This window comes from Anopheles ziemanni, chromosome 2 (genome assembly GCF_943734765.1).
Source record: "Anopheles ziemanni chromosome 2, idAnoZiCoDA_A2_x.2, whole genome shotgun sequence".
NCBI lineage: Eukaryota > Metazoa > Arthropoda > Insecta > Diptera > Culicidae > Anopheles > Anopheles ziemanni.
Genome location: NC_080705.1, coordinates 43,160,806 through 43,304,984, shown reverse-complemented (window position 1 = coordinate 43,304,984; position 144,179 = coordinate 43,160,806). Strand labels below are relative to the sequence as shown.

The 144,179-nt window shown below is 41.3% G+C and overlaps 2 protein-coding genes across 2 annotated transcripts; both read left to right on the top strand.

Annotated features, from left to right (window-relative positions):
* Positions 1–11,885: 11,885 nt before the first annotated feature.
* LOC131286842 (ubiquitin-conjugating enzyme E2-17 kDa-like) lies at positions 11,886–12,329 on the top strand. The gene has a single exon (XM_058315849.1). The coding sequence runs from the start codon at positions 11,886–11,888 to the stop codon at positions 12,327–12,329; it is 444 nt and encodes a 147-aa protein (XP_058171832.1).
* Positions 12,330–47,813: 35,484 nt separating this feature from the next.
* LOC131289564 (tyrosine-protein kinase Dnt-like) lies at positions 47,814–133,299 on the top strand. Its single transcript, XM_058318852.1, has 6 exons — positions 47,814–47,922; positions 131,469–131,835; positions 131,910–132,665; positions 132,747–132,966; positions 133,033–133,109; positions 133,188–133,299. The coding sequence occupies exons 1-6, from the start codon at positions 47,814–47,816 to the stop codon at positions 133,297–133,299; spliced, it is 1,641 nt and encodes a 546-aa protein (XP_058174835.1).
* The last annotated feature ends 10,880 nt before the right edge of the window (positions 133,300–144,179 follow it).

Genomic DNA, 144,179 nt, shown 5'->3' with positions numbered 1-144,179 from the left:
TAATCGGGATAATAAAATTACTGGAAAATATGGGTACGGATACAAAATACACAACTCAGTACTCCTGGTTTCCACCACATCTGGCTTCATTCGATTTCCGTCCCTCCCGAGTCAACGATGCCACTGGACAAACGACGAGATGGAAAATCGAAAATGCCCTCCGTTTGGAAATGTTTCCGGTATGGTAGTGTATTGATAGCGTTGATAATGATTCGAAACATAAAAACCCCTCCTCAGTCTCCTGCTCCCCAAGATGAAGAGTGGAAATCGATTTTCCTTGTCCGAGCCGGTGGACGATAATGACAAAATGGATGCAGAAACACGAGGCAAACCAAAACGGGCCGCCCCTCGTCGTTGTATGGTGTGAGGCTTCCGATTTTTATGAGTTTTCCCTGCAGTTCACTTCCGGAGAAGTATAATGAGGAAAATGTTTCCCAAACATGTGGTTTCGCTTCTGGAGCTTTCCAGTTTTTTATAAATCATTTTTGTTGCGCTAGTCTTTTCCATGTGTGGCCTTGTTCATGAAGAGTTTTTTCGGTGAAAATGGAAAACATCCTTTTTTTCTTGATTATTTTCAGCGTGTTTCTGTTAAACTCTGTACCGTAATATGTTCCACTTTCGTGGGATTTATATGGATACAAAAAAATGCATGTTTCGTTTTAACCTCCAGTCGCGGACTCGCTTTCGGACCTTAAGGTCATTAGTAAATCGTTTATATACCCAATATGTTGATATTGATATACTCTATCCATTTTAAGCCGTTTAAGAGCAGCTGGTAATATTGAAATGTGCCGCAGTGTTATTTTATTGTTGGACACTAGTATGAGCATCGTAATTCGTACGGTGTTTATTTTTTCTGTCTGATCTAAAACGTGTTTAGAAATAACAACTTGTTATAAACTTTATAGATTTAAGGAGTATTAAATTCCGTAAAATAGCTTTCTTTTAAATAATATTATTAATTTCATTAGCAACATCTATTTATTCATCAACACATTAAAAAGGCAAATATCAACCGCAAACTTGGCTATCGGCGGAAGCCGCTACATAATTGACTCTAATGGAATTTTCCAGTGCCGAGCCTCATAAATGCTTCATTTTCTATTCTAAACAGCATCCGCCCGCAGCACCTGTCGGGAAGTTTTCCGACCCCGAATTAAAAGGCCCCACAGCGTTCCAACATGCAAGCATCCTGCAAATGAACTGCAGTTCCGCGCAGAATGAAAGCCAAGACCGAAAACGCTCATTTCACCCAGCGGAGATTGAGTTAACAGTTGTGTATAATTTTAGTACAGCACACATCAATTTGTCTCCCGAAAATTCGCATCCCTGTGTGGGGATAGAAAGCGGTTGTTGGAAAGCGACTGTAGCAGAGGACTGCAGTGGTTTCAAAGTCTAAAATGGAACGACACTCGTTAGAGTGTGGAGTTTCGAGTCGTTTGAAAGCACACCGGACATCCGGCTTTTCGTATTCGAATGTTCTCGGGGTAACACATGAGTTTCTGCATGCTTTCCCATGGCAAACTTTGGCATATAAAAAACTTCAACTCCAACAAATACATGTCACTACGGATGAATGGACAATGCCAGAATCCAATATTATACTCGCGAAGCTAGTGCCCTGGAAAACTCAACGGATGCCTGATTGGTTCAATAGTATGTTTTTTTTCAGCCGGATTGTTTGGAATGGAGTAATTCATTGCGAATGTTTTACGCTTGGATTTTCTGGAACTCTGGTTGTTTTATCGCTTTTTTGAAAAGCAAAAGCAATATGTGTAGTCTAAATTGAGAGGGCTGTTATATGAGCATTCAAAATTTTTATATGTTTGTTTAATCGTCTGTGCTACGATCTTCGGTTATTGTGCCGGTGATTCGTTGTTTGAGCAAAATCGCTCGGCCGATGCTCCGATTGCCTCATCTTATTTGCTACCGTTCTTTTCATGCGATATGTATGAAAATGTTTATACGTAAAAAGTTTTACGACAATCATTTCCTGTTGTAATGTTGCCACCCATTCGCATTGGTTCATTTACTTTAACACTAAATCCTTATACTTAAAATAGTTTTGAGCGTTACTTAGCGTTTTTTTTCGTTTGACGCGTTTTTTCGACCATGCGTTTTTCGACCGTCGCGCCCGCCACAGCTAAAATCAAACATGCGATGGAAACACTCTCTCTCTCTGAATCGTTTTCAGCAGAACATCAAGAGCAAAATCACAACAGCATAACACAAAACCTCTGTGTCTTGAACGATAAAGTTTTCATTTTCACTTAAGCACAAGTTTTAATGTATTTTAGAAAAAACTTTTGTAAACAAAACCTCCCGTCGTACGAATGAACAACTTGGAACTGCATTGACAGCTTGCTTTGATTTCCTTTGTAAAGGTAGGGTAATGTAGACCAGTTTCATGCAAATGATATTTTTTCAAGACACTGACAGGGCCAAGGTATGTCCATCGTTTCAAGGTAACCTAATTTTTAAATCAACATGTTTTGTTATCAAAATAGGTAAAAAAAATGCTTTTATTGCACCTTTAGTGCTTAAAAAAACTGTTTGCTTTATTTTTGTTCATCGATCATATGGTGATTCTTTTATCATCGAAAAATAATAGATACGTCAGCTGTCCCAACCTTGGTTATTTGATGCAAATATCAATTTCAGGCAAGGCCCAAGGTATATATTATGTTTCAAGGTAACTTTATCAATAAAATCAATAATTTTTGTGATCAATGTGTTCTAAAAATGTCAGGATTTTTAGTTTAGCAAACTATAAACTGAAGAAGCGTGGTTTTCATATTTTCATTTGATGAACATGCAATGATGCTTTTAGTTTCGAAAAATAAAGATATTTCGACTATCCTAACGCTGTTTATTTTTTGAAAACAACTTTATCCACGCAAGGTACATGAGCATTCAAAAATTTAAGGAAACTTTATGATAAAATCAGTAATTTGGTTATCCATTGGTGGGCCCAAGGTGTGTATAGAGTTGTAAGGTATCTTTGTAAAAGCACATTTTTTGTTTTCAAAAAGATGTGATGCGTTCCGTAAAAATAATGTTTATGCGAACAACAATCTGCAGAAACACGATAGTAATCGGTTTTACTTTCTATTTCAAGTAAATATAATGAGCAAGTGAAACTGATCTTGTGCAAACCCAAGGTGTACACAGCATATCAAATAGAGATAGTGGAATATCATCATGAGTTTTCAATAAAAAATGGAATTGCAAGGTGATTTAATTTTTTTGTCATAATTTTGACATCTTGATGCAACAGTTTTGACACCTTTGAGGAGGGCTGGAGGGTGTATATATTAGAAAGTGAAGTCGTCCAGAGTAAAATGACATTTCATGACTTGACGTAACACTGCTGTTGGTATTGTTGTAAGTTTTGAGTGAGTATTGGACAAGGTTTGAGCTTATGACATATCAATACTCAAATATGGCACACCTGCCACAGCGACGTAATGTCACCTTCTATATATATATACCTTGGGCTTGAAAGCCAAAAAAAAGTGAAATAGAGACATGACAGAGAAGAAGGAGCAAGAGGGAGAGGAAGTCAGATAGACTGGGGAAGCAGGAATGAAAGAAAAATAGAGAAAAAGAGAGATATATATATATATATATATATTGTAACGTCCGGATCGAACGCCGGCCGTCGAATTGTAGAAACCTTATGATTATGAACCTTGTAAACCTATATGAACCTTGTAAATCGCGTATCCGGTCAATTGACATGTGTCAATTGACCGCATGGTAATGAAGTATCACTCTAAGGCAGCGCTCTGTGAACAGTCCAACAAACACGACAAACACGACACTGTTCGAAGGGTGCTCTGCGAATTGTCGTGAAGAACTGTCACTCATCCCAGCAGCAAGGTAGCAGAATAAACAAGGTATATACAGTTTCACCGTGGGATACAGCCCTGCACGACAAAATCAAACTGTTTTGTTCTGTGTCGTGTTTGTCTGACATGTTCGATGCAGGTTGACAGAGCACCTCCATACGATTGCTTGGGTTTGATCGTTTTTTTTTTGTCGTGTTTGTCGTGTTTGTCTTGTTCGATAGCTCACAGAGCGCTGCCTAAAGCAACCCGTAGACGTTGCGAACTTGTACGCGCGAACAATTTGACAACCAGGCATTGCCTATGTAAAGGAAAGGAAAGGAAGATATAAGAGGATAAGGATATAAAGCACTCTTCATCATTGACCGCCGACGAGGTCGGACGTGCCCTAGTTCCTTGTACATATTTTCCAATACATTTTTTCAATCATTGTACAATTTTTTAAATTTTAGTATTCTTCCATTTGTTGATTAAATTTTATGTGAAATGAGAAGCAAGTATTCGTAAAATCTCATCCAACAATGAAGATATTCCGTAAGATAAATTCCCCGGATTTGGAATAATTTTTTTTAAATAAGTGCCCTACACTGTTAACTTCTGTTTATTTTGCACCACATATGCAATAAAATTCATGTTAAATGTATAATTTATTGTAAGATCAATTGTTTCTTTTAGCTACATTGTACATGGAATTGTTTAGCTTTCAACAATCAATAATGTGATAACTTTTTCTTTTCACTCTTTCGCAAACATACCCATAATTCGTCTGGGAAACCTTAAAACTCTTGCACACCTGAGCAATGCCTGCCAAGGTAATACCAAAGCAATACTTGACAACCTCTGTTTTTCTGTCAGAATAGCTTACCTTGGCATTGCTCATGTGTAAAGTATCAGCGCAAGTTGTCGACAAGTTGGCGACGACAACATTGTTTTAAATTTCATTCTATACTCGTTTTTACATTAAAAATAAACAACACCAGTTGTGTTTGAATGCGAATGGTTGTTTATGCTTGGTATACTGGTTTGTTTACCATTTCTGTACTAGGTAATATTGAATTGTCAAACATTGGCGAGGTTGCAACCAAAATTTTTTGGTTGAGCAAGATTTGGTTGCAAACTTTTCCGACAGATGGCGATACTATAGAATCTGCATATTGGCAGTGAAAGTTGGCGCCAACATTGGCAATGTGTGCAAGAACTTTTACATTTTGAGGCACCAAACTTATCTAGATGAAATTTGAGGCTTCAAACTAATCTAGTTGAACTTTGAGGCACAAAACTTATCAGAATCGTCAAAGATGAACGAAAATAACGTTAGGTTAAAAACGGAAAACTTTCCAGGAGGGTTGCGAAATGCTGCGTAATATTTCATATCAATAATCTTCAATTCATTCAAACTGTCAATAGTTTTAAAGCATGATAATATACCTTTACAAAATTATGCTGGAAGTGAAATTCCGGTCATGATAAAAGAAGTTACAAGCACTCAAAAGGTTATGCAATTTTTTATATTTTTATAAATCTTTACTTATACGGACTATTCCTCAGAACCTCTTAGAACAAAGGCTATAATATTTGGGTCATTTCTTAGTTTCAGCTTGAAGTTTGAAAAAAATATTTCACTTTGTTCAAATCCAAACTTGATCTTTTGAGTTTTACACCGGCTTCATTGTGCATATGATTAAGATGAATAAAATACACCCCCTAAACGCATCCTTTTCCAGCATATTCCGCCACAGACAGACTATTTGAACTCATTCGTTGAACGTTGGCAGGGCGACAACAGGAAACATCGTGAGAAAGTGAAGTGACACAATAATGCATGAGGCTTATGTCGCCTCCTCGAACCCCTCGCTGGTGCCGAAAATGTCCTGACAGATTGTGCGAAATTGACTACGTGTTGCTTGTCGTTGCCTACAAGAAAGGGCGCCAGGTTAAGAAAATGAAATAGAAGATCCGAGAGGATTCACAACAGATAACCGCAAACGTTTTTATGTAGGTTTCAAAACTCTACGTCGCTAAACGGTCCTTTTTTTTCCTCTCCTCTAGTTCCAACTAAGCGCATTTCATACGCAAGGATGCAACCGAGGACTCGAAACCCTGTCGGGATAACTGATAAAACCGGACAATTACTTCATGAATATTTGATAAGATTCTGCATCTCCATTGAGCGTTAGATGCGGCTCAAAAAGATATGCGACGAAAAGTAAGGGGACCTCTAGCACCCTACTATTTCGTCAATTCCGTACGTCGTTGTTCCCTTTTTGTTGTTTAATCTTTGACTGCGCACAACAACGACACCTGCAGCTTGATTGTATAAATTTCTGTAAATAGTTTTTCCGCTCTTTATATAGAGTCAAGCCGAGGGTGAAAAATATATCCATCTGTTAAGGGAGGAAAGTATGAAGTACCACCCGTTGGGAACAACTCCACCGAGTATTAAGGACATACATTTTATATTAAAAGCCATTGCACTGGAAATTGTTTTATGGTGAAGGAGGCGCCAAATTTTGCACGATGACTTGTTGTTTTTCACTGCATTTGGTTTACCATTGTCGTCAGTTATGGAATACAAAGAATGGATCGCTCAGCACAATCGACAGTTAATATTGAATGACTGCGAAGAGAGAAATCTCTTTTATATTTTCTCCATAGTCAAAAAGCGCCAGATAATGTTGAAGTAAAAATCAGGTTTTCTGATGACTCTGATACAAATTTTGCATTATAGTTTTTCCTGTTACTTTCTTTGGCCTAGAGTTTTCCTGTTGGATTGCGTCTGCTTAAAAATGTGCTGATAAGGTTATAGCATTTTCATATTTTCTTAACCCTTTCTCTAACGATTTACACCAATGGTTGGCAGTTGGAATGGACAGCAACAACCCTGCAATAATTCGTGGAAAACGTTTTTCACTATCTTCATCCATTCAACTGCCCTGTCATCATTCTTACAAGATTGCGAATCGAAATGTGCCAGTCAGCGAGCGCCAGTGAGTTGTCGATGGATTGCCCGAGTCGGAAGTAGTTTTTCTGAACAAACTTCCCCAGTGGCTCAGCAGTGCCAGGTATCCGCTCGGGTTCTCGGGTTCGAGTTGGAAAAATTGGGGATCGACATTAGCGAAATAGAACGCCTCAATGAACCAACATACTGCTGATGTCGGAGGAAAATGGCTTTATACCGCCTCGCCAATGCACAGAGATGCTGTTCGGTGGAAAAGTGCAAACCTTCTAGTCTGATATAGCACTCCGGTCGACGATAAATTGCTTTCTCATGGAAAGCTAAGAAAATCAAGAGGAAAATTCCGAATGCGTTTAGAGACACGGCAAACCGTGAGGAAAATTACCTCTGTATCGATCAATGCGCTCGTCAGCGTTTTGCTGCTTCTTTCACACTTACTCTCTTCCTCTTTCTCTTTGTGATAAAGAATCGGCAGCTAACGAATGGCGGTATGCCTGGACTGCAACGATGAAATGTTGTTTTAAATGGAACTATCCAGCTCGGTTTGTGATCGGAATTGTTATCGCACTAGGTTATCGCATCTGTGGAAAACTATTTGTCCCAGCGCTTTAAAATCAATTTCTTGATTTTTGTGTTCGCTCTTGATCAAGCATTTGTTTAATATCTTTATTATTCTAAAAGCTCCACGTTTTCTGCTGACGATCGGCTGAGGGGAAGCTACAAACATGTTTACTCGGACTGTTGGCTTCCTTGACAAGAAGAAAGGAGCAGAAAACCAGCGTCCAGCCCTTTTCCTGCAATTTCCGAAGAAATCTGATAATCATTGAAGAAGAGACGGCGACCATAATGATGATGACGATGGCGATGAAGAGAACAAAGTTGGGGGTTTTACAGACCAATAAATTATTTTAATGTCACTCGGCCACACAACTTCCGCTCGTGATATGGTGATGATTTGCGAAACGGCACGCACAAACAGGTGATCTTTTTGGATAAAAATTCAACTGTGTTGGGGCAGAAATATTCTTGTGGTTTTGGGGCGATTGTGGGTTGGAATAGAGGTAACTGAAACTATGTGTTCTGCTGCATTGTTCCACATGAACGATTGAAATTATAAATTATCAAATCACTTTCACTTTTCGTAATTTAACTTGTTCCCAAATACAACGCGTTGTTAGATAATATTTTAAAATATTTCTTACAGCGAGCACGTTGTAACGCAAAAATCGAACGTCACTATTTGATGGTTAAATATTTTCATTATCAAAACGATTGGAACCATTTTAACGAACGCGCTATTCGCTTTTTTCCCTGAAACACTCTTTTCCAAACCTATCCCATTCGAACGCTGTCGTTGGACAAACAAGCGAGTTCCTTTAACTGCATAAAAGCAACTCCAAGAAAAGGTTCTTCAGCCCTGCAGCACAACACACGGTCGGCACAACAATGCAAACATATTTGCATAAGCCATCGGCTACTGAAGAGATGATAAAAAAATTATATTTATGGGGGGATGAAAAGAATAAGAAAATAAAGCAAACAATTCCTCCTACAAACTTTAAGAAGATGAATGGGCAAGAAAAGATCAACATATGAGCCTGCACCGGGACCCCTTGTGTTCGCTCAGGCTCCCCAAGATCCCCAATACCGGTTTGGGAGCATTTTTTCTCTTATTCTGTACCCTAGGCTTGAGGATACATTCATTTTCCCCCAAACCGGGTCGTTCCTACACCCCACACCGGGGGTGTACCCATGCCCCCCACCCATGCCAATCTCGTTCTGATTGATGGTGAAAGGATGAACAAACATGTGGATGGAACTTCTCCTGCCTCTCCGTTTGTTTGGGTTTGCATAATTTCATGAATATCAATCAATGCAGCTCGAGGTCAGTTGCGTATATTGCGGAAGGTATATAGAAGGGAAACAATGCGGCTGATGCTGGGTTCTCCGGGCAGATGGGAAAACATGAGCAAGAAATCAATTAAGACACAATCTTTAGACTGTCTCGTCTCAAAGTCATATTTGAAGTGATAAATACATATTGTAGTACGTTTAGTATATGAGTAGTAAAAGTATAAGAATTATGAATAGGCTTAACATTATGTTTAATAATATGTAAATTGTACCTACATGATAAACAATAGATTTTTAATTTAAAAATGCAAAGCAAATTCAATATTGAAAACAAATAAGGTTTTATTCCTCTCAAAGCTAAATTCACTTGCTACTGAAAATTGCATATAATGCTAAAAAAATACATATAATAAGAATCTAATCCAAACGACAAACACAGTATGAAAAATAGACCGTCAAATAAAAACCATCAGTAAAACGGCATAATTTTGCGTGGAATAAATTAATGTAATCTTTACAACAAACTGTTACACCGTCAAAACGAAATATCACTTTGTATATCATCGAAGGTTATGGTTTATTAACGTAGCTAGCAGAAAACAGGCTTTGAATGAACAATTATTCCGCAAATGGAATATAACATAATACATATTCACCAAATTCTCCTTTTGCCCTCGCCCATCAGAAGTATCCAAAAAAAGGTACAAAGTTTGAGTTATGTGTGCGCCTAGAAAAGGAAAAACTAGAAAAAGATTGCACGAAATAGAACAGGAATGGAGTTGAAAAACTCAACTGTCAATCACGAACCTCCCAAACAGCGTTGATCAATCCGTGACCATGGAACTGAAAGAGTGACGTGAAAAATGTGACCTCAAGTGGAGATGGGGAGTTAATCGGGGTGGCAAAACATTTCCGCCAGAGGCTGATTTTCCTTTTCCAGTATGCAAAGTGAGTCGCGATCGTAAGTTCCGGCATAATACAGATCGAAGGCGAAGGGAAGAAACGTGTCGTGTGTGTTGGGGAAGGGTTTGGCGGGGATAAACGGGAGCGAAGATCCAATCAATGGAGCTTCACAATTTTTTTATATGTCCTTCTGTGATGGACCCGCATCCGCCTTCCATCGTACTTCCTCCATACGTCGACATCCGGGACTATATTTATTTTTGCTTTGGGGCCTTCTGTTGCTTCGTTTTGTGGGCTTCCGGGAGCGTATATATTTAAATTCTGCCCAGCTTATTTCCATCGCCATGTACGGAGCATTTCTTAGTCGGGAGGCCATTTTCCCGACTGCCACACCAAAGATGGCCCTGCCAAAGACAAAAGCGCTTATAGCGAAAAGAAAAGTCAAACAAACGTGACCCGGTTCGTGACACAAATTTTGGACCAGAGGCAAGTAAATCGGTGCCGTCAAACAGTCATTAGCATAAAAAACAATAAAATGTAAAAGTAAAAAGCAGTGAAAAAAATAAACAGCACGCTTCTATAACCGATGCAACGGAAGTAGCGAGTGACGCAGGGCCGGCTCCATCCGGTGGATGGATGGATGCTGGGAAAGAATAAATAATGATTGTCAATCGTGAGCTGATCAAGGCGGTTTTCTGAACCTCCAACTCGACACCTTCTGCAGAAACGGGGTCCTGATATTTGAAGAATATTTTTTTAGCAACGTCGGAAGAATACGTTCCATCGGGTGTAACCTCCTAAGCTTTCTCGCTCTGCAGAATTTATAAAGATATCAAAAATATAAAATGAATAAAATACGATTCTTAAGTTATTTATTTCAATCATCTAAATTTTAAGTAATGATGATTGTTATTATGTTTAAAAACTTATGATCATTGTTTAGGATAACGAAAACAAATTTCTTCTTGGCGTAACGACCTCTTGGTCATGCCTGACCGTTTAAGGGCTTACGAGACTTGTTTCCCTGTTGTACGTGGATAGTCAGTCCTCTCGTACAGGGTCCGGTCTCGGTTGGGATTCGAACAAACGCCGTCGAGGTGGTGAGCCCCGGCGCTCATGGGCCGATTTTCTAACCGGCACTACCGCTCGGCTGTCGCGGACCCCCGAGCATAGAACGAAAACAAATGTGTTTCTCAAATATTAACTCAATTTATGCTCTTCCGAAACGACTCCAAAAACACTAGAATGGAGAAAACATTCAACGAGCAGGAGTTCTGACGACAAGTATAACAATAATAATAATAATTACCATTTAATGGTAGTAATCTGGCAGTTCCATTCGTGGTAACTTTAGTCAAAAAGATGGAAGGGAATCGTACTCAAACTTCCATTCATTCCGCCGCACCTCTTGGTTGTCTTGTGGGCGCCACGAAAGCAGCCAGCTTCTTTGCATCCCGTACTGACTCGGTAAAAGACAGAACCGGGCTTTTTGACCGCCCGCGGTGGTAAATCGACGCAAATTGATAATTGATAAAGAAAGACCAAACCGTGAAAACTCAAGTTTATGTATTTTGTACATTGTACAATGTTTCAGAGCTTAACCAATTCAATCATAATCAATATACCGAAAGTAGTTTTTAAACGTACTCTGCGTGCTCTTTATAAACGCCAAACAACCACAAATAGGGTGACAGAAGTATTCTGATTGGGATTCAACTATAAGATAAATATTTTAGTTTTTTTAAGAGTCTTAGCATTTGCATTATGAACGAGTTTTATCAAAAATAATTGTACTAAAAACTGTACTAAAGCAGCGTTTGAATTTGAAATTGACTTGAAAAAACTTTCATAATATTTCCTAAGCTGAACAAATGTGACAGCTTCGACCCGACAGTGAGACATACTGTTGTCTCACTCTTGCTATTCGATCTAGTACGTTTGTGGAAAACTTTTTGGTCGTATGTAAATCTAGCATTTGATTGCTACTTTTGTCGTTGCTGTGGCCGCTTTTAGTTGATCTGGTGATGAATTTCAAAGTGCATCCGTGTATTGCGATGAACTTTTGTTGAACAGAGTGTAACATATGGTGACTGCGAGAATATACAAGTCTTCAGTCCACATCGTAAAGCTTGCTGTGTGGAGCATAGCGCAATAGAGCAAAGCGCGGAGCAAACGCAACTGCAAGAAGGCAGCAGCAGGTGGACAGCAGGGTCAGATCTCCCGAGATTGGAAAGAGTTCCTAAAAGTGGTCATTCGGTAGTAGAGCGCAGAGTGTTATCGAACCACAGTCACGCCCGGCGGAAGTGCATAAGGAAAAGTAGAAGATGGCGTCGAAAAGGCTTACCAAGGAACTAGAAGAGTTGCAAACAGACCCGCCGGCACATTGCTCAGCAGGTCCAATTCGCAACAATCTGTACCAGTGGCAAGCTACAATCATGGGTCCGCCAGACAGTCCGTATCAGGGAGGCCTTTTTTCCCTAACGATAGACTTCCCATCATGCTATCCGTTTAAGCCACCTAAAGTGGCATTTACAACACGTATATATCACCCCAACATTAACAGTAACGGGTCGATTTGTCTGGACATTCTACGCAGTAAATGGTCACCGGCGCTTACCGTGTCAAAAGTGTTATTATCCATCTGCTCTATGCTATGCGATCCAAATCCGGACGATCCACTGGTGCCCGAAATTGCCAAAGTATATACAACGAATCGAGAACAATATAATAAACGTGCCCGGATGTGGACACAAAGATATGCAATGTGATACGTTCAAGGCGATACATTAGCTCACGGTGAGAGTGGCGGCGGTGGCGTCTGCAGCACGTAAAACATCAGCAGAATCGACGACTATAGCCAAGGTAGATTTTGAGAAGCACAACTCAACATTAACACAAGCCTAAGCTAAAAGAAACTATTGAACCAGAATGTATCCTCACTTTCTTTGACCCCAACAACACCGCAGAGTATTTAGTTGCATTCCATCCATATACGGCAACAGTAACACCAACCACTCCTTGGCAACACGAACTTCAATAGAACGGTAGGCAGCATGGTCGAAGATCGATGCGGCCGAGTTTCGTTCGATTTTTTTTTGGTAAGTATCATCTCTTACGGGTGGACAAAGTGAATTCCTCTCAATATCCATTGACACTTGTATTTCTTTCTTACCTTCAGTAAAACCCCCTGCGCCCTAGATATATTTTGCCAAGACCAACCCAAGATCAGTCCAATGTTCAGTCTCGTCCTGCCAGTTAGCCAGAGATAAGAACCGTTAATAAACTGGTATCAACAAATTGAGTTGCAACAAGAAGAGTTGTGGGTAGAGAGAAAAAAAACTAATCTTTGTATTCATGAAATGTTTTCTGCTTTCCTACTAGAGCTTGATCGAATTTATTTGTCCTTACTTAACTGAACTCTTTAATAATTCAATAAATTTGATAAACAGTACCTCTTAAAATCTGTGCGAAATTGTGTATCTTTTTTATGGACCTTTGCCTTTTCTTTCCAAAGTGAAATAGTATTCAGATTAACAGTTTTGTTAACTAGTGAAAACAACCTGATCAACAACGAAGGATCTGTTTGTTTTTTTTTCTCCTCAAATATTCATGTCCTCTGGGGCTTTTGTAGGTTCTCAAGTGCATAGCTTTCGATTTAAAACAATTCAACCATTTGGACAATATTAAGATGGATACACATTTTCGAATATCGGGCAATAGAAGACCATTCGACATCCAATGAAGGTAAATCGTCGGCTTGGGCTAATTTGCATTTGACCTGTTTGTCGGATGAGTATAGTCTGCAATTGATAATATGATATCTTTCACGAGATCATTTCCATCTGATACCGTGTGCAAAGGACCAACCATCTGACCCTGTCGTAAAGAAGAGGATCCACAGCCGCTGGATGAAGCTTTCGCCGTTAGGAGAGCCATGTACATAATTGTATCATACATACATACCTACTTGTGGTATAACCGTAACTTCGCTGTACAGCGTGTGACACGGCGTGCGTTCCGATCAGGATTGCCTTCTTTGTCAGGATTTGCGTGAAACATGCACTTAAACGATATTGGTATCTTTGGTCGATCCTCAGTAAGTTTACCTGTATGCTGTCTAAAACTCATTTGAATTTTACGATGGTTATTTCAATGCTGATCTTCGTCAGTTTTCCGGTTATCGCTGTAGTGCACTCTTTTTGCGCCCGGATTACAGATCTTTTAATTGATATCTTACCAAAGTGACGATGCCCTACTCCTCAATTTTACATTTTTTTCAGTATACGGTAGATCACGGACCCAATTTGCAGATGTTATAGGACGTTCCTGCTTTCGAATATGTTGTTCAAGTTAGGTGATCTTAGCGGTTATGGTACTTGAAGAGTTTCGTTTTGTTTGAACGAATTTGTAGAGCTTCAATTTGTTTCGCAGCGTTCTTTCTTATCAAAACTCACGCCGTTTCATAGAGCGATACATTATTGAACTAACCGTTCCTACCAAAGTTCAATTGCTCGGGTTTTCAAGAGCGTCTATATATTCATCATGGTGAACTAGGTCGACATCTGACTCTGAACGGGTGGAAGCTGCAATTTCTCTTTTATTGCCCTTTTTCTGATCATTCGAAACTCAATTGACGGCTCTTGTTAGGATCGTAATGCTTTGACGACATGTTCTACAACATGATGTGCAAAACAGTAAAGGCTTTATTTCAAGTCTAGCCATCGGTATGCTCCGTCATTAATTGCCTATAAGCATCAGCTTATTGCTTACTTGCTGACATTTGCATTGCTTCGTTTTTGACGACGATAGATTAGCGAAGATCTTCCCTGGACTCACCAAATTAATACTGTGCATCTTATCTCAACCATTCCAGGTCCAGCAAGCCTGATCAGCACCACTTTCCCAAAACCCATTCCCCAACTAGGCTTGCGTTGCTCAACGGCTTCCCCGATAAAAAAGGACTTGCAGCATGACTTTCATGTGTTCCATCCTCGGCCATCACCTACTTAAGTTGCAATTTGTGGTTCTTTATCCGCATCCGCTTGACGTCTGCCTACCCCCTTTCCTCTTTTGGCACCCTTTCTCACACCCGTTGAAGCATAGGAAAGTGAAAGTGAACCCGTACTTTCCGAGCTTCGGGGCTCGAACTAGCTCATAACGCTTAACGGCAGTTGCACGTGCCGGAAATTACAATCATAGTAATCTTCTTATGACATTGATGATTGGGTGGTTTTTTGTCATATGCCGGAAAACCCCTGCCCTCTGTAAAGTGACTCGAATATTAAACCAAAGCGAAATGGTACCGGTGCGCCGGGCTTAAAGGTAATCCCTAAGACGGTTGGGAACCGTCGCATCGTCACTTGGCGAAAGGCTTATGACATTGTCATGTTGATAACGTCATGGTTAATCCCGTATACACGCCATTTCGTTATGTTTGTGTATCCTTTTCGGGTGCTTGTTGTTCATCTTAGTTTTCCTGGTACAAATTACCGTTGCATTCAGTGCGGCTGAAGTAATCGCCATATATAAAAGAGGTATTCTTTTACCATGTACAATAATTTGTTGGAAAAAAACTTACTAAGATCTGAATTATTTCTCTATATTTTTATTCTCTTCTCTCATTTGTTGCTGAGAACTTTGTTCTCGGTAAGAAATTGATTATTTTGGTAAAATCCCAAATGAAGCCCCCCCCCCCCCCCCCCATTCTTCATTCTTTTCCATCTTTTTACATTGTTCTCGACAATCTCGAGAGCACATTGCAATGGTTAGATGCATGCCATAAATTGTCCAAAAAGACAGCGACGCAAAGCGCATTACAGTACCAGCTTCATGGCGTACCGATTCTAAGGGTACCGTGTTAGGGTTAGAAAGATGATAAAGGATGTATCTCTAGGAACAACATGTGTGACTGTGTTTGTGCGTATGAAGCGATTATCTTGTACGTCCTGATGTTTTCTCCGGCTGCGTGCGACCATATTTAAATTCACAATCAGTAAAAATTTACTCATTCTTTTTGTTGATGCTGAGTTCCGCTCGGCCGCTTGGTCGGAGGATAATTTTCCATCCAACTTAAACTATCAGTTTTTTTTAGTATTTTTTTTATTAGTTTTTCGTTTGGCTTCCGTACATCCTTAACTTTCATCTGGCTGCTGATGGAGGGAAAGTGAACCGGTGTTGGGCAATGGAGGGATGTCATTGTTACTCCGGGATGTTGTCACATTTTGAAACGCAATTAAATTACCTCTCCAGGCCAAAAACTCGAAACCCTCTACTGCAAAGCGCCCAGCGGGTGGTGGCATCCCAAAAATTAGGAAATATACGAGGGGGAAATTGAGGATGACTGATGCTGGTTGACTCAAGTTTACTCCCTCTCCAGTTCTTCTTCTAGGTCCTTCTGCTCGGTGACGGCAAATAGGATCATCAAGCGTTTGCGTCCACCGGAAGCAATCATATGACAATTGTGTGACGACGACGACTTTGAGGAACTGTAAAGGTTAGAAATGGAAGAAGGATGAGTTAGAGTCTTGTTTGGGCAAACAACAACAGGTCCTGTAGACCGACCGATGGAAGATCCAAAGTTCAGATTAAATTACTCTCTGTTTCACTAATGAACATCGAGCAACTTGTCCCCAATTCGTTTTATATGAATTTCTTCTTTTATTACCCATTTGTCCTCTTCTTCATTCTTATAGAGTTTTTTGCTTTAAGTCTGGAGTTAGTTGCTGTGTTGTTGAGTACATTTTAATTTCCCTTTCGATTTGGTACCTGCACTCGGTCGTGGTTGGTTTGTGGCAAGACATTTGTTTTTTCATACGAAGTGAAAAAACTTGTCCTTTTTCCCACTTTCGGAGGGCCAATAACAAGGAAAAACTTATTCTTCAAGCCCACCTCCGAGAAGCGCAACGAATTTGAAGGGAAAGTTTGTGTTGTTCTCTCCTTCAAGCAATAAAATTTTACCAAACCGATAACGAATCGTGTTTTTCTCTTTCTTTCTTTTCTCGAGTTTCCCATCGGGGAAAACTTTCCTGGGCCGGTCAACCAACCCCTCAACCATGCATCTTCGTCCTGGGGATCCACTTAGATGTGATTTGTCATGCACGTGTACATCAAAAGTGAGAATAGCTTCGAGTGGAGCTTGCATTTTGTCGGATTTTACTTCCTCACGCAACACCCCTATATGGAAATGGCTGGCAAAGTTTTCCTTGTCGCCTTTTACAGGTAAATTTTCCGTTTACTATCGTTCTTAGTATCGTTGTTTGCTGGCGGTTAATTTTGTTGGGAACTCTGAAGCAACACATTATCGAAGCATGCTTCAATTTGTCTGCAACAAGGGATTTAATTCGTTTGAATGTTGTTGTGTTTATTATTTTTATACTATTGAATCTCAGAAAACTCTAAGAAAAAACTTTTTTCTATTTGTTTTTACAACACAAATTGAGCCAGGTAAATTTGAAATAACTAGAGCTTTTAAAATTGGTACAAGTTAATTGTGTCTTCTAAAATTATTTTCTTCTTAATTTGTAATCAATGTTATAATTTGAATACAACAAGTCTGCATGTGGTTCTACCGTAGTTTGCTTTACCTTAGGTTTTATGTGGGATGCAAAAATATAGAAACCCTTACAAACCATTACGCCCAATTCCATCGAACCAACATTGAAAGACGTCAAGTTCTTCATGTAACCTGTGCAAAGGAAATAGTGCCCAGCTTTCGTCCGCATTCCAATTTGCACTGATGAGCGCTGGATGGATGAATGTTGAAAAGGGACCTTTTAAGAATACTTTCTTCTAAATTAGCTCTTGTTCCGGTCGGTAAGAAGGTAGTACACAGCGAGCGGGCTTTTGGTATCTTCATGAAACGTTCGACAAATAAGATTCTTTAACGGCTCTGGGACAGCATCGTTTCTGAACGATTGAGTAGTTTAATCTACAAAAAGTCGAAGGTTACAAACCGAAAAAAATGCTCAATGTTAGCCTATACATTTTTTGTTTGCGCCGGTCGAAACATAAGAAGAAAACTAGCCTGTTTCGTTGCAATTTCAAGGTCCTCAAGAAATGAACATTTCAGACAAACGGCAAGAGCTCTTCCCGCTAGACCATGGAACAAAATTCTTGATACTTACAAAGAAAATAGAACTTACATACAACAACAAAACAGTTCACCCAGACCAATTGTTTGGTGAACCGATAGAGAAAACAAACTTCAACGCGTTACATCCCTTCGCCAGGTCTTGCCAGGGTTTCCCTGATTGCTAATGAAATCGTAATTTGGAGGGCAAACCAGGCACAAACATCCAACACACTGCATAACTTTCAAGGTATTTGCAACTTGTCAAAACACTTGCAAAACGTGCTGTTCGATGACGGAAGCTGCAATGAGAAGACGGATCTGGCAGAATGGTGGTGCCATAACCTTACGCAAAATACATAAACATCACGTAACTCGCGTTCGCGTCTTGGCTCCAACAGGGAGGGAGAAACCAACTCGAAACTAATTCCAGCCAAAGCGGTCGTGCGGCTTAAGTGCCAACCGATGCTCCCTGGACTGAGAACCAGGCCGGCAAGATCGATGGATTGGAGGGCGTCAGTGTCGCGAAACCGATTCATTCCTCGTTCGTGCGGGTAGAAGATGTTGATGTTGTAAACAAGGGAGAGAGAAAACAGGGAGTCGGTCGCTTCGAACCGGTTTCCTTTCATCCCCTTCCCGTACCAGCTCTCGGACGCGCAAGACAGTTTTGTGAAACATTATTCACGTCTTGTTGGATGTCAATTGAGCGATTTATTTAACATTTCATCCAAGGTCCATGCGCGATCCTCGCGGACAAAAAAAACACACACACACACACACACACACACAACTTCGAGACGACTCGCGAGGAGGAGTCGAATGAATTTGCCGGACGGTTTCTTCTGGCAGTTTGGTGGAAGCCTTTTTCACAAGTTCTTTAACGCCGAAGTCTTCAGCGTCGTCGTCGTCGTCATTGTTGGCGACGCAAACTCTATCAACGCCATCAACACACGGTGGGTTGCTTTCGTGAGTTTAAAAATGACCCACAATAAAGTGGGGAAGTAAAACAGCAGCCAGTTGATATAAATTGCGATATTTGTTTAGTTAATGACCGTTACCACCATAACGAAGGCGTTGGCTTTGCTTGATTTGAGTCGTAAAAGTGTTGTTTTTCTTTTCGAACGGACACGCCCGTTTTCGTCCAATTGACACCGGCTCTTTTATTTAATCGCTTATGTTCTATAAAACGTGTGTGCTTATTGCGCACAAAACTGCTAAAAGAACGGCGGAATAGATTTTTGAAATAATTTTATAATCTATACAAAGCAGTAAATAAAAAAATAAGTTTAATCAAAATTATTACAAATATTATGATTTGCATTAAAAAATGTATTGTTTTGTATTAACAAAACACATAATAGGCATATAGACATCAATGTTTCCCTACATAAATGTAAGCTATTGTCATAAATGATACATAAATAGGCAAATTTAAAATTCTGCACCCGACTAGCCTATTTGTGTGTCATGTCCGAATTATTTATCGCTGGATGTTCGTAAGAGCAATGACAAAATAAACTTATCAACTTTTGATCTGAATGGTTGATCAAATGCTTCATTTTATTGTTTTAGATTTTAAGCATGTTTATGATTTAATAAATGTTATTTTTCTTCTGTGCCATTTATTTGCGACTGCCTTCTTCTTCTTTTCTGGCCCGCTCACAGTTCAGCACGTCGTGCTAACATGGCCTGGCCAATTTGCGACTCCCATATTTGATATTTTTTGGAAATATTTGTTATAGTTTTTTACCCATAGACTTTCAAATTATACCACTTTGTAGCAAGAAATTGGAATGAATCTTGAGTATAAACAAACAAGCACTTTACTCCAAGTTCATTGCATAGTGCTGCATGTTTTTATTCATCCCGCATATTACCCGCACATACTTGTTTTACATCAGGGGAATGTTCTAGTCAGCATCTTTCCAACAATCATCAAACGAAGGAAAGGGTTTTTCCCAAAAGCAAAAGCATGCGACGGCCACACTTTTTTTTCATTTTTCCCTTGCTCTTGGTTTCTTCGAAACTGAAACCCCAGACCCCCAACCGCTTCAGATGCTGCGAAGTTATGCTCATGAAATATGCTGTCGTCATATTTCTTACCGCCTGACAGCGCTCCAAGCGGAAACGCCAGGGTAAAACGCATTCCGTCAACAACGCTCCGGCAGTTTGGAGTCTCAAGGCTGTTGGTCGGTCGAGGAACAGGATTCCCCGGAGGAAATGTCTTTACGCATCCTCCCCGGTGGACCGGGAATGCCTGGTCCCCCCACCGGATGTAAAATTATCACCTGAAGGCCATGATTTATTGAGATTCCGGTGGGTACCTTGGGGTACTCGATTAAAATACTTCACATGCAGCGAAGACGCAAGATCTCCAGGCGATATAAAACGTACAGCACATTGTCGCCACAGGCCCCCAAGAGAAAATGCTTGCACATGAGCCAGTGCATGTGTCTGTATGAGGAACAAGTATTTTAATGAGGACAACCATTTGGGTGTCGTTTTAGGTTTTTACCAGCTAACCACCAAATTAACGATCACTTCATCCTTAAAGGCTGATGTTAAAACAGGTCGAGGTTAAAAAAAAGTGTGGCTTTTAAAAGTCGGTGCAACCAATCTGAGAGTGCAGAAGAAAACAAATAAAAAAACACAAGTGACAAACGATACCACACAGTGTGTTTGGTTAGCGATTAACGGCGAGAAATATAAATAACGGCCCGAAGGAGAACGCGAATGCATGGTGCATGTTGACATAAAATTGGACAGTTGATAAGTATAATTTATAAAACTCGACCAGAACGAACATGGAATTCAGTTATGGGCTCATTAGTGTAACTGCAATCCATTCGGCAAGAACATGCAACGTTAACTCGTGTTGAGAATGGCGCTGTTTTGAGGGAAATAATTATGATGAAATATTTTTGGTGCAACCGGGATCCACAGACAATTTTTTGTGAATCATGGCAATTTTATTGTTTTGATAATGTTAAGCGACACTAGAGATATAAATAATAAATACTTGAAATCATTATATGACCATTTATTTATATTATGAAATGATAGAAAAATCACATTTCATCATCGCTCTATTTGAATGCTTTGCAGAAAACAGCTAAGAAATGCTTATCATCTTATCAACCTCCATCTTAGCACGTATTCACTTCTCTTCCTTTAATTCCGACTGCATCAAGTGAGGAGTTAACGGCTTGCCGATTCAATTTCCGGCAACGACTTGAACAACATGCGACATCGCACCGTACTTCAACTCAACTTGGAAACTTCTTTCAGTGGAAAATTACCCACCTCCCTATAATTCTCCATCGCGTCGTGGTGGCCGGGGATGTTGGCGCCATTGCCAATCATTTTCTCTTACGACTAAAATATTTTTTTTAATTTTTTCAACTAGTTTTTTTTGAGGTCAGGTATCTGGCCCATCGTTAACCTATGGCTCCCCTTCCACCCCATGGAAGGTTCCATGTCGTCTACTTTACATTTTCTAGGTCTTTCTGTAGAAGGTCTATTGTGTCGGCAATTGTCAAATGGTGTTGTAAACGGGTTCAAATACCCGCAATTTGAATTGGGTATTTTCATGTTCCACTTGTGCCTGATCTTGGCGCCCAGGATGTGTCGAAACAGCACTGTTATATCATCGATAGCTCATGAAATCCCGTCTACCAAACATCTCGGTTAATTCAGTATGAGATTCTTCAAAACTTCTGATATTAACCGCTTCCGTACCCGTTTCGTTCTCCTATCTATTCTCACAACCCTTCGACGTACACGTATTCGCTCGTTGGTCCAAAGATCGAAATGCCACACACACCGTTTTTCGTAAAACAATCGTTGTCAGTAAGGTACACAACATACCAACTAGACGTTCTATCGATGTTTGAGGGAATAACGAATTGTCAACTTGAACAGCGACCGGGAAAGGAAAAGGAAGGGAGTGTTTTGTTTGCATACCGACCGGTTAGGAGGAGAACAATTTTCCGCCGTTCCGCGTTTCCAACGACAACCACAAACATAGCTGCTCGCACAATTGGCTTTCGTGATCCCTTTGGGACTTCTGCTGCTTTCCTTTCGACTGAGCACGGCGAAAAGGATAAAAAGATAAACGTACAAACAATATTCCTTGCATTTCCTTGGCATTGCTTCATCGTTGCTCCCAAAAACCACACTATGCTCTGAGTCCGGAGAAGAGACTTTCTTTCGCTCCCCCAGAGCAGGAAAATTGTGGAAGCACTGGAAGTCAAGGGCCATCTCTTCGACACGCTAATTGAATTCCATTTGGCTGGAGCCGGAAAAGTCAGCAGTACCAATCATCGATGACGATATTTGGCTTTTCACAAGCCGCCGGCTAGGCGTCTAGTGCGAGGCTGTCGGTGCTATGCTTTTGTTAAATCCCTTTGACTTGAGCATATTAACACGTTGACAGCTGTCATTAGTTCTAACAAGTTTTTGTCTCATAAACAAAAGGAAATTAACCTTAACAATTATAGTAGTATTTAATATTAATTCTTTGGGAAGCTAAGTTTTTGTTTAGCCTTAAAAAACCGTCGGTTTAATGAATGTTATAAGTAAATTTTATTAAAAAAGATTGTACTAGAAAAGTCTGCTAAACACGCTTGGCAGTCAACGTGTTAAAGTGAAAATGTAAGACTGGCTTATATGTTACACTTTAGTTTAATTTTCATAACGAATTTTTACCTTAAATAAACTATTTTAATATATAATTATGAGACAAGGGCAAAGAATTAAGTTTTTTTAAACAATTTCTTCATTGCTAGTGAGGCATGTCTTCTTCTCTTGAGTTCTAAAACTAAACTGGTTATTCCTAACTTATTCTTTGCCTAACTGTCCCTAATTGTGAGTAAACGCGAACTGCTGATTCGGCGTCTGGTGCAGCCCGTGAGAACTGGTGTAGCGCGTGTCCATCGTATATAGTTACGGCGATTGGTTAGTTTTAATCCCATTCCCTAGCTTTTGGTTTTATAAAACTAAATTCTCTATACTTTTCCGAGAAAAAATACTAGAGTTGTAACATTTTATTGCACAGTTTCCTTATATCTAACATTCTGCATCCGCTTGCCTCGTCTTATTCGCAACGTTTCAAACGGAACGAACAAGATGAAGAAAAAGCTAAGCGAGTTGGCTTAAATAGTAAATGGGCGAATCAACAGCCGAAGATCATGACACGAACGACGGTACGGAGTGGTAACGGCTGTAACATATCACCCATTGCTTTTATTTTAGTAAGTCCTTGCACAAGAGCTGTTGCCACGAGTGAAAAACCTATGGCCGGCCCTGCATGACTCTTTTAGAAATATTTCATGAATTTAATTTAAAAAGAGCACCGAAATTAAATACTGAACACTTATGCTTTTATGATTTTCCGCCATGTTGTTCAATGCTTTTTACTTATCGTTTTTCATTTTTATATCACACACTGCACGTTTTATGATAGGAAGCATAATCTATGTCACTTCCCATGCTCCACCTGAGCTCGATATATTTCTTTTCTTCGTCGGTAACCTCGCGTTTGGCTTCTCGATTTAGAAGCACATAAGCTTGGCAATAAATATTTTCCGACCAATAAGCATAGCGTTTCGATGATTGATGCATCCACGAAGGGATCCATTGTTCGTTCCTTTCCTTTCCTTATCGCTTGCGTCCTTATTTTACGCCAATGGCGATAGGGCATGATGCTACGGGAGCAAGTTTCCAAGTTTGCTACCTATTTTGGCTCCCCCTGGGCAAAAGCTAATTTAATCCGGACGAAGGAAAGGTGACTCAGGGAGTTTAATGTTGATTATGAAGTGAAATTACCATAATGTCTAAATTTGTCCGCTCGGTCACGTAACTCTTCCGTTCGGTAGCCAGGCTTTCGAAAGGGGGAAGTACGTAAAACAATTGAGAAGTGCAACCTTACCTATAATTATTTCCCGAATCGAAAGGAAAGGTGAGAATCATAAAATCAACTCCATGCGGACGATGTTGCTTTCATGCTGCAGCTGAATGATGGATGGAAAAAGGAAAGGGCACAAGTGGTTCAAGAACCATCCAAAGCATAATTTCTGTTTACGATACGTCGTTAAATAAATAATCAATGGCAACGTTGGCGTCCCAAAGCATAGGTTTCATTATTTGCTTCGCAACACAAGACGAAGAAACGAAGGGACTGCAAGAATTAATATGTTGTTTTTATCGTTACTCACCCGTGATTTTTGTTACTACTCATTTTGAGGACAAAGAATGGGGAAACACTTGAAACTGCTTTTAGCCATTCACTCACGTGGGTGTGATTGCAGATTGGACATATGAACGGGATGTTCAAAAGAATACAAATGAATACTCACAACTCCACCGTATATACCTTAAGTTTTAGCGTTATTCGTAGTAGCATTATAAATTTGAATATTCGCCATGTTTGCTCAATTTGTTCCATCAGTAATTGCGGCAAATAACATCTCAATTACAAGCTCAATTGAAACATCATTATCTTATCGAATAAGGTTGCAAGGCATCCTCCAACCAATCATCCTGCCCCTGTACGGGTGTCATTTTCCCCTGACTAAAGACCGGATCCAACATCAAATTGCTTCCAGCCGTGACCGTGATGAGCCACGAGGTTACAGTGCCATTTTCCAGGTCACAAATACTCATTCCAATTGATCGAGCGTTCAATTCTTGAAATATTTCCTTCAACATTCATTTGGAGAGGAAGTTCGCCATCTTGGGTAAGGCTTTTTGTAAGCCATTTTAATAGTAAGTTTACCTGTGCTTGTTACTTAGGTCCCGCGGGAAACAGCTGGAGACGGAACATGCTTGTCAATGTTGTGGCATTAAAGTCGTGTGTCGCTCCGTGTGACGGAATTTGGCGTTTAGCTCATGACGTGCACTGCTGGAATGAGTGTCGGGAAGACGTACGAGCCTCGCAAGGAAATTATTTAAACATCATCTAGTAACATTGATTGATATATCGCTTGTTTGCGTTGCTTGTAGTAGTGCATCCTTGTTTGTACGCTCAAATAAGTCTCGAAATGGCACGGAAAAACTATACGACGTACGAAACGCCACATAATGCAGCTACGCAAGAGACGAACGCGGATGTCATTTAATTCGTTTCTCTCGCAACATTGTTTTTTAATGAGTGCCAATCATTCTGTGGGAAGCATAGCAGGATAGGTGCATGAAGAAGGAAGATCTTGGCAAGTTCTTACGATGAGGTTAACATCGAAAAGGTTCATCATTTCCCGGCATGCAATAAAATTAAAGAATGTGCAGTAACGATTTGAGAAGAGGTTATTTTAAGAGCTGGCTCGGCAAAAAATTCAAAATTGTTAACTTTCACCCGTTTAGCTTTACTTTATTAGTTCACTCAATCTTGATAGAATTACACAAAAGTACAGCTTGAAAGTGATACTGTCATGACATTACTTGTAATAACCTTATTTTGAATGATTTAATATTATGTTAAGTGGTACTTTTGGATTTTTTTTATCACTTGTTATGCATTTCTTGGTCAGGGCTTAAATTGCATTGTTTTTTCAGTATTATTGTAAAAATATTTAACATCATGACCCTTTATTTCTACTGGAAATTTTCTGTCATTAAGAACTGTTTTAAGTAATTCGTTGCATCATTTTGCTCTTCTTTAATTTTGCAACCAGCTTGGAGCGAATCTTCAGAGCGCCTCTTGAAACCTCGACACGTTGGTTGACACTCGACTGGGGTCAAAACGTTTTGCGTTAAAAAAGTGCAAGTGGCGAACAAGCCGCTTTTCGTAATTCCGAAGGCGCTTCAAAAATGAAACGCTCAATTGTTGGTGTCGCGTCGACTCGTGGCGTAAAGAGAATCTCTGTGTATTCCAGATTGCACGCCGTTGCAATGTGAACAAGTTGAGATATGTGTGTGAGTGAGTATTCCAGCTCAGCACCCGTGCAAACACTTGAGCATTCGCCCAGAATGGTACCGACACTTTTCCAGCCGTCACGGTTTTCCGACGGCTCTGCCTTCCGTCGTTTCACCATTTTACATAGGTGTAATGATTTCTTTCATGCAGGTGAAAAGCAGAAAGCACGACACTCTTGAGCGTAGGCACGTCAAGGGTCGCAGCGTCGAACAGTCAAGTGCACACAGAGAACCCTAAGTTTTAACATAATTTTAACATCAAGCGAAAAATCACGACCTCACAATTTGTCGTCACCTCTCTCGGTACACGTCTGTGCAAACACAAAACTCCGTCGGCTGCTCGTACGAAAAAGCAAATCCTCAAATTTACCAGAAACAGCCTCATCATCAATCCATCGCTACCTTCCACGGGGAGAAAAAAGCGACCAGGAAAGCGCAGCTAATCAGGGAGTTTGGAGCACACAAAATTGTCATCAAACAACGCCCGCGATTCCCATTTCGTGTTTCACTTTCTTTGATCTCGAATAAGCTCAAAGTCAGCGCAGGCGAAAGTTTGACATTTACTTTCGTTTCTTATCCAATACGTCACGGTTCGCAGCCAGTTTGGCAAACAACTCTGGAGCAAACTGTTTGCTGATTGGTCTTGGAAATGATTGCTCAAATGGGTGAATATAAAGCGGACGCGAAGGCGTTCATTGTTGGAACTTTGTAATTTAAAAAGAATCGCAGAAATGGATTGACTTGGAGTTTGATTAAAAAATTATTAAAAATAACGTCAGTAGTTCTAAGAAATAGACATGGTATAACTTATTTCATTCTTTGCGTCACCTTGAAATTCAGAAATTCGATAACTTTTGCATATAGCAAACAAGCACTTAGGCTTTATAGAATAATGTATAATACTTTTTCCCGCTGGTCGGAATTGAAATATTGGTCAAGGAAGTGAAAAAACACTTGCGATGGAAAAATGGAGGCTAGCTATTAGAATTCTTCACGCAAATAAACTCGACCGCAAATATAAGTTGAGTAATTGATTTGAAATTTAATTTGGAAATCATGTTTCATGTGGATACTAGAAACCTATTAACAAACGTTTGCTGTAACGTAACGTTTACGTTTTACTGTAACGTCATTTAAAAAAACGTTTTCTTCTGGCATTTTTTTTATCGGAAATTATTTTACTATGCATCTCCCGATTTTGCTATTTAACAATAAACTTGCAGAATGAAGTGAAGTGTGAAAGGATGCTGGACAGTGGAAATAAGAAACAATACGAATCATAAGAATTTTCCGTTGAAATGTCGTATGAAAAATTTGAATAATTTTTTGCGAACAATTATTAAAAAAAGTTCTATTAAAATGAAGTGAACGATTGGTGACCAGACCATTCTTTATCTTACGACGGTGCCAAAATCCGCTATCTACCAAAAAACGAAATGCTTCTCAATGCAAATCTGAAGCTCAGAGCAACCAAACCCACCCGGAGGAATCTGTTACATCCGGTCCTCGAGTAGCGGTTATGGTAAAATAATACACTGAACCACTAACTCGCGGGTGTTGTCAAAATGAGTGAGAGAAAGGGCTACTACGGAGAGGAATGTCGTGCACACAAACAGACGACGATTGCTTCATGAATATTTGATAAGATTCCTCGTAATAACGACACCCTGACCGTAACGATATGCGAATACCAAATCCACCACTTGTCGGATAGGTTTTTGAGGCTCGAATTGTTACGGAATCGCTGCATATGCTGCCTTTTCCCCGATCTTTGACAACATGTTTTCCATTTTTGCGTCGCTTTTACCCACTTCAAACGGGTCGCACATAAGAAGAGACGAGAAAGTTCAACGCTCCGATCACAGTAGAAATAAGAATACCTTCAGCATCTTTGGTGGAATGGATTTGTGCGCGCTTTAATTCTTCAGCACCCGGTCTTATGCCCCACACCGATATGTTTGAATGCGTTTTTAGTTAAGCTTTTCATCATACGTCACCTTCACTGGACAGCGGAAAGGGTTCAACTTCCTATGGACAGGCAGTAAGATTTATTCGATTACACTGCCAGCAGGGATGCCGGGTCTGTAGGTTGGAGTTTCGATTTAAAACCGACAGGCGCAACAACAATCGGGTTCGACGGCAAACCATGGCACACAATTCGAGGCGATAAATTTAAAGGCATTAGGTACAATTCACTGAACCACGCGGCTGGAGATTTCGCTCGGCACAGCTGTCATCTGCTATTTGCCAATGGGAGGAAAAGTTAATTTACTATCACATCAACTAGGCGTTATTGCATTAATCCGGTTGCAATAACTGACAGTCAAGGCTTTTTGTTTGTGTGTAGATTTTAGGGTGACCTTAAAAAAATTATTTCATATCATGTAATTTTACTAATTGAGTGATTTGAGACCTAAAATTATGGTTTACTTGACCATTACCATTTCACATTTTAAGAAATGAAAAGCAGCGTTAACTAAAGATTGTACAACAATACCATATTAAACGTGTTAGCTGGAAGTCCGGGACAGTAATTAAGTAACACCGGTTAGAAAATCGGTCGTGGGTTAGTTTGTCGGCAGCATGGGTTCAAATATTCTTTGGGACAGGAACCTTCCCTGTATAAAAAGATCAACTTTTGACGAAGACTAGAGAAAAATTCCAGTAACTTCGCTACCCAGCTATATTTTGCAACGTTATAACATAACGTTGTCGGTCCTGTAAGGCTCAACTTTCTCTCCTTTTAATGCTGAAACCATTTCAAACGATTAAAATACACCTGATTTGATGTTATCGTAAACACGGGATAATGGAAGATCCAGGCGTCTTTTTTTAGGTTATTTTGCCATCATTCGTCACATTTACTGATTTTGTTTCTATTGTACTATTTTGAAACAAAAAATAATTTGTTTGAAATGTTGAATTAATACTTCCAACCCTCAATTGTGATCGATCGATAAATTTTGCCCAACGTGAATAAGCATACTCCTTGAATCACCGAAACAAATCGTTTCTAGAACAATTGACTACACAGGCAAACTATCGAGGCTCAAAGTCTGGAACAACAGGAAACGAAGCAGCAAACCGAGATAAAAATCATAAATGCGTACTGCAGAAGAAGTGTAGGGCCGAAGATTAATGACTCGCCACTCACGAGCCGCACGCAACTAACGGTGCGATAGATTCAAATTGGAAATCAATACTGAAGAGCTAAACGATGTTTGATTTTGATTGCTATGGAAACAAAACATGTCATCGAAACGAAACGAATCGGTGAGAATCAATCAAATAAATCATTCCGAATCATGCCATCTACAACGGGCCTATAACGCATCATGTAACGCCCCAAGGCAACACACTTCCTGTCTCTGTGAGTTGGGGAATCTTTCCCATATCCCCACACACATGCCCAATATGGTTTTTCCAAACAAGTGATAGAATGATGTCGAATAGAATCATCTAAACTATTTGAACATCACCCGACATGATCAAAAACTCACCTTTCATTGATTCAATCTCTCGAAGCTTGTGTGTGTGTGAGTATGTGTTACTCCTAATAAAAACTATGCATTAACTTATCCTTTTTTAAACAGTTAGTAAAAATACTTGATTGATTAGCCTCAGATGGATGCAAAAAGTTTGTGGCCGGTTTAAGATTCGACACAAACCTCTTTTTTGGGTTTTAAGCGTTTCGAATGATCTGTGATGTTTTGTTCCCAGTTCAACACTTGTTTGGAAACTTAAAACGTACCCAAAGGAGACCGGATTTGCATGAGTTATATAATTTGTAGGTGTGAGGGTGTATTAAATTTTTTTTATTAAATTTATAGTGAGTCGTAGAATATTTTATAACTTTTTAAAAAAATAAAACATTCATCTAACATATCAGTGATATGATCACTATAACTAGTGAGAAAATCTTAACTTGAATAAAACGCTCTGTATCACTTTTTTTTACTGAATGCTGAAATAAATTGTATAAATCCTTTATGAGCTCGATCGAACTATTTTCTATGTTCAATTTGATACAGTCACTAACATCACTGAACTAAATTTGGTTTTGTCTTTTATGATCATTTAAAGTTGAATTAAAAAAATGGTACAGATTATCCCAAGACTATTGATGGTTGTAATAGGATCCAATTGAATGCAATATGAAAATGTCAAAACACCTTCCACCGTCCTCCGCTCTCTCATTGACCGCTCCCTTTACCTTATGTTAATCGATGGCAATTGAATATTGAATAGACAGGCGCTCAAACACAGATCCATCTGGCGCAGTGTCATTCATAATTTCATTACGTAAATTTCTTCTCATCGACTTCTAAAGTGCCTGACGAAAAAGATGGACAGGTTTGGTTCATCTTCCCACCCTGTGATACGGTGGAGTCGAGAGTTTTTTGAGCCAGCCACCAACACGGGAACAACGGGAGCAATTTTTCTTCTGTTGTTTTCCGTTATTTTCAAGCTAGAAAGAAATCCAAACCCAACGACCAAAAATATCGCCACTCGGTGACACTTATCAAATTATTCGTCGTTTTTCATCCGTCGACCGCGTCGCAGCGTGAACCTTGCAACCCAATCCGACCCGGTATCATGCTGGGTTGTTTTTCGAGTTTTTATCAGCAACACTTTTCGTCCTGTCCTTACATCTGTACCGTGCCGTCCACTTTTCACCAAGACTCGCCGGAGGGAATTCCACCAATAGGCAGAGTGCCAACTTCATGAGAGAGCTACCGGGTGAACAGTGGAATAAAACGGCCGTGAGCCGGAGCAGAAACCACCCCGCACTCTGGGGAATTCGAAATCCGCAAACGTTGTACACCAATGGCGCAAGTTTCAATTTACGACGGCGCCGCCGATGGTGCTGCAGCATCGGCTAGGGGGAGGAACAGATGACACACACGATGTTGGTTGGCATTGCGGTGTTGGTCTCTGCGGCCATTGCAGTGCAGGCAACTTCAAGGGGGTTATAAAACTAGATGGAAAAGTGCGGAGGTCAGTACTAGATGAAATCATGCTATACGAATATATTTTCGTTTACATGAACCACTAGGCCAAGCAACATTTCAGATACATCTCATGAATCAATCAACCTTTAAGAACAGCCAAACTTGTGATAATCTATGGTTCGAAAACAACATTCTTTTTATTGCTATCAATTTTAGATCAAATAATTCGAACTCAAATATCACCAACATCTGATATGAGAAGAAGAAAATCAGCATTCGTTATTAAATATTCCTTCACTTACACCCATGCTGCTATGTTTTAACAAATATGTGTTCGTGTTTAAAACTAACGAATCTTTGTCCTTACTAAAAAACTAAATGTTTGATATTTTGATTGGCGCTAGTTTGACTGCATCGACTGTTGCATAAACCGTGCTGCCTCGTCCCGAGCTGTTCGGGCGGTTGATGTTCAAATTCGCGAAATGATTCTACATTTGTTAGAAACCTCACAGACACCCACATCGATTGCCAAGTGCACCAGGTTTTTACGGGGTGATTTTTTTTCCTTTCCTACCGATCCGAACCCGCTGTTTCCTCGAGGCTCACCCTGGTGTGGTCGGGTGCAGTGTGCCACTGTGCGACATAGTTGAGTCGAATGCTTTCTACCCCTTTATGGTCTAAGCTATGCTGTGTCAAACCAGCCATGCCTGGTGCAGCAAAAATAACCGATGGAAAACGATATACACACGGATGATTTTGGAGGCTTCGAGCGAGAAAAACCCGTCTCCACGTCTAAAACAAGAACATGTAATGAACAAACATTTGCCCAACATGATGTTTCATGGTGGAAACGTTTAGTTAGTATTCCGTTGCCTGTTACCGTGTGTGGCTTTGCAGCTTTTTGTTGGTGATTTTTATTTCACCGAACCGAACAATATAATAAACTTAATAAGGAGATATCAAACTAAATGGAATAAAAGAAAACCGGCGAGTTTTAAAATCTAAGAACCACTTGCTTTTAAAAATCGGGCCTCACGTTTTGTTTTGATACTGAAGATCAAATGTTCTTTTTTGGTTCATCAATTAAACTGGATTGTACATCAACTTGTGTGCTAAATTTTACTAAAACACCAATCAATTTGGGAACCATATTTTACCTTTTGGACCGTGACAAAACATCCTATCTTTTGATGTATGCTCTTGCCATCGGTTGTCTCTATTTTTCCTCTCTCTAATGACCTCCCAAACTACACGAGATTCACCTTTGTTGAAACATTTATCATCAATGGCACGGATTACATGGGCATTAACAATGCTGTTACATACGCGTATCGTATAATTAGGCTCGGTTTATGCTGGGCAAATATGCAAACAATGGCGCCGCGTGTAAACTTTTACTGATATACACCGCAATGCTTACAAATGAACAGGCACACGAAGAATCGTTGGGTGGTTTTAATCAACAGTAGTAGCAATAGTTCCAGCTCCCGTTAGTTCGAAGAGGGTGTGGTTAGGTAAGCGGATCAAAACAGGATTGAAATAATTTGGCCAATACCATAATTGTGTGTTTCCAACATGATCCGATTCTCCAGTCTTACTTTAATTTGTAATTGGGTTTGTTTGCAGCGGTCATTTTACTGTTTTTTATTGGGTGTTTGGTTATTTTGAATTTTAATCCAATCTTTGACTTTTATTGATATTTGTGAGCCAATACTGACTGTTATTTTAAGCAATTAAGTTTGGTTAGTGTTTGGTCGGATTATTTTTTCCATGAATATTTCAAACATAAATCGAGTGGTAGTTTGATTGATTTTTCACAGATTGGTTTATACTGATCAACTTTGAACTTTGAAGTTTTCTTGATAAGTTCTACATCCACCACGTGCTTGATGTAAGCTACCGTTATTACCCTCTAAAGTACAATTTCTTGGAAGAAGGAACATGTTTAGCTGAAGTCTTTCGATTGCTTTCCATCCGATGCTTCGACCGAAGTGCTTCAGTTATGTTTCTTTCTCGCGAGAACAGGAATCTTGGAATGTTAGCAATCAAGCGATGCACTTAAACTTTTAACCTAATTCTTCTTCAAAAATCTGAATAGAAAAAGAACTGCAAATTCGATGCTCAACGGATCATGCGAAAGTGCATGAGAACTTAACACAAAACCCAGACACCCATTCACCCACGCGAATTGGAGCTCTTTCTTCTTCCCGAAGTGATTCGAATTCAATTTACATAAAAATTTGATTGCTCGCTTTACGCAGAAGCTGCCATCACCTGAGCCGGTTCTAGAGAAGGAAACACATTCGAACTTCGCAAATTTCGGCATCAGGAAAGTGATTTAAGAATCTTCTGGTTGATCACCAAACACACACTGTTGTTCAGTTTGGAGCGGATATCGTTAGAACGACGTTGTCAGAATGTTGATCTTGTTAATCGACGCGTTTTCAACCTTTGCTGTGGAGGTAGATATCCAAACACGAGAAGAGTAGGAAAGAGAAGTTGGTCAGAACAGCTCGAAACTCATTACTGAGGAAACCCGGCGAATCGATCACGATTCTTGACACGACGGGGGGAAACGGGAGCGAACTCTTCTGCTGGAGATGATCGAGCGCGCAGCCAAAGCATATATTATCCAATTTTGGGAACAAGCATAGAATCATTTCAAAGATAAAACAAACTATTGGACGACGCCGCGATGCCAATCGGGAAGTTGGTAAGCAGCAAGAAGACGAGACGAGTGAAACAGAAAAATACAGTTCATCTCTGACCTTAACCTGCTTGGCTTCTAGGATTTCAGCTGACTCCTCGCCAGAGAGGAACCGCGAACCGTGGAAAGTGGACAACCCGAATGAACGGGGAGAAAATAAAAACAATCAACAAACAAACGACTTCGAACTAACCTTCGAATGCTAGTAAGACGACGGCTACGGTTGAGCTCTTCCCAGACCCTAGAATAGAAAAGAAGTTACGATTTTTCTAGTTTCATAACTCTTTCACAGTAATTTACCAACGATCGAAGGGCATATGTAGGGATAACATTGCCCCGGAATCCCGGAAACATTGCCCATTTGGTCAGTGGAATACGAATACCAACAGCTTGTTACGGCGGTGTTTTGTTAAAGGCAAATTGAAAATATCCGTTCGAAAAGCTTACGAATGTTTTGACTGCTTGCCGACGCCACATAAAGCTGGGAGGTTCTTTGACAGGATCTGGTTTTGTAAGGCGCTCTCAAATATCGTGGTGAGTGAAAAATTCAAATGAGACATTCGAACAAATCCGTAAACATGACAGTTTTGTCGATAGCGGCAGCACTCCGAACAGCACATTCACCCGGACTGAGCCAGGTTTTTGTGCGCGGGGTGATTGATTAAGAGATCTTGTTTGGGATCAAGATCGTAGACAGTTGTTCCCCATTTCGGGAGCTCTTACCCAAACAAAGTTGGAACGTTTAGGACTCGGTTCGGGCTACTGGTGCTTAATCAGAAGTCATCTTACTGGTGGTTGTAGGAACAAACCGACCATTATCTTGTCTCGGTTGGTGTTACCAACACTTGCGGGGTTGCATTAACTCCAACTTTTCAGTCAGAGCCATTCTATGAAGCGATAAATCATACTCAATTTAGAGACAACAATTACTTTTCATATTTATCTGCCGTTTGTTGTATGTATCTGCACCTCCTAAGTGTGTCTGGATTGGATTGGCTGAGGCCGTTTGAAAACAAACCAAAGGGGAAAGGTAACAGAGACGCGTGGATAACATACAATCGCGGGAACGTTTTCGCTTATCATAGCGTCACTCGAGTTTACAAAACTAAGCTATGCTTTTCGGGATTTTTTGGGCACGCCGGAAACTTCTCAATTTCTTTGTTTACACCGATTATCAGCAAATTTTGGCTCGGATCTTATCGATAAATAGAAGAACAGAAACAGAATGTCCATATTTTCACTTCTTTCCTTTATTTTGCGGTTTTCTAACAGAAAACCAAGGCAAATGGCAACCCGAGTAATTCCGGAAGCGCTAATCCTACCGCTTTGCCCTCATGTTCTCATCCGGCTCCCTTCAGACATTTAATTGACTAACGTCAACGGGATTACCTCTTCAGTATGCCCGCCTCGGAACAGAGCCCGTGATGGCACAGAAACACACGTCCTCCTAACCTGCTGCTTGCTGTCAACGGCAAGATAACCACAAAATAATGAATCCGTTTAAAGAACCCCATCCGGCTGTGCAATCCCATCGATCCGAAGGCTGTGACAGTGACATGCAGTTTTTCTCAAATTATCACCCTCATCATCGTAGTTGGAAGTCATATCTTCCAGCTACGAATAAAGAATAACGAAAACGAACTCGGAGAGAAAAATCTGCAAAGAAGTCAAATATTAACATCGATGGGGTACCCACCAAGAGAAGAAAGATCGAAAGTCGGTGTAATAGTGACAATTTCGTTCGCCCTTTTCCTTCAACTCCGGAGTGTGACAGTGTGTTTCCCCATTGTGGAGCTTCCTGTAACAAACCGTCAAGTACGGATGAACTTTTCCCGTTCCGCCATCCAATATGCCAGCTCGTTAGTAGGATTTGTTTGACCACTCGCTAAAGGCTCTTGTGCAAAGTTTATTACCCTCGCTGCGAAAACTTTTCAACCCATTCTTAGATTTGTTTTGGGAGTATTATATTTATGGCGGAAAATATAGCGTGCGCATTGATAATCATCATTGGAGTACAATATTAGCAAAGGTGTAGCGAATCCATCAACTAAAACCAGGTTTTTACATGGATGAACATTTTTTGAATGCAGCTCAATGGTTTCTTAGGTTGATCCGATGAGCCTTACGGTGTTCACATGAGACGGCATGGAATCAAATGCTCCTATCCTTTCGGTCGCACAGGTACAGGAACAGAACACCGAAACGATTGTCAATCAGCCCCAATCAAGTAACAAGACCGGTCATAATCCGGGATGATTAATTCAAGGTTCGGACGAAATTGTGTGCTTTAGTAAGGACGCGAATTGAATGTATTCCTTACCGCTCGACAGGAAAGGTTGGAGGGCAGGATTTCGGCAGCGGGCCATTCTAAGGCATGTTCTAGAAGTCGCTGAACTGCTTCAGAATCGATACTTTTGATAGCCGGCGTAATATAATGTCACCAACAATAATGGTGGCAGGAAGTAGCATTCGAGTTTTCTGATTCTGCCCAAAGTCATTCTCGTTCCATACACCACCGAACGCTATTCGACAGCAGAATCAGTGAGATCTGCTTTTGGCTGGATCCAGCTTGCAAGTATCTAAGAAAGTTTGGCACGTCGTGCAATTTTTTACACACCCAACGAACGTGATTCGAAATCCGCAGTTCTCACCATTGCCTCTGTATGGTCTTCAGGAGGAGTACATTCATACGGACGAGTTCTACTTTTGCAGCATTTTAACGTGCACGGACACGTTCGACGTTGCATTTGAATTATACCAAACTACAGATACAGATCCCTGTAGGGAGGAATTTAAAAATAAGAAACTAGAGCCAATGGTAGACAAAGAAATGGCAAACAATAACAAATTGGCACACTGGAAAAACATTGCCGCCGGAAAAGAATATCCTGCACGACACAGCATGGAGATAGATTTCCGCAAGCGTGCATTAGTTTTTCAAATGAATTGAGACATTCCACACAACTCTCACACTCACTTTATTGGGATCCGGACAAAATGAAGACTGGAACTTTTAAAATTATCCTCGAGCTGTTTTTCAGCTCAAAAAGAGAAGAGATCCTTCGAGGCCATTGGTTTAGAGGTATCGAGCGGCAGAGAGGTATGGACAAAAGAAAAATCTACTTAAAACAAAAGTAATGAATTCTCGTATCTACCGAAACGCTTCCATCTACACGCAATTTATCGCCATTCGATAAAAGATACCTGTGTATAGTGGATTGAATGGATTCATATACATAAAGTCCATTCCATAATCAGTCTAATTGAGGGATGTTTCACAATGTTTCATTTTGATAAACCGCAAGAACGCTGCGTGGTGAAAACTCAATAGTTTAGGGTTCCTTTTGTTCCATTTTCTCGTTGTTTAATCCTCTCTTCTGCATATTTTAAGGTTCTGTTTGAAGGACACGGAAAAACGACAAGCACCTTTGCTCCATCGATCTAGTCGATTGTGAGCTGGTTCAGGAAACAGCATACAATGGCTCTATCTTATCGTGTCCTCTTCGTGACACGTTGCCACTGGCAAACAGAGGCCTGTTAACGGATATAGTGTCCGGCATATGAGGCTTCTAATTTTGCTTTTGTCTCTCAGCGAACTTTGCCCATGGAGATGCCTCTGAAGGAGCAAACAAAACTGTGAGATGTGGTATAAAAAATAGCAATCTGCGCAGAAGCTAATAAGTGGCAGCGCCTGGTGGAATGCCGACCATTTCTTTTTGGTGCTGCATTCCATCCCCTCCGTTTGAAACCTGCATCAGAGGCTTGAACAGAGCATACCTTGCGCTAAGAGAGCGAGAGAAACACTAAACGAAACGGCAACGATGGCATTCGCTGTAAGGATCATTTGATGGTTTGGCCAGGATGTTTCGGAATGTTGACGATGAGAAACAAACGGAAACAAATTTTGTATGGGAAGATACCAGATTATTTATACCAGAAAATATTGAAAAAGTAAATTTTACGAAGAACGTACAAATTGGTTTAAATTTAAAACACGTGCCATAAGCGATTAAAAAGTTTATCTAATAAACACGTTAGATATTGTGAGAGAAGCAGTGTTTGCATTGTTTCGCCTAGGGAAAGGAGTCTTTGTTGGCTAAAGGTATTTTTTGTTTTCAAACCCATGACACAAAGCATTCCGGATACAGGAGGATGAATTCAATGGATTTGCGGTGACTCCTCGAGGAGCACGTAATTACGGCTGACGCTGTTTTATTCCCTCTGTCGTGTTTCTGCGTTCCAGATGCAAAACTCTCAGTCAAACAACGTCCCTGGATTATCCAGCCTTGAAGTGCTCCATTATAGGACGGACCAGTTAAATAAAAAGAAATAGGAGGTGTTCTGCCACACACAAGGCGGGGAAAAGGCGAGCGAAACCGCACCCAGGTAAAGACGAAGGGCTTAGCTTTTCGAGCTTTTCGTCACGGTTCGCTGAGGGCTCGCCCGTCATGCAAAAGTCTGAAGTTTCACATGTTGGCTCGAATGTGTTTCGCTTCCACATTCCTCATATCCGGAGTCCGGAAGCGGATGGACGGGTGGCACCAGTTATCGCATCCACCAGAAGGCTAAGTAAACAACCCAACCCGGTAAGGCGTCGCGGCGATGAAGCGCTTCTAAAGAACACGAAATGCAATTAGCTTCCCGTGGCAATCGTCAGCGGCATGGCGCTCAGGGAAAGCAATGAAAAGTCACATAAACGAGCGTAAAACTTCTAACCGGTATAAGCTTATCAACCAGACCGCGACCAACCGACAGACCTGGAGTTGAAAGGATGGATGTTCGTTTTGCAAATGTGGCCGTGTCACAGCTTCCTTCCGTCAGTCCGCTTTAAATTTTGTGTTGTGGATAGGAGTGTCTCACGTCTCCGGCAGATAAAACTGTCATGGGGCAATGTAACATAACGCTTTAAATATGTCAAATGATAGTTTATTGTTTGTTGCCATCTTATGTTATTTCGCCGAAGAAAAGCGAAATCAACTAAACCAAATTATATTCCTGGGCAGCTTTAGCGATGTACAAAATAATCTCTGATTGCATAGCGCTCTGGTACAGCGAAGCTTAGAATTAATCTAAAATACCTTAAACTTCTTTTCGGATAATATTTTTTGAAGTCTTTCGCTTAACTTACAGACAAAAAAACAGATTCTCACAAGAAATGCATTAAAACGAAGATTTCCTGAACCGCCTGTTTACCACATTGACCACACCATCCATCACAGACACTTTTCTCGCTCACTTCTGATGCTGTTCTCTTTACGATAAACTCAAAACTTGTGCAAACACAACTGCAACTGCTTTTCGAGATGTTTATCGTGCAATTAACACTTCCTTTTAAACCATGGGTTTGTGTGCAGGGGAGAACCACGAACGAGAATCGTAATTCCCAGTATACCGGGCACACCCACCAGCATTGAGTTATTTATCGGATGTATGGTCACATCCTAAAATCTAGTCCCAGCAGCACAAACAGGAGAAACGCTCGATAGCAGTGAGCGAAATCGTTGCTAGAAGACGAGGATCTACCAGATATAGCGGGTAGACAGGCGAGCAAACGAATCAGAAGCCGTTCAAACTAGATGGACAGATACGAACCAGAGTTGGCAAATATTTACCCTTACATGATGCTCGCTTCGGTTGCTCGGTGGGCACCTTTCGTCCAGGGCGTTCGCTGGATGCCGATGTGTGTGCGCGCCGGAGAGGACACAAATCTGATAAACGCCGTTGGTGATGATCCATACGATTTCATTTGTCCAATCGCTCAACACCCATCGCTCATCGTCGGTGTCGGTCCATCAATTTTCTCCATTGCTTGAATTGAATGCAATGGAAACTGTTCGCACGTGCTCTCCGGTCGGGGCAGAAGCATTCGGTATCCTTACTGGTTATTTGTGGCGATGTCCGAAAAGGCCCAGTATGGATGCATTATTGACCTATGCTAACCTCATTCGAGGCATCGGCTGGTTGATTTAGCCCATCCCGAAAAGTTTTGTACGCTTGACAATTTGTTGATTACAGTTGTCATGTCGCAAGAAATGATGACCACCTCAACCATCCAAAGCGCTCCTCAAAGTGTCTTCTTGGGACTAGGTTTGGTTTAAAGCTAAACGCCCGGATAGAGGAATCTATTTAGGTCGCTTAGATTTTTTCGCTTAGCCACTTTAGAAGAAGCAGTCGGGCTCTTACTTGAATGATACGCAAACACATCAGAACGCGGGACTGCAGCCAATTTTCGTCCCAATATCTCTTTAATGAATTGAAATAGGCTCTGCGGACCATCACATTGGACCTCAACATCGACGTCTTAACACTCTGACGTCCGGATACACGCATAGATGTAATAGCTCCGTTCCAGTTTGCATCAGATCATATCATTTTGTTGTACTGTCAACGCTGTCTCCTGACACTGGATGTAAACAAATGGAAAGTAAACAAATTTCACAGGCGAATTACTGTTCGTACGTAATTTCTAATGAAGATTGAAAACGAATGATCAAACAGGGCGGCCAGATACGGAGGAACTAGTGCAAACGCGCCGGTCGTAAAGCGTTGCGACACCGTGAATTGTGCGGACGTCAAAGTGTTAATACGGCACACTTTTGGTGACCATTCTAGAGCAGAAATCTATTAAATGTTGTTGACATTCATCAGCGAGAACGGACTGTTCAGAATTAGTTCACCACCCTTCAGAGCTGCTTGACATGATGAGGGTTTGCTTAGTCCCTTGCATTCATATAATAGAAGCTTAGGCTCATTGTGATTCGTGTTCCCGAACCCGAACTACTGAAAGGAAATTGTTATAGAATTAGTATGCTGCTTTCTTGGTAATTTATGCATCGAAACACCAGCCTTTAAATGTTACTATCTTTCTTGAAAAAATCTATTTTACGTTTCATTTTTTTAGTTAACTGAACCGATCTCATTTGTTCCATTGCGACATCCAATTTCCTTTTTTGGCCTCTTTTTACGAACCTATTTGTTCAACGAAAATGCATTCTTATCTTCCTTTCATGTATCTTTTTTATGAGTCGGAGTACTTTTAGCTCATGGATTATACACGGAAAATATCATCAATATCATGCTTATCTCCGTGCAAACATATTTCATCAATGATTGATTGTTAATAGCACTCATCAGCAAAACCCGTAGAAGTTTACCGTTGATAACATCGAATGTGATGACAGATACCTAATTTCATCGGCTTATCAAAGGGCATCCTGTGCTTTACGGAAGTGAATTAAAACCTATCCCTTCATCACACACCATGGCGATAAGGCACGCGTACTTTGAAGGAGATATTTAGGGATGAAAATAAACATTAGCATTACACCAAACACATCCAACTGGTGGCAGGTGTTGGTGTCGTAAAAAAGAGTAAACTAATTTAATTCACCCCTCAATAAAATGCATTAAAAATACACGCTATCCGTCAACGGGACAGCAGTAGCCAAACATACCCACGTGTCAAAGGGACTGACCGTGTCCAATGTATTTATCCTGTTTTCCCCTCAGAATGCGGGCTGTTATAATCGAAACTTTTCCACACCACAATCAAAAGGGAGAGGATTGGTGATCGGGTGATAGTGTTTCTAGTTGCTTAACACAGAAAAATGAGGATGGTCAATGAAACTTCTTTTTTTATAAACATATTTTATAAATTAGGTCATAAAAAACGTTTTACGTTTCACGCTTCGAAACTGTTTGAATGACACAAAATAGACCTGACAACTGATATGTAAAATCTGCTATTTGAGAGTCTTATTCGAAGTATTTGTTGTAATTCATCCTTCCTTCGGATAAATCAGCAGGCAGCTGTGCATAAGGCATATGCACACACAGGCAAACACAATGCACTTTTTTCATTATAATTCACTTTATCCTCTAACTTTTTATCCGTAGGCAAACCCACACGTAACGAAAAAAGTATACCTTCACAAACTGCTCAAAGTCCCACGAACGCACTTATTCGGACAGCATATACAATTCGACTTGTTTGGTAGGGAGTCGGAAAGCCAACTGCAACGAATTGGTTTCCAGCTCTCGCACGCACTTACTGCTCCAGAGGAAACCTGATACAATGTGTGTTCAATCGCCTTCTATCACCCTTGAATACTTCAACCAACGGATGACAGATGGCATCGAGTCGCAGCGTCATGTTACGTCTCTTAATACGTTGCGGCAATAGCACGAGCCTGCAGGTCTTTCGCTCGAGGCTTGCTACTGAATAATTGTGTAATCGTCACTCTCACAATTCGTGTTTGGAAAGTGTGATAAAAAAACCTGAAATTCTCCGAAGTGCAACTTGTCGAAGAACTTGAAGGACATTATGCAGACGGATGCAAAAATAGATTATGAGCTTGCATTGGAGATCCGCGACAGTCGAGCGGTAGCGCCGGTTAGAAAATCGGCCCATGAGCGCCGGGGCTCACCACCTCGACGGCGTGGGTTCGAATCCTTACCGAGACCGGACCCTCCCCTGTACGAGAGGAGTGACTATCCACGTACAACAAGGAAGCAAGTCTCGTAAGCCCTTAGGGCAGGCATGACCAAGAGGTCGTTACGCCAAGAAGAAGAAGAAAAAGAAGAAGAGCTTGCATTGCAGGAGCGGACAGAAGGGTGAAAGCCATGAGTAGTTTGTTTCCTTAGTTAAAACAACTATTTCCTTGTGAACAATGATAACGTTAACGAAATCTAAAATATTCTCGTCATAGACATAAATACAAAAAAGTAAAGCCATCGCATCAATACACTGCGTTCATTGATTCTTTTGTGGCTATTCGCTACAAATGACAAAGGACCTTACGCTGGATCATCAATCACAACCACGGTGGATCCACTGGAGGAAATGTGTTCCAGATCCGATTAGTCTCAAGAGGCCGTGAAAATTTGTAAATAAGGTATCCCTTCGGCTCGACCCGATAACAGTCGGATTTCGATGAAGTTGTCATAACAAACCCCGGAAGACTTTGGTGAAACGTCACATTCCATTTTGGAAAACACACTTGAGGGCGTTTTATCATTGTCCTAAAGTCCGGAAAAACAACCGAAAATTCTATTGTTTTTTGGCTCGAGTTCTCCAAGTGGGGCTCGAAACCGGAGGAAGTTTAGGTTTTTCGGTTTGTCTCGCCTGAAGGCAAAGGGTGTTCTGTAAATCAATTAAAACGAATCTCAATCACTCGATGGTGGAACTGGTTTCTTGGAAGGAATTATTCAAACATACAAACTTTGACCCACACTGCCGAAAAACTTTTCCCCGTTGAAGTAATCTTCGGGAGAAGTGACTTGAGAATTATTAGCTTGAAGGATAATCGTATTTGCAAAGTCGAACACGAGATCGGTTGGGAATTTGGAGGTCAAGTGAAGTGACGAATGGAGCGGATAGTTGGTGTTTTCACTCTTCTTGAGTGAAAATCCGTCCTGAATTTACCTTAAGGGTAGAAAAGTCTTGAGTGGTAGGCTTGAGATCGATTTCATTTCATTCGTTTGTTATCGAGAGCTAGCTAAATAAACTTTTCCGCAAATAACAGAAGTTGAATGCTTCTGCCCAACTCCCGCAGGGAATTTTGAAATTAGGATCTCAAAACACGGAACATCTTTAAACCAGACACTTTTTCCCAGAACTAAATGTCTCTTCCCAGTACTAAAGTCTGCAAAGTTTGTTCCAGGATAAAAATGTCATGATGCACTACACCACACACAACAAAACGGAAACATGTGTTTTGATGGTTTTGAATGAAATTTGCCACGACATTTGCATTTTCCTTCCAATGCACATAAGGCTTTGCACTTTGCCGAACTCATCGTACGTCAAGGGATGCACTCAAAACAAGCTGGAGCTGCTGCTGTTCAAGAAAGAAAAACATAAAAGAAGGAAGAATATATACATTCTGTCTACATGCAAATCCTAGTGTGTCGCCATCAAACCGGGAAAGGATGCACCTCTGATGAAGCCACACACGGTGCCTTGATTTACATTTCATGCCACTGTTTGCTTGGCCTGTCTCCTGCAGTGCCACTTGGCCTTATTTTTCCGCCTTGTTCCGTCCACAGATCACCCTTTTTCTCCCACGTCTCCTCGTTGTTTCCGTTCCCATCCTGGTAGCTAAACGCTTAATGCACACGAGAGGACATCGTTGCTATTTGTTGAGAGCTTGGCTGGGGAGATTCATCATTTTCTTGGTGGGCACACGTTTGCTTACTCTCAATCTCTTTAATATGCGCATCTTCTGAAGTTTTGGAAGGAAAGCTACAGAAAACATGCGAACGAATATAATTGAGGTCAACTTATCGTGAAGAAATCTTCTACGCACTGTCATGCTGACGCCGTCAGGTGAGAAGCGTAATAAAATCAAGAAATGTCATGCGCTTGATAAAAATGTTCTAAATGTAAGGAGATTTTCTTTTTTTTTTTATGCAAGCTTTTTATGATTCAATGACCAAATTTGGGTCTTCAGCATAGTAATACTCGATTCCCTTTTATTTTTATTTTAGTTTTATTACGGTCGCATTGAAGAATGTTACTTATCTTCAGCATATGTTTTACTGTCCATCATCCAGAAAAGACGGGATAATAAAAACAAAAATAAACGCGTTTTGCATACGTCAATGTTCCAGGACATCACAGCTGCAGTCTACGGGGTGATCATTGACCTACGCCCTCGTCGGAATGTTTTTTGTTTGTGGTTTCTTTTCACTTTCCTCGATCTTTATTTTCTCCTCATTATGACTCTCACTTTCTCGTTCTACCCTACCGCTCCTGTTGACTTAAACATTTGATTTCATTCGTGGCACATTCAGCTCATTACTTTCTCCTCCGGTTTGGAAAGAGGATTCAAAAACAAAACTTGTGGGGGAAAACCCATACCGTAAGAAACACCGGAACTAGACCGGATGTGGCAGCTGAAAGTGTGGGGTTCGCAGCCGATGCGCCACAGCGTTTAACAAATATTTAAAATTTTAATGAACCAGTGGTTACAACACATGTTGGTTTATTACGGTTATCTTTTTTTTTTATCTTATTTCTCATTGCTTCCCCTCAATTCTGACTCTTCGGCTGTTTAACGATCGTTGCTCGTGCGCCCCACGAGGACATTTTCTTTTGGAGACAATAAACATTCAAGCGAGAAACGAGCAGAAGAAAAAACTTAGAACATTTTTATCGTTGTCAAAGCCAAACCTTAGTGATGGCGAGCGTACCCGGGGGTAGGTGCATGGAAAAACATGCCATGCAAAAAGCGAACTCCCTGCAAGCAACACAAATTCAATGACTCCCTTTTTCCTCGAGCAGGGACAGCGATTGTCTTACTTTGCATACAAAGTCAACGTTTTAGTTTGATCGTTGCATTCGATTATCGGACCAATTTTTTAGACTCCTTCTCGAGCCCATGATCTTGATTGACAACGCTATGGATCATCTCCAGGAAGTCACGAAACTGTTAATGCTCGGTAATCGTGATTTTCCTCACCAACATAAAAAGGTCCAAATCGTGAAATGCACTCAACACGCTGCCATATCCTCGTTCAAAAGTACCGCCACCATGAAACCCGCCATTGCTACGAAAAAATGTTCTTCTTTCTCAGCCTGTCCTTGGGATGGCTAGAAAAAAAAAATACAGAACAACTTCTCACTTTCATTCGCGGGAAGCACGCACTGTTCACTTCCGGCAGCCGGGCACCGGGTTTATCAATCATCAAATTCACGATTATGTTCGGCGCTAAGTTGGTGGGCCACCGGCCGGGAGAATACGCGTAACACCTGGAGTGAAAGTGAATGAAATTACGAAACAAAAAGAAAAAAACAAGCAAAAACCCCGGATGGTTCGCACGAAATCATAACTGAGACGACACGGACACGGAATGTGATAGCCATTAATTAAGATAAGAGATTAGAGATCGGTGGGGCGACGATGGAAAGAGAAGGTGTCGGAAAATTGGATGGTGTCGTGGTGGAAAAAAAAATAAAAATACAAAATGCAAACGAAGCTAGGTGCTTCTAGCAGACTGGGAGGGCGACAAATATGCTAAGATAACTTGACTCGCCACGTCATCGATGAAGAAAAGTGTAAGTGTCCTAGAGGAGCCGGAAAATATGTTGTCTGCGACCAAAGCGCCAATGGAGTAAATGGAGGAAAATCGAGCTTTGTTCGGCGGCAATGGTTGTCCATTTTTTACGCGGGCAAATTGTGCACAACGTGAGCGATGAAGGGGGGGAAAGCTTTTAGCCAAATATCGTGTCTTATGGAAGTGGGAACGTTTCGTGCGCTGTTCTATTGCTGAAAATGATGGCAGAAAGCATCACCCCACTCGTGCGGTTCGTCCAATGAATTCTCCTCAGATCTAACTGAAAAACACTTTCACTTCAGTGGGCATTTATAGAAACAAAAAGAAACCATATGTTGCATCCGATGTAGATGTTCACAATGTGGAGACTTCGAACTGTTGTCATGTTAAATGTTTCCTTCAACTTAAAATGTGCGAATCAACTTTATTTCCTGACAACTATTAACCACCCTGGCGTCCGGTGTAGTTTATCATTTCAATAAAATTAGTTAATAGCCATAACCGCTCGAATAGCTCTGGTTTCTTTCGCGCAGTGGATCTTCAGCCAGCGAATGTCGTTGATTTATGCGGAATTCGGTGTAGTTTTCTAGGAAGAGTCTATGTAATTTAAATTCTTAAAATAAATAATTAAAAATGCTTACAATAGTTTTCACGAAAAACAAAATGAATACAAATGTTCATTGTTTGGCTAGAAATCTACATACTCCTCAATAGCTTAGGTATCTCATGTGTGCACACATTAAAATTTCCACACGCTGATAAATAATGTTAATAGATGCTTATTTTATTTATGTCAGGCTTAAGAATATTCATCTCATGATAAATTTCTCTTTCATACTTTTATTTAATTCTAAATTCAAATGTGTAGCTATTTATGTAATATTTGATAGTTTTTTGATTTTTATTTGCTTAAACAACATTTTTCATCAATATAACGTTAAAAATGATAAGTTATTGTTGTTATTTGTTCAATGATACTTAAAAATAAAGCGTATGGGAATGAAATCATGATAACTACAAGACACTATTATCTATTCAACGGTGTTCGAGAATAAATCGCTCGAGAGTACAAACAAAATGATAAATGAACAAGCAGAATCAACTGGTCTACACAAGAAATCTCATACCTAATTTATCTTAGGTAATAGGTTTGCTAAACTCAACTTTCAGACTGGAGGAAGTGTATGGAGGAACCGAATTTAAAACGAAATTATCTAAAGCCAACCATTTTCACATTTCATAAATTCCGGTTCATATTTCGTTTAAGCTACGTAAGCATGCTTCAAAAATCCAAAGCATGAAACTGCATGTATGTAATTTACAAAAGCATGCTTCCATCCCCAAAGCGCCACACCAACTGACAGCATGGATAAAACATAGAAAGCAAAAAACAAACGAAGAGAGCCGGCCGGCAAGCAAAAACATCGCCCGATGTTTTCCGAAGCACGTATTTTCGAAAATGCGACACGAGACATTTTCCATCTCTCTTCTGTTCGCGGCTCACGCGATGTTGAACGCACATGCACCGATCAGTTTACTTTCGTCCGTCGCGTGAAACAGGTCGATGTGTTTCGTAGTGCGCGCAGTACAACGTGTTTTGATCTGCTTCGTCGCGAAGTGTTGTGTTATCGCAGCTGGCCGTTTATGAAGTGCATCTTGTTCTGGTCTAGCGCAACTCGCAACCGGCAATCATCTGCGGCAGATTTGCAGTTTATAGTGGGAAAAGGTTTGCATTGAGAGAAAATATTTTGCTATTCAATTGTATTTTCAACACGGGTTGATACAATCAAATTTGTGTGGAATCATAGCAGCAAATATGGAGTGGAAATGTGTGGAAAGTGCCAAAGTGAAATCATAACGATGAAGTGTTGGTTGCATTCCAAGTAAAAGATGCATTAAATCCCAAGAAATGATTTTGGAAGGGTGTTGGTGAAGTATCTAACCTTCCTGCTAGGAAGATCGAAATCAGTTTGTTGTGATTCAAGTTGACGTCAGTTTTGCGTCGAAAAAAGAAAGCAATAGGAAATTGTACGTCGTGAAGTGTTGTGTAATTCCAATCGATTCGTTGATTGGTTGAATTTTACAGTTTCCCTTCCGTTCTTGTGTCTTGTGTGCAGGGAATTCGTCATATCGCAAGTATGCACAGAGTCTCGTACATGCAAAGGGCTTCCAGGCGTATTTACATCTTCCTGTTGTGCGTGTATTTGCGCGTTGAAAAGTCCAGCGTTAGGAAATAAAAAGAGTGATGAAGTGCCGTACGAATCCGGGTGCGCAACACAACGCAGAAGTAGTTTGGAAAAAGAAGGCAGTGGAGAAACGAAGCCAGAAAACCAAGTGGAACCAAGAATAACTAAACCCAATCCGTGAACCGAAAATAAGGCATACCGCGAAAGAAAAGAGAAGTAAAGGCTAAACAAAACACCGGAGAAAAAACGCAACAAAAGCCAAAGCGGTGAGGAAAGAAGTTGAAAAGTGTGCAGCCGACGAAGACAACTGAAGCAGCAATTGGGTGGGCAGCAAGATAGGAAGAAGGAAGAGTTTAAACCCGTGCGTCAGAATGACGAATTTATGTGTTTACGTTGGTTTATTGCTGTCTCTGCTGGTGGTAACCGGTCGGGCTCATCTAAATCTGTACCTCAACGAGATCGAAGTCCAGAGATTATTAGGTAAGAGTTTTCCACCCGTCCACGGCTATTCGCATTGCATTGCATTGTAAAACCTTCTTGCTAACATACGCTTCAAGCTATTTTCCTGCATGAGAATTAAAAACAATAGGCTATGGATACTATTTCAAGTTTACCGTTAAGTTTCCCTATTAGTTATTTACCGAAGGACGGTATTTTGTTAGTAAATTGTAAAAATGAATTGGAAAACAACGCAACAAAATACTACCATCTCTGCGTAGAATAATAACGAAACAGCTCGACAAAAAATCGAAAACGATCTGTTTGTTGTGTAAACAGACAACATCTGGAAAAAGGACCTGCCTTGTCACCTCCGGGGAGGTGAAAAGACAACCAGCTTCTGATTTGGTTTCGGCTCAAAGGCAGGTTTTGGTTTTGTTGTCTAACGATGACGACGTGTTTATTTGATGCTAATCATCATCCTTTTTTCCACGCTGATTAGAAACCACTCTTCAACACGCGCTTCCGCTTGCGGTTCCTTTCACCTCTTAATCTTGGATCCGGTTCTATTCATTAGTTTGAATCCAGGATATTTTCCTAATGAATCTATTCCTCTCTTTCACCAGCCCCGCACAGTTTTCCGAATGCCTCTTCACGGTGCCGAAAAAGCATTGCTTAAAAAAAAAAAATCGGAAACCCACCCGAGGTATATCAATGCGATCGGCGTGGGTTTCTCTATCTAAAGGCTTCAATCAAACCGGGACAATTCTCCAATCACTCCTATGAGCAGGAAACCCCATGGAGTCTACAATTTCGATGTCGAACCTACAAAACCAACCTTTTTCTTCTTTCTCTGTCTGGGTTTTAGATCCCGGTGGGTGGGAAAACGGAGGATGCCATGAGGAGGAAAAAGTTTAGGAAGCGTTGTGGTAGAACAGGTAAACCCAGATCAGATCCCTTTTTGTGGGCTACGTGTTATAAATCAATTAAAGGACCTTTCATCGGTGCTGGTCCCCCGGCTTTCTTTTCCATCCCGTTGCCATCATTCGCTTCCGCTTACCTGAAGTTTGTTTTGATCAGGTTACGGGTTTCCTTTTTCCCCCTTCACAACCTCAAGTATTTGGGAAGTTTTGATAACCCTCTAGAAAATCCAATCGAACAGAAAGAAGGACCCATTGGATGACAAGTTCAATGTTGACCGTGTCTTCATCGCTTCTTCACCTTCGTGTCCTGTGTGTCCTGGTGGACGTGAGGGCGGTTCCGATGATTATCACTGCGTCACTGATAGTCCTTCCGTATGAGCTGGGTTTTTGGGGCAAATAATGTGTCCCTTTTCCTCCATTTTTACCCAACGACCGGTAACCATATCACCTTTCCCCAGTTCCTCTAGTGAACTTTATCCTTTCGGTTAACTCCGTACGTTTGTTTATTTGTTTGCATTTCTTGAGTCCCCGACCCTCTTGGGTGATGAAGAAAGGAGAAAGTTACGGATAGTTCCACATTCTTATTACAAATCCGTTGAAAATCTGTTTTATGAAAGTATGCCAAAACCGTATGCAAAACTATCAACATCAACATACCTCCTACTACTTTCACACTAACACACACAAACACGTTCTTCATATACTGTAGGAAACTATCCCTTTTTCATAACTTTTTATTTCAATTTGCCCGGAAAAGTTTTAACATTTACCTTTACCCAATTACTTCTGTCTTATTTTACTGTTGTTTTAGATTAACAGAAGGCGAAAGGAAGAGACGTTAAACAGAGAAATTTATACAGTCGACTCTAGATAATGCGAAGTTGGAGGGACCCAACTCGAATTATCGCGTGAAGAGAGCAACCTAGCTTCGAATTTTACTTCGCATTATCGAGTGTACCAAATCGTATTGTTTTTATTCGAAATAGTGAGAGTTTTCCAAGGGACTACTGATATACATGTACTTCGAATTATCGAGAGTTTCGAATTATCGAACGTTTGAATTATCGAGAGTCGACTGTATAATGTTTACGTGTTAACTTTTTCGGGCGTGATTTCGCCCGACGTAATCTAAGTAAGCCGAGATCGGAACGGGCGAGAAGAACTCTTTTCGGTGCGAATCTGAGTTGCGAGCAGACATAAAAACCCGGAGCGTGGAGAAGTGGATATTTTTTTAGTGCGGTGACGCTGCGAACACTTTAGATACAGTTAAAAATAAAGTGAACTAAAAACCGGAGTTCGCCACGAGGCTCATTGTTCAGAAATTCCGAACAACCTTTTTGTCCGACCCGCTACCACTTTAGTTTTGGAATTCGTTTCGACGCGTCAAGTGGTCAATTGGTTTGTTTAGAAATCGATGATGTTGCTTCCTTCAAACGCGATACAATATTTAGTAGATTGAAATGTAAACTGCTATTATCCATGGAAATAACCTGTTATAAGGCCTGTAGTCTTTGCAGGAGACATAAGGAATTGGGACAGGCTTTTATTTAAAATTTATATTAGTTGGTAAGGACAATGGAATCAGATTGTCTAAGATCGTTAATATGTTGTTTGACATGTGCCGCTCAAATTATCACGAATGAAGCAGTGGCTTGTGAACTCTGGCCCCAGAGATAAAGCTGGTATTTTATTTCGAGGCGTCCGCAAAGTATAAGCAACACACGCCATCAAAACAACTCTTTACTTAGGCTTTGGCCGATGGAAACAAATGGGAAGAAGGTTAAGTAATGTTAATGCTAAAACATCAAATCATGAGCCAGGAGCTAAGTGTCAGTTTCTTTCGCCTTCTGTTGTGCGTTGATTTCGAGCGGAGCAAATCTTATCTCACACGCTCGAAGCCAAAGAGCAGAACATAATTAATCTTTTTGGTTTATTTTCCGTTACGGTTGAAAGCCCAAACAACAGACCCAGTAGCAGTTCCAGCATCAGTGTGGTTACTATCTTTGAACTGTCAGAAAAGTAATGCAATTGAAACGTCCCTTTCGTTTGATGCTTCCTTGTCCATTAATTACCCATTACTTCCTCTCACGAGACTTGACGAAAGGACCATCCGAATTGCGTTCGAAAAATGTCCGCAGCACTTCGTAGTATGAATTTTAATTTGCGCGTACACCCAACAGCCATTTTTGACATTCCGATATTCCGTGGATATTGTGGAGCCAAAACGGAAAAACCGTAGGATGTAATGATTCTGCCATTTGGGATTGTTTTATTTCTAATGACCACTTCATGCTCGTAGCTACATCTTTTACACCGATGTTTGCCTAAACGAGAAAAAATGTCGTCAGAAAATGGACAAATCTGACGAATTCAATCAAGTACATGTACGAATCTAATCAAATTCTGTACATGCACGTTGCCACCTGCAAGGGCCCCGCCTCGTTACGATTTGCGTGTTTCGAAGGAATGATAATGGAACAAATCAAAGTAACCAAATGTAGGCGCGATGACAGAATAGCTGTCAGATTTTCGAGATGTCAACCATAGCGAGAACCTGCCGAACGACGATCGTGCCGATCGATCACGGTGCGAATGGTTGGTCGTAATAATAGTTTAAGATGCGTTCACAACGGGTGTGTGTAACCATCATCTTTCCATAATTTTCCCTTTTTGGTGCGTTCATGTTGGTTTTCTCTCCTCCTTATGTTAAATGAAGCATCTTCAGATGCTGGCGAGCTTTTCAGGGTTTTTCAGAGAAGAGCGCCGGAGACATAAAATTGTCTGCAGCAATTGGTACTGATTTGCGCTAATTCTTTTTGAAACAATTTTTTTTTTGTATTTTATTCTGTTCCCAAGAGTTTCGAGTCCAACTACCCACAACCGGCAGACCTGTTCAAGAACGGCTGCCGCCATGTGCTATGTTTTGCGAAAAAACGAATAGCGGCAAAAAATACGTTACGAATTCGATTCGTTATATATCGATCGAAACACATCATCCACGGGAAAAGAAGGACGTTCTATTCCCGGAGGAGGAAGGCGTTTGGTATAAAAATAACCGTAAATTCTTACCGCACTCTTCTCCACGGTATAGATCCTAGGTATAGATCCCAGTGCTGCGGGACATTCCGTCTCGGATTATCGTAACAATTGTACCAGTTTAGTCTACCACACTACAGTCAAACACAATTGTGGCCACGTGAGCCTTCCCTCCAAACATGACGGTGGAAACGAAACGGAAAATCCGTTTCCAATACATCACGATTTCCTATTGGAAGAGGATAAGCATCACTGATGGAGAACCTTCCACGGATACCCAGTTCATCCCCTCTCCATCCCCTCAAGATTGACATGGTCGATAGACAACTTGTCGACAATAATCGAAACTCTTTTGCCACACTTACCATCGTTCTGTCTCTGGTAGCATATTTTGGAAGCCGTCTTAGGGCTATTATAACCAGAAAAAATATTGCCAACATGCCGGACAGGCGTGCCGAGCCCCCAATCCAAATGTGATGATTTGGGATACCCAGAGGAGAAAGAGTTAGCTTTTTTCGTGTTTTGTTTATTCTGCCGATATTCGGAGCCGTCCTCAACGGCGAACCGTAGAAGGGTTCGAAACCACGGGGGGACCAATTTTTGGGATGATCGACCGTATGTCATAACCGTTTATTGCCGGCTACTGCTGCAGAAGAGTGGTTTTTGTGCCGAAACCTTGCCCTTAAGCTTGAAACATTGCTCTGACGTTGGAATATTATACTGCACCCAGGCATATTTTATGGCTCCATTTTCCATTCCACGAAATTACCACCGGGAGTTCTCCATTAACTTGCGATGATGTATGACGGTGCCAGAACGTTGGGGTTTGGGGCACAATGGGTTGTGGTAATGTTGACGGAAGAATGGTTCCAAACAGTCTCCTACCCAAAAAAAAAGCTAAAATAATGCGCCTCAGAGCGCGCTGCGGGATATTTGACTAGAGAGTCGTTGCGTTTGCTGTATGCTGTATACCATTTTAATTATTGTTTTCTCAAGTGGTTTATGAAGTTCTATCATATTTTCACGCCATGGAACTCCGGCGTTTTCTGAGATAAATTTAGAACCTTCATTGCGATGATGTGATGTTCCTCTGAAAACAAATGCGTCCCTAATTCGTTCTATCGATTTAGGTCAGCTTGTCTAGAATCCGGTTAAAATAAATAGACATCACAGTTATTTGCATGATCTGAGCAGGAGCTACGCGATCCGGAATAATGTTATCTTTTTTTAACCCAGAACTCAATAGTGAACCGAACATGCGATTGGATCGTAATGCCAAATCGAACCGCGTGGCGTGTGCAAGGGAAACAATCTTCTGTGCACGGTTGGTGCATCCACATGTGGTGACAAAAAGTAAATAAAATCGGGGAATACATAGCCCTGGTATGTTTGTCCAGTTTTCTTCAGTCAGTCTCTGCATTGCGTGGATTTCCGAATCATTGGACACGCTTGTTGCTTCTTCGGTATTTGGAGGTAGTTAATGTTTTTAATGTTTTCTTTACGAGTATACGATGGTGGAGCACGTCCAGGATTGGAAGACAATCTCAAGTTTCTTGTTTCAACTCTGGAGCTATTTTTGTGCACCGGTGTTTGGATGCAGGAACCACGTGCTCGGATGGGTTATTTTAAGTCTGCCTCCCTTGTAAACGCATTTCTTTTTCTCAGGTCACCTGATGTGGTTATTGAAAAGATAGCCACGTCAATTGTCTCTTCTTCAGTGTTTAAAGAGTAACGCCAGTTGCAGTAGAAATAAATTTCCCATTTCTTACACCGATTTTAAATTCCATTATTGCAATGTTTCAATGTTTAACTACCTTGGTTTGATACCAAAAATATAGCAGCGAAAGGAAATGATTGCTGTGTAAATCTCCGGTTGACGGTCGCAATGAAACAATAGGAGTGTTAAATTGTATTTCATCACTGTGAAAGATCTGTTTGTTCCTTTCATGCATGGGAGTTCTTAAATCTAATCTGTTGACACTTTTTAATTTTTTGTGACAATTTACAGTTGGCTTAAAATTACGATAAAAGTATAAACGAATTTATTCTTTGTACTGAAAGTTCAATCCACAACCGCTTCGACGAAGTACCATCAATGCTCCCTCAATGCAAACCCTCCATACGTTGAAATCTCCGTAAATCTACTCAAGGGAAAGAAATGTAGAGGGTTTTGCTATTATTCAATAGTCGTGGGTGCGTTTGACCCACTTCTGGGTGATTTTCTTGACCAATGTCCTTACTTTCGTTGAATAATAAACCAATTTGAAGGTAGATCATCACAAAAGTATACCAACGTTTCTTAAATAGTAAGGATTAGTGATTTGAGTGTTGAATTTATTGACTTTTATCTTTACCACGGTTAGTTTGACTATTCTGTTGTTGCATTTTGTTTACTTTTTGCTATGCGTTCCTCTTTTATTGTTCTCCGACCCATACGTCACCACCAGTGCAGTTCAAAATTCTTCTCAAACGGATTTTTTTTATTCTGTAGTAGAAAAAAATTCTAAATCTAAGACTATACCTTCGAATACATATTCGGCGGTCTTCTACATCCTTACGTTATCCGCGAGCCACCGAAATTCCGCCTGGGCCGTAAATCATCATCCCTGTGGTCACCACCCCACTCCACTCCGACATGATGACAATCGCCCTGGTCCCGTACGTAAACCTCGGTGACCTTTTTGTTTTTATCTGTAATGAATGTGGATGGTTCTCGGGGTTTGGTTTTGGTAGCGGCTGTAAACCTTGTTAATCTGTGCGGTTGTATGTTTCAGATCAGTTTCAGGGGTTTATGCTCTCATTTTCGACGGTTCCGTGGAGGAAAAAACAATTTCATTCAACTATTCCATGGTTAAGTTGAACTATTTCTTTCCATGCAATTGGCAGGAGAAAAAATGCCTACCGCAAAACAAATTTGGCTATTTTTTTCCTTGGAAACGACGGGGTCTGCGAGGGAAGGAAGGCCGGTTCATGGAAATTTAACGAAGAAGAATTCAACTCCGGGAAGTAGGAGACTATATGCACCCCGGTAGCTTGCCTAGTTTGGAAGGATATGAAAATGTAATAACGAAGTCATAAATTAAAATTTTATTGCTTTTAATTGTTTGAGTCTCACCGAGTCAAGAGGTCGGCTGCACAGTAGCCAAGGGAAACATAAAAGCTGCACCCCATCTCGAAAATAGAACCCTTAGGAAAAGGACAAGAAATTCATCTCCGAGGAGTAAGCTCGTGAAAAAAATAATTTCGGTTTTTCGTCTCTTTCTCGAGGTGACCTGAACTTGCTTTTCGGATATGAAAAGCGAACGTTTATTATTCTAGCCAGGTTTTCCTCGTCTCTGACGAAACCCCTACGTCCCACACATGATCAAGGAAGCATTCACGAGGATCACCCCGTTTTGTTGCTCGGTGTAACTGAAATTATTTTGTTGCCATCGTTGAGTAAACACCGTTGCCTTGCTGCCTTTGCTGGATGTCCGTGCAGGCGCATGGGTTTTACTTAATGTTTTTTCATTCTGTTTGTTTTACGCTCGATCAATTTCCTGTTTTGTTACTTTTTGCTTATGCTTCGTTTATTTTTATCGACGTTTTTATGCACTTGAGTATTTTAATGCTCTAGTTTTTTTTACGATGAGCGTTATAAAATTGATTATAAATTACGATCCATCGATCATCAACAAAACTCAAGTCAAAAACAGTACATTACGGTTCGAAAACAAATGAGTTAATGTACATCCTGTACATAAATGCTGCAACATACTGTTCATATTCCGAAGGCCATGTTTGTCGCATAACTTGTTAATATCCTAAACATCCGTTTGAACTAAAGCGGTTCTGCTTGTTCACTAGAGTTTCCTCATTAGACTTCAAGCATCGTTTCATTTCGTCACTCTCTACAGGATGGTGCTAAAGTTGGACCGAAGAGAGTTCGGTAGTGTTTCGTGAATTGGAAAGACAAAGTTTAACGAGAAACGGGAAACTGAGTGAAGTATCGTACCTATTTCATGGTAGATGAATTCTATTACCAGAAGTGCATGGTTTCCACAGCGGCCGACTGTCGTTTAGCTTCGCTTCCAGTAGATCACATTTGAAAAATGAAAATTGATTTCAACTTAAAGTGCAAAAAGAAGATAAAAAGGAAAGGCTAAAAAGAGGATGCAAATGGAGTTTCATCTTACAATAGGGTCGTGAAGAAAGATCATGAAATTCAATTGCATACGTCGCTATTTGACATGTGTTTCGTCAAGAAAGCAAATTCCGTTTCTCAAAGCATCAATCTGCGGCCATTGCATTTTTCTACAACCCGAACTATCGAAGGCATCCATCTTCGCAAACCGAGCAAAGTATCATCTTCGCACCGTCTTCCAGATGGAGGAAAATTCTGGATGCATTTTGCGCCGTCAATCCCCGCAAAGAAGAATACCTTGCGTGTCGTAGCAGCTTCAATGGGGAAAAGGAGAGGTGACGAGAGCCTTGCGGTGGCAGCATCCGGCGTTGACGTGTTTGGCCTCCAGCGGCAGAATACGTCAAACACATTCCTCCTCCTTCCCAATGGCGTGGACGGAAATGGCAAATACCATGGATATGATATCAAACGTCGTGAGGACGAAGAAGAAGAAGAAGATTGCCAGTTGAACCCCAACTCCCCGAGGGTGAAAATCATTTTACCACGCTGCTTTCTCCAACCACGCGTCGATCAACATCGCGTACATCTTTGCCTTCTCGGGAGAACTACATTGACGGGGATTTTTCCAGCAAACACGCACGAGCTCGACGTCATCAGCTCTAGACCAGGGAAAAGAAGAGTGTTTCCGGCAAGTTGCCATCGGTTGCCACCCAACGCGCGAACCTGGCGAGGGAAAATACACCATAGTGAAAAAGGAAGCATATTGGTGATTCAATTATTCGCTATTTTCCTCCCATTTCCGGTGGCATGAAGCATAGTTGACGTCTGTGTATGTGATATTTCGTCCTGTTAGATCGCAGAAACAGGAAGTTACCTTCTCCAAACGGCAGCACAACTGATCGGAAATACTTTGTGGGGGTTCTTGTGATGGGAAGCTATAGTTGGGAAGCAAGAGAAACAAGCTGTTGAGATAGTAATTGTTTCCTTTTATTTTCTTCTCAATCCGAGACTCCACGATTGAAAATGCCCCAACAGGATGCAAATACTTAGTGCACAATTTCATCCCAACACTATATTTGGTTATCAACATTTGATGCGTTTCTGCTTTATATGACTTGCGGCGGCTATAGCTAGAGCACCTGGAAGGCGAACGTTTAACTTAATTTGGATGCTGTTTGCTCCCCATTACTGGATAAAACGAGGTGCTAAAACCTTCATTCAAGCGTTACCTAAACTTCAGAACACTGACGTGAACGGTATCGCGCAATGCTTTTAGTTTAATCATTAAACATTAATTTAAATTTCTTTCGTTTATGGTGAAATGCAAGCGGGATTTACGAAGAGCTAAGTTCCATGGTACTTGAGCAACACTTTTGGTGTTTAGTATTGGCAGAAATCGATTGATGAATAATCAAAGAAATTTCACCAACTCCCTACTACATCGTTCAATGTCTATCAATGTCGAGCATTTTTACAGCTCCTTCAAGAAGCAAGTAGAAAAATGTATTCCGAAAGTCTCGTATTGCGTTGTTTTTCGATGGCGAACAGATCAAAAGGAGGAAATATAGCTGTTATTAAGTGAAATCATGTTAAGCGGTGACGGTGACATGTTGTGTTGGAAAAATAGGAAAATTAACTTGGAAAAGTGGACAACAATTTATGCTGCTCGAGGTTATGAAAGAAGGGTACGACAAGAAGAAGCCATTGGGTAATATTACACATTTCAAATTTGTTCTGCGGTAACCCACTCTTTCACTGCTCCTTCCGTGTGTGAATTCCCGGTGGGAAAAATGTTGTATTCCTGCACGAAGGCGATGTTGTCTCAAAGCGATTAGCAATTATGTCCACTGGTTGGTGGTGCTATGCAGGACAAACAGGTGGATTTGCGTCATCCGAGCAGGCAATCATGTGTTTTGCCTCACTTTATTTCTTCCAAACAACACCAGCTTATCGTTAAATCATATGAACAACTTTTTCCAAACACTTGAGGCAACGCTTAAGAAGCGTTCATTAGAAGAAGTGAAAACATTCTTTCATCGCTCTTTCTCCCTGGGGAAAGGTTTGGAAATTCGATACTTGGTAACATTCAGAGGGAAAATTTCACTCCCGACGTTTTTTTTTTAATGTCCAATGGAAAAAAGGGTTGAATATTTTGATCAGACTAATTTTAACCACGCTGGCAAACAATCATTACTCAACGAGGTTTATGAAGCTGCATCAGCTTTTATTTCCCGTTGATCGGGCGCTGCTTTTGAGGGACATAAATCTGGCAAGCGTGTTTCAAGACGTTTTAAAGCATCGAATAAAGTTGGTTAGGTAAGATTTCTATTTATAGAAATAGCTCTGATGTTTAAATGATATTTTAATATTATTAACTTAACTATTAACAGAGTCATTCAACAACAGATTTGAAGCTGAAATGCAGATTCATCAATATTAATTGGCTTTTTTAACTGTTCATTGCAGGTATGTTTGCGGAACGTTTGGAAAATGAAGTTACCATTTTAATGAAGAAATTCAAGACTGACCCAAGCTTGCTATGCAGTTTGTATGTACTTCAACTTGTAGGTTGAGTTTATATGGGATTGGTTTTATCCTGCATTTATGATCCAAACTAAGTTCAAATTATCGTTTTGATAAAAACCTTATCGGGTGGTTTTTGTTGTTCCGTTTTAGTCCGCCAGCTTCACCATCGCTGGGCATAAACAATTCATTAGCATAATCAAATCCATCACCTCCATCCCACCCCCGTCGGGGCAATCTTTGTTTATCCTCTCGAACTAAAATCGAACCACGCAGTGCTACTGCTACTAGCTAGAAAAATTAATGTATCGCCCGATCGGGCCACAATCGGATTATCATCAACGGAACTCAGTCGAGCATCGTTGAAGTTAATTAGCCATGGCAGGAGAGGGTGGGATGTTAGGGTGATGATGGGTGGGTTGCATTGGTAGGTGGTTGTTGCATGACTGCACCCTGCAAAGGCAAAGATTTTTCTTCGGTGTAGCATGCGTCGGTTGCACTTCTGCAGTTTGTGTGTATTGAACTGCTGGGTGATAAAAAAGGAAATTTATGAAACGGTAGGACTACGTGCTTGTTTTCCACTCTTGCTGTGAAAACTGGTTAACTCCCAACGTCTTTTCAAACTCCAGCGGGAAGAGATGTACACTTTGGCATATGGCACCGATAGAATATGTGGCGAGGGGTATACTGCATCGCACTTCCGGTACATTCATTCCTCTTTGAGGCGCAAATGAGTTGCGACAAAATCTCTCGCAGCAGGAACACCACATAACTACCGGTAGATGAAAACAAAAAGACTACAAAAACAGGTACTGCCACAACACCACTACTCTACATGGTCACATTGCAGAAATACAGAAACAAAAGAGGATAGACATTCAAAGTTGAACTGCAATTCCATTTTTAACCCACCAAACAGGAAAACAACTGCGGCTGTATGTTAGTGATTTCCGCGATATTTTTCCCTTTCCGCTCCGGACAACTCATTGTTCACGGAAACCAACCAACGGAGGAGAAACGTACAGGAAATGCTCAGTAGAAAACCACTTGACCGTGTGCGGGAAAACAGCAGGAAAAAATATTGAATCCCGGAAAGGGAAGCCATCGATGATGAGCCGAACTGTGTGGAAGAACTGGTGGGATTTGTTTGTCGCAAGGAGTTGTTGATGACGCCCCAGCGAATCGAGTGTTCAACTTCGATGTTCCACGAGGTTTTCTCTCACTATTACATTCGAGCCTTTGTTTCGACGTGCAGACAAACATCCCGGCCAGACATACAGACAGACGGATGGACACATACCCGGATCCAATAAGTGCAGTAATATGATGCTACAATTGTTATTGCATGATCACATATTTATTCTGGCCTCATCTCGCCAACCCAGCCCGAGATTTCCTAGATAGAAAGGAGGATTCTCTTCATGAACGGTGCTGTACTTTATCGCACTTGAACACTTGAAAAACATGCAGGAAGCAAACAGAAATGCGCAGAAAAACAAACCATACGACGGGGCGAATCAGAAAAACAGAATCTGCGTATTCTACGCTAGTACTGGCCCTAGCATATTATTGGTGTGAAGGTCCAGTCTATGGCCAGAGTAGCCGCATACACCAAGCCGATTGCTGAACCGGTTATTCTAGATTCCCACCATGAACACCATTGGGCTGTGTTTGTCTGAGGATCATAAGAACAAAAACTCAGGTCGCTGTGTAGACATACAATCGTCAGGGTGTTGGCTCCGGCAGCACGGTGTAGATTACAGTTCAGGTATGCGATAACACACTCTACGTTCATTCGATTTCGCGTTCCGAGGGCAACCAACCCGGTTGGGCAAATGGAAAGTAGTTGTACAGAATGCTTCCTCGTCCCCACTAAACATTAGTGAGACAAGAGGAAGGAACTCTTTCTACACTTTCCCGTGGTAATCGGGTCGCTTTGCATGTCCTAGACCTCGCAATGTCGCCTTTTGGAAAGTAAATGACCAACGATCGCTGCGGGGTGATGTGTGTTTGGGAGGATTAGGCTGTGTGAAGCTATTTTTGTTGTGGAATACCATGAAGTTGAAGAGGAGAAAAACTTCTAATTAACACTTTCGAGTGACCAACGGCAGCAGTTTTAGCACCAAAGGGTGATTCTTGCTTTGGGCTTGTGGTTAGGTGAAGCCATGAAACGATTTTTGAGGTTTTCGATTCGTTTAAATTTGTTTTCTGTAAAAGATGTTTTTGCTAATGGTAAATTTTTCGCTTTTTCAAAGTGTTGTTTACCTTTTGCAAAGGACAGCGTCGACCCCATATGTTTCGGTATGTCCTGTTTGTTAATGTTTCTAGCCAATGTTTTGCACAACTGAAGCGGGAATCATTCTTTTGATTGTATCAATTTTCCGGCTTCGGTTTACTGAACGATCTTTATTGAGTAAGTAAAAGTATAAGCGATGGCAGAATTAGTGCTCAATCAGTCTTGCGGAAAACGACCTGAATTATAAAACTGCATTAAACCCGAAGTTCCTTGGCTTGTAGGAGAACCAGTTGCAGTAGTAAACCATTTGTTTGTGGTGAAGGCTTCTGGAACAGAGTGATGAGGAAGGAGCGTCTGCGTTGGCCAAGCGCATGAGTTCTTTAGATAAAAATAAACACAAGATCGGCCCTGAAAACCGCAAACGACAAGTACAATTTCCAGTTTTCATCATCCGCCGTGTCTTGATGGGTTTTGCCTTATGGACAAAACGGTAGTTTGTGGGGATTCGTTTGTCTCATCTCGGGTTGGGGTTGATTATTATTCCATTCGCTTTTCCTTTACAAGGCGAGGCGATCTTTCCGACAGAAGAAAAAAACGCTTGGATTGTGGGCGTTTCTTGTCGTTTTTTTCCGTTGTTAGTTTTTTACCGTGTGCACGTTTCGTTCGATACCCAAAGCGGCCAATTTTCCCTTCCGATAATGTTGCTCTTTCTCCGTATCACCTTCTCGTCCCTTTGGCGTTGTGTCCCTTGAAACGGCGGCATCGACGGTTTTTGCCTTCCTTCCGCCGCGTATGTAATTAGCTGGTGATTATTTGGTGTGTTTTATGAAAAACACACACGGGCGCACGAGTACGGGTTCTTTCGAGCAAACGAGCCAGGAAATTGATGATGGTGCGCACAACGCTTTGCTAAAAACTCTGGATAAATGTATTTTTCCCTTCATTTTCTCCATTGTCTTTTCCCAATTTCTCCGCTCCTATATTTTGTGCGGGGTCATCTCTCTTTGGCAGAATGCCAATTTGGCGTGGCCACCATTTCCATCGTGTGCCGCGTGTACCCTTCGTGAACCCTCAATCTGTACCGCCATCCTCATCATCTACGTTGTCTTCTTAAAGACATGTATTGGATACCTAGCTGTGCTTTAAAATTCTCTTTACTATTTTAAAAAATTGTATAGCAAATGAATGCATACATTTTTATGCTTTTCATGCACATGCACTTCGCTAAGCTTTCATTGATGCACTGTCAAGTATATAGCAATGGTTTTATCATTCTTATTTTATCCCTTTCTTGAAATAGTTTTCCCCTCCGAAAACATAATAGAACTTCTGTAAATATCGATCGTGTTTCATATGAACCGAGTTTTTCCATCGTTTTTTACAGAAAGTAATTTATGTTTGGTACACTCGGATTAAGGTTGTCTGATTCCAGTAGCGTATTTTTTTTTTCGTTGTTCTTTCAATCTACCATTCGCTTCGCGAGGGGTCTATTTTCCAATTTATGTAAAAATAACCCAAAGATTGTTGGGCGTAAAACCCAAAGATTGTTGGGCTGTAAAATATTCTTCACTGAAAGCTCACCATCGTGTTATGACTTTCGAGTCGAAATGAAAGGTTCTACCTTTTGCATCTTTTTTCCTAGTGCGTTGCATAAAATTTCCGTTTCGACAAATGAGCTTTCACACATTAATATTTCCTTTCGTGTTTACATTGCTGCTGTTGGAGTTAACCTGAAGCGAATGTCCCGGACCATTCCTCGAATAAGTGTTAATTGAGATTGTAGATGGTTAGTGTTGGAGTATATGGTTCGTACTTTGTCGCCACCGACATGCCGGGTTTTTCATCTTTTGCGAGTCCTTTTGCGTTGGGCTTATCTGCTGCCAATTCCTTTTTTCCTTTTGCCATGTGGGAGTATCCGATGCGCGCCCAGACGACGGCAACGACCGACCGGGTCTGAAAAGTAGGCCTCGGGCAGGCCTTTTGTTTCCATTTATCTCCCTTCTAATCCTTGCAGCTACTCTTTTCCTCTATCGATAGTGTGATCTGGGACGAAGGACACAGGCAGCTTTTTAGTGATGGTCGCCCAATTTTTTGTTTGTCGGAGCTATATTCTGCTCTCTAACTCTTGTGTTTCCATTTTGGCACGAACTCTATTAGGTGAGTGCGTCGAAAGGCAGAGGAAGATGTTCACCAGCTCGATTCGTTTTTCCGCTTGAAAGTGGGTTCCGACCGGCGACCGGGAAGCTTGTTTGTGCGTGTGCCATTCTTCTGTCTTCTTCAGAGACTTTGAACTTCCATATCGACGAAGTGAGACACGGAGTTACTGTGTCGCATGCACTCGTGTTTTTCCAAATGCATGGACAGAAGAGTCAGTGTGGCAGTGGGCCTGCTGGCGCCTCAGGCTAGACGAGATAAAAAAGTCTGCTGTGGAATTATCGACATTTTTCCATTTTTCTCTGAATCCGAAAGCCCCCGTCGACCTTCTTCTCTCGTTCCTAATGCCAGGATCACTTCGGTGTCAAAGTGCACGCGCCGGACTGTCGTCGACGACCGTTACCATTCATCTTTTCACATTTTTTTTCCCGTTACCTGCTGTTTGCTGATTTGCCACAACAGTAGTGCTTTTCCTTTTCCTTGTTTTTATTTTACAGCATTCGCTTGTGAAGTCTACCTCAACGAGGTAGTCGGTCGGAGAACAAATATCTCCAATGTATTTATTTAGTTGTAGAGCTGGAATGTTGTTCCACTACAACCACTATTGGTACTGGCACAAGCAAATTTTTATTTTGTGGTGATGTTTAGTAACACTCAAAGAAAAATTTCAACAATTACCTTACCCCTTCCACTAAGGATGGTAAAGAAACTTCCATTATTATTTTCGGAAAAATAAAATTCTAATACGATATTGAAAGTGAAAACAAAGCAAGGTTCCTCATAACTAGAGATCGATCTGCATGATTATTATATTATATTGAATTCATGAAGAACGTATAAGATGTTTGAGCTTTAAATATCTAACATTTAAATGATTCTTTTCAACCAGATGTGGAAAGAGTTGTTAAGGGAATATTTCACAAATAACACTAGACTTACGTGCACCAATAGCTAGCTTGGTTGGTCTTCAAGGAAAACGCTCCTGTTCATTTCATTCTTTTTGGGCCTCCAGCTGGTCCAGAAGATGTCATTTGTCAAGTGGTGGTGATGGCTCCATTCCCCATCAATCCGTCAACCAACGCCATTTATTTTCAAAGTCAACAGATTTTTCTAAAACCCCCAAACCACCACCCTACCCCACTCAAAACTATTCTCTATCCCTTTCCCAGTGAACGACAATCAACCATAAGTCAAGCAAAGTCAAGCCCTCGAATTCCCAGCCATCCAAGAATGGGTTGGTGTCAGTCAGATTACTTTTAGATTTGAGATGTCAAGCCGGTCAGGAAGGTGGAATGCAGTACCGTGGTATGTGGAGCGCGAAATGACACGATCCCGTTGTAACGGTTTGCTGCAGTTTCGGTGCAGTTTGGGACACTCCAAGTCCTAGTGAAAACAACACACCCGCCTCGGATCCAAGTAAATCAAAACCACGTGGCACCGAGAAAAACGCATCGTCGTCGTGGAATGATAAATCCATCAACTACCAACCATTAAGGGCAATAATCTTCTCTTTCTTTCCGTTTCTGCTGTCTGCTATCTGGGTGTTGGGATTATACAGCAGATTATTTTTTGCTCAACGGAGTGATGCTATATCTGCTTCTTCTACCCGAATTCTTCAATTTATCTTTTTCCTTCCTCCGGTTTAAATGTTTTCAAAAAGTGCTGTTGTAACAATTTTTTTTCCTTATCGCGATTACTCTCGCGTCGTTCGCACTTCATAAATTACGAAAGTCTGGGAATCCTACAAATATTCCAGGCGCGTTTCTCACGAGTGCTTATCCTTTTTAGGTTGATCTTCAATATTGAAAGAAACACTTTGCTAGACATCCCCGAGGCCTCTTCCGAGTAGGAACTCTTCCTGTGTTTTTTTCCGATACGCTGGAAAGTGTACGAAACTTTGCTTCGAAAAGAATCAAGACGGTTTCGAGAAACGAACTTGGAAATTCCTCTTCCGTACAACCATGGACAGTTAGCTTTTCCCGCTACTTTTTGGGGTAGGCTATGCTGAAATTCCGTTAATCCAGAACGATAAAACGATAGGCCACTTTTGATGGAGACAACAACCACCAAAGTTTGGGGCTCAAGAAATAACCAGAGATACGCTCGACGGGCAAGTGTTTCTCGACCGAACGGAACATGGCAAGAGATACTTTTCTGCCCGTTGGATGCTTTCGGTAAAAAGAGAACGATAAGTGTGGTTTGAGGTTGGTGGTCTTTTTATCACCGAAATGGAAATGTCGTGTTACGAAGGGCTTAGAATGAAGTACACTTCGAAATCTAGCCTACTTTCGAGAAGCAGCAGCCCGTTGTTACAATTTTCTTCACGTTTAAGCTTCGAAAATAATCACTAGGGAAAATAGTCGAGACCGGAGATAAAATGATGCTGGTGATAGGGAAAATAGAGAACATGGTGCTTATCATCACACCCCTTCACCGATTAATTTCTTTTGACACACTCGTCCGGGGAAGGAAATTATCGCCAACATATCCCGGTAGCACCCAAAAAGATTGGTGCTAATAAAAATGTCTGTTTTGTATTTTATTGGCGGCCTCGGGAGGTGATTAGGAAAATTCGGTTTTATTCCATTAAATGAAACTGTTCATGCAAAAATAATAAACTTATGGTGCGTAGTTTACACTTTTTGGGTCCAGACTATACTGTCGCTATCGTTTTGAAAAATCGGAGAAATGAAAGATAAAACAAAGCACAATGTATCCTCCTCACGATATTTTACCGTAGCGTCCTTTCATGGGCAATTTGAAAGGGCTTCTAAACATTCCACCTCAATAGAATTTCTCACTTCTGAAAGAATGCTATTTTTCATTCCAGCAAATGTTCAGTCCCGACGTACGACAAAGTTTTCCACTTTGGTACATATTCATTTTTTCAAATGCTCTCAAATAATTGTACTCGGTCTAAAATGCTGTTTGACATACTCAACTGGTCGTTGGTGTCTAATTTTCTGTTGCTCTTGCAACATTTTCGCTTTCAATGGTTGGGAAAAGTTTCACTTCCTCCTACCCACCGATCAAGGAGGGTCTTGCAAGTCGAGTATGATATGCGTTTATGATAATAGCATTTTCCCCACCAACCATTATTTATGCTACACTACGCAAGGTACAGGCATTGCACTGTCGGAGTTGAATCCTTGTTTCTCAGCAGATCTTTTCTCATACGGAGCGGGTTTTATTTCGTTTTAGGCCGGTCGCACCACATGGATGTATGACGCGCTGGGAAAGTGTGAAAGAATTTTCCGTTTTATCAACCACCCTTTACAAAGAGGAAGAGGCCATCTGTGTTCCGTTCGGAGGAAGACCGCGTGTTGTCCGAAAGCGAAGGAATCGATGGGAAAAGTGTAGCGCCTACACTTGGGTGTCGGAATAAATGGCATCCACTTGACTTTCTATCTTGACCCGTTTTAGGCGTTACCAACCTTTTTTCTCTGGCTTTATCGTTCTCTGATGCCGCTATTCGCTATTACACTTTGAAATCTGCCAAACGTTTGAAGTCGCTTCGAACCCATTTAGTGGAATGCAATCATTCTCCTCTTCCGTTGTGTTCTGTTTGAAACAAAAAGCATGCATATAACCACCCCTGCCAAAAGCCTTCCCATTATGATCTCCATCATCATCAGCCTCATCATTGCTGGGAATGACAATAAAGTGGCATATTTTTGACTGAAGCAACCTTCGTTGAGCGCAAGATGCGTCAAGCGCGGCCCATGATTGCATTTGTCATACATTTCAATGAAGTCAATTGAGCTAGGGTGTATTTCTATGGTTCCTATCTTTCTTGCCTGCTCTCCCTGCAAGAAGCTGAAATTGTTTTACGAGAGATGGAAGCTCTTCCGTCTTAGGTAATGTGGTTTCCCGTTTCCCGGGAGCGCGCGATAAAAGTAAATAGAGACGATGGATGCAATAACGATAGCTTAAATTGCCTTCTCCCACTTTACCGCTTCGTTTCAAGGTTTTATTCTGGGAGTTTAGTCTTTATTGTCGGTCGCTCAAAATCTTCCCATGCTGTAATCACGCCGATTATGTACGAGCCTAATATTCGTCTAATCTGGTAAAAATGAAACTGTCGCAAGATCATTCCAGTCCTCCGCTGATGAAAGTAATGGCCTGTTGCAAGGGAAGTTTTCAATGAAGATGAAGAAATTTATTTGGTCAATTTCTCGAAAACGTCGATTGGTCCGAGACGATGAAAATTGTTCTTTTCGTGCTTCCGTTCATACACAAATAAAGTACCTTGTTGTTATTCCTTCCGGTACAGATATTAATCTGAGAGACGATTCTGTGTGTTGTGTTTCGTAAAAAAAGTGTTTGTTTTTATTTGAAGGAAATTGTCAATGACCATTCGCATCATTTACCTAATTTAGGTCAATTGCTTCCTTAAGGTGATCATGGTCCATGTTTGTGTATGACAATCGTGTACCAGTTTGTGCGTTTTCATTTTGACCACCGTCGGTTTAGACCCTCAATTCTCTATTATTCCATCTGATATATCAATTAATCAAATTTGTGTTGAGCAACATATACATAACAGCACTAGCAAAGCCAGAAAAGGTTGGCTTTTCTTCCAACTAAAAGTTACGTTCAGCCATTGCACGGACATTTGCGAAACAAAAACGTTGCGAACATTGACGCGGACTAAAAAACGAGAAGATCCAGAATCATTTTCAGTTTTTCATGCCCCTTCGCTTGATTGTCTTTCGTACGTTGTGGATGGAAGAACAAACTAAAAAATTTCTTCATTGTTACAGCCGGCCCTTGATTACCCTAAAATTTTTGTGGGCACGTTCTCACCACCCTGTGTCCTTGCAACCTCCGCTCACAACTTCCTGATTGTGCATTCTGCAGAACATGAACATGTTCATCGGACCTCGAATGAATGGTAGAAGGGTTTTTTTCCTCCCAAATATTACTCATCGTCCATCCCTTTCTTACTACGGCATTTGGATCGTAAATCAAACTTTGTGCGTCTTCTCTTTCATGGTGGAAGGTGTCTGTGGTTGGTGATGAAAGATGGTGGCAAAAGTGTGTGTCCGCGTGGATTTTTCTGCAAAATGCATCTGTGCGACACTTTGAGACAAAAAAAAAACATCATCAAAAGGAGGATAAAAAAGTGACACAAATGGAATATGCGATGGGGAAAATTCTTTTTCCTCATGCAACATTGAACAGACCGGAGAAAAAGTTCGGCTTCGCGGCACATCTTCGTCCAAAAGGAACACGTGCGCCACGAAAGAGTGTCGTGCCGTATAATTAGGACGTGCGGACAATGCCCCCCAGCAGAGTTGTTTGGCGAAAATCGCCGCCGCGCCGCGTCCCGGTCTACAATCCCCCGTTACCTTCATCAAAAACTTAAGATACAACTGCATCAGAAGTTATGGTCAGTTGCGATAAAACAGTAAAGTTATAACCATAGTCACTCTCAACAGGAGGCGATTCATACAACTCCTGAATCGCGGGTGCTGCAAAGAACCGCAAGCAGATCCTTTTTTCTCCAAAAAACTTCTTCCCACTCAATAAAAAAGTCGCATGAAATGTGCATCACGAAGAGGTATCCCTTGGGCGGAATTAAAATCACATGCCGCGTCGGGAAGAATAAGAATTTTAAATGAACATAAAACTTTCTATCGTGATTACGGATGGACCGTCTTTAGGAATCCGCCCGGTAGCCATCGGCCGGAACGATATCCGTACGCGACGAACGCTTACGAGATTAAGAAAAATTAAACCTTAAGCGCAGAAATTTTGTTGAGCATGAGGTCGGTGTTGATAGGTGGGCGTTAGAGGAGTAAAACGCATTACGCTTCATCAGCCGAGAAGAAGAAAAAGAAGCACGTCGGCTAACGAGGGAATAGTTACTTCCCATTTCCAAGACAATCGAATGCCAAGCAGAAAACGGACACCAACCCGCAGCTGGAGATTCTGAAACTCTTCGAGGTTCTTTTCTTGTGCCTTAGCTTGTGCCAATGTTTCATTCTGGCCAGTACAACACATCTGAAGTTGTCCGAGGTAAATGATGTGACGACGGTGTCGCACACCGCCACCTATCAGTTGCAGACAATCTTATCCTCAGTTCCTTTCCTTCTGCTTTGTGGAATCGGCGCTGTCGTATTTAATCCTCTACTGACTTTTTTCTGTATTCAGGGACTGGTACTGGCTTCGTACCCATTCAGTATCCAGTATGGTCAATATGTAAATTACATGTACTTGCAACTATAAACGGATAGATAAACTGCTGATCCCGCTGCTTGATGTATTTTTTGGATTTGGTATTATCATTTCTGGTATCTCGTTTTAGAAAACTGTCTGTCTTTCCTCCCGTGGAGTTGAATTATCTTGGTGAGAATATTTCTCCCGATGTGTTAAAGGTTAGTTCTTTGACCCTTTTTCATTCTTGTTACATCTAGCGATGAGAAGCCTCTATAAGAATTGCTACAGAGCGCAACACCGACGTTTATTTTTGCACACATCTCTTTCATTTTCATCAACGTACGCACACAATGCTATCACCAGAAATAAATAGATCATTATACGCTTTTGTTTTCTATCTCTGGATGTTTTCTTTTTTCGAGGCGTGGGCTTTTGCAGTAAGGTATTACCGGACATATGCTGTTAGAGATACAGTACTATTTTAATGTGGATACATGTTTCTTGGAGTGAAAAATATCCCTATAGTAGCAACACCGGACTCCGGATGGTTGCATTCCGTGTCCTTCGTGGAAATAAATTGAAAAAAAAATAGAATCCTGAACCCTGAAGAGCAGGCCGGGAAAAAACGTAGGCCACAATCGATAAAGCACACCCGTAAACGGCAGTTGCGCTGGTCGGTCAGGAAACAATTGACATTTCTCTTGAACCCGCACTTCTGGAGATCAGGGTCTACCATGGTAAGATTTGTCTGGTTTTTCCAGTTCCTACCACAGTATCTGGGTTTAACTTGTTTTCCTCCATTTTTTGCGAGCCGAGCAAATTTAAATGCCGATATTAAAGAGTTCACTACTGGATTTACGTGAGCTCGCAAACCGCGTCGGCGGCTCGATCGTTCAAACAAAATAAACAAGAAGCGGCCACTTCCTTTGAGCTCATCGTGACTTCGAGACGTTTTAATCTGATTAAAGTTGTCAGCGTCCAGCGCTTGCCGATGGCCGATGCTAGCAGAAAGTCAAAGCACGACCAGCAGAATCGTCGACGGTCTCGGATGGACCAAGGAATTACGGTTATCCGTCTGGCAGATACTCGGTCTTTTGAAGCTTTTTTCCGGCAGAAACCTCCTATCGTCCTGGTAAAAGCGCACCGTTTAAACACAACGATCAGTACTTACCTCAAAGCAAGTCCGAATCGAACGGAGCAATCGAACTAAATACCCAAAATCGATTGTCCTCTTCCGCCGTGAGCGAAAGGATTGCTCTTTCCACTCCGGGTTATTGTGGGACATGCCTTTGTCGACCACATGATAGAATCTTCTATCCCTTAATCTAGGACACGCTTCAGGTTTTGATGAGATACGGTCGGATCAAGTTGTATCAGCAATCCATTATCAGAGCCGAATCACTCCTGGATGCTTTGACGCGTCCTTGGCTTTGGCACTACGACGACGACTCAGAGTGCAGAAGAGAACCTTGGAACTAGCAACGATAACAAACAAAAGGAAGGACTCACCGTAACACTATCCGAGTTGATCCCGAGTTTCGCGCGCATTTGCTTTCCACTCCCCCTTCATTGAAGAACATTTTCTGTGGCAAGAAATACTACTCAAGTATGCCTCGCCTCTGACAAGCCTTTACTCCCGTATTGACCTGTGTATCGATGACAATGATGATATTGATGGAACAAGAAACCGTTATAACTAGGACACACTTCGGACTCTAGGGCCATGACTGGGTCCATTGTTGCCAGTTTGTCCCACTGTTATGGATTATTGAGGTTAAAGTGATCCGTCTTTCTTGTCACCTCGAGCATCGTCCCATTAAAGGGAAAGGGTTTATGTGTTTTGATTTATTTCGGTTTCATATTTCTCCATTACAGTCAGTAGTGGGGACGTTAGAAATGCGATTCAGAATTGTCACTCGAAACGATAATCTTTTGAATGCCTTGTTGTCTTACAATTTCTTTCCTGTTTGATTTGTTTACTTCCAGGTATGTGAGGTTATATCGATAGTAAATTGGTGGTTTCGCCCAGAACAATGGATGAAGTATTTTAATACATACTAAGATTTGCGACGTTGAGAACAAAATTCGATTCATCTATTTGATTATGTATGTGAGTATGATTTAATGTTAGCTGGGCTGGTAATCAATTTGTATATTATGTTAATGTCTTTCTAGTTGAGTTCGTAGCGCCAATACGTTCTGCCTTTGGTAAACAGAAGTCCTTAATAAATCATTGGGAAATCCTATTTCCAAATGACAGTTTCTCAATCAATCGTTTAGCATTTTTGCTTGGTTATTGAACGGTTTCTCCCAAAACCCGAAGGAGTTCAGGATGACACTTGGAATAATTCCATCGGTTCTGTGTCATTTGCATATCTCGATTCAAAACTCGTTTCCTATCCCTATGTTGAAATATGCATAACTGTCAAACAGCATCAACCGGCGTTATTGTGACACAAGGCACGCTGGTTTCGCTTTGGGGAATGTGTCCCGGAATCATCTGGTATTCATTATTTACCTGTCAACACGTCCTTGCTTAAGCAACTTCTGGAGACAGGAGTGTTGGCCCACGCACTGCGTTACATGGGCATCTAATTCCGGTGTCGCTATGTTTCATTTACATGCATGATGTTTCCGTATGCAAATAGTAGTAGTGCTAGAGGGTAGAAAGGGAGTCGAAAACGAGATGAAGCATCGTAACACCTGGCCCATGGACTCGTGATGGAGCATAGTTAGCAGACAAGAAGAGTTATAATCGACCAAGTTACAGCTCGCGTGCCGTCTGACTTCCGTTGCAATGGCGAATGTTATTTTTCACGGTTAACAACTTTCCTACACGGAATCTCTTCTGCTATCGTCTTCGTAAGTGGCTTCTGGAGATCGACTCCCAGAAAGACATTATTTTTAATCCTTACTACTTCCTGGCTTTGTTATTATATAATGACAGCTGATGGTGTCGATTTGCGTATGACTTGTGCGACGGCTTTTGCTTCCTTGCACAAACTTTTCTCTTCCAAGACGCTTCCCTGACTAAACCTACCGTTACAAGGCCGGGGATTGAACGGTCAAAATATTCTTGATGACTGTATGGCGACGAAGTAAACGCATAGCAAAACAACCTCCCGCAATCCAAAATTCAAGAACGAAACTTCTTCCGGCAGTACTCTGTTGTGTCGGTAATCGGTCTTGCTTTCATCGTCGTTTTTTCTTCGTTGCCGTTATCCTTGCAAACGGTCGTAATAGCAGTTGGAACTTATTTTCATGAAGCATAAATAAAGTATAAGAATAAAACAAACAAACGAACAAATCGCAACGCGCGTGCCGAAGGGCAAACGAATTTCCTACCATGGGGAGAAATTTAAGAAGAGGTAAAGGAGGAGGTGAAAGGCGTCTGACCGCGTCACGCGTCACAGGATAAAGCTCTCCAATGTCACTCTTGATCCTGCCTTCGCCATTTTCATCCATCCTTGCTATTCCTTCCAGGAGACAATTTGTTTTCGTTGGGTCGTCTTCAGTGTCGTCTTACATACGAAAGCGAGACAGAGTCGTCAATCGACAAGATTCAGCTTGAGTGTTAATGGATGGCCTTTTCTTTGGTATGGCCGGGTATTTTTAGACAGTTGTTTGAAATAGCATTGGATAGGCGCCTTTGGCTGATTCCTTTTTCAGTCTACTCACAAACAATCGACGATGCAAATTGTAGCAGCAAACGCACACGACTGTGCATCGATTATCTGGTTATTCGTTTGTTTGGCTTGGATGTTATATTCCGGCTGGATCTGTGTTTGTTTGTGAAATGTTCAATTTGTACTTCAACCTACGTTTTCCACAGATGAATGAAAAGGGCAAAAAACGTAACACGTGGGAACCTAAACCCCACGAATACTAGTTAAGCTCCCTTAGACTTTCGCATAGAGTCGTCTTAAAAAGGATATAAATTTTAAAACTCACATCTACTTTAAACTTCCCCAATCTTCGTTTCCGCTTCGGGAAGGGCCGTTCTCAATTCCGGGTGAAAAGCTACCCCGGTCTTTCATCCCTGGAAAGTCTACTGTGGGACCAGCAACGTTTGCCGCTAGCTTCATGCTTTGTTGCCATTTCTGCCATTTGGTTTCCGTTTGCCGGAGGAGAAGCGATTCGCCCGGTTTTAAATCCCGAATCTGCCCGTTGGTCCCGTTTGCCCCTTTTGACGATGCGGAAAAGCACAAGAGTTTTTGGTCAAAAAGTCGAGACCTACACAACCATAAATCTATTATCCAAAGTGGTGGAGGTCTTCCTATGTCTGACACTGCGCCTTTTTTTCGGAGGTCGCCACGGTCGACGATGAAATGAATGTGACCTGAAAAAAACTCCTCACTTCTTCTTCGACAGCTTCCTTATCTTTCCCACTAGCATCTTGACAGCGAGAAAGGTGATTTTCTGAAAAATTGTTGCAGTTATTCGTAAATCACTCGACGGGGCAGCCGAGCGAAGAGAAACGCACGAACGAATTGTGAGACGGAATCTTGGAATGGTTTGGGATTGCACCTTCACATTTATTTCCTGTCCGCGGGTGACTTATTCGACAGAGAGCAAGAGAGGAAACGTGGAGAAACCCCTTAAGCGCATAATCGGATTTCTTACCTTTTTCGAGATGTGGTTTTTGTTCGGTTTAGGTGGCGTGCGTGTTAGTTTATCCTAACGCGTACTTTGTTATTATTTGGAACGTATATTGGGAAGGTTGAATTGCACACTATTTTTGGTTATTTTAAAAATATTTCTTGTCTTTGTTATTTCCAATAATCTTTCCACTCTTTCCTGGGCTAAAATCGATCCACAAAAGGCGATAAAACGAAATACGACACCTACTACTCTCGCCTCAAAGTTTTTGCGCAGACCGACGACTAAGACCACTCCTCATATGGCAGGAGCCCTGCTGATGTGCAGCTCGTAGCGTATCACCTTTCATGAGTGGATGTGTGCACATGCTGTTCTTCTGTCCTTTGCTGCACATGGACCTCCATCGTTTCCTCACGGTACTTGTGTCATATGGCCAATGTGCCATGGAGCGCTCATGCTATTGCTTGCCCTGGAAGGCCAACCGAATATGTCTCGATTGAACGACCAGATATCACGTAATACGACACAGAAGAACTCCTCTCAGCTCCACGAGGCTCACCCGCCGGCAATAAGCCAATCATATCCGACACTTTTTTATGGTTCTTCATGGGGTGTAGCTGGCATTTCAAACTCTGTGAGGTACGTTCCCGGGTGTTGCTGTTCACGCCGAGAGGCAACCACGAAATTTTGTTTTTGCCCAGTGATGTCTCGAAGGTGGCTGATTCGAGCTCCCCGAATCCCAGCACAACAAGGAAGCTATCAGCATATCGAGAACTTTCTTCAGGCTGGTGTCTGGGGCGTCGTACGTTACGTTCCACATCTCATTCTTTGTTCAAACCACCTTCTGTGGAGCTGCTTTCAGTTGCTCTCCTTGCTCAGCTTCTCACTTGCTCATTCTTCACAGATTAAAGTTTTTTTCCTCGCATGCATAACCCGGTTTGAGTTCGACTATCGATTGCGACTGCTCTTCGTACCAGTCTACACTCGTTTGCTCGTTTTGCTATTAGCTCCTCGTCTTGTTCGTCGTTATATCGTCAACGTCTTGGGGTAGCTTCCTTCTGGCTTCCTACAGCCACCTACTTCTTTTGAATCTTATGCTGCACCACAGCTCGTCGTTCGTCGTCCCTCATTCGGTAAGTGTCTATTTTGATCAATCTAGGAGCGGGGGGTTACCATCCTTCTGGTTTTGCAAAATGACGAACCATACAGCAGCTCAGAATTTTAATTAAGAATCCCAGGCTTCTGCATACGAATTTATGCTCCCGTCTCAACGAAACAGGGTGATGTATCTTCCGGAAGTGATGGGAAGTAGCCCGAGATCCCTCTATCCTTCCTCGGTAGACCAACACTGGTGTGGTACGCAAGAAATTCATTAAGCTAGAGTCTACATTCTTCCGAGCACTTTATGAGCAATCCTTTGCAGTGAAAGAGCGTATGAAAGATGAGATATAAGCCGTAGTATTATTGGAAGATATTGGCTCAATAAATTGATTTTGCGAAGAATGCTACCACAATAAGCAGATTGTTGGGAGACGATTTGAACTTTGGAGTGCTGCCAGCACTTCTTACTCATGTTCGATGTGTTTGAGTATTGTAGAAGTTCTGTTAATATTCTTAAATGTTTTGCAAGGGCAAGATGTGGTGGTTAAAAAAAGTGGATAGCATTATTTAACTGGGCTGTTCCTTTTTGAACACAAAAATTAAAATACAAGTTTTGGTAAATACCAAACAGCAAAGGGCTCTGCAATTAAACTTCAGAGAAGCGGATTGTCGAAAAGGGTAATCAATGCAGAACAGTATCCAATCAACTTTTCATACCCACGAATTCTCTTTCGATGGAAGACAAGAAGCAGGGGCTGAGCGATGGGTTTGTTGGAGGCTGTGACCGTCTCGGGATTTTGCATAATCCCATTTTCGACAAGACCCTTCGCTAAAACGGTTCCAGCAGAGATCCTTCAGAATTCTCCCTCCATCATCTTCTCTTCGCACCCAATAACCGTCCTTTGACTTGGGCTACTGTTTTTCGGTGCCTGAATCACAATGGAAGGTGAATTCTTGATTGCATATATGTTAATTTATCAATTACTAGAATAAACAAAACATCGAGGAACTTGGAAAATCTTCGGTAACAGGGATAAAAGGGAATTCGAATGCAATTCGTTATCTTGTTTACGGGTGGTGTTCCAGGGTTCCACTTTTTGGCAAAATCGATCAATGGGCCCTCTTTTGGATTCTTTTGCCACTTTAAGGTCAGCATCGGAATAAATCTGCATTTGTGCTCAAATCGTTTCAGTTAACGAGACCCAGGATGCTATAATCTAAACGTCTGGTTGGTCTGTCTTCAAAAAGAAAATAAGTAATGGCCCTTAATAATAACCGCATCTGCATCTCAGATCTGATGATGTTTCCTCAATACAATACTGGAGGCTTTTGGTGGAACGGTTGTGTCCTCAAGTTGTATAACAGATTTAAGGAAGGTAGTCTACAATGTTGATTCGCGAAAACAAAAATGAGGAATCAATTTTTTTTGTCTACAATATTTGTGACAGATCTTCAATGTTCGCTGATATTCTTAAACTTACTTTCAAGATAAACAAACACACAAGCTTCATCTGAGTAAAAGTTGGATCTCTTGTAGGTTGTATGTTAAGCATTGGTTTTAATGTAGTATGAATAATACATTATTGAGCCATTATTTATGAATATTATTTATTTATGACCGATTTTGAGGCTGCATCCAGAGCTTAGTTACTTATGGTGCATTGAATAATTTAAAGGTGCCTTGTTCCCGAGTTTTTTAAGTCTCTAGGTCATGTTGAAAATGGTAATGAGTTTTCTACATTGGATGGCTTCCAAATGACCATTTCATTGTTTGCACAGGAAAAACGGTTGCGAGTGACTTTGAATAATAACGATGCATCCATTAACAGTTAGCTTTACTGCGGTGGGACTCAAAGTCGCGTGGCCTCCACCTCTAAACTATCGACTATGCTCAGGTTAATACGGAACCCTATCTACTCAACATGATCAAACATCTACTTTTCTGGCACATTAAAACATGGAAATCCATAGAAGCACGTAACTTCTGCCAAAGGTTTGTTATCGAAGCATTCGAAATCAATTCATAAATGAAGCTATTGTTCATCAACCACATAGTAAACAAAGAAAAAAGCGGTGATGAGGCTGTTTTGTTATTGTCCACTGTTATTGTTGTTTTGTTTTTTAACCCTCGGACGTCCTTCATGTAATGAAGGGCGCGATTGATGCAAACTGGCGATAAAAAACATAACTTCACAATCAGCACTTCAGCACAATATGCGCATCAATGCACTATCGATCAATAGATATGTTTTCGTCTCGGTAAATGCAACATCAAATGCAATCTTCTCTTCCCTATCTTCTCTTCAATCTGCCGAGGAGAGGAACCGATCGATAGCTCGAGGACGTGAAAAAGTTTAACATTCTTCTTACCACTTGTGTTCCGTTGCGGTGATTTCCATTATGATTAACGATATCCTGTAACTGGTTCCATCAACGGGGTGGGTCCAAGAGTTCACATTTCAAACAAGTTATTAGCGTTGGCTGTTTTACAAAGCTTCTCGACATGCTGCTGCTCCCTAGGATCTTGGCGGGAAAATTGAATTGGTCGCCCAAAGGAAAATCAACATATCTATTAACAAACGCGTACGCCAACGTCAATGATTACAGCGTTCGAATTTATGATGAGTAGCCCAACGGTTGTTCATCCCTCCTCCGTCATCGAGATCGTTTCGGGTATCGTTCAAAGAAATAATTTAATTCTGAAAGTTCTTTCCTTACATCCTTATGGAAGAAACATTTCTCTACGGTGAGCTGCTCAGCTGCTCCACACCTCGGGAGCATTTGTACCATTTTTGTGCTTGATACAGTTTTACTTATCATCATCAACGAGAAGCAGGAAAACAATGAGAGAAACTAAAACAAACGGCATTTTTGAAAATTTGAGGCTCGTCAAGCAGTTTTTCAGCATCATCTCCTCACGTGATACTCCAGCCTAACCCTTTCTTCTCCCAAACGATTTCCGATTTGCGGTTCACGGAAAAAACGGGCTACATAAAGGAAGGGAAAAAGAAGCATAAACGTGAGGAGCGTTGAGTGTTATTGCTTTGCTCCAACCGATGAGCCGAAGAAAAGATAATGATATAATTGCATGTTAAATGAACTTAAAATTGAAAATGCATTTAAGAAATGCAAATAAATGCAACTGGGTTGGAGTGAAGGGGACGGTTTGAGAAATACCCGGAGGGGTTGTGTGCTCGCAGGCGTCATTTTTGGGTCACGGTGAAAAAAAAAGGCAGACCAAACAAAATGCAAACCCCATCTCATCCGAGGGCGGTTGTAGGCCGCGCTATCTCTTCGCTCGTCACCTCGTTGCGGTCGTCATGCACGACGTCTCTTCCAACGTGGAAAACCTTTCGAGCGACCGACCAAACGACCGGTCTTTTGAGCTTGTTAGTTTCCGTTGGCGTTGTGCCGTGCGCTCCCGAGATGAGAGGTCTTGTGAGTAATTGCGCACTAATCATCGGTCTGACGGAAAGGTTCCAGGCTGTTCTGTTATAGCAGAGCTTTGAGGAAGCTCTAAAGCAGTGATGTCAAACTCGTTTGACCTCGCGGGCCACATTTCCCCCAAAAGTAGGTTTGCGGGCCAAAACGTAAAATTGATTGGATTGATGAAAATATGCTCTTATCAGTGTGGTTTGATCCAAACAGTCAATCGTGTTTAACACCTTCAAATTTTTTAAATATTATATTACTTTTTATAAAATTGACAATTTTCAGTAAAAGATAAGGTTGCTTTAACACTATTGTGCATTTTGATTTTTGTTAAATTTAAGATATCAAATAAGTAAATGTGCATTATTACTACAGCTAACTTATTGCTCCACATCTGTTATTTTATTTAAAATGCTCTTGTAGTTCATGACATTTGTTTTGTTTGAACACTATTTATTCGCTTGTCTCGAAAATCTGTGTGAAATCTTTGCTCTTGTCAAACGCAATATATTGGTGTGATGTGGATCAAAGTTGTATATCACTTTCTTATAGAAATTGTTTAAATTGTAGTTCATTCAGTTCTTTTGCAATTCATTCAATTCACCAAAAAACATTTGGCTATTCACACAAAAGCTAAAAAAAAACATCCAAACTTTCGATGTATCGCTTCAAAGAGGCCGCGGGCCGGATCCGATGTTCCTGCGGGCCGGATGTGGCCCGCGGGCCGTATGTTTGACATCCCTGCTCTAAAGGAAGGAGGTGTTTTCATGCCCCCCTCCTCGTTAACGTGGGGAGTATGTCCACAGAGTAGAAATACCATTCATCAAGATGCAGGCAGCCGACCTGCGTAGCCGCATCCACTTGAGCTTTAAGTTTTCATCTCCCAACTGCACTCCTTAATTCGCCAACAACATCCACCACCTCGAAGGCGACGACGTCGGCACGGTGGTCCAACGGTCCCATTAAATCATCTTCTCTCTCTCTGATGATTGTGCGAGAATTGTGCAGGTTGCGAAAATATCCGGTTAGGTGATTGGTGCCAGGCCGAAGAAACGACGATGGCCTGTCTTGAAATGGTTGAGCTCTTAAATCTTTCCGTTTCCGTTTCTTCCCATCCAATGAGCATGTTTCAAGTCATTCGCCATGGGACAAGTACAATCGTTTTAACCTCTCCAAAATTCGCACCTTAGTTTATTATTTTGAATTTTGGCTCGGCATTTTTAGGCAGATGTGATATATATTATTTCACAAAAGTTGCAGCTGCAAATTTGAAAGCTTCAACAGTTTCCCATATATATTTAACCGCTTGATAGAATACTCTATACCAGGGTTCGGCATACATTTTCTTAAAAGGGCCAAATTGTTAAAAGGAAACCGAAAGCGCGGGCCGGATACCTTAAACCAGGGGTCGGCAAAGTCCGGCCCGCGGGCCAAATCCGGCCCGCCAACTGATTTCATCCGGCCCGTAAGAAAATTTTAGTGCTTCATACCAAAAACACAACTCAATTTTTTCACGAAGTCAGTTTGTGTTTGTTTTCTTCCCAACATTAAAGATTAAAATGGTTGAACGAGGTGTTTATGGTATATGTTGAAAAATTAAATCAAAATTTAATGAAAATAAGTGTAAAAATGTGTAAAAAGTTTAGCGATAAACTTACAAATATTGTATCTTTTAGCTCCTTTTCATGTAACTTTACTTTTTAAAAAGTTTATACCATTCAAAAGGGTACTACTTATAACAAACATTATATCATCGTTTAAGGCAGGGGTCGGCATACATTTCCCTAAAGGGCCAAATGATTAGAAGGAAACTGAAACCGCGGGCCGGATACCTTAAACGATGACTGATTTTTTTCAAAGTAGTAACCTTTTCAATGGAGTTTCATCCTTCTAAATAATAATAAAAAGTGGTAAAAGATAAAATATTTGAAATTTTTGCATTAGACTTTTTAAAACATTTTCATACTTGTTTACTTGTTAGCAATTTTGATTTTGGATCCCAAAATATAACAGGAACACATCGTTCATATTTACCAAGAAAACGAACCTGACAAATCCGATAAAAATTGTTTGGATTTTTTGAATGAACCACTAAAATTTTCTTACGGGCCGGATAAAATCACTTGGCGGGCCGGATTTGGCCCGCGGGCCGGACTTTGCCGACCCCTGTTCTAAACGTTGAGGCTGTGGCGATCAAGAGAAACGGTACTTCGGTTTCTGGTCACCACATCGGTCCCCTGGCCACTAACTTTTGATGAGCTCAGCAAACCTCCTGCCTTCGATAGGGATAACGCCATCCTTGGCTGCATCTCCATGGTGGCTTCAGTGCAGTGGGCTCTACAACTTTTCACAGTAGCAGCACCTTCCCGGATAAGCCCCCGGTAATTGTAGTGGTAGCGTTAAATGAAAGCCATCACCTTTCTGTATGACGATGTTGATGGCTTTTTGATCGAAGTTAATAATTTCATGGTAGAGTGTTTAATTGGTTTGGCGTTAGCGTGTGCAAATTACTGGACATCTAGTGGTGAAGGTCTCTATCTCGGCGGTTGCTTTCATGCCAAGAGAGAGAGAGAGCTCTACTGGAAATTACCCTAACCGATAAGGCGTATACCTACACACAGGTGTATGAAAATATATCTGATGCCTCTGGATTTCTCTGTTCACAAAATCAATTTACCGATGTTGGAGGCACCATAAAATTGGAGCTAGATTCACTGTACGATGCTTCATGGGCAACGTATTTTGAGAAACGATGAGGGAAACACAATAAACTCTGATTTGAATTCTGAGTAACGTTCACTATTTGACGCGACTGATCATAAGATGCATACGGTGCTTCGTTTCTCATGTTCACGTTTTCTTCTCTCACTTCTGTTTCGGGTACAATCAGAATACAAGATCCAATGGGTGAGTGTGTGGTCATAAACAGGTAAACGATGGCTACGTCCTTTCGTGTCCCAAACTCATCGAAGAGCCGCCACTATTTGATTGTAGCTAGGATAACGTGACGCAGAAAACAAAAATAGAAATCGCGTTCGTTGGGGTCTTCTCCTCCTTCCGTGTGCTTCTTGTAGATGGATCTGATCGAGTTTCGATAATGCTGGATGCTAACGAGGGTCAGCCTTAATGGATTTTACGACGTCCATTATTTATATAGTTTTTTACAAAGCGCAGGAGGTCGAAGATTTAGAATCTGAAAATATTTCAGCCTTTCTTTTTCTTATGGATGAAGCCGGTATAAATATGTGCCTGGAACTAAAAATGACTTCCAATAGACGTAACTGAAACTGTTCAAACGCGTCGTGATTCATAAACGTTTGAAGGATCAAATCCAAAAAATTTCATTAATCCATCTGAATGAATCTCGCCAACAGATTCATAAGGCACAACTCTAGTCGGTACCAATTTACCAATTGGTAAACCGGTTAACGAGAAAGACCGCCAACTGCCATGGTAGACCAACACTTCAACCAACAACACCCCTCCTATAATCGTTTCGGCACTCAACCTCATAATTTTTCCTTCGTTTGTTGTGGTGGGTTGAAGTGATTCATCGAACGCTTAACAAGCTGTCAAAATGTTATGCTTTTTGTTGAACTTTTTTGCGGCGGCGGCTCACTGGAAAAGGGCAAAAGAAGTGCACGTCTGACAGTGACAAAAGTAAAGGAAATTACACCCCTTCCGCGGGCCACCACCTTTTTTATGTTTGAACTGCTTTCGGCCAAATGATGGTACGGTCATCTTCACTCAGGGAGAGAAGAAAAGTGAGGTTACCGCTACTTAAATAGTTGAAATTTGCATTTTTTGTCTTGTGAGATTTAAAAATTAAAACAAACCCCTTCCTGCAGTTCTCGTTGCGTACATTATTGTTAGAGTTCTTCTCTTTGAATTTTATTACATATCCTATGGATGCCTTTAAGATTTTTAACATTTTGTGTCTATTAATCTTCAGCATTTTAATTTATTTAACTGAAAATATAGCATTACACTTCTGCTAACTCATGCACTACGAAAGTGTCGTCCCTTGCATCCTAGAACAAATCATTTGAGCTGTGGCATACGACCTGTCCTAATAACACCTGGTTACGCTTAGATCTTTACGCAAAAGAGCAGAATTTTCTTCCTTTAAAGATACCTTTTTCGTCGCGCTGCGTCTTCGATTTCCCCCGTTTTTAAAGGCGTCAAACCGACACGGAAGGTGCTTGCTTGTACAAGACGGCAAATTGATGAGTTAATTGCTTGCGGAACGCCTTCCTGCCGCTTATCCTCGTCGGTGTAAGCTGTCTTACGGCAAATCATATCCCCCATCTTCCCCGTTGCCGGGTAGCCACAATCCCAGCTCGCCTCAGCTGTCCTAGGCGAGGTTTGACTGGATAACACTAATTTACTCGACCACGAGAGTGTTGGCAGCTTCGGGGCACAATTAAGGCTGTTCCAAGTAAGAGCAAATCCCTAGTACAGCACACAATTTGCTTTGGGTTGCCCAGGTTTGAAGCAGGTTGTATCGTATCGCTTTTCCCCAGCTTCAACTGCATTAATCTAGCGGCTGGAAAGGTATGTTTCTGGCTTATTGATCTAATTAACTCAAGCACCTACGTCGCTGTTGGATATGCGGACGGATTCTGACTACACGGGCTATATGGAGATGTTTGGTGGAAACTGGGCGATTCCGACAGACTGTATCACTATTTACAAGATCCATCAGTAGTCCTGTCGCAGGAATTTCACTCCAAGCGATATAGCGAAACTCTACGAACGAAAGATTAAGTTGATTACTAACCAAACGATACATGTACATCACACATACTCCTTTTGCGAACATCATACTGCTAATGGGTGTGGCCAATTCAGTGCAAGTATCTAAGATTCTAATGAGTATAGGGGGAATTTGATTGGATAACTTAAATTATTTCTCCTATTCCTATCGACGTTGAAATGCAAATGCAACAATGGAATTTGACTGATTATTTCGGTTAGAAATTCATCAGCAATTAGCTAGAAATTCCTCATTTCGGAAACGTCGAGGTCATGAATTTAATTACCCCTCTTTTAATATGGGATTTTCTGCTAGAAGATGGAGTTTGAAGCACCGGGTGATCCAAATTAAGTTTTGTCTGGTTGTGTTTGGTTGTGCCCAACTATTTACCGCGTTGATTGAAACTATCATTCAAATCAAATATTGCTGTTGGACTTCAAAGGACATTTACTTTTTTCAATACTTGTTAGTTACACTTGGAATTTCATTTTAATATGTCACGCTCCTTTGTGACGTACGAATCTTAATATGTTTAAATCAGAAATTCGTCTGGACGATTCAACCTCAGCCAAATCTCATATTGATTTAAGAAAAGGAGATCTTCGAGAAAATACATGCAATCGTAGATGTTTGCACTGAGTGTGCATATTTTTCAAGCGAGTCGTCCCAAATTGGGAAGAAAAATATCACGGTTTCTTAATAATTCTGTAAATTGAATTCTACACCTCGGTTTGTAATTGGTTTTGTTCTTTTGATTGCCTTTGATAGTGCGTAGTCTTTAAACAGAATCTGGTCTCTGAAAGTCGTGAAGCTCTCAAATAAAAACAAATAAACAGTAACTCGATACAAGGAGAAAAAAGTCATTCAAGAAAAAATGGTTGTTGAAGAAATTCACCTCCTGTAATATTCATGTTGATGCACTTGTTAGCCCCGCCGTTCGGAGGCGCTTCAAGTGGAGTTGAAATATGTTAACGCTCCTGTTCAAGATGCTTTTGACGAGCACTGACCGTTTCAAGGAACCTTGGTCTGGTAAAGTGCACTACTTGCGTCCGCGGAACGTAGTGAAAAGGAAAATCTTTAAGCAGGGGGTGTCAAAGGCATAACTCAAGACGTCTCTCTCGTAATCGAAGCATTATGGACATTTGTGTTATGAATTTGTGACATTCAAGTGCACTTGGGTGAGTATGGAAGACGACGGCACGATTGTATGGAAGGAGAAGAGGAGACGTTCTTGAAGGAATTCCAAAGAACTACCGCTACGAAGTTCAACGTCTCGTTGCGCGTAGCACTTTGATTTTCACGTTCTGTGGTATGCTTTTCCTTTCTCTTGAGAAACGTCGTGGTACGATCATGTCTCGCAGTGATGTTCGCAGATCAAGAAGCAATTGCAGCATATCGTGGAGTAGCGTTGGATCGCTGCCAAACATTTTCCCTTCTTCTTTTCCTCGATATTCAGTCGACAAGGAAAACTATTACCACATTCATTTCCATCGGCTGTTACAACACTTACTATCCAGTGAAAATAATTTTTACTGCCTCGAAAACCTACGCGATGGTTGAAGAATCAACAATAATTCCGATTTTCGGTGGAAGTCGGCGCTATCGTCTAGTGGAGCGTTTGGAAAAGTGAACGATTTATTTGGTGCGAATGGATTAATTAGCTGGCGTTCGATTTCCACATCCTCCCTTGGGAATGATAACGCTAGCTGTGGATGTTTGTGTGTTTTTGTTGATGCTGTGTTTGGTAATTAGAGCTCCCCTAATCTTTAGTTACACTTTAACACATGCATTACCCAAAGAACAGTATTTCCTGTGACGGAGAGAAAAAGAGGACATGTAATGCACCACGACGCACACAATGTTACTTTTTTGTTGCGTTCGTGGTAATTGTTTCCAGATGCTTTTCCTTTCTATCGTGTTTCCCGAGAGAATGCCGGCTCCAGCTGCTGCAGCCCAGTATGTTGGTCCAGTTTGCCTTGTCGCCACAGGACGTCTACCGAGGAAAGATTTCTGGTTATTCTAACCCCGCACGTCGGTAAAAAGTGATCGCATGGGAAGAATTTACATGTGAGACTTTCGAAACAAACATTCCTCTTTGGGTCAGGAAGGAACTAAACCGTGAATGATTGGGGTCACAGCAAGATTTATTAACTCAATGCGCTATGTTGTTTTCCTTACAATGTTTGTGCTACATACTCTAACTTTTGGGTGTTACCGAGCAGGAAAGTCAATTGCTAACCACATGTTGCGATTGAATTTCGATTCCGAAATGTTTCCTTGTGTGGCGTTTCTCGAAAGCAAATAAGAAACAGATCGCCCAAGGATCATCTCCGACAACAGGGCATTTGACAGAATAATTAATCATTCCCCAATTGGCCAATCATGAACACGACGTTCTTCGGGGCTCAACTTTTTCCAAACTCCTGTACAGTTTGTCGGGGACCGATTGAAATAGATGAAGCGATGTTGAAAAACCAGTCTCGTCTAATTTTCCAACATAATAAATTAAACCCACGTGGGAGCAGTTCGTGACTTCACGTTATGGTGTGCCGAATTCAATGATGCGAGAATGGCCAAAAATAGATCATACGTTCATCATCCGCCTCAGTATAAATACAAAAAAGCAAAAACCCTCATGCTTCTATAATTGGCAAGAGAAAATAATAAAGAAAGCCAACAGACAATCATTTCTTTTGTCATCTTAGCATTAGAATTAAAAATAACCCAGTATATTTATTTATTTATTTATTTATTTATTTATTTATTTATTTATTTATTTATTATTGGTTCGCGTTATCTGCAATCTATGCCTTTATAACAAAACATAAGTATAAATAAAACGTAGAAAAGTAAACCTAGGGATCGTCAAACAAGCTGTCTTAAACAATTTCTAACCTGGTTAACCGTCATATTCATATCAACTAGATTACTTATAGAATTATACGCCTCCATCATTTGTGTTAAAGGGTCACTAGTGCTATGTACTGTGGATCTGTATTCTACTCGTAAAAATTGTCTGGGTCGTAACTGTCTACTTGGAGCTAGAAGGTTGATTTTGCTTAAAATGAACGGGGCGTCTATAGTTCCTGATAAGGACTTGTGTAGAAATATGCACTGTGCCGTCCTTCTTCTGTGTTCTAATGAATCGAGTCCAAAAAGTAAACATCTAGTTCGGTAGTCAGGACAGGCAATGTTACTAGACCATGGTAAAAGATAAAATAATTTTTTTGTCAGTTTCCGTTGTATGGATTCTAGTCTAGCAATCCTGTCTTGTTGCAGACCAAACTACACTAGCAAACTCAATGATGGGTCGAACCAATGAACAGTACAGAGATTTTAAACAAAAAGGGTCGTTAAAATCTTTACAGACACGTATAACGAAGCCAAGAACACGTAGAGCTTTAGAGATAGTTAGGTCAAAATGCTTCTGAAGAGATAGCTAGTTATCAAGAAGTACACCAAGATCGCGAGCTTCAGAAGAACGAGGAACTGTCAAATCTGCTATATTATATTTATACAGTATTGGCGCCTTCTTCTTCGAGAACGAGACAACATTACATTTGCTGACGTTAACATACATATTATTTCTAATGCACCATGAGCTGAATTCATCCAAACACTTTTGTAAAATATGGCAGTCGGTTAAATTAGTAACTGGTAAATAAATTTTAAGGTCGTCGGCGTATAATAGTTTGCAAGCATCAGGTAGGTTATTAACAATGTCATTTAAAAATAAAACGAAGAGCAAAGGCCCTAAAACGCTGCCTTGCGGGACACCAGAAGCGTTTGTGAATGTTGCTGAGTATGACGCACCTATATTTACCTTAATAAATCTACTAGAAAGGAAGCTACTCAACCAGAGCACGAGATCACTGTTAACACCATGCTTGGTAAATTTAGCCAGTAGCAATCTATGGTCTACTTTATCAAATGCCGCATATTACCTGTCGGTGGGTATATTTATTTTTTAGTCCAATGTGAAATGATACTTTCCTAATTGTTTTGTTTCTACCAGTGAGCTAACATACATTAAAAAATAAAAAAACTGTAATCTCTTTTGGGTGAAGGATTCAAAACCCAAATAAAAAACAATCGCCCAATTCCATGGAAGGAGAAAGCATCGATATCTCCAGATTCTATTTAAATGAGAAACCCATTTTACCTCTTTGTTGGAGACATGTTTCACTTCTCTCACCGGGTTGTTTAACATATCTTCGATCGCCCTCGTTTAACATAGGGTTTATTCATCTTGTTAAAGGTTTCTTCTAATCTACTCGCGAGGATCTGGAAATTGTTACCTGGAAGATTGCTTTGGTTCGGGGTTTCTATTTTTCGCTGACCGGTGTCCGATGCCCATTTACCCAGCGTTGTGTGTGTGTCTTGCAGTCGTGATGTGAGAGAACTGGTCAGCGGGGCAACTCGACGCACGACTTTGAGCAAATATTGTGAAACGCCACGGACGCACCATCGTATCCTATATGCTTCAAATTTTTGTGTTTGCAAAAAAAAAGGAACAAGAATCGTTCAAAGGGGTTTTCCATTGGTTTAAGGATGATTTTGTCCGCCAATGTTCCTAGAGCCTCTTCACCAAGGGAGGTCCGTTTCCCTCAGAGGAACCTACCCGGTGAAACTTCTTTGCTCGTGCCTTTTGATAAAATATTGTAGCTACATGATGATGTTGTCCAGCCAAGGCAAGGCGCTGGTACGGGAACATCGACACCGCGTGTCTTTTTTCTCGTTCTCGAATGGAGAACTCGGTAGAAAATGATTAATTGGAAGATCGATTCAAGTGATTCCTTCTTTGGAACAGTCTAGAGTTTCAGGTAAAAGAAAAAAAAAAGAAGAGAAAAAAAAACCTAACGCGGGCGATGCAGGACGCGCAACATTAAATTGGTTCGTGTTCTGATCTAAACGGTTCGATAAAACGGGAAGAAAACGTGATACTTACGAACTGATGGGGAAGAAAAATAGTCAACTGTTGTCGACGAGTGATCAACGGAGAAGAAGGGCGGCATCATGGTCTTTATAGATGGTTTGGTTTGGCGGGTTTGCGCCGTCCTTCTACGGTGTGTAATAGTTTTTTTTATTCAGGCTCAAAAACAAATCGTTTTGAAAGGAGCGCACCAACTTTCCGGTAGCCCCCGCGAGAAGGTTCTTTTTTTAAATCTAAATTTATTCTTCTTCTTCAGTGAGGATTTACTCCAGCACGGCTTTTGAATCCAGCTTCCTGGGCCTTCGAAAAGTTAAGCTAGAGGCATAGACCTCTATTGAGTTAATGACCGGGTACTAAGGCCTTATGTTCCGATTTTCTGTGATTATTTTGATTTTCTGTGAGAGTCACAGTTTGAATGCGACTATGCGGCCAGGTTAACCCTGATTGATTGATTTCCATGATTGATTCCTGTGCCATTGTGACCACGGCCTATGTGAAAGTTGAAATTCATTCCGCTCCAGATTCTTGTTTCAGTTTGAAGTTCTTGTCCTCCATCGAAGTTCCACCGAATCCCATTGTACGACCCAGAGATGATAACATTTACCCGGGTTTTCAGTATTGGACTTTAAAATAAATTGATTTCCATGCCGTGATGCACTTGGGTGCAAGGAAATAAGAACTTTCATCAACGGTATGTTAGTTTTCTCAATTGTTCATTGCTTTGTCTCAATCATTCATAGCATAAACGATGAACAAACGTATACTTAAACTGAATCAACAAAAGAAGGATTACAAAGTTGTGAAACCCATTAAAATCGCAAAGCGTAGGCGATAGAACATTACCGCCTTTTTCCACCACATTCCTTAAACCTCGTCCGAGGAACTATGCCTACCGTATATCCCTCCGTTGCAGGCTTTAATGTTACGTTGTCATTTATCTTATAATTACAAAGAATTAATTAGCCAACCACCCCATCCGACACCCTTTCGGGTTTTGCCCTCGACACCAATCCATTGGAATGCACAGGAGCGAAACAAGGCAGGGCTGAATGCATAATTGTATGATTTTCATTTTTATAGCATTTTTACCACTGACCAAGAAGGGAATATAGAAAAGAAGTGAGGTCAGGCTGGAACACCCGGTCGGTCTTAAAATTTATGGCCGCGCTAGTGCTGAAGTCCACTTACGAACAAAAATAGTGAGGCGCCCTAAGATATGTCTCCCCTTCAACACCGAGAAAAAGGCGTGTTCCGATCGCTTCACGCTGAAGAAAGGCTAGCTTATTAAACTAACGCCCACCACATATTAGTATAGAGTTGTGTGTTCCCCCTTATGACATTCACTCGACCGGACATGCATAAATATTCGTCGATGTATCTCTGCGCATTTTGACTTCTTGGATAAATGATGAGGAAATCTCGCTGATAAGGAATGGGATTCGATGACGCGTGCACACTCATAAGCAAATCAAAAATTAGAACATTCCACAGCGGAAAAATGGAGCAATCTAATGAGGTTTTATTGTTGTACGCTTAGGTCAACTTTCATTCAAACCCAATATATGGTGAAGCTGAACGATGTTCACTGTGCCTCAGTTTTTTAATGCCAGTTATGCAAATTTCTATTAAGCGCATTGAATTATCCCTAAACACGTACGACCTTAAAAAAATGTGTGGGTAATTTAAAACCCCACCATCATCATCGTTTCGTCGATATCATTAATTTGGCAGTCTGTTGTCATAATGAAGTCCTTCGAACCCTGATAATGAAGTCCTTCGAACCCTGACCTAGCGGACCGGAACACCGCCAAACCCTATGGTCCACGTTAATAACGTTTCCGCGAGGCTCACGTTCATCATAGACCGCTCTATCTATGCTGCTTACCTGTTGGCAACATCATGTTTGTTCAGTGAGGATGACATCACATCAAACGACGAAGGATCGTCCGAGCACTACTAATTACTTCCCTTTTGGTGATGCCAGAAGTGTTCAACCATCCTAGAAAGCATGCATATAACGTCATTATTTCCGCTTATCAAAGCTACAGTCTGCTGCAAGTAAAATCGGACACTCGAAAAATGAGAAGGTCTGCTGTCTTTCCGCAAGTCTAGAGCATTTCCGGAACCATAATATTGACCTTCAACGTATACAATTCTTTTCGTTAACTCTTTCACTACGTAAGAAAAATGAAAACGAAATCAAAATCGATTGTTTTACTGAGATTCGGCACAAAATGTGCGCGAAGACCCGAAAAGCGGACACGCAAGTAAAATCGGACAGCTAGGATTCTTTGCCGTTTGGCGCACTGCAAGTGACTTTAGGTCGTTCTAGTACCACAAATATGAGTTGACCACTATTGTTCTTTGTAGTTGCAAGGTAGACAACAAAATGAAGAAACAAATATACTCAAATTTTACACAGAAGCAACAAACTTAAACTTATTAGTATCAGATGGGCTTATGCCCAGATTATGATCAGTAATATGATCCAAACATGAAGGGAAAATACTTACGGGGAAACCAGAATAGGATTGGATAGTCTTGTGAAATAAAAGTTTGTTAATTTCATTACTGAAGCCCTGAGTTTAACGAGATCAATGAAGCATAACCCAGTAACCCACTTGGAAACGTGGGAAGAAGAGTTCTTAAAGTAAGAAAACAATGATTAAATGAAGAAAATTCATCATATATATTAACACAGTCAAAGGTATTAACCATTAGCTTTCATATCAGTTAAAAAAATCTTGAAGTTTGGACATGATTGATCAATCATATGGTATCGTAACTCCGTCGAAGTTCCTGGGAGCTGCATGTCATACACGGCATCATGAACAAGGTGTATTACATCAATATTTTCAAAATTAAGTCAAAACCTAGCACCTAATAACTAACATTTGAAGTAATATTTTGTATTCTATCAAGATTATAATCCAAAACACACATTGCTGGATACTAGATTATGGGTATTATCCAACTACCCAAACTGCTCACTACCGCCATCCAATAACAATACACTTGTGGGTAACAAAGCACTTGTAGGAACTTATGGTGGTGGTTGTACGACTACAAACCAATTTAAAACTTCTTGTGATAATTGAAAGACGTAAACTAAAGAGTTTATGTAAAGAAAATTACAAAAACTAAGTTGGAAGCACGCCAAAACGGCTACAAGTTTTTTTTAGCTACAAGTGAAAACTTGAGAAAATGCTGAATTTCAAACTCCTGTTTTGATTATTTGCATTGCATAAAGTGAATTGTGTTAGAATCTTATGATAAAAAATCTTTTTTAGCTAAATTTTAACTAAAACATTACAAATAATCAACAGTGAAATAGTAACAATCTTTGTTTGCATTCTCGTCAGCTTATCGTTATTTTTTATGGGTTTTTTGTATGATAATTTGGGTACCTATAAATCAAGTACAAAGAACAATAGTGACCAACTAATAAATGTGCAGGTACAACGACATGCGACCACTTGAAGTGCACCAAACGGCAAAGAAACCTAGCTGTCCGATTTTACTTGCGTGTCCGCTTTTCGGGTCTTTGCGCATATTTTGAGCCGTATCTCAGTAAAACAATCGATTTTGATTTCGTTTTCAATTTACTTACATAGTGAAAGAGTTAATGAATAGAAATGTATACGTTAAAGGTCAATATTCGGTTCCGGGAATGCTGTAGGCTTGCGGAAAGACAGCAGACCGTCTCATTTTTCGAGCGTCCGATTTTACTTGCAGCAGACTGTATGTCGTTTACATTGTAGTGCACTTATTAGACGTTGCTCCGGATTGTTTTACGAGAGGCCACAAAAATGTATTACAGTCGTCGTTTTTGTGCTCGATCCTGCTCAAACGTCTAGCTGCTATAATGTATCAATACATCTAAAAAATAGTGTGAAAGTTTTGACATCCCTCAACCTGTGAACTCTCCAACTTCAATGGATGGTTATTACGCTAATCGAAATTGAAAGCTATTAATGTGAACTCAGAGTGAAGTTGCGAAATAAAGTGATAAAATCGAAAGGAAGAGTAGGAAAAGCCGTCTCGTCATTTCCCGGAAACAAACTCTTCCCTGGTCAAGTGGATGATGTGTGTTCGGTAGAGCGCAGAATACAAAAGGAACCATGGCAGTTTTGGGCAACAAGGATCTCAATTGAAGTGTGGTGCGGGGGGCGAAATGAAACTCTTGTAAAGTGAAATTAATTTCGAGAACGCCAAATGGTCGACATAAGAGAAAAGCGGGGAATTTGGCGGTAGGCCACTTCCGGTCGACGTATGATGGTCCTCGACCGTATCGAGATTTTGTCAGTTTTGCACCGGCAGCGCTTCCTCGTTTACAGTAGTAGAACCCGATGGCAAGTATGAACCACCGTCAGGCTCCGTTCGCCTCTGGGAAAACTTAGATAACTTAGTTTGGGCAATGAAATTGCTCTCCTTCTCCTACCTTCCCTTCTACTGCGTTCCAGGGATGCCGACGATCGAATACACTCCGACATTGCAAGGACGTTGAATACATTTCGAGCCTGAGCAAGAAAACGGGAATATCGTTGAGAGCAGAGCAGAGAGGCGGTAGTTGGAATTCATGTTGCCGTCGATATTTTGTATGTGTGTGTGTGTAGGTCCAGCTCAATGCGCGGATACGTTGCGAAATGATTTCGTCGTCCGCGGGATGGTCGAACTTGTCCGTTTTAGTTTTGCAAAACCGACAAAGCTGCTCAGAAGCGTTCACTCGTTCAATTTACTCCATTTAACGTTACGGTTACGGTTTCTGTGGTCCTTTCTAGTGGCGTGATTCAATCATTGTTGGCACCACACTGTCTTCAATTGTTTTCTGTGCTAGCTTCCACGACGAGTTTTGGGCTCACAGGCAATATACCGCCTTTGCCGCTGTAGGCTGCTCAGAATGAGGCTTTTCGGTTGCAATGAAATTACGGCACAACTCGGACAATCAACATATTTACCGCACTTGATGGCGAAATAAACTGTCACGAACGGACTCGTTCTGCAGAAGTGGGTTTCCAGACATATCGATGACATAAATTCAATATTTTAAATCCAATGTTGATGATAGAAAACTAGAGAACAGGATTGAATATGTTGTCAAATGTAAAATAATAAAGTTGTAAGTCATACCCTTTGCGAAACCATTATAATTCAGTTTAATAGTGTTTCACAGCCTTTTGCGAGCATTTCTCTTGTGTTTTTTTCTGTTGGAGACGGCGCAAATTCCTGCGTGGCTCATACTGTACAACATTTGTGCTGTGTTTAAAAACTGGATGAAGTTGCGGTTTTTCCTCTCAAAATATCTGTTTCGACGAGACGTACGTCACATTCAATCCCAACGAATGTAAGAAATGAGATGGATTGCGTTGCGGTGGAAATTTGCTACCACAAAGGTTTTTGTGACAAAAAATCATCTGTATTCGGTCGGAATTTGCACCAACGCATAGCATGTGTTGCGTTCACTCGAAGCACTGATGACGACATTGACATTTCTAGAACCGTGAGCATCTGGAACGTGTCTTAAATTATGCTGCATGTCACGTGCATGCTCCTATTGCGAAGGTGAATGTGTATTTCTAGATACATTTGCGTTGCATTCAGTCAATGTTCAGTGAAGCTGAAAACCAAACACTGCAGTACTGCGTAAGAACGACACTCAATTGAGACAAACACGTATAGTTTTATTCTCATTGATGCTACCTTGATTAATTAGATTATAAAATATTCCAGTTTAAATGTCCCACAACTCATTATGTTCACGTTTTTCGTTACAGGTGAGTCTCTTCGTATAGTCGTCCATCTACCCACATTAATGACACCTTATAAAAACTATACTCCACAAAGGTTATCAGGTAATGTAAAAGCCTTCTTTTCATTACTTACTACCTTAGCCGCTAAAATTCAAGCAAAGGTATCAACACTTTGCTTCAGGGAGAAACTTCTTCTCGAGTTGCGCCATGTTTCTTCCTCCTTGATTTTTATTTTCTTGCGACACCTACGACAAGTTCTCTTTTTCTCATACATTTTCGGTGCAACGTAATTTTCTTCCAAAACTACTACGGCTTCCTCAATATGCGTGCGACATTCTTCCTTTCAAAGAGTTTATTTTGTTGTAACCAGTTTTGCAAAACCATCCCCACTTTTCGAGCTATCCATCAACGTTCGGAAGTGAAGGAGAATGTTTGGTAGAGCACACGCTTTCTCGAATTTCTTCACGGACTTAAACGATTACTCTGCAGTCTTTGGGAAGGAGGTCAACGTCTTCCAGATCGGCGCATTTCCGGTTCGCTTAAAAGTAATTAGAATACTTGGGAAAAAGTTTAATTACGCTAATATCCCACACCCCGAACAGATGTCCTGGTGTTGGTTCTCATGTTGTCCCTTTGGCTGTGTGTAAACTGATAGCGAAAAACCTCCTGGTTTTGAATTTGAAGAAATAGGAATTTGTTGGTGGAAGTTTCTCTCCTGTACACCTCATTACTGTTCGATATCGATGATCCTTGCTTTGTGGACGGGTTTCAAAAACAACAGGGAACATTCAGTTCTCTTCCACAGGCGGCGTTCTCTAATGCATCCCAAACCGGAAGTCTTACATCCATCGAACCTTCATTCGCGTTGGGCTCCGTCCTGAAGCTCTTCGGATGGGCCGAAGTTCAACCCAACATCTCTAGTAAGTCAGGCTGTTCGTTACTACTTAAAAACGCATCTGTGACCTCCGGAAGACGTGCTTCAAGCAGCTACGTTACTTACTTCCGGGAGACCAACCCAAGGAGCACGTGATGGATTCGAAAACGAAAGATGTACCCCCGAGTGTGCTTTAGTCGTAGATGTTGTTGTGTCTGCTCCCATTTGATAAAGTTCGGGAAAACACTGGTGATGGAAAGTCGAACAGGAGGCAGCCAAACAAATAAATAAACAAGAGAAACTAATTACAAATTTCCCCATTTCCTTGCCATGGCTTGGGTAACAATGAACAGAGTGCGTCGGTTTTAGAGCGAAAATAGAAGCCAGTTACATCCATATACGCATTCAGATGAAGAGTGAAGTAGCCAGTGTAGATTGTATCAGTACCACATTGAGCCAACTAGGCTATTACTTTGGTTTGTACTATCGCTCTGCTTTCGCTTTCGGTTTGTATGAGTCTTGTAACACCGTGAGCAAATAAATGACTTTTGACCGAGATGATTTCCTAGGATATAAAGGGGGCATTTTTTAAATTACATATGTTATTATTTGATGTATGGAAAGGAAAAACGCGTCTGTTTGAAATAAAGCAAAAACATATACAGTTCGGTAAGCTAGGCTTGATATTTTTCCAAATTTATTTCTTTTGAAGCCTTCCTGCTTTTTAATACTGACTATGTTCTGAAATTCCCGGGGGTCCGCGACAGCCGAGCGGTAGCGCCGGTTAGAAAATCGACCCATGAGCGCCGCCGGGGCTCACCACCTCGACGGCGTGGGTTCGAATCCCAACTGAGACCGGACTCTCCCCTGTACGAGAGGACTGACTATCCACGTACAACAGGGAAAACAAGTCTCGTAAGCCCTTAACGGGCAGGCATGACCAACAAGGTCGTTACGCGAAGAAGAAGAAGATGTTCTGAAATTGAAAAACAAGAAGATGCAGTATTTTCAGTCATACAATTGCTAGTTCCATCCGGTTAATTGAACCATCCAAACGCTGCGGTGATTCATACACCTGCTCAATTGCGGCTTACAAGCATATAGTGGCGAGATCCAATCGCTGAGGGGAATCATCGAAGCGAATTGTGGCGTCTGCCAACCGGTTGCAAACTTGCGGTTGTTTGGCAACCTTGCAAGGGCGGCGCTGTTCACCGCACATTCAAATGTCTTACACAAATGACCGTTAGATGTCGTGCTAAAAAACTAATGGAATGCATTGAAAGGAAAAAACATATTTAGTTTTTGACATAATAATTTTTGCGTAAAAACTAATTACGATATTTAATTTAAACGTACGTCTTTATCTTATCACTTTTATACGACATCTAACGGTCATTTGTGTAAAACATTTGAATGTGCGGTGAACAGCGCCGCCCTTGCAAGGTTAGAAGTTAGCGAAAACGGTGGGTAAAGGCATAACGTAAATCAATACACGCATACTTACATACACATTTCCAGTTCATAACTCAGCAACCGTAGCCGCTTATTTACTATCACTCTTGATAATTCGAACTCTCGATAAATCGAACTTTTTCCTGGGTCCCTCCAACTTCGAATTATCGAGAGTCGACTGTATCAGTAAATATCTTTTCAACCCGAAGTTCATGATTTTTCCAAAGTCTTAAAACCAGTTGAGAATTCAATTAATGAAAAGCCGCGTTGTGCGTGCCCTTTTTAGGTTAATCCACTGTCCTGTAACGCTTTGCTCAGTGCGATTCCCCCTTGTTCGACACCTTGATTCAAACGTTCCTGCAACTTTCCCAGCATCGTCTGTCTCTTTTTCCAATCGAGACATCAGCCGAATCACGTGGATGACTGGTTCGTGTGAAAAATCATACCCACTGCACTGAATGGTACATACATCTTCTCGTCGGAGATGTTTGTGTGGATGGTAGTCTTTTAATTCTAGTTTGTGGGAATGTTTTTAGTCGGTAATGGTGGTAGTTGCTCGCACTCACGTCCGCGAATTTATTTTTGGCGCGTATCGCTTCTAATTACACAAAAACCGGTCAAAAGGGGAAGGAAAGAATGTTGCACTTCTCTCAGCAAGCTGCACCAACAGTTAAAATCATTTGAAGTAACAGCTTCCTTCTCTCTTTACGCATAGGTTGAGTATCGCATGTACGCGGGATTGCGCAAGTAATATGTGCGGCGTGTATTCCGAGCGTGAAATTAATTATCACCGACCACCATCACCACCACCGTGCTAGGGAAACGCGAATAAAAAACCCTCAACAATCAGTGATCTTTTTAAATGCGTCACATGCTACACATTAACGGTCATAAATTTTGCACACTTAATCACCACACCCCGCTTTGTTGTGTCCAAACAAAAAAATTATGATTATGAAGCATGGAATCGGTTACGGTTTTGTTATGTTTCTTAGTTGAATAAAATACTCCAGTTAATGTTTTCACTGCTGTTGAAAGTTTGGTTAATTCATTCTAATTTTGAATATCTCCACTTATCTATTTGACTTTTTTTATAATATTTTGTTATTAATAGTTTGGCATTCTGTTTTCCATCGTTAGTTCACCCGGAGCAACGATACATTTTTGATTCGTTTATATGTTTAGTGTGTTGGTCCTCTACTCTGATAATCTCTCGGGTGATAAATTCAAGCTGTTTCGCCTTTTGTGCATCCTTTGGAGTTATCATACTAAATTATTGCCCATGCATATGCAGCCCAGCCAGGCCCCTGAACACCATTATAAAATAACATATGATCTCATACACTTTAGCCGGCATTCGAGCCCGCACATACACTGGGATGGATGGTAGAAATTGCTATTTAGTTTCCGTGGCTCCCCCATTGTTGCCCCAGGTTCACTTCATGCTCTGTTGGCAGGGCAGCAGATATTGCTTCGCACGTGTGTCCATTTATGAAATTTTTCTGCTCGTACCAAAAGTTTGGCGACGGCCCGTTGTCCTGTTCTGGCCTCTTCACCACCTGCATTTTATAAACGTTATTCACTATCAGGCTATCGCCGTCCTGCAGTACGTTCTGTGCGTCCCACTTCATGCCTCTCTGGACTTATGGTTTTTAAAGCGTTTGGTCACTTAAATGTCCCCGTCCTGCCACTGACCGCAGAACATAGGAAAAGGCTTCGTGGCCTGGACTGGATGACTATCTTTAAAATCTCAGCCGTCTCCTGATGATGTTGGTTCTAAACTCGTCGCGTTATGACTTCGGGAGACTGTTGTAGTGATCTTCCACCCTATCTATATCTGGCAAAACCCGGGACACCGGCACAAATGGACCTCGACAACTGCCGTTCCTAGATTGGTCCTTCTACCCGGGAATCGGGGGAAGTTTCTGGCAATATCTGAACCCTCCCCGGACGGTGAACTCGGACGTCAAACGTCATAAATAACCACCCTACACTTAATAACTTTGCTTATTGTATGAGCTCTACTGCACATCGGGAAATTCTGTATGTGTAACTGTATAGTGACTTCTAATACTCTTAATTCTAGAATCTCTGAACGCCTCTGTCTTTTGGTATTTTTTGGGAAGGAATTAAAAAAAGATTCAAAAAAAGACACAATCGTTTACGGTGGTTCCTTTCAGAATGTGAAGCAAAATTCTCAACCTCAAACAGATCATTGGCATATTCTTCACCTGCTGCAAACTAGTTCAATCAATAAAAAACGACCGCAATAGTTTTATGATCGCGAAGCCCAGATGGTGTTAGAGGACATATCGGAGAGCATGGAAATGGGACTCATTCCACACCAACATGAGGACTCCTCGCAACCGACACAACGGTCCGCAGGATTTTGGTTCGCTTTAAAAAGTACGGAATGTTCATGCTAGGAGAAAATCATTATAGCCAGACGGTGCACCGAGTTTTGGGAACGCGAGTTTTCCATTTATAAACGAGTGTAAGGAACTAAGAAAATAAGCATCGAAGTTGAGGTTAGGAATTGGTTCGATTCCGTTTACTATCATCTTTGGACCAGAAAGGTGCGAATCTCGCCCCTCTCGATGGTTTGCACAGAACATCCAACAACAGTTATAACCTTTTGAAAAGCCACCGGAATCGAGTCGAGCCGACTCGACTGCATGGGGAAAAAGACCGTTCTTGCCCGTAGTTTGTCATAAAATGCCGGCAAACTATAGAGAGAGAAAATAAAAAAGAAAACTGAACAAGAAACGTGAAAGTGTTATAAATACTTGAAAAAGACTGGATTGCACCAAATAATAGAGAGCTGGAAGTCCTCTTGCGATGTCATCTTCGTTTCTACCCATGTTTTTCCTACAGATATATATATTTTCTTTTTTTTTTGAAAAAATCGAATGAACGAAAGAAACGCCCGAAACGTTTCATGATCAACTACGTTCAACTTGATCAGATAGCAAAGCATAAACTTCTCGAAAGTGAAAATGCGGCTGTAGAGGAAAGACACCATTTTCGCGTGATTGTAAGTGGAGAAAACTAATTTGAAATAAATCACGTTTTCCCCACATTATTTCGAGTAGAACGATGATACGAGTAGAAGATCGTGAATTACTCAGCAAGACATCGGCAATTTCCTTTCAGTTGACACTTACTGGGTTTTTCGTAGTCTCGGTTTGCAACAAAAATATTTTCCCGGTTATTTTTTTCACACTTGACTATAAAAAAGAGCTAATGTACTTTTTATGCTCAAATTTATTGCAACAAACCAGCTATCAAATTGAATTTCTCCCACAAGGCAAAAACTATTATAGCACTCGAGGATCCGTAGAGGATCAGCATCGTAAAATACATTTTACTTCCGTTTGCATAAGAAGCAGAAGTGGTACTCTGTGGAGGATAGCATACTGGAGACACTGGAGGCAACCCAATGGAAGGAGGGGAAGATATTTCTTCCACCAAAAGTCAGACGTTGCAAAAATTAAGGCTTCGCAGTCTTTTGGGAGAATCAGTAGCAAACTTCGTTCGCCCAAATCGAAAGTAGCTACAGAAATAGTATCCTTTCCTTGTTGCCTTTGGAAAACCGACTGAAAAAACGAAGAAAAAGGGAAGGTTTTGTCTCCACCTTCGAGATCTTTTAATGTGGCTCTACCAACAACTGCCCGTGAGCAGAAACAGTTTTGCCCAATTGGCGGTAGCGTGGAGTATCCAACTAAAGTAAACAATATTTATGGCTACCACAATCAACCACCACCTTCTTGATGAAGAGCAATGTTGACGATGATCAACAGACGAAGACGATCGGTACCAGGACCCAAGAAGAAACAGTGTGCTTCCATCTCCTAAAGACGATTGAAGAGAGCATGACCAATGCCTTTTACTCCAGGAAAAACAAATATAAGTCAACGTTTTGCTGGAACCGGCAAAGTAGCCATTTTCTAAATAGAAGAAAGCAAAAAGCTAACTCTTGTAATCTCAAAAAAACGTTTTTGGCTGGAAAAAAATGAAGGAAAAGGAAGCATCATTTCCTGACTGCGACCAAAAGCATTGGGGAAGAATGTTGGTCCTTTAAATTCATCATAAATATAAGTGTTGAAAGTTGGACAGAAGAGGATGTTCGAAACGCAAAGGGCAAACATGAATAAACAACACCTTGTGAACACGTATACCCCCCAAACAGAAGCATCAAAAATTGATTCAAAAGGAGATGAGTTAACTTCGGTTCCGCTAATTATAGCACAACATAAGTCGACCATAATCCGTACCTAACGATCCATAACGACCCCCATGGCGTTCCCCGCCAATGTGAGGTCTGTGGAAACTCAAGGAAACTAGCAAAGAAAGACCAAGAACGAGAGGGAACACCCTGTCAGATACATGGAATGAAAGTCCAATGTTGGCAACGAGTACTCGACCGAAAGAGGAAACAATAATTTGCGTTGTTTTTTTTTCAGCTTCGTTCAATATTCGACGTGGAAAATTTCGAGTTCCCGAGTCTCCTTCTTCGCTACCCATTTTTTGAACTCTCAGCACTAACCCACTATCAAGGTCTTCAAATCCTTACCGCTACACCCAAAAGTCGAAGTACCCAAGAATGTGTAATTATTATCATTTTCGCTCGATTCATGGGTTCTATTATCCGAAGTGAAGAATCAGCGAGACTCTGCGACTTTTCAACGCTTCCACGCTGTATTAGAGCATCGTTTGGTCTTAGTTCTGGTTGAACACAAAGGCAAAGAAAAGTACAAACCAAAACAGCAGAAAGAAAAGCGGTTGCGGAGCCCTGCGAGAAACAAATCAATCAAGCGAAATGACCTCTAATCATATCATTAGACAGAAAAATTCAAAACATGTTTAAACTCCAGTGACATCCAGGGGATCGAACTGCTTGCTACCTGTCTCAACAACTCTAGATCTTTGGAAAAACACTTCAAAAAGCGGCGGGAGCTCTCCTAAGACCGGAACAAGAACGTCCGTTTGATTGATTTACCCTGCGAATAGGAAGAAATTACCAGGTATGAGTGGAAGAGGCTGAGGCGAGTAGAAAGGGTGAAGGGTGTAGACCTTCGGCCATCGAGACCCGGAGGCTTCCGAACTTCTTCGCCATCCTGAGCTGCTTGGGCGTTGTTCATGATGATTGTACGGAAACTCAAGATCACTTTGTGAGAGAGGTGGTGGCGCCCCTAGGCAACTGGATTCGTCATCGTCTGCAAAGCTTGAGAATCTCATAATTTAGCGCCGATAGCAATATTTAATATAAGCACACTTGTTTTGAATAATCTTTTAAAATAAAATTTCATAAATAATAAGATACGATCGACGATTTGCTTAACGAAAATTTATCACCTCCGTATGTACAATTAATTGACCCGCTTGTTTGCAGTTTCTCCGCCTCACAAAAGCCCCTCTATCACACATCCACAACACTCAAGAGATTCATAGATGCAGATATAGTGGGATTGAGTTTTTTTTTCCAGCAGTTTCCGTGTTCTTCGATGGCTTCTTAGTCTAATTTCCTGTCTCCGATAGCAGCAAATGTCCACAGGGGTTCAGGATGCCGGCCTTTGAATAATGGGTTCATATTTTATACTTTTTTCGCCGAACTTTTGTTTCTTCTTGTTCAAACGAATAGCGTTGGATGAAGGTTAACTTCATAATCGGGCAGGAAATTTGAAACGTCGCAACGTTGCAGATGACTACCTGCTTTCGCAGCAGCCTGATTTAAATCCTTCAGTTGGATATTTTTTATACAAGGAGAAAAATTAGGAATATATTTTCGATCTTTGTATAGAATGCGGTTTTTGAATTACAAAAAGTGTAATATTTCAGTAACATTTAATGTATGGCTATCCTTAAATCGTCGCTCGAGTTAAAAATCATCCGCCATAAAAAGGGTACAAAATACAACATGCACCAAAAACAATTCTCTTCCACGCTAGAGAAAATGTGAAGACGAAAGGCGAAAGATCAGACGAGTCAAGTCGGATAAAAAATAGACCAATTGATGAGAAAGATTCCCTCCTGGCAGAGAAGGAAAAGAAAGGGCAGCATATTGATGGAAATTAGAACAGAAGCGACATCCAATACGGCACTCACTCATCCTGCTTTTTGCTCCGTTTTGCTTATGTTGACGTCAATAATACGGTTTTCAATCTAAGCTGATATTTTATAGCAAGAGGAACCACATCGGAGCCCCCACCGCTCCTCGTTAAGGAAGATAAGGATCAAAATATTGACTTTTATCGCTTCGCGTGCCGCCCAGCTCACGGAACCACTTTCCCCGGTTGTCCGATTGTTAGCTACTGTCCAGAGAGTGAAATCGCTTCAATGCATGACTCCGAATATAGTCATCTTTCAGCTGCGAAATAGTTGGGGGCTCCCTGCATTTTTCAACTACGCAAACGAGTATCCAAAGTGATTTCTGCACCGCAAAACCAATCAAGGGTGCTAACCAATACTACTTTCTTTAGCCAGTAGTAGAATCACCACAGGATAGTACCACAGATCTAGTGGCTCAATCCCAGTGATTTCCACTAATGACCTCTAGACCCTGGACCATGCTCTGATTGCGTTTCATTTCAGATTCAAATGCATCTTCTCAGTTGTCAGAGTAAGTGAAGGACGACCAGCATCAAGTAAAACACGATGTCGTCCAGACGACGGATACGGTTGGAGGTTGGGTTGAGCAAACATCCTTGAGGTCAGAACATTTACGCACTCCGACGAACCTTAGCCAGGAGGTCTACTGGGACCGATATGAACCCTATTTGTGCAGTGGTGCAATGTCGTACCCACATCACCCCTGGCGAACCAGAAGCAAAAGTGACACGCGTTTCCAATAAATCTTTTGTCAGTTTTGTATGTGCTATGAGCTGCTGATTACGTCCCTTATCCCCGCGAAGCTAGACAACATGCTCGATCTAGAGGATTCCAAAAAAACGTTCCTTCATCCGCCTAGATGAATCCGGCTTGTTAGCCCTTCCACCAGGTGACCCCTGGTCCGTAACCGTGTTTAGAACATGATACCGCTCCCTGGATAGTGATTCTAAAATATTAAATTGACTTCGGACGGGCGAGACCTCTTCCTCAAGGGCGAGACTTAAATATCAATTTAAAACTGTCACACGTCCTCAATGGAGGCGGGGGGCGGCCTCGTCAAGGATGTGTGCGTACCACGTGCCATTGTTGGTATTGTTGCTGCTTTCTCTGCTCGGCCGTAGAGAAAAGTCGTTAAAAATTCACCCCCTAAAGGACTCCGAGTTCCGAGCACAAGTGGTTGATTGCAGGATTAAAAACACCACCGGAGAGAATAAATGCCAAACTATTGGTAAGGAAGTGTCCGGTGGCAGATGGAACAAAAAGTCAATAACTACAATCACGTGTCATGCATGCGTTAGCGTGTGTCTGGACACAAACGGTAGAAGGTGCTGCCTGGTGTCGTTCACAGCATCCTTTCGCAACAACGATGACGCCATTGCAAACAAAACGTCGTCGTTTGACGTAAATTTGATTTGCATTGGAGCAGCACCAATGCAATCCAATTAGAGCAAGGAGTCACAGGTTTCGTAGCGTGACTGGAGGGTTTGCATAAAGGTAAAAAAATGCCAATATTTTCCCAACGGATGTTATTGGTGATCGATTCTCAATCTGTTCCTTCTGACGGTATGTCGCCCCTGTGGCCTCTTTTGGAAAGGAAAACTCGTCTAGCTTTTCGAAAATATTAAAATTAGCCCATCAATTATAACGAAAGAAGAAGGCGGTGCTTGGTATGCCGTCGATGTCGCTTTCGCTTAGCTATGATAAAGACGGTTGGAATTGGATTCTTCGTAATATTTGACGTCTGACTGACACCAACGTCTACATTTGCTAAACATTTGCTTATGAAATGAAGCTTAATTGAGTTATGTTTGGAATGCATTTGTTTTATTAAATCCTTCATAACTTTCAAACTTCAATTATTTTGCTTGTGTTGTAGTATTCTACTTATCTGCTTGTGCCTCGTAACAGTTTTCGTTGTTGAGCTAATCATATTTATATGAAATATTACTCATCCAACCACCCAACAATATCTGCACATATACTCTCTCGCATAAACGAAACAAGTTTGTGGACACCTACAACACCTCATTTTACTCGCGTTTTACCTACACCAAAGGCTCGACAGCAAACAATGAATAAATTATGCTATAAATTGTAACACTCAAGCAAATGTCCCCAAGCCGGCTGGACTCCTCATCCTCCGTGTTGTGCCAAGAAGCTGGAAGATAAATCGCAAATTTCGATTTGTCAAAGAGATTTGTTCTGTTAGTTTGGTAAACGCTGATTGCGTGTCGCCATTCCATAGTCGCAAGGAGAAGAAAAAAAAGATAAGTGAAACATTAGGTCCTAGAGATCAAGAAAGAGAGAGAAAAAGATGAAAAAGCGTTAATCGTTAATTGAAAATACGTAAGCCACCAGACGGTGATGAATTCGAAGCGGAACAACTCCCCAAGGATCGTGGTCGCCAGCATTCCCGGGCCTCTCCCGGTGGAAAGACGAATCTGCAATGCAAACACATTACTCACGATCATCGTTAGCGAATGATAAAGCGTTCTCGTTGATGGCCTCCGATTCTTCCTGGGAGGGTTGGCGATGACGATGGCTGACCTAACCTCCCGCTACGCTGCGAATCCGATCTGCGCTCTAAACAAATTCCCAGTGGGGAGTGCAGTATCTTACCCACGTTGTACCACAGCATAACATCGCAGCGGGTGTAAAAATTGAAAAGAAACCCTCCGAAACACTGTTCATCATAATCGGGACCGGAGAAAAACGTTCGAGTGTAGGTTCTATCAATAAATTATGTGTGAAGGTGTGTGAGTGTGTGTCCCAGATATGGTTATGTGGAAATCAAACACCCTCAATATCGCAACGCTCTCGAAAATTAAAAAAAACATGAACAGAACTTCTTACAGCAAACGCAACACTTTGGCGAAGGTCGAAATCACTGTCCTCGAAAAAAGGAAAGAAAGATCTTGAACCTCCCTTCACGACGCGCTATCCATCGATTTTACTTTTCACACATCGAACAACCATTGTCGACGAAAGAGGAGATCGTCTTAGCCTGGTTTGATTTCGTTCAAGCCTGGTTAGGAGCCTGGAGAGTCCGCGTAATGCGATTTTAGCCTCATAACATGTTGACCGCTAGTTTGGTTAAGTTGGTGAGGCGTAAAATGATCTTTATTTCACCCTTTTTCATAAGATTCGCGTGCTGAACACGCATATCGGTGGTTTATTAATTTGCTTTTGCTTCTTCACAGTTCGGTGAGTAATTCAATTGGATTGCTCCAGCAGCGAGTCGATTTGTGCTGCTATTGAAATGCGCGTTCTCTTCAGTGCATGCGAAAAGTGACTGCAAATAAAATGAGAAATCAAGTTTATTCCATTGACTACCGTTTTATTTTTGTACCTCGTGTTGCCAACTTCAGATGCCTGGTTATTGGATGTGGCTAATATTTTTATTTTTTAATTTCGTTACAGGTAAGCTACTGAAGTTAAAAGCTGATATTTGCTCTCCAGGACGGTCACATATGCCACCAGCATGAGGACGAACGTAGACGATTCGATTTTTGTTAGGTTTCGCCGCGGATCGATTGCAATCAACCGTTTCATTGGGTCAAATGTTTCATATCGACAAAAGTGTTTTTCAACAACCATATCCGAAGTCTGGAGGAAAAAACGAGAAAATGAAGTAAAGAAAACATGTCACACGAATGAACAACTGAACCTAGGGAAACAGAAATATAAACTCAATCACAGATGCGACGCGATTCAATGCTTATGTCAACTGAACTGTGGTAATCTGAAGCAACAGAGATGCATCCTAGCTGATCCTTGAAGCTGTGTCCAGAATCCAAGCCACGTGGGTTGGTTGTTGTGGTTACGAAATAACAATTTATAAAACCCTCCTAACGTCAATCAAAGGTCCATCGTAAAATGTTGGTTTATGGCATGGTTGTCTCCATTTTTCTTTTTTTCACTTTGTCGACTGGTTCGTTTATCCACCAGGAGGACAAGGATTCAACTGACCAGCTGAGGGGTAAAATTGTTACTCCTAAAATTGTGTAAACTATGGAAAAGGGTGAAATTGTATGACCTTCAATTCATTTGTAACTGGAGCAAACGGTTTTCACCAATGGGACTTTTTTTATTTGTCACAGTTTTTCGATTCGGACTATTGCAATCCAAAATCTGCTTTCCTTTACCGAGTGGGAAGGACCGTATTCTGCAAACTGCTTTTGGAAGATATCACAATCTGTCCGAAAGCTATTGGTGAATACCTCATGGTAAGACTACCTAAAGCAATGCACGGTTTACCAACTCGAAATGAATTCCACATAGCGCTGACATTGCAGCGAACCTGTCGAGTTGGGAACCGTATCGTTTCGGTTTTCTAAACATTTCATCTGCACGACGCTTTCTTGCGTTAGGCATTTAGCATATCTAAAGCGGATTTCGTGTTGAAAAGCTTTCCATTCCGTCGCCTCCATATGGACAGAAAGAAGAGTATTGATACTCTTGACGAAAATCCATCGGAATCCAAAAACCACGTGCCAATCGACCGGCAATAAGCGCTCACTGGAAGAGTGGAGTGGATTTTGCAAAACTATTAGACGGCGGTTTACCGAACTGTGAGCCACACGTGGTTCAGTACTGAACTGGTTGGCGGATGCTCATCAGCGGATAAAGGAAGGGAATCGAACAACAAAGTAGGACAAAAAGAACATATCAGAGCTAGTCTGTCTGAATATCTGAATGCACACAGATATGTAAGCCCATCGACCCAGGTCACACTGAAAATACCTTACCAAGCCGTCTGCCACCTGATCACTTGATTAATGATGTAACTTCGGTGAATAAACATTTCCTCCAGGACGGTTCGGTTTCGATCGCTTCGAAGCCTTCCAAAGGCAGCAAAACCACCTCCGTAACTTGCTATTAGCGGAAGTAGACACAACTACCTCTCGGCCATTTGACAGACACCGGCGTGGAGTTGTGTGTGTGTGTGTGTGTTTTCAGTCTCCATAAATCATTTCCTACCGTTTGCACGTGAATCGCCGGGAACGTTTCATCCCGCAATCTCGTCGGATGGAGTGTAATGCCGAGAGAAGTTCTGGGTGGAAGGAAACTAGAGCTAGAAAGAGAAGCAGCACAACAAAGTGTTGTTAGTAGTGGTCACCGGTGTCGTCGTCCTCGTCGTTGTTTGATGGAGTTTTATCAACTTTGCCGGAAGTTCCTCCATTCTTCGTCGCATCGAGTTGCTCCAGCTGGTCAACCTTCCGGTGGTTGGTAGCGATAAAGGGGTATATCTCCGCACAGGAATAAGCGACGGCACCAGTAGTCGATGGTGGTAGCCAGCATCGTCGGATTGTGTCAGGAATTTAAATTAATGACATCTCTCAACCGGTCCTTCCGTTTTCCGAAGCGAGAGTGAGAGTGAGCCAAATGCATGGGATAATGATACAGAAACTACCGGAAAAATTACCGTATGGTTGCTGTAGATGCGTCCAACGGCATAAGTAAACTTCATTTTTCTATCAATCTATCGAAGTACCAGGATCGCCTACTCCTCGTAAAGTCTTAGGCCCGGGTCCGGACTGCTTTCGGTAAAAGCTTCCATTCTGTACCTATTACTTATCGTTTAACTGTCCAACCTTGTTAAACGAAGGACTTGAGATTTAGACGAACACACAGCAACTCGGAGCTTTGCTATCCGGTAGCAATGATTACTATTATTCTTTAATGGACCTTTGTTCGAAAGGAGTTCCAAACTTCAAATAATACTTCCGAGAAGCAGAGATTGGGTTTTTTTTGCATTTAAATTTTGCAGATTGTGGGAATTCATTTTACACATTCCCTATGTACAGTTTGACTACGTATAGTTTAATATGAAAAAGAACATTTGAACATGCCATTTTAAGCTTCTTGGAAAGGGGTAAGTTTTTGCGTGTGTTATACTCTCTTTTTCTAACTATTCCATGAACGATATTGCTTACATACCCATCATCATCCCCACCGACGTGAGGACCTAGATTCCATAAAAATCGGTAGCAACCATTAAAATAAACATCAGAGAACAGTATAAAAAAACTTACAGTCTCATGAAACGCACCGAAATGCATCTTGTGCCTTTTAATCGACCACATTCGAAATTCTTCCGAAGTTTCACGTGTAAAGATTCTCGGAAGCGCCTCAATCCCTTCTTCAATCGCTCATCTAATTCTCACATTATTCTGAATGCCTGGGAGACTTCATCGACGTCTTGGTTATCTTGTGTCATTACCTTTGCATAGACAAGGTGTCCTAAAACTACCTCATCGACGACGAACAACAGCGCGGGTTGACGAACGGCATGCAGATTCAGTTTTTGGCCCTGTTTCTTAAACCAGCTGCCAGTTGATGAAGGCACTACACAAAAATAATTGGGGATAATCTGTACACTCTATTGAAGTTTTTAGAAGAAACAGGACGGAAGTCCACGATCGACGATGGAATATTTCGATAGACGATAATTGAGTTTGTTGCTTTGGAATAATCAACATTTAACCTCATAAACCAGACTCTGACGAGGTTCATTTGGACAAAGTAACTTGTACAACGTACGTTTAGAAAGCAAGAAACTAAGTTCAGCTTTCCCAAGAGTAACTTTAACGTTTCATGAAACCTTTCACGTGAATCAATATTTTATCCACGCTTCTTGTGTTGCACGATAAGTTATTGTTACCATTAACATTACATAATTTTCCATAATATACGATGTGCGTTACCATTAGAGTTGGAAATCAGCGAACATGAATCGCGCATAAATTCAAATCGGGTGTCATTTCTCCCATAATTTGTGTAATTTCTGTGCTCTATATTTTGCTAGATAGGCGGAAGTAGAAGAGGAAAAGGATTAAATGGTTAGTTGCTTGTCCTCGACGTGATGATTGCGCTTATCGAAATCAAAATGAAATGCACACCCTCAAACTGTGGAAAATTGCGTTACGCCATAATTTTTCCTGTGGTTTCCTACTAGTGGTGGCATCCCTTTCTCCTACTCCCAGACGGAAGCATCCGTGGAATAAATAAAATCATTGTTCAATTTGGACACATTTCATTATAACAACATTTTTATGAACTTTCATGTCGTCATGGAAAACTATGCGCTCCATTTGTAAGACATGTATCAATTCCCGAGCCTTTAACCTGATTCTCTTCAATATTTTTCGAAATCGTATTTCCAACACACAAATTCAGTGCAAATGCTGCTTCCATTTTTTCCATTTATATGTGTTTTTCTAAGCGGTTTGTTTGAACTGCATGAAATGGTTAAATTTCCAATCATCCTACAGTGTCACTGCCATTTCCTTTCATTTGGACGCTGCCATTTGATTCATTTGGAATTCACCGATCAACCCACAACAGTGACACGAAATCAACTTTATATTGGCGTACAGAATTTAATTTCCTGCAAAACGACGCAGGTTCGTGCTCATAACGTTATGGAAATTGTGGGGACGTAGGGTATGGAGCATGTTTACGTCTGTGGCGTAGTGTTGGGTCAAGCAACCATTTTTAATGTGCCATACAGTTTATTTTGCTGCGCTTTTTGTGGTAACACACCAAAATGCTATAGGTCAAACGTGTTTAACATCACTGTGTTGCATGAATAATAATGCATTCGCTATTTTACTAGTGGCTAATCAATGTTTATTCTTTATTACTATACCGCCCGCTATTGAAATACTAATTCTCATGGCAATGATGATACGTATAATTAGTATTTGGTACAAGATTGGAAAATTATTTTTCTCTAACTTTCACCAGTAAAAAGAAGTTACACACTTTATCTGTAGGATGGTATGACAGTTTATTCTGCCACCACAACTAATTTTCTAAGTACGTGCTGTGGGTCCACACATGTGGCATTTAAGTACAGTGTAGTGTAGGTGGGTAAAAGCTGGTATAATAAACGATAAGACTGCAATTTCAGACAACGGAAGCGTATTGCTTGTAGACACTTTATTGCTTTTCATGAAAAGCTTTAGCCTGAAGAGGTACAGCATCAAGTAATTTAAAAAACTTGATTTTCCGCGCGACGTTTGAAGCGTTATCATATTCATCTCAAACTCCAATGGAGGATTATCAAAATTAGTCTGTTACAAACTAGTTTTTTGGAGGCCAGGTACCTGGCCCGTCGGTAACTCCTGGATCCCCTTCCGCCCCATGAAAGGTTTCATGTCGTTCGCGTTACATTTTCTAGTGCTTTCTGCAGAAGGTCTTTTGTGTCAAATGGCGGTTATAATTAAAGTCCAAATTAGAATTGCGGAATCAAAAATTAGATGCGAAACATTCTGGCCCTCTTCCTGCTCGACCAGTGCCTGATCTTGGCGCACAGGAGTGTTGCTTTAATTGAAGCCCCTATCCACATAAATGAAAAAGCTCTGTTATATCACCGATTGCTCATGAAATCACGTTTACCAAACCTTTCGGTTAAAACAGCAGGAGGTTCTTCATTGCCAAGCCGAGTTACAACACATAGCAACTCTACTACAAGTGCCGAGTTTTTAACTCCTGCTACGCATGATAATCCACATGATTGCGATGCGATTGCCACATTGGTCATTATCGGTCATTGAATAAAACCCTCTCCGAAAAGGGAGACAAAAATTAAGAGAAGTAAAGAGCACACATTGATGACTCGCTACCTACGCTTATAGAAAAACGAATACTTCCGGTGTACATCCGTGTCTCTCCGTACTATCTTGCAGGATCCTTCTGGATATGTGATAATTCGTCAATGGCGCAGTATCAGCTCGAAGGACGAAACATTGTGACGTTTGCTATCTCCCACCTTCTGTGTTTCTCGGAAGGATGTATCTGCCTTATTAGTTTTGCGGATGCATGTAGATGCGCGTTCCAATTAACTGACCACGTTGCTACCAAATTCCTAATGCGCACAGTTGTTTCCTCTCCCCCTGTTATGCTGCCTCCTCTAACTTCTCTTTCTCTCTCTCGCACGCCTCCCCCCTCTCACTCTCTCTCACTATCTCACACGCTTCCCACCCCTTTTCTCTCTCTTTCTCTCTCTCTCTCTCTCTCTCTCTCTCTCTCTCTCTCTTTCTCATTCCCGCTTGCCCAGTCTCTCTCTCTTTCTCATTCCCGCTTGCCCAGTCTCTCTGATTTCCTCTCCCACTTGCATCTTCTTACTCTAACTCTATTTCACATTTTTTCGGCTCTGAAGCCCAAGGTGTATCCCGCTAGGCAGCTCGAAATATCGTCCTCAAAACGTCCTCCGCGCGAACAAACGTCCTCCTTTTTTGTATGGGGATGAAACAAAAGGAGGACGTTTTTCGAGCAATCGCGCTCCTCATCCTTCTCTCCAAACAAAACTGCTCGATGTTTGTGTCATGGAGGACGTTTTTGAGGACGATTTGCTCGAAATTGCCTAGCGGGATAAATATAGAAGGTGACTTTATGTCGCTTTGGCAGGTGTGCCATATTTGAGTAATGATATGTCATAACCTCAAACCTTCTCCAATACTCCCTCAAAACTCACCACAGTACCAACAGCAGTGTTACGTCACGTCATGAAATGTCATTTTACGCTGGACGACTTCACTTTCTAATATTTACACCTTGTCACCAGCTCCCTTCAAGGTGTCAAAACTGTTGCATCAAAATGTCCAAATTATGACGAAAAATTAAGTCACCTTGCAAAGCTGTCTTTCTACGTACCTAACAATCTTTATAGCTCATGCATTCCATTTATTGAAAACCCATGATGATATTCCATTACCTCTATTTGATATGGTGTGTACACCTTGGGTTTTCTCAAGATCAGTTTCAGATGCCCAGAGATATTTACATAAAATAGAAAGAAAAAATGATTGCGATCGTGTTTCTGCTGATTGTTGTTCGCATAAACAATTGTTTTACGGAACGCATCCTATCTTTTTGAAAACAAAAAATTTACTTTTACAAAGATACCTTACACCTGTATACACACCTTGGGCCCACTAATGGATAACCAAATTACTGATTTTATCATAAAGTGCCCATGAAAACCATGCTTCTACAGTTTATAGTTTGCAACACCAAAAATCCTGACATTTTCGGTACACATTGATCACGAAAACTATTGATTTTATAATAAACTTACCTTGAAACACTACATATATACCTTGGGCTTTACCTGAAATAGTTATTTGGATCAAATAGCCTAGGTTGGGACAGCTGACGTATCTATTATTTTTCGATGATAAAAGGATCGATGAACAATGTACAAAAATAGAGCAAAAGTTTTTTTCAACGCTAAAGGTTCAATAAAATCATTCGTTATCTGTTTTGATAACAAAACATGTTGATTTAAAAATTAGGTTACCTTGCAACGATGTACATACCTTGGCCCTGTCAGTGTCTTGAAAAAATGTCACTTTCATGAAACTGGCTTACATTACCCTACCTTTACAAAGGAAATCAAAGCAAGCTGTCAATGCAGTTCTAACTTGTTCATTCGTGCGTGAGGAGGTTTTGTTTACAAAAGTTTTTTCTAAAATACATTAAAACATGTGCTTAAGTGAAGATGAAAACTTTATCGTTCAAGACACAGAGGTTTTGTGTTATGCTGTAGTGATTTTGCTCTTGATGTTCTGCTGAAAACGATTCAGAGAGAGAGAGTGTTTCCATCGCATGTTTGGTTTTAGCTGTGGCGGGCGCGACGGTCGAAAAACGCATGGTCGAAAAAACGCGTCAAACGAAAAAAAACGCTAAGTAACGCTCAAAACTATTTTAAGTATAAGGATACGAATCACTTTCAGGCGTTGATTAAAACCCATCTCACACCATCCCGATTCGGGCAAATTTCTCTCCGCGGGTGTCTGGTTTTAATTGGTTTAATGAATGACAGCTACGGTCGGCTATAATCCCGATACGCACTATTGGTGTGTGTGTATGTTTGATTGCATGGTAGTGTGGATTGAATTAATCGATGAATGCAACCCATTGCACGCACATATTACATGCTTGCAAGCGGTAAAGTGCGAAAATCGGATAGGGAGCCAAAAGAATTGGCACTCATTATTTTCGTGAATACAATATTGATTATTTTTCACTCGCCGCATCTGGTGGTTTCAGTTTCCATTCGGGGGAAATCTGGTGCGTGCTAAAAAAATGATCAAGTTATGAATTGCATTTAAAATGGTGTAATTTAATCCCCGCGGTCGACAAAAATTTGTTTATAACATTTTTTAAACTTATGGTATTCGAATGCCAAGCCAATACTTAACTTCCTGAACAATTTGTTTTCAGTGTTAAGGGCACGGTAAACGAAGCGTAAACGCTGGTCTCTCGTGTATCGTCGATATTCTGGCCAAGCAACATCTGTGTTTTGTTTATGTTTTGCAATTTGGTAAATGTTGCAAATGTTTGGTAAAAATCGCACAGCTCTCGATGTTGTTTTATAAAAACCCGGATTGAAACATATTGTTGTAAATTTTCCCACTGAAATTTTTCTCCGGCGCGTTAACTTTTGACCATTTCAATAGCAAATTCTGCAGGAAGTCACAACAAGCAAAACCACGTCCTGGTACACCTGAAATCCTCACAATCGATCGGGTTTTCCCCTTGTTTCATTTCCGTTCATTAGTTTGAAACAATGCCCTCCAAGCCTGGACGCGAATGGTCTGGTATGAGAATAATCACTTTCAACATTCTCGGCCATGTGTGAAGTTCGTGCGTGTACACTTAAAAATAACGATCGAAGGATATCCTACTTTGAAAGACGGGCAGTCATTTTGGTTCCATATGGACACAATCCATACGAACAGGTTGTGTGCCATTGAAACATGGCCGTGAAAAGTAACCATTTCCGGGACCATTCATTTCTCCAGCTGTGTTAACACGTTGACTGCAAAGCTGTTTTAGTACAGTTTTTTAATACCATTATTTTTATTCAAATTTTATTATCAAATTTATTAAACCAACGGTTTATGAAACCTAAGCAAAAACTAGGCTTTACAAAGGATACATTTTAATAATTATTCTAGCCAACTACTACATACTACATACAACTATAAGTCCACTGCCATATTCGTGTAACGGGCTGATGACCATAGCTGCTGCCACTCGCTTTTTTGTAAATGTAGGCAGACACAACTGCAGCAGAAGCATGGTTTCTCTACGACCCCTCGTTTTCTCTAGAGTTGTGCCCGTACCACGGGCCAACTGTGCATCAACTGCAAAATCGAATAGAAACCCCTCTCAAAACATTACATCCGGCAATACGCATTTCGATTTGTTCGACTTCCGGCGTGTCCTAGTTTTTCAAATGAAGAACCCTCTCTTTCTAAGAACAACGGGATGTCGCCGTAAATTAGGGTAACGACTGCATCTTACCCTAACTCTCGGGCTGTTGTTTGTAAGGCGCGAACAAACAAATCAGCATGCGTGATCCTTATCCTCTCACTCGCTAATCTGGGAGTCTTCAATCATCGCGACAGGCGAATAATAAAATCAACGGTAGTCGAGTTTCTGTATGGAAGCTCGCTTTTCCTCGGCCGCGGGTGTGAACAACACCATAGATTCCAAATGAGTCCCTACCGGATTCATCTCATTGCTTGGAAGGCAAGAGGAAACGCAAGGAAGTTATGTAATTCCATTTTCCGTGAAATACTCAATGAAAATGTATTTAGCTGAGGTTATGTGTCCCTCCGGCGAAAGCAGCACTTTGTATTTACACAGCATCATAATTCGCACTCCCTGCGAACGAAAGGAAACGAACCATAAAATTGTGATGAAATCGAATTTGCGGAGACTCATATTAGATCTGGTTTGATTTTTATTTTCAGATTCTGAAGATTAAAACTTCAGATTTTAAGTTGCTCCTCTGAGATCTCACAACAAAAAGAAACAAATCTTTAAAGTACGTTAATAACATGCTTTCGCAAAAAAGTTACTAAACAGAGCATTCGAGAAATTTGCTCACGGAACGATTTATCTGATCAAAATGTTTAACAAAAGTTTTCACTTTCTCAAAAGTTGGAAGTTGCTCCTCTGAGATCTCACGATCAATATCTTGGGAAAACATTTAGCGTACCGGGAAATTCTACTTATTCCGCCATGGTGGTGGCATGGTACTTCATTGAGCTACTTTTAGGAAACAATTTTATCGATTGTATGCGAAATTTTAGGAGATTATTTATTCCACGACCCAGAGACGAGATATTTCCGTTTTTCGTTTCCGTCTGATACACAAATCAAGTTTTCCTCTTTGTTATAGGTGCCTCATTGTGAGGAAAGTTCAGCGATTGGAAAAATGTTCATCAAAAGAAGTTTACCACCGCGTGCTCCTTGGAATCCCTTGTTTTTCTTGTTAATAGCGAAACTTCAGCATTATTGTTATTAGCCCAATTTGACCCGATTGTGAATATTTTTCGACGCTTATTTCTTCAGGCCAAGAAGACGAACGAACTTGCTGTTAGGAGGTATTAGATGTCGCCCTTTCATTGCCCGACTGCTCCAACCAATATCGCCCAACCACCCCTACATTGACGGATCGGAAGGCGATGGAAACTAATTCCCAAAGCGCATTACATTCCACGTTCGCTCTTAAGGAAGCTGGACGTTTGATGATTATTTTCCCTGAAATTGTTCCCATGGCGAAGGCGCGAGAAAATGTCACGAAACAGGGCTCCAGACCCAAACTCCTCCATGCGCCCGTCTTGTATTGAGAATAGCCAGCTGAATTGTTTGACCCCCGTAGTCCAACATAGTACCATGCCATCGCCAAGCGCGACATAATTTTGTACAATAATAAGCTTAAATTATCGTTCCATCATAAAACATTCCACTGGCGCATGGAAAACCATTGAATAATCGCCGTTGGAACGGTAGAAGAGCAACACAGCAACGTCAAGCAAGATTTCATTGTCCCGCGTTATGGTTTTGCAAATATTTGGCGACATTTCTCCTGATGTGAAATTGTGTTCTCTCTAATGTCTCGTGGCTGAAACTATAGTCTTTTTCGGTCCTGTTTGACTTCGATTTTGGAAATGAGAAGCACAAGACGTGTCCTACACACACCTCCTGTCAATTTCGATGAATGATGATTTTACTTTACACTCATCTCCATTGAGGGAAAATTGGCTGTTGTCCTCTTCCTCTGCGAGAGATTACTCCATTTCTCAGTCTTGTTGTCGCACTATTCGTTTGTTTTCTTTGAAGGAATCTGTCATTTAACTTCGCAGGGAAGCCGGCTAAGTGAAATGTGAGCATTTAATTAACATTGTTTGGTAATAGGGCCACTGAAGATCGGGAAAGGTGACGGTATTTGCTATTTATGTTGTGCCCACGCTCTAGCAAACCAGCCATCAAACCTTAACGTCGTTGACGATGTCTGTTCTAATTTAATTATTATTAGCCAATTTTACTAGGTGTCCTCCTCCTTCAAGTGTGTAGAAAATTGAGGAGGGCACGCGACGCTCCGCAATGGTGACATGCGATTTTCTCAGAAGCCCAGAAAATATGGAATTGGAACGTGTCGAATCAACGATAGAGAGGACGGATGTATCTTCTGATCGCCTACCGATGTTGTGAGACGCCAACGCCGGGAAACTAACGAATGGGAAAACTGGCTGTAATTGGGGCCGCCGTAGTTCCTTTCACTGCAAAAACCTTTCCATCAAACTGAACGATGGCTGATTTTCGTACCAAAAGGAGGAAACGATGGACCTTAGAGGTTCATTTGCAGTCTACCCTCAGTGTACGATTTGTGAAGCAATTATCTGCCTCAAAGCTGTAACTGCCCTCCCGTCGTACAAATCCGGCTGTTTCCTGCGGACTGCTGGGAAGAGGATTTATGTTGGTTCTTGTGGAGAAGAAGAAGGGTGCCCAAGAATCATATTCTGGTCACGCAATGTCTTCAATGAACCAAGTATTCATTTGGGGTTTAGATCGGAAGTTTCTTTCTATAGATTGCGATTTTCTGGGCTATAATGTTTGCAAAAGTGAAATTAGCTGAAATCTAAGTCTCTGGTTTATTTTTAGGTCAATAAAGAATTTTGATGATTCAAAGTCCATTCAGTGAGCATCTTGCAGGAGATATTTTGCCGAAACACCGAATGCGTTAGTGTAAAATACTGGAATATATCGTTTAATTAATTTTATACTCTGATTATTGTAAAATACTCTATCGAAAAAAATATTATGAGGTTTTGTGAAATTCAGATTTTAGATTGCTCTCGTCTGATCGTTGATTATCACTACGATGACATTACCAAACGCGCAAGCGTTTACCTTAACTTACAATTACGCATGCGTTAATTACCTAAGAGTTTGACGATCAAATGTGTTTAGAGGTAATACTCTGTTTTCCAGTCCGATCCTCCTTAAAAATGCAACAGTGTTACCCGTTTACGGAACCATGTTATGCGCACAATAAGAAAATTGTGAAGAGTCTGAATATGTTTGTGGTGGACATGCACTAGCTAAAAATACAAAGTATAGAATAACAGGGATTTCCATCAACAGGTGTTTCTGGTACCTCTAATGGTCAGCAAAAGTTGTAAGCATCCTGGGCAACAATTTGCGCGCTTTTATCCTTCCCTGAAAAAATCCGATCCGGGATGCTCATTTTGTTGTTGAGGCGATTTTTCATAAACTGTTCAAACATCTTATACATCCCTTGTGGTCCTCTTTAAATAGGCTCGACCTTACAGAATCCGCAAAAACCACCAATACTTAACGAGGTCTCTTACTTGCAGGGATAAAATGGAAATTTACGTTGCACCTCGTAACCACAACCGAGAGATCTCTGCTCTAACGACCGTCAAAAGGCGATGCCACGCTGGAGATGAACTCCCGGAGGGAGGAGATATTGTGGTTTCCATCGGGCACACTTACATTCACGCATATGCCACTTATAGTAATCCAATGTCCCGATGTGGTAGATCCAATGGGGCAATCTCTCCAGTGGGACTTCAAATTCAATCCACGCTTTTCACAATCCCTTTTTTTGCTTCCTACTAAATCGATTTCCTACGTCTATGTGGTCAGAAAACAGAAGAGATGAAGGATATATGCTTGAATGAGTGCTGCTGGGTCAAGGGGTAACGTCAGACTAAATTTCCTCAGCGAGGAATGTACGCGATGATGAAGGTGCGGCCACCGACCGCCACTACATTTCCTTGAATGATGAAGAACAATTGGCGAATCGGTGGTAATGATTTGCAGTCCGTTCCATTCCTATCTCATTATTTTCTCTTCCTCGCTTCTTGTCCTATAGACGTTCACTCTCCGGGAAACCCAGCATAGACGAGCTTCCTCCTCTGGCTGTCTTCTCGTTTTCCAACGTCCATTTGTCGCAGTAACCATATCGGTTTTTGTGTGGATCCAATGGTGTCCAAATGAAATTAATTAAACGAAGAAATTAATTGAAAAGGTGCTCTTTCCATCGTCTCCACACTCGTCTATGCCGTCCATTCTATGTACCTCCTATTCGCGTCCCATTTGTCTGGTAAATTTCCATTTTGATTTCCACATGTTCCGTTCGCGTGGATTTTCCTCCATCTACAGAAAAGAAGGGAACTATAAACCTATCTCCGATCGTACCAACCATGCATATCAAGTGGAAAATTATGTTCAATTCCATCCGTGTCCATCGGAAAACTGTAATATTTTTCTTCCGGTGTGTTTGTCGTTTGTTTTTCACTTGCTCAACATTCGTCGACTCAATTTATCAAGCTTTGAAAGAGCATAAACCATGTTTGCCTCAACCGGCGTTTAGCTTGTCTTTTTCCAGTGCCAACCAACTCAAGACGTAGAGGCATTTGCAAAAAAGTTCTGTTTTCTTAACGGAAACAAAAACTCTTATCAATCTTCTCTTTTTGGCTTTCTGTATTCAGCTAAAAATGTCACCGAAAAACCTTTTCTTTCCACTGTTCCACAAGAGAGGTCACAATCGTCTCCGCCGATTATGTGAACGGAATAAATTAACTGCTGAAAGTCCATAACTCTCTTGGATGTAGGACATTCTTCTTTTTTCTTCCCAGCTTGCACCGCCCATGATTTGAGGAAATTAAGCAATTAATTCTAATTAAAGCGCAGAATGTTGAAGAGCCGAGTTGGATTCCGTACACTTCCGCGGCCACCACCGGCAAGCATCACCTCTGTGTTTGTGTGTGCGATAGTGAAAAATCTGTGCAGAAACGGACGACTGTTTTGCGTGTGTCATCGTCGACTTTAAGGTCCGTCTCTCTTAGTTGAAATTCATGAACTGAAAATCTTAAGACAAACTCTTCGTAGCGTCGTCGGTCGTGATACACTTAATCATCGCGGTAACTGGAGCCCTCTCTTTGGAATGGGATGGCAAATACACAGACGACTTCGTAACGGTCGGCATTTGAATCACAGCGAATTCACCACAACCAAACTTTGTGCTGCGTTTTGCATGCTGATGGAAGATAGTTTGCATGAAGATCTGTGAATTATACAAAAAGCGCACGACGTCAGTCGTGGAGACAACATCGGCGAGTGTCTTCTTTTTCAAGCAGTCGTTGCTATCGGGTACAAGAAATGCAATTCCAGTAAATGATAGTTGTTCGCATCGTAAGGAAAGTTTTTAAATTATAAATTAGCATTAAGTCCACCATTATTCTTTGGTAGACCATAGCCACCAGCCGGAATTCATCAGACCTCCTGTGATCCAGACATAAAAGGTGTTGATTTCATGTTGGTTTTCCAAATGGAATAGAAGGAGAAAAAGTTCTGTGGAATTAAAAGCAACCCTACCTCAACTGTTGGTTCTGTGCTTTCTTCGAAAAGTCGAAAATCATCGCATCTTCACATGAGTTGTATTTTTGTCATTCGGTAAAAAGAAAATATTATGCTTTGAAATTAAGCCTTAAAAATGATGGGGGGGGAAAGACCTAAAACAAATTATAATCATTCAGAAAAGTGTCAATAACACGCAAATCGTAATCAAAAGAATATAAAAGAAAATATATCCATAATGGTTAAATGGTTTATAATGGAAATGGCCAATCCATAATTGTAGCGTCTAATCAACCCATAAATTTGTTTTCTATGAAATGAAAACCTCACAACGGGGCTATTTAATTAAAGGTTTTTTTTGTCTATTATTATGGTACTTTTTCGCTTTTATAGCGTGTTCCCTTATTCGATTGTGTTCCATCCTTTTTTTTTTAAAGGTTTCAAATTGTTTCCCGAAATTTCGTTGAAAGAAAAGCAATGGTGTCATAAACCAGGTTCTGCCATGCTTCCTGGATATCTATTATTCTATTGATCTTTTGTCATCTTTTTTTCTGCTTTTTCATTTGCTTTTCGTTTTTGCTACGAAATGGTTCCACCGATCCTTTCCTTTTCCGTTGGATTTTCTGTGCTGAACCGTTTCTATTCTTTTTTACATTTTTCATTCCTTTTCTATTGGCGTATTATATTGTATTGTTGAAAAATATTTAGAACATCGTCTAACACAGCAAAGGACCGTTTTCCACCGTGCACCTGGCATTGCGGATTGTCTGTGTTGACCTGCATTTGATGGCTGCGTGCGTGTGTACGTGAGTAGCATATTAGTTGCCTGGAATAGGATTGAATTTCAATCCTACTGCCGTAAAATTCATAAGCTCCAATGCTCTTCTTCTGACAAGAGGAAAACAATGAGAGCAACACTGCCAGTAAAATGCGGCAAACGGCAGTAATTTCATAGAATTCACTTACCAAATCTCAAAAAACAATCATGCCGTTTGCACTTAAAGATAGCGTACTTCACACCTTTCAGAGGTTGACATTTGTTTTACATTGAAACGATGAGGAGAATGAAAAAACACCTCAGAACTGATGTGATCCGCATCAGACAAAGAGTTTAGATGAAGAGACAGAAAAAAACCCCAGTTGCGAATAAAACTGTTCCGTTCCGCCAGATTATCATCAACCTGGGAATCGTGGGTTGTCTGTTCCTTCACCAAGAAAATTTTTTTCCCTCCATTTCTCGACCGTTACTGGATTCTCCCACGAGACCGTTGAGTTTGGCCTCCGACATTTACCTCGTTCGTTTAGTCCGAAAAAAAAGAAAAGCACAATCAAAAGAACACGAATGGTCGAATTCACACCCAATCATAACGACGATTTCAAGTAGCGTGTGGTCAGACTTTATTTGAAAAGGGCCTTGCAACCGGAAAACGGTTTCACCGGGCACAACTCGAGGTAGGTTAAATTAGTTTCTTATCTTGCTCAGACAAGAAGCGAGGAAGAAAAATGAAACATTCTTCAGTTTCTCAAATAAAATACAAAAGGATTCTTCGTTGCATTTGCTCAGAATTTTATCTACTTTAGTTTCACAAAAAAACGCAAATGAAACGCAAAAAAGAGATTCCTCATAAACTAACGACAATAAATTACAAGCATTTGGCAAACAGTTTATCTCATGCCATGCTACACGCAAAACATTTGCTGACGAAATCATGAAATTACTGAACATACTCTTGAAATTTGTATGAATTAAATCAAGCAATTAGTAGTGCTTACTATCCTTATACTTAAAATAGTTTTGAGCGTTACTTAGCGTTTTTTTTTCGTTTGACGCGTTTTTTCGACCATGCGTTTTTCGACCGTCGCGCCCGCCACAGCTAAAACCAAACATGCGATGGAAACACTCTTTCTCTGAATCGTTTACAGCAAAACATCAAGAACATAATCACTACAGCATAACACAAAACCTCTGTGTCTTGAACGATAAAGTTTTCATCTTCACTTAGGCACAAGTTTTAATGTATTTTAGAAAAAACTTTTGTAAACAAAACCTCCACACGTACGAATGAACAAGTTGGAACTGCATTGACAGCTTGCTTTGATTTCCTTTGTAAAGGTAGGGTAATGTAAGCCAGTTTCATGAAAATGATATTTTTTCAAGACACTGACAGGGCCAAGGTATGTACATCGTTTCAAGGTAACCTAATTTTTAAATCAACATGTTTTGTTATCAAAATAGATAAAAAAAATGCTTTTATTGCACCTTTAGTGCTTAAAAAAACTGTTTACTTTATTTTTGTTCATCGATCATACGGTGATTCTTTTATCATCGAAAAATAATAGATACGTCAGCTGTCCCAACCTTGGTTATTTGATGCAAATAACTATTTCAGGCAAGGCCCAAGGTATATATAATGTTTCAAGGTAACTTTATTATAAAATCAATAGTTTTTTTGATCAATGTGTTCTAAAAATGTCAGGATTTTTAGTGTTGCAAACTATAAACTGTAGAAGCATGGTTTTCATGGGCACTTTATGATAAAATCAGTAATTTGGTTATCCATTAGTGGGCCCAAGGTGTGTATAGAGTAGTAAGGTATGTTTGTGAAAGTACGTTTTTTGTTTTCAAAAAGATAGGATGCGTTCCGTAAAAAAATGTTTATGCGAACAACAATCAGCAGAAACACGATCGCAATCGGTTTGTCTTTCTATTTGATGTAAATATAATGGGCAGCTGAAACAAATCTTGCGAAAACGCAAGGTGTACACAGCATATCAAATAGAGGTAATGGAATATTATCATGGGTTTTCGAGAATGGGAATGCATGAGCTATAAAGGTTGTTAGATTCGAAGAGAGACATGCAATGCTGTGACTTAATTTTTCGTCATAATTTTGACATCTTGATGAAAAAGTCGTAACACCTTTGAGGGGGGCTGGAGACAAGGTATATGTGAGCGGAGAGCGAGAAATAGAAATAAAACCGAGAGAAAGAAATAATTCGGAGAGACACGCGCTATATAAGCGAGTCGCGCTTGTCTGGCGAGGAGTCAAGTTCAGAACGTAGAGCTGATAATAAAGTTTTCTTTTATGAGCGACATATCGCGTTTTTTGTCTTGACTTCACATGGGGGCTCAACCGGGATAGTTTCCCAATTGTGAGGTAATTGTGACGTTTGGAGCCAGTCCGTAAGGACAAACAACTGTGAGTCTGGGATAGTTTCCCAATTGTGAGGTAATTGTGACGTTTGGAGCCAGTCCGTAAGGACAAACAACTGTGAGTCTGGGATAGTTTCCCAATTGTGGGGTAATTGTGACGTTTGGAGCCAGTCCGTAGGGACAAAAAACTGTGCGTGTGTGACTTGTGAGCAAACCGCGTGTGCGCGAAAATTCTGCGAAGGTTGTGCGGAAACAACGTTAAAATGGCGACGGCAGTGGAACTTTGTGAGGCATTCACAAAGCTAGGATTGATCCGCGAATGCGAGCGGCTTGGCCTGGCGACTACGGGAGGAAAGGCCGAGATGGCTAACCGAATCGTTCAATACCGTGGGTTGACCACGGCGGGGGGCACCGACGGTAGCGCACAAAGTGTAATCGTGCATGATCTAGGAAATATTGAGGACGTCAATGAAGCTTCCATGGAGGACAACGATGAGGAAGAGCCAGATGAGTGCGATGACGAGGAAGAAGACGATGGGGAGAACGAAGGGTTGTTCGAAACAGCGATGCTGAACTCTACCCCAAAAAAGGAGAAAATAGCAAAGCCGGTAGTATACTCGTTCCGAGACATGGAGGAAAGTCTCGACACTTTTGGTGCGGAAGACGGCGAAGACGTGAACACATGGATCGAGCAATTGGAGTCGGTGGCTCGGTCAGCTGGATGGAATAACGAACAAACGTTGATAATGTGCCGGAAGAAGACAACAGGAACAGCGAGACGCTTCCTATTCACCCTCCAAAGTGCAAACAATTATAGCGTTGTTAAAAAGGCACTTATACAGGAATTCGCTCCTCATGTGCGGGCGAATGATGTGCATCGAGCGCTGACCAATCGGAGAAAAAGATCTGACGAAAAGATGTTTGACTATGTGTACGAGATGCAGCGGATCGCTCGACAGATCAGACTAGATGAGCCTAGTTTGTGTGAGTACATTGTGGACGGCGTCACCGATAACGAATACCATCGTTCCACATTGTACGAGGCAACCACGATAGGGAGACTTAAAGAAAAACTGCTAGTGTTCGAAAAACTGCAAACGGCAAAGAAAAGAAGAACATCAGAGAGCCGCCCAAAAGTTCACGAAAGAGCGAAGGTGGAAATAGCGGAAAGGCCGAAAACATCCAGGTGTTTCAATTGCGGAGGCAAGGGGCACCTAGCGCGTGCGTGTACAAAAGCGCAAGGTGGGCCGAAGTGTTTCGTGTGCCAAGAATACGGACACAAGGCAAACGAATGTGCGCAAAGCCAAACCGCGTCTTCGTCGAAAATTTACGTCATCGAGGAATCCGCAAGCGTGATCGAAATTGGGCTGAACAACGAAACCGTGAAGGCTTTGTTTGATAGCGGCAGTCAGCGGAACCTGATGACAAAGGCGTGCCACGCGAAGGCTGGAGGAGGCAACCTAAGTAACACGCCGATGTGTTTCCGTGGTTTCGGTGGAACAAGAACAAAGGCTCTGGGAACTTGTTCAACAGACATTATCGTCGACGGGAATGTGTTCCAAGGGGTTCAGTTTTTCGTAGTACCAAATGAAAGCATGTCGTACGAGGCGGTGTTGGGAAGGGATTCGCTAAGCCACTTCGAAGTAAAAATAACAACGACGGGCGTCGAATTCTACCCAGTAAGTCCAGCGAATGAAGTGTTGTCCATCATGTGCGAAAAGGAAGAAGAACTTGATGTACCTCCAAAATTTGCCAGCGAGGTGAAGAAGTTGGTTTCGGAGTACAAACCAACCGTGAATGTGAAGAGTCGTGTCGAGACGAGAATTATTTTGCACGACGAGACACCAGTGCGTTCAACACCAAGGAGTTTTGCACCGGCTGAAAAGAAAGTGCTAGACAAAACGATCGACGAGTGGTTGGCCGCAGGCATTATTAAAGAGAGTGAGAGTGATTTTGCGAGTCCGGTAGCGTTAAGCAGAGCGCCTGTTATGATAGTGACGAGTGACCCAATGATTGAAGCGCTTAAAAGATCGCAATTAAGTGACGAACGAGTGAAAGCAATTGTGGAACTTTTGAAAGTTCAACCGTTCGAAGAATATACCATCAGCGACGGGTTACTAATGAAAGTGGTGAAAGGTAGAGAAGTGATAGTCGTACCATCCGAGATGCAAAATGAACTAATACGTAGAACACACGAGAAAGGTCATCTCGGAGCACGGAAGCTAGAAGACATTATTCAAAGAGAGTTTTATATACCAAACGCGGGCGAGAAGATAAAACAGACAATTGAGTGTTGTGTTAAGTGTATCCTATCGGAACGCAAGAGAGGAAAAACCGATGGACTACTAAACCCCATTCCGAAAGGTGATGTTCCGTTAGATACGTACCATGTGGACCACTTGGGTCCTATGGATACAACAGAGAAGAAATACAAGTTCTTGTTCGTGGTAGTGGACGCGTTTAGTAAATATACTTGGATTTACCCTACAAAGACGACAAATTCGTTCGAAGTGATTCAACGGTTGACAACACAAAGCGAGTTGTTTGGAAACCCGAAGCGCATCGTCAGTGACAAAGGAACGGCTTTTACCTCCAATGATTTCAAAGACTATTGTGAAAAACGGAAAATTGAGCGTGTGGAAGTTACGACGGGAGTTCCGCGTGGGAACGGACAGGTGGAGAGAGTCAATCAAGTGATTCTTGGTATGCTGCGGAAGGCGAGTGTCAATGACCCAGCAAAATGGTACAAACACGTGGCCGACATCCAGCGTTGGATTAACTCCAGTCCACACCGGAGTATCGGTGTTACCCCGTTCGAAGCGATGTTTGGTATCCCGATGCGACATGAAGAAGACCTTCGATTGGGTGAGCTGATGGAGGAAATCAGAGTTGCCCAATTCCACGATCAACGTGACCAGCTACGGGTAGGCGTCAGGGCTGCGATTGAAAAGGCGCAAGCAGTGCAACGAGATTCCTACAATCTTCGAGCGCGGTCGGCGACTGTCTACAAGAAAGGAGATCTGGTGGCGATCAAACGAACGCAGTTTGTTTCAGGACGGAAGTATGCGGCGGAATACTTGGGGCCGTACAAGGTCACAGGTGTGCGAGCACCGGACCGTTACGACGTGGTGAAGATCGGCGGCGAAGGTCCAAAGGTGACAACAACGGCTGCATCGCACATGAAACCCTACCGGGGGTAGTCCTGTAATAGAGATCCTCCGGGGCGGATGGATCTGTCCAGGAAAGGCCGTGTGAGCGGAGAGCGAGAAATAGAAATAAAACCGAGAGAAAGAAATAATTCGGAGAGACACGCGCTATATAAGCGAGTCGCGCTTGTCTGGCGAGGAGTCAAGTTCAGAACGTAGAGCTGATAATAAAGTTTTCTTTTATGAGCGACATATCGCGTTTTTTGTCTTGACTTCACATATATATATTGGAAAGTGAAGTCGTCCAAAGTAAAATGACATTTCATGACTTGACGTAACGCTGCTGTTGGTATTGTTGTTAGTTTTGAGGGAGTATTGGAGAACGTTTGAGCTTTTGAGAAATCAATAGCAAGCAATAAGGAGCAGAAAGACTGGGCGAGCGGGAATGAGAAAGAGAGAGATTGAGAGAGGGAGGGAAGGAGAGAGAGAGAGAGAGAGAGAGAGAGAGAGAGAGAGAGAGAGAGAGAGAGAGAGAGAGAGAGAGTGAGAGGGGAGGTGTGCGGGAGAGAGAAAGAGAAGTACGCATTAGGAATTTGGTAGCAACGTGGTCAGTTTATTGGAACGCGCATCTAAATGCATCCGTAAAACGAACAAGGCGGGATAAGGGAGATACATCCTTCCGAGAAACACAGAAGGTGGGGGATAGCATGCGGCACAGGGTTCTGGCCTTCGAGCTGACACTGCGCCTTGGACGAATTATCACATATCCACAAGGATCCTGCAAGATAGTTTGGAGAGACACGGATGTACACCGGACGTATTCATTTTTCTGTTAGCGCAGGTTCCGAGTAGGTATACAATGTGGCAATCGCATCGCAACCATGATGATTATCATACGTAGCAGGAGTTAAAAACCCGACACTTTAAAAAGTAGAGTTGCAATGTGTTGCAACTCGGCTTGGCAATGAAGAACCTCCTGCTGAATTAACCGAAAGGTTTGGTCAAAGTGATTTCATGAGGAATCGGTGATAGATCAGTGTTTTTCCATTTATGTGGATATGGGCTTCAGTTAAAGCAACACTCCTGTGCGACAAAATCAGGCACTGGTCGTCCAGGAAGAGGACCAGAATGTTTCGCATCTAATTTTTGATTCCCCAATTAGATTTTATATTTAAATTTTAACCATCATTTGACACAAAAGACCTTCTACAGAAAGAACTAGAACTAGATGTAACGCGGACGACATGAAACCTTCCATGGGGCGAAAGGGGATCCAGGAGTTACCGACGGGCCAGGTACCTGGCCTCCAAAAAACTAGTAAATACTATATTATATGTGATCAATAGAATTCAAGGGGAACTAAGCGTAAAAAAGGGAACATAAAATGTGCAATTGTTTGTTACCAATATTCAACATATAAAATGATGGTTCTAAAGTGAATAACAAATCTAGTTTCACAGATCAAAAATTTTTTCCCACTTCCAATCTTTCAGTTTTCAGTCCGTTTTCTTCCCATTTCGTTTTTTTATCTCTTGCCTTTGGAACCACGAGTCCGATTACAATGGTAATGCAAGAAGGAGGTATCCTTTTTACACACAGCGTTCTTCATGCTTCATGGTTCTCTAACATTTCCTCAATTGTTCTCTAAATTGATTTCGGTTACGAAGCGGTTTCAGTTTTACACGGGTAAATGCAATTCTCTTGAGAATATCACTCAACTATCGATCGAATAAAACCACGGATGAGGCGAAGAACAGTGCGGTGGTGCAGCTAATGCGTTCATATATGCTCTTTTCTGTCAATTTACAGGCAAATCGCTTTACTCATATTTCATTCGTCTTTTTAAAAACCAGTTTCAAGAAGTAGTGTTCGAATTACGATCTCGAGGAGATTTGCATCTTGTTTGTTTTTCCGTCTCTGTTTGCAATTTGAGAAGTATGTTTATTGAAATTAATTTTATATTTAACTGTACATCGAAACGATTCTTATGCACAAGGTGAGAATCAAGTCTTGCGATGTGAGCGTATAACGGGGATAAACCGTGAAATTAAAATGGTCCAATTTAAATCATTTAAAGACCCTCCCTGCTAATTTTTTATTATTCATCTTTTTTCATCGACACGTCGAATATCCTCGTTTCTAATAAGCAGATGATCGCTGACAACCATGTTCCTTGATAGATTTGAGTTGTAATCATGATTTTATTTTTAATTTAAATTTCGATCACGTTTTGCATAAACTAACCTATTTTTAACCTACCCTATTATTTAAATTATGTCTTTCTTTACCCCTTTTAGCACCGAACACGCACCACCACACCTTAGCATTGCGTGCTTTTGGTTTGCCTGACGACCTTTTCAGAATCTGTGGTGTGTTTTCCGTTTGTTTTTATTTTTCTACCGGATGAAAATAAACCCTTCTGTCAGCATCTAGCACATATTTAATAGAATCATCGTCGAGGTGTCAACTTGTCCACTCCTCAATCGGTCGGCAAACCTGGGTAGGGATGCAATAGGAATAACGTAAGAAAAAGCAACGAAGAAATAGGTCGAGAAAAGTGGCGGGTCAAAGTGCTTCTCCCCGTGATTTGCAAGACAGTGTGAGCTTGGTGGGACAGATTGTTATTAAATTTAATCGGATTATCTCTCAATTTTCTGGTCGGTTGTTATTATTATCTGTTCGTCAGCAGCCTCTAGCTTCACAGGAACGTCTTTTAAGGAAGGAAGGAAGGGGACTTTCCCAGCAGTAGCTTTTCTCTTCAGCAGTTGGGTTTTAATAGTTCAACGGATCAACCAGTCATACTAGGGTCCAGATTTATGTTTCCTTTTCCCCTCTTTAAAACTGGGTGCACCATTAGTTTCCACTGTAAAAGGGTGTAAACCAAGGGGTCCAGTTGATAGTGATGTAAATTGAATGGCATTCGGTCCAATCCGTTTAATGTATAAACTGTTAGGTAAAAACAAGTTTATTTGGGTGCAGTCTCTCTTTTCCGTACTTCAATTGAAAGCAACTTTATTCCTAAATTAACGAGGTAACGAGATTGCCAGTAGAATTTTAAAACTCCAGGTCTATAGGTCTCTCTCTACAACCATACAACCATAACTGTTGATGAAAGATTTTCCTGGTGGAAAAGTGGCGCCCAAAAGTCTCGTGGGCTCCTGAGGAGGGAACGATTATCTTCACGGGATGGTATGCATCATTTAATGTTGCCGCAGCTTTTTACTTCTTATGATCCAATGTAGAAGTCACCTAGATTAACCTCCGGTCCCAGCGTTGTTTTGACAGTGATTTATCTCTCTGTGCTGTTTCTTGCGGTGGAAAACTGTGGGTAGTAATGGGGCAGCACCGGAAGAAAACAAACGATTACAACGAGGTTGCAAACAACGATGACGATAATGCTCGCGCTACGTTCCGTGTCTAATGTGTTTTTATTCTCAACTCGCCAAAAACCATCACAAAAACGTCTTGCTTCGACGATGGGAATATTTTGCATTCATCGTATTCGGTTGTCGCAAAACAACGAAGGTGAAATTGATCGTTTTTTAGTGTGTTTTAGTGTCAGAACCTTCAATTAACCACCGTTCACATACACACATCATTCTCAACCGTGCATTGGAGTAACAATTAATTTCGTTAGTGGCAAACACTGCACACGGTAGCAACATTTGGCATCCTTTATTTCCCTCTGTAACACAGCGATGCTGGAAAAGGTTTGGACGGGACGGATGCCAATCGAGCGGATTATAATTTATTTTATAGCAGCTTACTGTCGTATTAGGCAACATCACACTACTTAGGGGTGGCTGGGGTAATACGCACCCCTGAGGCAATACGCACCCTTTCCCATTTCCCTTGAAAAACGAGTTTTCAACGCGTAAAAAGTAGTCACCCTGTAAGATCAAACTGAAATATGGTCACCCTGTGAGTTTGATAGCTCTACATCAAGAGAAACGCGAAAGAAACGCAAAACTAAATCATTCTCAGCTCAGACAATTTTTGTTATAATGTGACTTACTATTCCGCTAAGGAATATTATGTGCAAAAACCTATATTTACCCACGAGGAATACGAAATTTAGTGAATTGAGAATCAGTGCTTGAGACTGTCATGAAAATTTCGGAAAGTATGCAGATTTGCTCATATTTTAGTTGAAAATGTGTTCAACAATGAATGGGGGCAATATGCACCCACTATGTCGGGGTAAAATGCACCAGTTTGTACACAAACTATCTTTATTTGACAGTGGATGTTGCCTCTTTGTTGAGGTGCGTATTGCCTCTTTGTTATGGTGCGTATTGCCCCTTTGTTGTGGTGCGTATTGCCCCTTTGTTGTGGTGCGTATTACCCCTAGCAAAGGTGCGTTTTGCCTCAACCAGATACAGATCGATCAAAAATTGAACTTTTTCAAAACTGCAAAAATTACGTTTTTCTTAGCAAAAAAAGCAAACATTACTGAACTGGTAACTAGTTTGAACCTTTATGAATCCTATTCAGTGATAAAATCAACAATCAAGAGCCAAGTTGTTAGAAAATTTTATAGTTTTCCTTAAGGGGTGCGTATTACCCCATCCACCCCTACTTACTTATGTGGCGCTACAACCGCTGAGCGGTCTTGGCCTGACGAAGCTCCATCCGAAACCGCTCACTGTCGCTCGCCACGCTGGTCCAATTCCGTATCCCGGCTTTATTGGCGGCTTCGTCTACGCCATCCTTCCACCTCAATTTAGGCCTACCACGCCTCCTCTGTCCTTGGGGATAGCCTCATCACACTAACGCTTCGTAATTCTCTGGCGATAATTGCCGGGGAACGTTTCGCAAATGGAGAACGATGAACACTAGAAAAAAAAGCAAACCACAACCGTATGCTAACACCAACACCAAACACACCCTCTTTTTGCCCCCTCCAATATATTTGTTTTCTACTGTAATGCTTAATCGATGGATAATGTCTTTGCGTCCTTGTTTACCTTGCAATTGTTTGCCATTTTTTATTTCCACTTGGATGTCCTATCTTTCCACTTTTTTGTTTATTTTTTTGTTGTTTCTCCTGTCGGAACCTGATTCACCATTGTTTGCGACCACTACAAACGCCAAAGTCCCTTAGTGCGTCAGAGAAATGGCCCTACAATTGGCATGAAACAGTGAAGATAACAAATAAAAATAATTTGATAATCAAAGTAAACACCGGAAAGAATGTTAATGCGCAAGAGCTCAACCACTTTCAAATTAATGCTGAATTATGGACCTTCCGTAATACACTGTCGAATTGTCCCCGTGGTTCTATTTGTATTCTGCTCCTTCGTGTGGCTTTATCATACTGTGAAGCAGTTAGGTTCTAGGATTACAGGAACATTGTTATTATCCGTTTCATTTTAATTAAAAAGGTTGTTCGCATATGACAACACTAACCTATCTAACCTTCTTCTTTTCCAAAGGACTTTCCGCAGAAATCTACTACGTCCGCGAGGGTCAGGTGAACGAGTATGCTCTTCATTTCACGGTTCCCGTTCCGGCGGAAGTTGAGGAGATCTCATTCACCTGGCAGAGCCTGGCCAAAAGGCCGCTTCCTTACCAGATCAACATCGTTTCGCCGGATCCGATCGCACTGCCGAAGCCCTCGATGAATATCTCCCAGCAGGGTGAAATCCCGGAGCATATCGAAACGTTTGCCATCGGGCTGCGCTGCAGTGGACGAGAAACGGCCGAGGTTGACGTGACCATAACGGTGGAAGTGACACTCGATCGACTCACAGGAAACGCAACAGAGTTGGTGTTTCGACGGAAGAAGATCTGCTTGATGAGGTAAGTCGTGCGAACATGAAGGTGTTTTGAAAACTGAACGTCGAACTGAACTTTTTTCTTCTCCCGTTTCTCAGTGAACATCCTGATGCAAACCAACCGGATCCTTACCTGCTAGAAAACGCGTCCAACGGTCAGAATGGACTGATCACGCTCATCATCGGCGGGATTCTGGCGATTCTTTTCGTGGCAACCATCATCTTGATCGCGTACTGTGCCCAGGGATCGTTCCGCCGAAAGCCACAACACGCTCAACCGATCCGTACCTCCAGTTTCCAGTGCCTCCAACCACACGCTTCATCGGCCCCCTCGTCGATACTCTCACCATCCTACGTTGTCCCCACGATAGCAACCCTTTCCCGCACTCGAATCTATGCGAATGCCGAACCAGAAGAACTGCAGCGACGCATTTCCGAGCTGACCGTGCAACGCTGTCGGGTGCGCCTCTCCAGCCTACTTCAGGAAGGAACCTTCGGGCGAGTCTACCGGGGCAGCTACAACGACAGCCAGGAAGTGCTGGTGAAAACCGTCGGACCGCACGCGTCCCAAATCCAGGTCTCGCTCCTCCTACACGAAGGCATGAGCTTGTACGGTGCACAACATCCCGGTATCCTGTCCGTCCTGGGTGTCTCGATCGATGACCATACGGCACCATTCCTACTCTACCTCGCGCCAGAGAACTCGCGCAACCTGAAGATCTTCCTCCAGGAACCGGTGGCCCGAACGCTGACCACGATCCAGATCGTCAAGATTCAACTCCAGCTTGCACAAGCCCTAGGACACCTGCACAGCCACGGTGTGATCCACAAGGACATTGCGGCCCGTAACTGTGTGTAAGTATTATCACCCATCACGATCGTAACTCCAAGGGCAATTTTCTAACCACACTTACCTTTCTTCCCTTGATTGTGCAGAATTGACGATCAACTGCGAGTGAAGCTAGCGGATAACTCTCTTTCGCGCGATCTCTTCCCCGGCGACTACTACTGCCTCGGGGACAGCGAAAACCGACCGATTAAGTGGCTCGCTCTGGAGTCGATCCAGTACAAACAGTTCAGCGAAGCTTCCGACACGTGGGCGTTTGGTGTTCTCATGTGGGAATTGTGTACCCTGGCGCGACAGCCGTACGCAGAGGTAGGTTGCCTACACTCAACACCCTCTCAAAGATCGATTTGTATAATTTTTACTCTCTCCTCATAGGTCGATCCGTTTGAGATGGAACACTATCTGCTTGATGGCTATCGGTTAGCGCAACCAATCAACTGTCCAGATGAGCTGTAAGTTGCATATTCCCCAAAATGACCCCTAAATCAGTCCTATTTAAAAACATCTACAACTTTCTACTCTCATTACAGATTCGCAATAATGGCCTACTGCTGGACGATGCTACCGATGGAGCGACCCTCGTTCGAACAGCTGCAGATCTGTCTGCAGGATTTCTACGCACAGCTGACACGCTACGTCTAGAGATTGGGCAGCTCTGGTCAACGGTTCTACATGTTTCTTACGCCAAACCGTCACCACCACACACAGAACGCCGGATTCCGCTATGATCGCTATTACTAGCCCTAGTAACGCCCCCATTCCTCCATCCAGTGTACAGTATGTTTAACTAGTTGCAGAAAATCAATTCTAGGATCAACGTTCATAATGAAGGCAGCCTAATTGACGCCATTGAAAATGCTTCACGAATGATCACAAAACAAGACTGCGAAGGTTACATTATTAAAATGGTGAAGTACACCACTAATCACTTGAAGAATGTGCCTTGTATAGGGTTTAAGATGTATTTAATAATGTAAAAATTAATAGGAAATGAATTTTTGTTTTTTTCTGTTATTTATCATTATTTACAAAAATCGCGATGTTCCTATGTTGTCCGTAAGTTTGAATGTAAATATGATATGCAACCTTTCGTAATTGTTCAGAGTTTTTTTAAACCATTCTTATAACTCTTAAAGTATTTGATCAAAAGTGTAGTTAGATGGTAAAAGCAAAACCCAAGCGTGATCCGTCGATCGCGTGCCAATGATACAATAACAATACATTCCAACGATTTTGCATCGCTGGTTACACGAATTAATAAATAAAAACTAAATCATTCCGATGTTACTCCTCATTATGGTCTTGTAGGTAATAAGTGAGTGGAAAGAAAACCTACTCAGGCAAACGCTATATGTCGTACAAGACATCACCTTGTGTGTGTTAAACCTCCATTCTATATATTAGTTCAATGAAGTGCATTTAGTATGCATCAAAACTCAAATCACTTCCCCAAACCACTTTTTTCCCGCTTGGGGCCCGGTAAAGGATCAAAAACCACGGCACACACAACCGTCGTGTCGATTACTTCTTGCATTATTTACCATCCGTTTAGCATCAACCGCAGCTGCAATCGATGCTTTCAACTGATTAGCTTCATTAAAGAACAAAATAGTTGCACCAGGACAGGTGAGAGAGGGTGATGGGAGAAGTGAGCCGCATACTCTCTGCAGCTTGAAAATGCTTTGCTAATTGATCGATCATTCGCAATATATCAATTCATTGCCAATTCTCGCCGCCATCGTCTGCAGGGAGGAATTGAACGACTAAATCGTGCACTAACCTGCGAGTCGGGGTTTTCCGGTTCTTTTTCCTCCCCCGCTGTCCGTAAATAACAGAAGTGGAGCTGGTTTGAACGTCAATCGTTTCAATCGTCATGGACACGTCGGGTTCTGAAAGGTCCTGCTTTTCAGTCGGTTTTAAAGCTGCAGTCATGCATATGTTGAACGAGAACTCCACTCTATCTCTGTTATATGAGACGGTATTTAGTGTCCCTTTTTCCGCGTGACGCTCGATGGCATCGGGAAACAAATGGCATTTCTGGTGTCCGCAGGCATTCGGAAGCGCAGAACGCAACGATAGTTTCACATTGTTTTTTTCGTTGTCCATTCGATTCAGAAGTCTGAAAACGTGCGTTCGATTCGGCAAAAGCTACGAATTACGCATAAAATGGTGGTTTCCTACCGTGTGGAAGGGTGACCAGCATACAAATATGCAAATAGTGCATCGGTAGGGAAAACCTCCATCGGCAAAAGGTTGCAGCTGACGTCGTCGACGTTGCATCATCAGCGTTGATCGGCGTCGAGGGTCGGGTCCATTTGACTTAAACTGGAACAGAAAAGCTATCCTTCTGAATCGAGCAACAACCCCTTAAATCTGGGAGGCAACGGAAACTGGTACGAGGATGGAAATCCAGACAATCCCCCTCGTGGCAACAGCCGGAATTGAAACGGAACGACGGTTCTGTTCATTAATACCAGTTAAATTATTGTCCCGAGATCGATTATGAAACGCTTCGAGCGGAAGGGCAAACCCTCAAGGGCATCCCTTTGCGTTGCTTACTAGATTCTACTACTGCAAAAAACAATGCAAACGAGTGGCAACATTTTACAACAGGCCGGAAGTAGGGGTCGCTAGAAATTTTGTTATTATACTAATTAACATTAATGAATAGAATTCGAATTCGAAATCGAAAAAAATCAAGCCCCAATAAAAATTATCAGCGGGAAATCTTTTTTGGAATACCATAAGAGGAAAGTTCCTTTTTCGCAAACAGAAATCCATCATTTATTTTTTTAAATTATGATGTCATTTGCAATCGACGTCCTTAAGATATGGTGTGAAAAATTAAAACATCAGCTTAGACATAGTTTTATGAATAAGTTTCCCTTCAATTCTTAATCCTCTTTCGATCCTCATTTGTTTCTTTTGAAGGAAACAAAAACTGTGTTAAAACTAAGCCCAGTGCCAATTATTAGTATACCATGAACGTTTTTTGTGAAGTTTTTATGTATAAAAAGCAGTTTTTTTTAAAGAAAAGTGTACTTATAAATAATTACTTCAAACTTTCCTTCAAAATAACCGATTGTAGGCGTTATCAGTTTTATTCGAAATCGTAGAAATAAAGTTAGCATAAAACCGTCTCTTTAAAAGTTGAAACTAACTTTCAAACGGCAAACATACTGGCTTATCTTGTTCAAAACAACGTTTGCGTGTAATTTATCCCCGTTTTTCCATCAAACCTCACACAAAGCTCTGGTTGGTAATCCCCTGGAGAGACAGGATTTGGAACCGGAACAAAAAGGGCACCAGTTGCACACGATCAGAAACCCTGAATGTTCCCCACATTTTTAGTACCTTTGCAAAAACGACCAACCACTGGGTTCTACACGAGCTCGAGACAGAGAAGAAGAATCGGGGAAGGTCACACAATTATGCTAAACAAAGTTCATAAATAAATAATTAAATGTGAAAGCTCGTTCCATGCCTTCGCATGCTTTTCTTTCCTGGCAGAGCTGAGGGAAAACAGCTACGAGTACAACTATCGGTTGTTTCATATCGGATTGTTTCAAGCAGTTGGCCTGGTCAGAGAAAGGGGAGACATTTTATTGCACTTTCTAGATGGTGGCACGCTTTAATGTGGCAAAGTTTTTCGTGTTGAGTTTTGCTCAAGCACAAACGGCAACAAACCCATAACAACACGGCAAGCAGCATCCGGGCGGAAAAAGGCTGTAAACTTACTAGCACTTTGCGCGCGGGGAAAACGGTCACGACAAGCGCCGGGTTGGTTGTAAAGAATTGATTTAATCACCAGTTCTGTAAATATTATGCTACACTGCAGCATTGTTTCAACAGTCTCAAATGTTGCGATAGGCCTGAAAGAAGGGGTATTGAGATCTTGGGGAGAAAAATAGTGTTACATCAACATTCCACGTTTCAGAAAAGAGAGAGTGTGTTAAAATTATTAGATGAAGAAAATGTTGGTATGTTGATAAATATTCGTGCAAGAAAACGGGATCGCAAAACAATGACGTGGAGTGTGGTTGCATAAATCTCAATCAGAAAAGTGTTTGCAACGAGTTGATGCTGATGCACCAAAGTGGAACTGGAAATAACTCGCGAAAAGCATTTAACATCGCATCCCTGTCGAGCAAGGCATTAAGACGCGACCGAAAATGAGAATTTTGAATCAACGAAACGCAAACGAGTTACTGCTCGAGCACGTCCTCTTTGGAATGGTGGGAGATGGATGTGATTTAATTGCTTTGGGCAAGCATACTTTATCCCCGGATGACATTGAATAATGAACACCCGTTGCGTTTTCGAAGGAAACTGGTGGCAAAAAGTGCCTGCCTATGATTTATTCGTAGCAATGACGAGCCATATTGAGCTACTCTTCTTCTTGGCGTAAGAGTAGCTCAACGCGAACGCGACCTTGTTGGTCATGCCTGCTTGAGGGCTTAGTAGACTTTTACCCTATGTGTACGTGGATAGTCAGTCCTCTCGTACAGGGGAGGGTCCAGTCTCGGTTGGGATTCGAACCCACGCCGTCGAAGTGGTGAGCCCCGGCGCTCATGGGCCGATTTTCTAACCAGCGCTACCGCTCGGCTGTCACGGACCTTCGCTACGTTGAGCTACTATTTGAAATGATAAAGAGAAATGGGAGCTCCCTTGAACTTACACACAAGTACTACTATAGTTTTTAGAGCCCATTCTTGAAAGTAGTTTTCATTAGCGGCAACTGTTTTTTTTTCTGCGGGCTAATTGGTGTCCCGATTCCTTTTACGCCTAGGTCTACTTTTAAAGCGAGTACCATTCAACTCAACATGGGATGTGATAAGCCTTCGGGTTGGCTTTTACCGACCACTGCCAAACCCTTGCAAGGGTGGGGAAGACCTACTTGTCTGCGTGTTCAACATCAAACGGCTTTTAGAGCGTGCCCGACATCATCCAACGTTTCTGCACTTTTGGAAAAACAATGAAAACTCAATCTTTCCTTGGCGCTACACCTGCATCCTCACATCCCGCCCCTCAAAACGGTTTTGCTGTGCACAAAATTATGCAAAACTCCCCATCGTTGGGAAAAATTATGAGAACCGTAGGGCGTAGTCACGAACTCTTTTTCCGTGTCATTTCAACCTCGTCAACGGCATCGTGGCAAACAATGCTGTGCTCAAAACGCGACGCAACATCGCATATGGTTCAACTGGAAAATCCCTACTGCTTCCTGTACAAAAGATGGATTTTTCAAGCGTGGTACCACAGGGATGAAGAGAGGTACATGGAGAATTGGTTATTTCCGCTAGTTTCATCTTCAGCATAACAATAACAAATAACAAATAACAATCTTTGTTGCTCTATTCTAGCAATGGCAGGCTCGGAGAACTGAGTAGAAATATTCCCTTTTCCATTGGATGGTTTTAGCAGATTCATTTGGCGCCAAAACGCATGTTGCGTGTGGTAGGATGTGTATAGATGGAGTATCGGATGGGTTCCAATTCGGATTTCACCAGAACAGCACTTCCACACTTAACCACAACCACATTGCGAACCATGATCGTCATCATGAACATCAACATGCCGCGCTCTGCGTCTCCGGAAGCCAGGCCGCCCTTTCCCTTGATTCACTATCTCGACATGTCTCGACATGTCACGCAGAGGAACGGAAAGGTTCGGGTCAGAGGGGAGTGTACAGGTGAATACCCTTCCACGTTTCGCCCCAACCAACTGGTTGGTCCTTCTCGTCGTTCTTCATCTTATCGTTGACAGAACGAGCCGGTTTGTGCGCCGGAAAACGCAATTTTGCTTTCCCCGGAAAACATTCCGATTTCATTCGGCTCGACAGCCGAGACGGAAAGCGTTGGCCGTTTGCATCGGTTTCCCTTCCTTGTCCTTGTTTCGCTAAACGTCGGGAGCATTCCTAACGCCGATCAAGTCCCAACAGCGAGGTTTTTGAATCTTTTCCCGCCCAGCAAATAACAATGGGACTTTCATCCACATCCATGTCCCTGCTCCAAGTTCTCGAAGAAGATGCGAACCTTACTCCTAAGGAACTCTGTTTCTCCGAGTCAAGAACGTTCAATGTTTCTGTAGCGACTGCCGAAGCGTGGTTTATTTTTCCAAAAGTTTTCCTTCGCCGGGCGAAAAATCATGGCAATGAATTAAAGTGCGAGGTACTGTGACGTTGTGGGGTCGTTTCCGTTTTGACGTTGTTTCTAGTGTTGTGCTTAATGAATCTTTTGGCGAGATTCATTCATATGAATCTTTTACCTAAGATTCATTCAGATGGATTCATGAATCTTTGCGGATTCGAATATTCAAAGCTTACAGCAAGCGAAAACATTGCATACACATACACAATACTAGTGAGGGCAAACATCTTACCACCATGGAGATGTGATTACGACGTGTTTTGGCTCCGGATAGTGCTTGTATTTTCTTTTTTGCTTCACGCTGCTCTCGAAGCAGTTTTAAATGCGAAAGTAAACTGAGGCAAGAAATCTCTGGAGAAAAGCTCACAAGAAATTGCCAACGAGAAATTCTATAATCGAAGGTTATTAGTTCACCGAGATGGAAAGCCGAAAACCGCCATCAGAAATGTAAGCGGGATCGTGCACTTCGAAATCTTGCAAGCGAGACGATGATTTTGTCGGAATTCTTCTAAAATGTCCTACGCGTGGCAATGGATGCGGAAGTATTAAGCTCGTTTGAAATATTATTCTGAACCCCCGATAAACTATCATTTAACGTCTCTGGGAGACTGGGAGAAGGTTTTCACAAGATAGAACATTTAACACTCACTCGATTAATTGGAGACGGTTTGGGATTTCCGATCGTTCGTTTGTACAACATCTATCCGGCGTACGGATCTTGTAATCATGTGTTCGCAACAACTGACGAGGGTGAGAATGAAAGGACATGTATGATTGAATAAAACTAGAATATCAAAAACAGCATTTACCATAAATAACCAACTCTGGTTTGTTCTACACAATGTTAGACAATACTATAAACATTTTATAAAAATTGTTACTTTTTATTGTTCCTTAATATTTTTAATGTAGATTCTTGCTGTATTACAACATTCATCATTTTGAAACTTGCTACAAAAAGCTAACTTTGAAAGTGGTTCGATTTTAATGTAGACGGTTCAACGAGAGCGAAACGTGCTCGATAAATTATGTTGTAAAAATTGTTTCTTATGTTTGTTTGTTAATTGTTATTATTGTTGTTCTATTCTACTAATTTTCTTATGTACTTGAATTCATGTTGTTTGGCTCTTTTTACGGTTTGCTGCGTATCTTTCTTGGGTGTTGAATTTTTTATAGTTATTATTGTCCATTAAATCCATGAATATTTTTTGTTGTATATTATACAGATGTGATGTCCAACGATCTTGTGCCTCAAAGAAATTAAGATTAATGGATGAATATTAAAATTTATCTGATGCCGAATTGTTTAACAATTATTTGGTAAGAAATAATTCAGAGCGTGTTCGATTCATTTTTAATTTGTCAAGCTACCAAAAAAAATAATACCAAAATCCTATCAACAACTATTAGCTCATTTCTCCGGTACATCTCTACCAGAAACAAACTAATATACTACTTCACACCATAACAGATGTTTGTGATGAGACAATCCCTTAACCCAGGAATCTCTTAATCCCAATGGAAACTCGCACGGGCTCCGCTATCTGTTCGCAACTTCATTTTCTGCTTCGATTTTCCGTATTTTCATACGAACTCGGAGCGTATGGAAGTAATAGTAATTCGTTTGGCCTTCCTTTAATAGACCATTCCCTGGTGCATTGGTCCCTGCGCCCTTGTTCTTGGATGATCGATTCAAGGCCATTACCACTCAAAGGACAAATGGCAGTTAGATGGAGGAGTAACAAAAAATAAACACTGAAGAGAAAACCACATCCAATCATCAACCTGCCTATTGTTCACAACAAATGGGCAGTCAATGGAACGGAAAATTGTGCACCGGCCATTGAAATAACTTACCTAACTACAAATCGTCCAACCCTCCCGAGGTACTGACAGTGGGATAATTTATTGGATCAGTCGAATTAAAATAGCATCTCGAAAACAGCGCTTCGACAAGAGGAGAAAAGCAAAACCATCCCGATTCTTTTCGGTTCGTGTTTGTGCACTATTTATTCGACGCTTTTGAACGGCGAGAAACGGAAGTCCTGCCGGTGGCCTTGATTAAGATATCAAAATCAGAACTGACCCTTCTCCACGAAACTTGTACGTGCTATTTTGGTTCGATTTTCTTCCCTCGAAAAGCGACGAGAGGTAAATTGTTATCAGTCGAAACCGAACCTTTCGAAAGGTTCGTCGAATTGTCCCTTTCAACACCCGATCCGATAGTAATAATAATATCTCCCCTACGGACCATGACCATTCCAAAAACCACCACCAGTGAACACTTCATTCCTGTCCAATTAGTTTCACCTTCGGCTACCAAAATCGAAGGCCATCGGATTGGCTTCGGGAATAATTGGATGCGCCAAAAGGGATTCAAGGAAGACTCATGAATGAGGTCCACCGTGGTGAATTGTAGGTTTATCGTTCATCGTTTATCGTTTCCTAAGGTTCAGTTGGAAGTGTGTGGCTAGAAAGGAAGAATATATTTATCTGTGTATGTCGATATCCTCGATGCGTCCTTTCGAGCGTATCGAAGAAATGATGTTTGCTTTGGCTTCGGAACTGAACCATCGCCAGAAGCGGATCAATCCGTTCGGGGGTCCCAAGCGGTTGGATAAACGGGGCCCTCCAGACATTTCCATTGCTCTAAATGTTTTCATACTTATGGCCAAAATTAGACTTACTTTTTACAACAGCAAGCAATCCTTTATATATATTTTCAGGATATAATCTCCATGATTTTTGATAGATTTTTCTTTCGTGCTGTTAACTATGACCTCCACATCCTAAACCAACCAGACCTATTGGAAACTAATCATTTTGATATTTTTCTGCGATAAATTCCATGTTTTTCTCTTTTAAGTAAATGCAAAAAAATCTGTTCACTGATGGTTTTTATGTGTGCTAAATCGCAATGGGGGTTTCTAAATTTCTCTTAAATTATCAAATCTTTTTATCAATTTTAACAGCGATGATGAAAACAATTTAAAAGGGTAACAATGGAGACTTTTGCCGGTGGGCCGTAAATTGAGAGCATTTTAAGTCAAACGGACAGTATTAGATGAGAAAGAAGATTCATGAAAACATATAAGGGCAAGGTTTTAGGTGAAAATTAACTATGGTTAAGCATTATCAAAAAAACATCTGTACTAACTTTGGTCAAAGTACACTTTATGTACAAAGTATACATATATGTATACCACTGCGAGAAAAAATAAAATCGGTAGTTACTTTTGCGATCTGGAGGTTTCATCACGGGGCCCCCTTAAGCTCGGGGCCCCCCGCGGCCGCTCAGTCCGCTCATAGGTAGATCCGCCTCTGACCATCGCATCCTACTGTGCCAGTTGCATAGTTGTGAACAACGACCTTCGCGACTACGACGACGATGGAAGCTACTAAGGACCGGAGCTGGTTCCTCTTCAGTCCAGGTTAAGGCCCTCTCATTAGATCTTCTGCGCCACACCGATCGTCCAAAAGGGGCATGACACATTTTCCCGGGTCCGATGAGGGGTGGAAAAAAGGGTGTTGGGCGCATCCGCCAGGACATTTGGCTGCTATATTTGCTGATTCATTGAAGCTTTTTGTCTAGCATTTATTGTTGGTGTGTCTTCAAGATTGCTTTGTGACCTCGGTTCCGTCATGAATGAATGGAAAAGCGTTCCGGTGAACTAGCTAAACCGGAAAACAAATCAAATAACAAGAATGATTACAAGACGTTAGTCTATACCTATGTCTAGTTTTTTTAGACCAGGTACCTACCCCTTCGGAAATCCCCGGCACCCCCTCATTCCATTGAAGGTTCCATGGCTTTCAAGTTCCATTTTCAACGTTCCACGTTCCGGTCCCAAAAGATCTTGTAGCACCCTGAAATTTCAATCGTTTGTTCGTTATCGATTTATAAAGAAAACAGCGTAATTCGATACACTAATATTCAGATTTCCAGTTCATAATACGGGTAAACGTAGCGGCTGACCTTGGTTATCATGACTAACTCGATTAGATGAGTTAGCAACAGACATGATGAGAAACATGTGACATAAAACAGGATAAACAGGTTTGAGCAGCCTCATCAATTCTATGTACGATTTTGAAATTCTCCATACAACAAACACAGAAACAAGAAGAAAAGCTAGAGCGAGCTAAAAGATGCCGATTGATGATTATATGAGATTACCCTCATGTGTCGAATTCATTCTTCATGAGATAACTAACGATCTTATGGTTCGTTTTTCATATGTTTATCGTTTGCAAGCCAAAACATCTTACTTCAAAAACTTTTGCGAAACCATACTTAATTTTTGTTCCTACGTCTTGTTTGTTTCGCATTCTCCCTACACAAATTTTATAAACATCAGTCGTATTTGGCCCCAAGCAAAACAAACCCGCATCAAAACTAAAAGGTTAATACATAAAGCGGCAAAAAGAACAGCAGAATTTCGATAGCTGACGTCATTTTGAGCGTCGAAAATGCAGCTATTTATTTATTACGGAACACAGTTTCAAGTTTTATTGATTCCCTTTTCTCCGAAATTTTTGTTTTTACGAAAACTCGAGCTTCATTTTCAGAACGATCTGAATTGTTTATAAAACACACAACACTTGCGCAGGACTATAATCTGTAAGAAACCTAAGTAAGCGTTTATGAGCAGCATTTTGCAGGAGTGAACCAAAATATTCGATTAAATATCTCATTTCATATTTTGATGTGAAAATTCGTGTCGTTCACCCATTTACCGTATGCGTAATAATGTTTGCACCATTTAGCAATAGCAAAGTTTGAAATAACTTAAAAAATTTTAGGATGAAGTTTTTTCATTTAGTTTCATCTAATTCTCTCCAAAACTGGTCAATTTTTTCCGTAGGCTTGTCATACTGGCGTTTAGAGTAAGCCTTGGCCTTCATAAAGCGCCATATTGAGTAACCTGGAATCCAGCATGGTGGTCACATATCTTTCGACCAGAATCTAAGATGTTCCTGCCTCTAGTTTTTGGTGCGTTTCGAGGGCCAGTAGATACCTTCGAGGAAAGTTAACCTACCTTATCACTGTCCAAGACCATTTACAAGGTCCATCGGGATATTCCTATGGCATCGGCAAATGTCTTTGCGATAGTTGCACGTGAGGCAAATCGCGAATACACTGCTACATGATCATGGTGCAAGTGCTAATCTAAGTAAATCGTGGTTTTTCGTTCACATTCTATTTTGGTACAAGTTAAGGATTAAGTGGATGCAAAGAAAGCAAAAGCTTTGTATGCCCAAAGAATACGGAAACCATATTAGTACGATGGTGCAAGCATTATCACGCATACGGTAGAGTCGACGCGAGGATGGATGTGAGTCCATTATACTACATCATTTTTATTCTAAAGC

What these genes read in the sequence shown, in the direction of transcription:
- LOC131289564 (XM_058318852.1), top strand. Translation starts at nt 47,814, where the DNA reads ATGACGAATTTATGTGTTTACGTTGGTTTATTGCTGTCTCTGCTGGTG. An exon ending in CGAAGTCCAGAGATTATTAG is followed by an intron (nt 47,923 to 131,468) that starts GTAAGAGTTTTC and finishes TCTTTTCCAAAG; the next exon opens with GACTTTCCGCAGAAATCTAC. An exon ending in CGCGACAGCCGTACGCAGAG is followed by an intron (nt 132,967 to 133,032) that starts GTAGGTTGCCTA and finishes CTCTCCTCATAG; the next exon opens with GTCGATCCGTTTGAGATGGA.
- LOC131286842 (XM_058315849.1), top strand. Translation starts at nt 11,886, where the DNA reads ATGGCGTCGAAAAGGCTTACCAAGGAACTAGAAGAGTTGCAAACAGAC.